At 49.9% G+C, this 144,179-nt stretch overlaps 1 protein-coding gene across 1 annotated transcript; it reads left to right on the forward strand.

Annotated features, from left to right (window-relative positions):
- On the forward strand, positions 2,319-65,981 carry WNT7A (Wnt family member 7A). The gene is made up of 4 exons (XM_003132396.5): positions 2,319-2,734; positions 7,733-7,959; positions 23,881-24,152; positions 63,666-65,981. The coding sequence occupies exons 1-4, from the start codon at positions 2,664-2,666 to the stop codon at positions 64,143-64,145; spliced, it is 1,050 nt and encodes a 349-aa protein (XP_003132444.1). The 5' UTR covers positions 2,319-2,663; the 3' UTR covers positions 64,146-65,981.

Genomic DNA, 144,179 nt, shown 5'->3' on the forward strand with positions numbered 1-144,179 from the left:
GGTCACATGTTCTACCTAGGGAATTGCTAGTTAAACTGGTCTGTCCTCAAACTAGTTGTTTCCAGAGGGCAAGACACTGAATGTATTTGATCCACACTGCCTGCACCTGCCCCAACGTCCTGCTCATGGATATCCCCTAACATTTGTGATACGAGTGGATCCTTGGTCTAAGAATGACAGCGCACATAGAAAACAGAGCGCACGTTTGAGCCACATGCTGGATGCCAACTGCTCTGTGGGGGGTGGAGGAGGAGCAGAAGGAAGACAGGACAGACCCTGGACTTTTCCTCTCTCCCTGGGCTGCTCTGATCCTTGTCCCCATCACTCACTGCTGCCTCTCTCCATGGATGTACCCCGCCACAAGCACAGGGTGGGGGGTTGGGTAGTGCTCCCCCTCCCCCCCAAGTCTCCTTCTCCCCACTGAGTTCTCCTCCTCTCTGCACCCCACTTCCACCCTAGTTGTTCCAGTTACAGTTGCTATGTAACTGTGACACCACACCACAGTGGCATCAAACGACCATCTTGTTATACTCCCAGGTTACAGGAACTTAAGCTGGACTCCCCGGGGTAAACACAGAGGCCACTGTCCAAGCCCACACAAACCTGCCCAGACTCTGGCAGGGGGACGCAGAGAACCCACCTGGAGGCCAGGGTAGTCTCCTCTCTGGTCTGTTCCACTTTGCCTGGCCTTCTCCATCCCCCAGTGGACTCTCCCCAAGGTGGCTTGGGAATGCACAAGTCAGAATCAGGCTTCCTCTGACCCCTCAATGCCTTCCACCAAACCCCCCCTGAAAGCCACCTCCTAATTGGTCCGCACAGCTCTGTGGGGTCTGCAGCCCCCACATCCTCCCTTCCACCCTGCTGGCCTTTCTTTTCTTCCTCGAGCACAGGCCCTGTCCTCTCCTGGGGCTCCTGCCCACGCATGTGCTTTGGCACTGCTGTCCTCCTCTCTGTACTGCTAGGCCCTCAGCTGGACTGCTATCTCCTCAGACCTGAAATCAACCCTCCAGGAGTTCCCTCTGTGGTTCAACCAGATTGGTGGTGTCTCCGCAGCGCCAGGAGGCAGGTTCCATCCTCAGCCCGGCACAGTGGGTTAAAGGATCCAGCAACTGCTGCTGTGGCACAGGTCGAAACTGTGGCTTGGATCTGATCCCTGACCTGGGAACTCCATGTGACGCAGGGAAGCCCAAAACTAAGGAAAAAATAAAAAACCCTCCAGCAACAAGAGTTGTCTCTCCCATGACTTGGCTTTATTGTCCTCACTTGCCCCTGGGATGTCTGAAATTAGGCATTTGTTTACTTCTGTCTGCCTGCCCCATGAGCTCTGAGAGAGAAGGGCGTTGTCCCTGTTCCTCTCGGAATCCACTGTGCCCACCACGGTGCCTGGCACAGACATTTGTAGAATGGGAATGAACGCATGAATAGTGGTTTTCAGAGAATGTGTGTGATTTAGAAAAGCAATTCAGAAGGAAGGGCAGGCCTGGGGAGGGGGCTATTACTCAAGTCAGGCAGGCCTTGTTTCCAGTCTGTCCCTGCCGCTCACCACCTGCTGACTTTGCAAAAACACCTTCGCATCGCTGAGCCTCAGTTTCTTCAGCTTTGAGTACAACAGCCACTGGGCCACGGGACTGGGTGCACTTCGCTAGAAAAGGTCAGGGCCTGTGGTCAGTGGGGACGCTGTGCCCACGAGCAAGGCCCAGCTGCACCGCCTGCCGCGCCCGCCAGGTGTCGCCTAGAGCGCGCGCTGAGCAGCCGGCTGCGCCCGGAGCCCTCGGGCGGCTCAGGTTCCCCACCGCTCCGCTCGGTGCGGAGCATTCAGGCCTCGGCCCTACTCGGGCTGTAGGCTAGGAGCGGGATTCTCGAGCAGGCTGGCCTACCTGGACACCCACCTGGCGCCCCGCCTCGAACAGACGAGGGTGGGGAAGAATACGCTGAGCCAGTTATCCCCCTTCCGCCTGTAGCCCTGCGGAAAGGGGCGCCTTCCCCTGAAGTTGGGCTGGAAGCCCCGTGGAACCGGGTACTGGGATGCGCCCTACACCACCAGCTCCCAGAGCTCCTCAAAGCGGCGGGGACCAGGAGGCAGGCAGGGCCACGAGGGTTCTCTGCCGAGCCCTGATTACCCCCAACCCGAGAGCAGTCCCTGGGCGCCTGCTCGCCCCGCAACTTGCCAGTTAGCTCCAGGTGGGAGTCATGAGGACTCCCACTGCCCCCAAACCGGCTCCACGCCCAGGAGCCGGGAGGGGGCGCCGCGGGAGCGCGTGGGGCAAGCGCGAGAGCGTTTGGAGCAGTCGGCTCTGTCCCGCGGGCGCTCCGGGGAGGCGGGCGGGAGAGGGGGCGGGGGAGGGACGGTAGAAAGGAGGGAGGGGCGGGGGCGGGCGGCTGCAGCGCCCCCGCACTCCCCGCGCCTCGCACACTTGCACCGGCCGCTCGCGCGCAGCCCGGCGTCTCCCCGCGCTGCGCTCGCTCCTCCCTCCCTCCTCCCGTTCCGTGGCTCCCGCGCTCCCCGCGAGGCTCAGACTCCGAGCGCGCGGACGGGCGCACTACAGACGGCCCCGGGAAGCCTCGGCCCGCGCCTACCGGGCGGGCTATGTTGATTGCCCCGCCAGGGCCGGCCCGCGGGATCAGCACAGCCCAGCCCGCGGCCCCGGCGGCCAGGGGGGACTATGAACCGGAAAGCGCGGCGCTGCCTGGGCCACCTCTTTCTCAGCTTGGGCTTGGTCTACCTCCGGATCGGGTAAGGGCCGCTCGTACCCTTTGAACGCGCGTCCCGGCAAAGTTGGCGTGGCTCGGAGAAGGGTTGTGCCACACACGAGCCGCTGCCAGCTACCAACTTCCTTAGCTCCCAGGAGAGTCCGGGTAGGTGCGGTGCGTGGAGCGGTGGGCGCACAAAGGCCCCCCTCAGACGGGAGCCCCAGGGGCGCGCACAGCTCCAGAGATGCGGGCAGGGGAACCGGCCATCCTGAGAGCGCCTGAGGCTGGAAGCCCCCAAACCAGGGACAGCATAGGGACGCTCCAGCTTAGGGGATTCTGAAGAGACTAGCTGCTGCAAAGGAGTCAGCCTCTCCCAGGGACCCTTCAGACCAAGGCATGGGAACAGCAGGTTCAGCAGGGGCACCCAGCCGGACTGGCCGCTCCCAGGGAGCTCAACCCCCAGAGAGAGCCGGAGAGGAACTCTGTACACAGAGGCACGGGCACAGCCGCTCCTAGTTCAGAGCAGTCCCGGGTGGCAGGCGGGGCCGGTCTACGAACAGGGAACAGGTACCCGGAGAGAGGGACGTTCTCTGGCAAAAACACTAACCACTGCTCAGAACCGTGCTACCCTGTTTCCAAGGACCCTCAGGACTCCCAGACTCTACTCCAGGCCAAGGGGACAGGGCCAACTACTCTAACAGACGCACACAAAGGTAGGACTAGGGATGGCCCGAGACACCCCGGGAGACTAGCTAGCAGAGCCAGCGCCAGAGAGAGGCGGGACACCCCGCCCCCTAAAACAGGGCACCCGAGGCGGCCAGCGCGTCCGCGGAGCAGCCCTCCGCGCCGCACCCCAGCCTTTTTAGGAGGTGGGGCGGGGGCGGCGCTCAGGCTGGAAGGTGGGAGGGGGCCGCTCGGGACGCGTCTTGGAGCTGCATTTGCATGGCCAGTCACCCTTTGTACTTCGGAGATAATGCGCGTGGTGCACAGAGGGGTGGGGGTGGGGGGCTTTAGGGACGGAGAGAGGTTCTGACGCTCAAAGGGCCACCTTGGCAGGTTTCACACAACCTGCTCCCCCAGCTCTGCTTGGGGAGGGGGCGCACTGCAGCGGCTGTGACGAGGGTGTGTGTATGGTGGATCCTTTGTGTTTTGTCACTACCACTCCCCCGCTTCCCCACCCTGCAGCTCTGGAACCTGGATTTTACGAGTTGACCGGCCGTGGCGGCTAGCAGGTGCGCACAGAGCGGACGAGGCGGCTGCCAGCCCTGACCGCGGGCGGAGAGGCGGCTGCGGGGCTCGCGCGCTGCCTGCCTGCCTGCCTGCCTGCTGGTGTGTTTTAAGTGTTATTGATTCGCCCGCGTCTGTGTGGCTTTTCATTTTTTCCCCTGCTTTAATCTTCATCTTGGCCCGCGCCCCGCCGCCCCGCGCGCATCCAGCATCCAGGAAGCCGGTCGGGCTGATTGGCGCTGGCCGCGTGCGGCTTTATCTCCTTTTTAATTAGAAACGGGGCGGAGGGACCTGGGAGCGGAGAGAGAAAGGGAAAACAACAGAAAATAACCTCCCCCGGCCGCCCCGCCCGCGCGATCTCCCGCCGGCGCCGAGACCCGCAGGGGCCCAGCTGCCCTGAGGGAGGGAGGAAGGGAGCCACGGAGGGCGCCGGCCTTCCTCCCCGGGCTGCCCTTTGGGCGGGGAGAGGGCCAGGTCGGAAGGAGTCGTAGAGTAGTTTGGAGCCAGGCCCTGCTGCCCTCTGCACCTCGGGTTATCCATCTATGAAATGGGCATAAGGTGTCAGGTCCCATGGTCCCTTCCAGGCCTTCCATTTCCCAGATTGATTGCAGGGCATCTGTGATATTCTTATTTTATTTGGATATTTCAAATGACTCAGGCATTGGCCCTTTGTAACAGTCAGATCCAATCATAATGACTACTACAGCAGCTCATTTTTTGAGGACTTATGTACCTGGCTCCTTCTGAACACTTCCCATGTCTTAATTTAACACATTTGATTTTGCAGCAGCCCTGTGAGTGAGGTCTAATCAATATCCTCGATTTAGCCATGGGACCACTAAAGCACAGAGAAGGGGTGTAACTTGCCCAAGGACACACAGCTGCTAGGTGATGGAAGCTTAGATGGCACCGAACTCTTATTTGCAAGACTTGTTCTTATGGATTTTTGACTCTGTTATTTAATTTAACCTCACTCTCTGCTGGTGTAGGAATTTCCTGGTGGTCAGCTAGGTGTTCAGAGGTTCCTCTTGGCTTGTGGCCAGAACATCTCCACTTTTTCTTTGCTGCCTCTTCCCCAAATAGTTCAAACATTGCAGCCCTGTGTTAGTCTCTTTTAGTGACTGAGCTGAATAACCAAGAGCTCTTACCAGGCTCCTGTTTCAGATCCAGCTAGCCTCCAGGTTTCAACCTCGGGGAGCCTGGGTTTTCAGCCCTCTGAAGTGGATATGTGAAATGGATATGGTGATTCCTACCCAACAGGGCTGTTTACAAAGGCCATGTGGGCTAATGTTTGCAGTCTCACCTGCCATACGCCTTTGCATATAGGAAGGATACTGCAAAAGGTCACTGTTGCATTCGAGGCATATCTGGGGGCACCTTTCATGTAATAGCCACTCCTCCCTGAGTGACATTTTTGAAACACCATAATCTATTCATTCAGTAGGCATTGAGCGGACAGCCTCCTGGTCCTCAGAGTCAACAGTCTAATGAGAAAGACAGGTAGTAATGAGGAAGCCTGTGGATTAAAATCAAACACATGCATTAACACATCTCAGAAGACCCACAAATACTCAAGAAGGTTAAGGAGACAAACAAATTGTGATGGAAAGCAAGGTGGGTTGGGATGGGGAGGCAGGTTCCCTTGGCTGGGATGGTCAGGGAGGTGACCCTTGAGGTTGCATGGATGATGGCAAGAAGCCAAGCACGTGAAGCTCAGGGGTAAGAGAGCTTCCAGGGAGAGGACCAAGGCAGGAGGGGGCTAGTGTGTGGCAGGAGCACCCGGGGGGGGGGGTCAGTTATGCTCTCAGAGAGGCAGCTCTTGTGGTGTTGGTCAGGGCACCCTTGCTCTAAGAAATCCCAATCCCAGAACAACTTCCCATAGCTGAGCCTGGGAATAACAGGAATAACAGGCTCTTAGCACAGTGGCTGGCCATGGCCCGGGCAAATGGACACTGTTATTGTCATAACCAGGGTGAGGTCCCCTCTTTCAAAGGATGCCTGGTGACCTTTAAAGGATTATACAAAAGGAAACTCCAGACAAGTGGGCCATCTCTGTAAAGGGAGGGCTACCTGCATCATCAGGGTTCCCACTGAAGCCTCTTTGGGGCTATCTTGATGTTAGGAAATGGCCCCACCCTCAGGCCAGATACCCACCAGTCACGCTGACGCCTCTCTTTCCCTTGCACCTTTCCCTAACCCTCTCCTCAGCACCACTTCATCCATTAGCAAGTTTGGTCAGCCCCATCTGCAGTCACCCCCACCACTGCCGCCAAGGCCCAGCCACCACCACCTCTAACCTGCCCATGTCCCCTGCTCCTGGAGGTGGAGGCCTGAGGTCCTCTCCCCCATGACCTGCAGGGATGGGATCCTGCTTGTAAAGTGCCACCAGTCCTCAGTGCTTCTTGATGCACTGAGAAAATTCCAGCCCTAAGCCATCTTCCCTCCCTAGACGCCCCTGAGCCCAGGTTCTGCGTTGGCTTCTGTGGGTTCTTTCTGCTCCTTGGCGATCCCAAGCTTGTCTCCCCCCGCCCCAGCACTTTGCATATTCCATTCCCTCTGCCCAGAAGACCCTTCCCCAGAACTTCCCAGGGCTGATTGCTGACCATTCAGGTCTCTGCTGCATTGTTGCCTCCCAGGGAGGCCCCTTGACCCCTCCAGATAAAACAGCCTCTCTCCCTTCCCTGCCAAGCCCACCCTCACTTGCCCCCACAGTAGCTTCATTGATTTTCTTTGTAGTGCACAGCTCTGGGACATGTGTGTTGTCTCCCCTCGAAGTCCCTTAAGGGCAGGGTCTTGCCTGTTTCCCAGCGTGGTACCTGGGAGCCTGGGTCCCTCATAGGCATCTAGTGTGTATCTGTGCAGCAGATGGATTGGGAAGATGGGAACCTTGCTGTGCTGGTCATAAGCATCCTGTAGACCAGCCGTGTCTGGAGAAGGGTGAACATGCTCCCTTGGCCTGCAGGAACGAGGCACTTGAACTTGGATTTGCAATTACTTTTTAAAGATGCTTGTGTAATAACACATATACATCCATACATTGTACATATACAGCATGTGGGAACAGTTTTTTCCCTTTAATAAACATCTGTGCACCCACCACCATTTCAGGGGCACTTGCTCCATGACACTGTGACACTTGGTGGCTCCCTTTGCAGTTTGACCACAGAGATGATTCTGGAACAGTATTCCATTTCACATGATTTTAAACTTCATCTCAATTGAATCCTCCCATGGATGCAAAGGCAACTGTTTTAGTTCATTGGACAATATGTTTGTGACACGCATCATCTTTGTGTCTAAAAAAGAAATTAAATCTCTTTAATAGTGAATTTAGGAGTTCCCGTCGTGGCGCAGTGGTTAACGAATCCGACTAGGAACCATGAGGTCGCGGGTTCGGTCCCTGCCCTTGCTCAGTGGGTTAACGATCCGGCGTTGCCGTGAGCTGTGGTGTAGGTTGCAGACGCGGCTCGGATCCCGCGTTGCTGTGGCTCTGGCGTAGGCCGGTGGCTACAGCTCCGATTCGACCCCTAGCCTGGGAACCTCCATATGCCGCGGAAGCGGCCCAAGAGATAGCAACAACAACAACAACAACAAAAAAAAAAAATAGTGAATTTACATATGGTATGAATTCTGATGGGAATTATAAATGAATGAATGTGAGTTGGGGTGCAGTCTCCAAAATGTTGGTAGACCCCTTCTGGGGCAATTGGGTCAGGGGAAGGCATGGCTGGACATCCTGGGAGGGCCTGTAGGTCCCCCCACCACTACCACCTTGTTGGCCTAACGCTTCATTTTGCTGTGTCCCCTGTTCCAGTGGCTTCTCCTCGGTGGTAGCTCTGGGCGCGAGCATCATCTGTAACAAGATCCCAGGCCTGGCTCCCAGACAGCGGGCGATCTGCCAGAGCCGGCCCGACGCCATCATCGTCATAGGAGAAGGCTCGCAAATGGGCCTGGACGAGTGTCAGTTTCAGTTCCGCAATGGCCGCTGGAACTGCTCGGCACTGGGGGAGCGCACCGTCTTCGGAAAAGAGCTCAAAGTGGGTATGTGCTTCCCCAGACATCCCCCGCAGGGGCTTTTAGGCTCTGGGGAGACCAGAATACCTGGGGGGAGTGCCCTGGACCCCTCACCCACCCCAGGTTGGAATGCCCCAGGCATGGGATCCTACAGGTGCTGCACTTTGAATTCAGCTCTCCTGTTGCAGGTCAGCTGTCTGATTTGAAGCCACACCACCAGGTGCTCTGGTGGCATTGCCAGCCGGAAGCTGGTGGCCCAAATGCTAAATGCCTGATACAGCACTGATACTGTTTTCTAAATTGAAGCCCAAATTTTACAATTATCTGTTTCACCTGAAAACATGAACCTCTGACTTTTGCAAAATTGGCAGAGCTACTGCTTACACCTGTGCCCACATAACTCTAATGGGCTAAAGCTGAGAACACAGCTTCCTTTAGCTGGAACCTGAGCAGCCCATTTGCTACCACAGTCCCCACCACTCCCCGTTGCCACCCAGTTTCCTTATGTGACTTGCATGGCAACTTTGTGGGCATTTGAGTTTCCAACCTCTGTTTTGTGGGAATGGTGTGTCATGCAGACATGTGCACGTGCACATGCATACACACACACACACGCAAAGTATTGGGCCACACATCTACTTTCCAAAGCAATTGTGAGAAAAGCCTGGTGGAAAGGGCATGGGAAGTGTGTTTGTTGCTGGGAGGCCCCGGCTTGTGCAGGGAAGGCCATGTTGTGTCCTTTCTTGCTTGCATCCATCTGGACTGAGGGATGGGGAACCCTGCAGGCTCACTTCTGAGCTCAACCATGAACTTTCCTGAAATTGTGGTCAGCCTCGGGTCATTGGACTGCAGTGGTTGACTGGACCTGCTCAACTGCTCACCAGGCCCCCCCCAGTTCTCTTTCTCCTTCAGTTGCCCTGACATTAGCAAACCCAGTTCCTATTGAAGATTCACCCCAAATCTGGCCACTGCTCCACGTCCTCACTGCCTCCCCTTCTGGTCACACAGCTGGCACCTCTGGGCTCCTGCCCCTCCCCCCATTGGCCCCCTAGCCATCCTGCAGGTCCTTCCACAGCCAGGGTTGTTCTTCATAAATGGAAATTAGATCTTGTCATTTCTCTGCTTAAAACCTTTGGAGGCTCCCCCTGGCCTCAGAATGAAATCCCAACTGTTCCTTGGTCCCCGGCTGCCTTCTGCCCTCAGCTGCTTCCCTCTCCCTGTCCCCCTTGCCCACCCAGCATCAGCCAAACACACAACCCTGGATTCTGCTCTGGGGCTTTGGCACCACACACTCCTTCTGCCCCAGGTCCTTTCTCACCATCTTGTGAGCCTCCCCTGTGGTTTTCCTACCTTTTCCTGCTTATACCCCTCCCCCTGTTTCTGAGACTCAGGCCTGGGCTCTGGCATTATTTCAAGCTGTGTCTTTGCCAACATAAAGATGTTACAGATAAGGAAACCGTGTCTCCGGGGGGCAGGAGGGATGGGGGGGCACTTGCCCAAAGTCAGCAAAAGTAGGGTCTCCCAGTCCTGGGCTGATCCCGGCCTTGCTTGCAGTCTCGGAATAGCCTGGCCTTGGTGGCATTGTAGTAGTGCATTTCGGGGTATAACAAGAGGGCTCTGCTGTCCAGCAGCCCCCCAAGCTGGCCAATGCAGGCTGAGGCCGGGAATACCACTGCTCAGTATATACTACCAGTCCACCCTGAGCAGGGGCAGAGCCTGGGACAAGGAGCATTCTTCAAGAGGAGGGCATGGGGAGTTCCCTTTGTGGCTCAGTGGTTAACAAACCCAACTAGGATCCATAAGGATGCAGGTTTGATCCCTGGACCCATTCGGTGGGTTAAGGATCTGGTGCTACTGTGAGCTGTGGTGTAGGTCACAGACACGGCTTGGATCCTGTGTTGCTGTGGCTGTGGTGTAGGCTGGCAGCTACAGCTCTGCTTCAACCCCTAGCCTGAGAACTTCCATATGCCACAGGGGTGGGCCTAAAAAGCAAAAGGGGGAAAAAAAAAAAAGGAGGAGGGCACGGGTAGGAGAGGTGACCTCAGAACTTAGAGGATTTAAGCAAAATGAGGAGCCTTCCTAGAAGACCTGGAAGGGAGTGGGAGCTGGAGCCTGAAGATGTGTGGGGTCAATCTGAGCAGTTTCAATTTCTAGCTAGTGGGAGTGATTGGGGAATTTTGAGCATGGGCATGGCTGCCCAGGTAAGGTTGGACCATATGAAATTGCCTCTAGTCAACGGTGTTAGACTCACAAAAATAGCAATATCGTATGATTCAATCTAATAGGAATTCTGGAGGTTTCACTAAAGAGTGGGTATGAAATTCATTCATTCCTTCATTCTGTCATTTATTCATCCACTCATTCATTCACCAAAAATTTCTCGAGAGCTCACAGTACCTGGAGGCTGCCTTTTCAGCCAGTGTGGTCAGTAATGGCGTCTGGGAGGTGAGTCACAGACATGTCTGGGGAAAGACAAAGAGGGGCAGCAGGCGCAAAGACCCTGAGGCAGGAATGTGCTTGGTGGTTTAAGTGGTGAGGCCAATGTGGCCAGAGTGCAGTGAAAGTCAGGAAAGGAGCCAGAAGATGGACAATATGACATCTGTCTAGCCAAGTCAGGGGTTTGGATTTCCCTCTGGTAAATGGAGCGCAAGGGAGTAGAGGAACAAGGCTAGGAGTTAGGAGTCTGGTCTAGTCTCCCAGTCTATCAGGCCCTGCAGGACAGAGCTGACTTTCTGTGGTGGCACCTGTGAGAGCCCTGCCACCCACCCTGACTGAATCAGTGAAGAAGGCCTGACTTCAGGCTGGGTGTCCATTCCAAACCGTCACAAGGCTACGGGCAGCAGAGCTCTTGTTGGCCACACTTGCTCGCAAGGCTCCCAGGCAGCTTGGGCAGCCGTAACCAGGACCACAGGCTGGCCAGCTCACACACAGTCCTGGAGTCAGGAAGTCCAAGGTCAGGGTTGATTTCTGAAGCCCTTCTGCTTGGCGTGTAGGCAGTCACCCTCTGCCCTGCTGCTGTGTCCTGACGTGGTCTCTCCCCCATGCATGTGCTCTGATGTCTCTGTATGTCCTTGTCACCTCTTCCAAGGACACCTGTCAGGTTGGAAGAGGGCTGACCCTAATGGCCTCCTTTAACCCAGTCGCCTCTGTAAAGGCCATACTTCCAAATACAGTCATGTTCCAAGGCACCAAGAGTTAGGACCAAGGTTAGCATATGAATTTGGGGGAACACAATTCAGCCCATAAAAATATGCAACCAGAGAGCAGCATGATCTGTGCTCTAGGGGGAGGCATAGAGGGTATGCTGGGGGCTCAGAAGTGAGACTTCAAGTGGGAGGCATGGACAGCCCTTGATCTGGGTCTTGAGGGTGGGAAGAGTTTGTACAGTGCATGAATGGGATCCCAGGTGGAGGGAACAGCCGGCAATGGTAGGGACATTGGACTGCTAAGGGAATAGTTAACAGAGGTCTGAAGCCTCCAGAGGCCAGAGGACGGTAGCCTCAGGTGAGGTGAAAGGCTGGCTATCAAGGGTATTAAGTGCCAGGGATTAAGTGACCCGAAGTCACGTTTATCAACAGCTACCCAGGCCCAGTGTGGCCCTCAGAGGCCCAAGAAGGTGTTCACTGCCCCCTGCAGACTTTGTCTTTTCTGAAATACAAGGATGAACTCCCCTCCTGAATCTACCACCCACACAACAACTAGGAGGTGGACTGGGAGTCTGCATCTCTGTCAGCATCCCTCACATGCCCCGTCCCCCCACAGCCACACTTTCTCCATCCTGAATCTTGATGTCTAATTTATCCTCTTGACACATTCCCTGGAAGGACATTTAGTCTGAGCCGCATTTAATTTTCTAAAGGAAAGGCACACACACTCTTTTTGGAATTGACTTTTCCCCCCTTGCTATTAACATAGCTCATGTGTGTTGTTCTTTGTAGCTGTTGCTGATTCATTTTAACTGTACTGATTCATTTTAGCTGTGGTAAATAGACCCCATTTGTGCATGCCTTGGTTTTAGGGCTTCTGGGTTGTCCCTAAGCACCTTCTGTCAATAAGTGTCACCATGGGCCTCCCTGTGCATGTTTCTTGGCACCCACAAGCATGCTTCTCCTGGGTCTGCACTTGAGGGATGGAATTGCTGGTCATGAGGTGGGAGGATGGACCTGATTTCTGCAGTGAATGTGCTGTGTGCCCCTCCCCCAGCCAGCAGTGTTGACCTCTGGTCCCTCCAGCACTGGGATGGTCCAGACATCTTTATTCTTGCCTGGGGATGGGAGTAAGATGCTTTTTCACTGTCATCTTGATTTGCGGGTTCCCGAGAAGTGATGTGGTTAAAAGAATCTTTCTGTGTTTTCACCTGCTGTGCTTTTCTTCTGTGTGTTGCTTGTTCGTGCCTGTTTCCCATGTTCCCATGGGGTTGTGTGTTCTCCCCTCAGGTCATGGTCATATTGTGTGGAGGAGAGAGGAGTAAGGGCTGCAGCGGGGGTGGGGGCGAGGATGAGGATTGATGACTGGGGGCCAGAGCTGAGGCAGCCCTTCCCCATGGGTCTTCTCCACTGTGAGAGGAGGTCTGTCCACCTGCTTCTCAGCCCAGAGCCAGGTGGAGGCTGACCGTGTCGCATGGCTGATTTGTGGCAGAACTGAGATGGGTGGTGCTGGAGAGGTTCTTGTCTGTGTGGTCCTGCCAGATGTGAGCTTCTCAATGCCACTGTATATCCGACAGTCTTGTTTTGCTGGTGGGCCATGGAGTGGCCAGGTGAGCGCTGGCATCAAAGTCACACAGCCCTCTTGCCAGGTGGCAGCAGCATTGACAGGATGTAGGATCAGGGCCATCAGAGGATGTTCCTTTGCCCTCCTAGGAGGTCCCCAAAGCCTGTCTCCTCTAAAGATGAACTCAGGGGATGGGGGACACCTGCTCCAGGCTTTATTCCTAGTGCAGTGAGATGGGCCTATTTCTAACTTAAGCTCACCATTTTGACTCTGCCTACCAGTGTGTCCCCCAGTCTGGCTACTTCTCACCTCCTGATTCAAATCTTCTTCAGAGACTTGTTACCCAACCATATTAGCCCCCTGGCACCCCACCCCCACCCACGCGGCACACAGCAAAGAGTCTCACCGTTGTCACTCTGACCATGGCACCCCCTGCCACGTACCCCTTTCCTGTTGCTTTGAGAATAAAATGCCGACAGGTGCCCTCATCCTTTGCCGGCCTCGGTGCCCTGTATCCTGACCCAGCTCTGTTGCCCTCTGCCCACCTCAAGCATAGGTCTTCCCACCTCAGAACCTTTGCCCTGGCTGTTCCCTCCACCTGCCTGTCCTTCCAACCTCAGTTCATGTGTCGGCCTATCACCAGGACCCCAACATGGTGTAGACCGCCTGTCCCCTGCCACCCCTCACCTTGCTGCATTTGTTTCTTTGCATCACTTTACTGTTCTAGGGGACATTCTCTATTTATTTGCTGGTGTGTGCTTTGCCATGTAATGGTTCAGCTCTGAGGTCACCTGCTGGTTCTCTTCCCAGCTTCCCCGTTTCCAGGCTGTGGATGGTGACCAAACAGCAATGGCAATAGTACTCATCTCACAGGTTGTGGGTGGCTGAGTTTATTACTCCCCTCAAGGTGCCCAGAGGTGCCTGGCACTTGGGACATGCTCCATAAATCACGGCTGTGGTGTTCTTGTGTCTCTTCAGCCAGCAGGGCTCAGTAAAGTAGGGCACCCCAGGTACCAGGGCAGACCCCCCCCCACTTCCTTCTGGAGCAGGGGCCAGAGCAGAAGGGCAAAAGGGAGAAGCTCTGAGCAGTGGCAGGTAACCCCAGCAGTATTCAGGCCCCCACTCAAATGCCACCTCCTCCCGGAGGCCTTCCTTACCCATTTGGCCTGAGACAGCCTCTCCCGCAGGTCACCCTGGGCTGCTGTCTTTTGGCACTTAGCACTTTGAGAAGTGATATTGCGTACTTTTGCAACGCTGTGTCTGACATTGGTCTCTGCAGCCCCAGTGCCTGGCCCATGGCCTGGAGCACAGTAGGTGCTCAGGAAGCATGTGGGGAAATGCTTGCCCCCAGGCAGGCCAGCTCCCCTCTACCCCAGGTGCCCAGTGCTCTGAGCCCTTGGGGTCTTGTTCATCTTCTGGCCCTAGACCTGGGTGCACATGCACTGGCAGCACTCTGTTTTCTTTTTTGAGTGAATGCTGTTCATATCTGACCCAAAATACAGACTGAATGTTCATTCCTGCACGTGATTGCTTTGATCCCTGTGACCCCAGCATTCTGCTAGCTCCCCTCCCACATTTGCATTGGCTTCACATGGGATCAAATGTTGACCAGGTTAAGGCCTATGGGAGACCCCCCAACTGGCATGACTCAAGGGGACCTGTTCCTGGTCTGTTCAGTGGAGCACTGGTCTCCACCCCTCCCCACCCTTAGTCGCTGCTCTGGGGAGCTCAGCATTCTGTACTCCCTGCTTGAGAGAAAGCCAGTGTATTAAAGGCTCTGAAAAGTCTGCAGACAAGAGAGCAGTTGAGCAGGCTTCCCCTGGAGGGTCCACTCTCCTCTCACCTCAGACTCATGGCCCATCGGGTGGAGCTCCTCTTGAGAGGCACCTACACTGGGAAACACTGCTCTGGAGACCCTCACAGAGGGATCACACTCCTGCTGTGCTTTTTGGACTAACCAGGAATCCACCACCAGTGTATTCACTCACCCCTGAGGCTGGCATCCTTCCCCAAGCGCATAGTGGAGGCATGTTCTTGTTTCTGATGTGGGCGTGGATGCTGAGATCTCTATTAGTCAACGCTACTTTCTCCAGAGCCCCTGAAACGACCATAAAATTCAAAATACCTGGTTTTCTATACAAGGACAGGAAGCCATTCACTTGTGTATACAATGTGTATACAGTAATGCCATGTAGAAGGAGCATGTGCCATAGCCAAAGTAGTCTACAGTATTTTAGTTCAATTTTGTTGTTTTTAGATTCCACATATAAGTGAGATCATGCAGTATTTGTCTTTCTGTGTCTGGCTTATCTCAGCATAATGACCTCAAGGTCCATCCGTTTTGTCATCAACAGCAGGAGTTCCTTCTTTCTTATGGCTGAATAATATTCTGTTGTTTGTATATGTACATGTATATATATGTACCACATCTTCTTTATCCATCTGTCGATGGACACTTGGGTTGTTTTCATGTCTTAGCTGTTGTAAATAGTGCTGTGATGAACATGAGGGTGCACGTATATTTTTGAGTCGGCATTTTCTTTTGTTTGTTTGCTTTTTAGAGGCACACCCGTGGCATATGGAGTTTCCCAAGCTAGGGGTCAAATCGGAGCTGTAGCTGCTGGCCTATGTCACAGCCACAGAGACACAGGATCTGAGCTGCATCTATGACCTGCATCACAGCTCTTGGCAACACTGGATCCCTAACCCACTGAGTGAGGCCGGGGATCGAACCCCCAACCTCATGATTCCTAGTCGGATTTGTTTCCACTGTGCCACAACGGGAACTCCCAGCATTTTCATTCTCTTTGGCTAAATACTCAGAAGTAGAATGGCTGTATGGTAGTTGTAGTTTTAATTTTTTGAGACCCTTCATACTCTTTCCGTAGGGGCTATACCAATTTACATTCCTGCACATCCAGTATGTTAAGTTTATTTTCTCCTAAGTGCATTTGGTCGAATTCATGTAAGTTAAGTGCTCACGCATCATTTCCCGCCTCCCTCCCCACCACTGCGTGTCCTCATACTCATTCATTCATTTTCAGTGTGGTAAGTGGCTGACGAGTTGACCACAAGGCCTGCCCTTGGGGCACTCACTGTCATGGGGACAGACAGCAAAGAGGGGCAGCCCTGGGGGTCTGATGGAAGAGGAGTGGGCCCTGGGTGGTGGATGGCACTGCCCAGGATCATGCAGGGCCACCTGCAGGAGTCACCTGAAGTGGATCTTGACCCAGGAGAGGAAGGGTGTGGCAGGAGGAGCAGCTGGGAAAGGCTTCCAGGCGGAACCCAGAGTGATCTAGGCATGGGCTCTAGGCTGTGGGGAAGGGAGGGCAGAAGAGGCTAGAGAAGTGAGGCGGGGCTCTCAGGGGAGAAACAGGATGTGGGAAGATCATCAAATTCTTAGCACATATAGAAAAATTCGAGGAGCCCAGCATTATCGTCAACAAAGAAATGTGCTCTTCAGGACAGCTGCATTCTTTTTCATATACTCATGGCCTCCTGTTTGGTACTCTCCTGTGGAATTTTTCCAGAGAAGGGCACAGATGACCTAGGATCCAGGCCCTGGGGGGCCACCCTCCTCTGTCTACAGACCTGGGACCTTGATGCATTTTTGGGCTTCTGCTTCTGGCCCGGTTCACCACTTCTCCTGCTGTGCAGTCACTTCAGCAGCTCACCACCTCCATGGGGTGACAGGCCAGGCCTGGGATCCCATGTCTGGGAATCCATGTGCCTGGCACAATGGCTCCATCCGTTCCAGGAGAGTGGACGGAGCACATGTCTGATGAGCTAGTGGCAGCTCAGAGCTATGATTTGAAGACCTTTCTGGGGAGAGAGACACAGAAGCAAGGGGCGGGCCAGCTCCACTTTCTCTCTGCCATTTCTTAACAATACGCCATCTTGCCTGAGCCAAAGACCTATTCTCTCCCTATTCTTGCTTAGAACGCAGCTAACAAAGAACTTTTTGTGTCGTTGGCATTTTTTTTTTTTTTTTTGCAAGCCTCAGTTCATCCTGGGTTTTAGCTCTCCTGACACTATTCTTTGAGATGAGTCTTTTGTGATAACTTTCCCCTGCCAGCTTTCATACAGTCGACAGACACGCACACACTCAGACGCTTTTACACACTCAGTCATTCATTCATTCAGCTGGCGAGGCTTCGCAGATAAATAATCCAGGCCCCCACAGCCTCGTGGGAAATGTTAATCTTTGAATTCGGCACAGAATAAGGATGGTGAAGGGGTTGGAGCCACAAGCTGAGGAGGGGGTGTTGGGAAGCTCCTTAGAGAGGAGACCCTGGAGCCACTTCTCAGTAGAGATGGTTAACCAGTAATTCACCTAGGAGGAGCTGCTGCTTATTGATCCCTTGCAGGTGCGGCCCAAGCCTGGGGCCTTGGCTTGTTTAACTTTCTGAACAACCTTAAGAGTAGGTGTTTTATTATCCCCATTTTACAGAGGATGAAACTGAGGCCTTGAGCAGTCAGTCACCTCACCGCAGGTCCTGGAGCCAGGGAGTGGAGCGAGGGTATAAACCCAGCTTTTTCAGTAACCCTCCTCACTGGGCTCCATGGCCTTTCCCCTCGCAGGCAGGAGAGGAAGGGCCTTTGCAGACTGAGGGAGCAGCATGGACAAAGGCTTGGAAGTGGGGAGGGGTGGTTGTTGACCTTGATGGGGGGTCAACAGTGCACTCTGGCCTTGCTTGCTGGGAACAGAGATGCTGGGATGGAATGGAGGCAGGAGAGTTCATCTCTGTAGACCCATTAGGTCAGCCAGGCTCAGCCCAGACACAGGGCCTCTGAACCCCTGTTCTCCCATCTGCTCACCCAGAGGCTCCCTAGTTCCTGCGCGCAGAGGCAGCCAGATGCGGCATTCTGAGTCCAGAAGGGCCGCGAGTGCCATGCCATGGGGCCAGCGAAAGCAACCTTTTTCCATCTCTGTATTTTCCAAATCATCATCTATTTCAGCTGGTGTCACTGCAGATTGCTCACTCTCTGACCCATTGGCTTTAAATAGCAGGAGAAAAAAAAAAAATACAATGCACTTTGTGGTTTCCAGTAAGATACCGTAAATACACCCAGATAATATTCCGGTGCAAACCATTTGCAGTGGCTGCACAGGGCGGTGGAATGGAATCTTTCGGGCAGGCTTGGACATCAGCTTATTTCCTCTGTACCCGCCTGGATCGTTACAGAGCTGGAATGCAGGGAGGGCGTCAGTGGGGCTCCCTGGGTTCATCTCAGTGGTAACACCGGTCTTTACTGAGCACCTTCTAGGGAGCTGGGCCTCTCTGAACACTGATGTTTCATTTCATCTCCAGGGCAGCTTGGCAGTGTACTCCTGGTGGTTCCTATTTCACGGATGGGGAAGCTGAGGCTGGGGAGCCAGAGTCATTGCTCAGGGTCACCCAGCTGAGTGAGGAGCGGAGGGGAGGACTGCCAGGCCCCATCTTGCCCACATTCTGAGCTGAAGCCACCTGTGCTTCTGCATGGAGAATTACCTGGAGATGCAGGTGGGTGGTGAGGGAGGGAGCGTGTGGTGGCACTGAGGGCAGAACTCCATGCTGGGAGCCAGGAGACCCTGGTCCTGACCCTCTGGTCTTGCTGAGTCACTGGTGACCCTAGCCAAGGCTCTTGGCCCCTGTGAACCTGTCATTCAAGAGGAACCTATGGGCTTTATGTCTGCAGCTCAGGGAGATTTTTCTCTGGTTCTAGGGACAGGAGGGACCTCTGCCCAAGGCAGGATGGTGGGGCTGGCAGGACCTTCTGCTGCCCCACAGCCTCACTTCCTGCCACACCCACTGGCTCACCTGCCCCCACCACTGCCCACACTGGGTCAGGGCCACCACAGGGGCTGCCCATCAGCCTGGAATCCCCTCTCCCCCAGACAGCCTCATGGCTGGCTCCTCTGTGCTCCTGTCACCACCCTGTTCCACAGACCACAGAGACCTCAGCCACCACTGAGCAAGGTGATCTTCCTGTCTGTCCCCCCCAAAAAGCAAAGCGGTGTCTGGATCCCTCCTCTCAGCCCCAGCACGGTGCCTGGCACATAATTGGTGCTCAGGAAATATCTGTTGAGTGAAGGACCAGGGCATGTGGCCTGGTCAGGGTGGCTGAGGGGTGGCAGGTGTAAGGGAGGTTCTGCCTCTGCTCTTGGGCATCGGGGAGAGGTAGGTGGTCAGGACAAGAGGGGGCTACATCTGTTCCCGGAGGGGGCCAGTCAATCCCAGTGTCCTCTGCTCACTGGCTTCACATGGAATATTCAACAAAGAGTCAGGGGCCAGTCAGACTGGAGTGAGTCTCGTGACCTTAAGGCGGGAGAGCAGCTCAGACTTGAGCCAGGCTGACCAGCTTTGAGTCCTTGTCAGACTGTATCCCTCTCTGGCCTCAATTTCCATATCCGTAAAGTGGAGATAAAACCACTCCACACCTCATGGGGCTGTTGCCAGCGTGAAGCATGTTGGTCTGTGCTGAGTGCATACAAAAGAGGCTGGCAAATAGTAAGCATTTTATGACTTCGCCAGTCTTCTTTGGAATCATGTGCCCTGGGGCCTCCCACCTCATTCTGTTTCCACAGCAGTAAAGCAGACACCTTAGAAGCGCCTTGCAGACAACCAGAGTAAGACAGATGAGACGGCTTCAGAAAATCTCCTGAATGGAGGGGCTTCCCAGGTTGCGAGAGGGGTTGTCCTGGGGGAGCAATCGTGGTCTGGGGCTGGGGGAGTCCTCTGTGGTGGCTAGAGGTGACACGTGCCTCCAGTTTGCATCCCAGCTCTGTCTGGGCAGGTCCCCTCTCCCAGCCCCAGTTCCCCCCAGGTGAAATAAGGAATTGCTGCTCACCTGGGGCAGGTGAAGGTGGTGTGGACAGGAGTTGAACGTGGCCTTTCATGCTGAGAGTGTGAGATTTTAAGACTCCAGGATCCTTCTCTACTTTCTTTCTGCTGTCACACCATGTTCTCAGCATGCCATCCCATTCGAATGGCTCTTATAAATTATTTACTGGTGTGGGGGTTTGCTGTTGTTTTTTAGGACCTCACCACAGCATATGGAGGCTCCCAGGCTAGGGGTTGAATCAGAGCTATAGCCGCTGGCCTGCGCCACAGCCCCAGCAATGCCAGATCCTTAACCCACTGAGCAAAGCTAGGGATCAAACCTGCATCCTCATGGATACTGGTTGGATTCTTGACCTGCTGAGCCACAACGGGAACTCCATTTATTGGCATTGTAGCTGATAACAAATGAATGGCAGAAATAAAGGCATCTTGATGAGGGTCAATGCCTTAAGCTGAGGGACTCTCTTTCCACTGGGGGGCTTTCTCATGCAGTGAGGAGCTGGGGAGGGAGGGGGCCCGGGACTGAGTGAGGATGCTGCCACCCTGGGCCTGGATCCCCAGTTCCAGCTGGTTTCTGGGCTGGTGGCCTCAGGGAATCCATTTACTTCTCAAGAGCCCCGCTTTCTTCATCTGTGACATTGTGGAGAATGGCATCTGCCTGACGGGGCTGTTGGGAAGCACCCCCAAGTGTGAGTCTGGCACATAGGAGGTGCTTAACACAGGTTACTTTCTTTTCACCCTCTCCCCTCAACCAAAAAGCCCCCAAACACCAGGCTTTTGGCTGATCCTGTGCTGCTGCCCTGGGGGAGGTCATGCTGGACAGGTGGGGCCCATTGCTGCCCCGCACCTGCCTGGCCAAGAGAGCCTCTCTGAAGCCCGGTTGGGGGGCTTCCTTGTGAATAGGTGAGCAGAGCACTTTTCTAGATTCCTAGCATGGAGCCTGGCCAGTAATAAGCACTAAGTAAAGCTCACCTGGCTTGGGGCCACTGTTTGGCATGTTCATTCATTCCTCCATCTATTCATTCACATGTGCCCACTACAAGTGTGTCCCCAGGGACTTGACAGGGCCCATGACAGAGCACTGCCTTCAAGGAAATTGTGTTGTTGGGGCAGTGGGAGTGGTAGGTGTGGTGAGAGGAACAGACAGTAATTATGTCTGAGATGGCAGGAGGACCACGGAGAAAACTGAAGCTGGAAGGTTTCTCTGGACCTCCCGTTGGTGCTGGTGATGCCATCCATTAGAATTAGTATAATGCCCACTGCTGTTTATTTATACGCTGGCCACATGCCAGGTGACGGCTGCCTCTCCCCCCAGTGGTGAAACTGGCAAATATGGAAATGGAGGTTCAGAGAGGCCCAGTGACTTGCCCCAGGTCACCCAGCTTCTTGCAGGGCAGGGTCGGGAGTGAGGCCTGCTCATTCATTCCTCCCTCCCACACCATGGTGAGGGCTGCAACCAGTGGGAGCAAGACAGACAAAGCTTCGCTCACACATGAACCCCACATTTGGCTGGGGACAGCCAGGCGCTGGTTCCACCCACACACTTGACTCTACATGCAGCTCTCGGGCTGTCAGAGCATCACGGAGCTCCACCAGGCGAGATGGGACCACTCACTGGTAATAATGGTAACAGGACAGTGGCTAGTGTTTGTGGAACTCTTACTCTGTGCCAAATGCCGCACTCTGGGACTCAGTCGCTCACTAGTCCACAGTATGTAGATGCTATTGTCATGCCTGTTTCACAGAGGAAGTGACAGAGGCTTAAACAGGTTAATAGGCCTAATGTTAGTTACACTGCCAGCCCACTGACCAGGGCAGCGTCCCGGATGGTAAGTGAGGAGGGGAAGCAGGGGGAATGGGGCAGTCTTAGTCTAACATTGGTGGGCAAGGCCCATGTCAAGGTCAGTGGCAGGAGTCAGTGGTGACCCTTTGGCATCTGCAAGTCTTGGACTTGATCAGCCAGTCCCTGGGTCTCTGGGAGCTGGGCAGCTAAGAATGATGGTCCCTCTGTTTCAGTGAGTGCAGGGGCAGTGGGTGTAGAGGTGACAGCCAGCCTGGCGGGCAGGGAAGGCCATGCCCTTGAGGAGACTTTGCTCTGGTCTGGAGTGCACCTTGAGTTCATGGGAGTTGTAGCTGAGAAGCTGCCCTTTTCCCACCCACCTTGGGGGATGGGCCACAGACCCTGGGTGGGAACCAGAGCCATCTGTCAGCACAGTGGTGTTTGGTTAGTTGTCTTGCCCTTGGCACCTGCATTGTCATGTGGTCCTCAGGGGGCTTAGAGAGTCCCAGAGCCACCACCCCCTGGGTGGCAGAGCCCCGCACACTGTCCCCAGCCCCATACCCAGGGAGGACCCTGGGGGAAGGGCAGGTCTTAGGGGGCAAGCCACCCCATTCCCCACCTGGCCATGAACTTGCTGCTCTATTTCTGGGTCTAATAAAGGCGACACAGTCTCCCTTCAGCTGCCGGTGGGTCCACTGCACTTTGCAATAATTTCATCCCTGGGGACAGTTCTTGGTTCGCTCAACCTCCCTAAATAAAGTGGGTGACCGTCATCCTGTTTTACAGTGGAGAAACTAGAGCACAGAGCAGTTGGGTGACTCAGCCAAGGTCACACAGTTAAAGTGGCGGCACAGGGATTTCCTTGCCCAACCCCAGTCCTCTCCTCTGTACACCCTCCACCTGATCATTCTCTCTCTGACGCTCGTGAGAGTCTCATCTCACTGCCACTATCTCCTCTAGTACATTATGTGTCTATTTGTTTGGTCCTCGGTGCTGTGAGCTGGTGCCTGCAGACTGAGGCTCAGAAGGAGGAACTTAGCCGAGTCACAGTCAGCCAGTGACTGAGCTGGTTCTTGAACCAGGCATTCAGCAGCTATGTTAACAGGGCTGTCATGGAATGTCAGGGCCGTGGGGCGGCATGGCGAAGCCATTGGTCCAGCAGGCATACAGGTCTCTGTGCCTGCAGGGTGGAAGAGAGGTGGCTGGGGGTCTAGGTTGCAGGTTGCTTGCATCTTAGCAGCCCAGGTGAGGGAACCTCGAAGGCAAGGAGTGGTGGGTGAAAAAAGATGTACCTGCCTCTGGGTCACAGTGACCTGGGGCTCAAGGCATCTTGGAAGTTGTTGCTTCCTCTGCCTCCTCAGGTGCTGCTTCAGACCCCAACCTCCTGGACCACTCCTCCACCCCTGGGGCATCTTCCTTCCAGTTGCTTGACTGACCCCCACCCACCCCGGCTCTAAGCCGACTTGCTGGCTACCTGGTACTCAGGGCTGCCCGGTACTTATGGCCTTGGTTCATCTCCATCCTGTGCAATAGCCACTACTCTTGGGCCCAGAGAGGCTGGGAGGCTGGGTGGAGGCACATAATTGCACCAGGCCCGAGCGGCTCCCCACCCAGGGTTCTGTCTCTGGCACCCCAGCCACTCAGTACCCTTCACCCCACTTGGTACCCAGCACCGTCCTGCAGGGCCCTTAGAGATGGTTCCCAGCCTCCGAGCAGGGCCGGGTCCATGCAGCTGGGAAGATCTATGCAAAAGTGATACCTCAGTGGCTTTCCAGACCCCCTACTGCCCTCCTAGTGCCATCTTTGTCCCTTTTGCCTTCCCTTCTGCAGGTCCCTCCCCTTCCAAGCCCTTATCTTCTGGGTCAGACTGAGGCCCTGGGGCACAGGTCCAGGCCTTCCCTGGAGATGCTCACAGTCTAGTGAGGGGGCCACAGAGAAGAAAAGGGCACAGACCCATACATGGTAGGTGACACGGCAATCATGACACATAGCAAGGCCGTGAGCACAGGATCTGCTGTGTCAGGCAGGTGCCATGAGCCAGGTCGAGAGTTGAGAGCTTTGCATGGACAAACTCTTGTCATTCTTTGCCATTCCTATGAGAAAGGGACCATTGCTGTGTCCCCATTTTACAGCGCTGAGATATAGGAAGGATTGTCAGTGGCTGAATGTCAGAGCCAGAAACTCAGGTTCAAGCCCAGGCCTCTGGCCCCAGAGCCTGTGTTCATTATGAGTGTTTAAGAAATGCTGCTTTACACTTCATCACCAGGCACTGCGAGTTTTGTGTATGCTTATGTGCGTGTGTGTGTGTGTGTGTGTGTGCGTGTGTGCGCATGCATGCACACGCAGCGTCCGTGGCCATATCAGTGTGTGTGTGTCTTCATCTGGCCTCCCAGAGCTGGGTGGCTGGCCTGCCTGCCTCCCTCCTCCAGTGCCCAGGCAACTCCCCAAGGGCATTCGGTGACAGGGAGGGACCAGGCGTTGTGTGAGGGGTGCTCAGGACAGAGCTTCCATGGTGTAAACAGTCTCTGTGCATCCTGCATGGCAAACTCAGCCTCCCCACCCCTCCACCCTGGGCCCGGCGCCCTCCTGGGATGCTCCGGTCCTGACCCCCGTCTTCCCACCCTCTCCCCACAGGGAGCCGCGAGGCTGCCTTCACATACGCCATCATCGCTGCCGGCGTGGCCCACGCCATCACTGCTGCCTGCACCCAGGGCAACCTGAGCGACTGTGGCTGCGACAAGGAGAAGCAAGGCCAGTACCACCGGGACGAGGGCTGGAAGTGGGGTGGCTGCTCTGCCGACATCCGCTACGGCATCGGCTTCGCCAAGGTCTTTGTGGATGCCCGGGAGATCAAGCAGAATGCCCGGACTCTCATGAACTTACACAATAACGAGGCAGGCCGAAAGGTAGGCAGCCAGGGAGGGGAGCCGGGCAGCTCTTGCAGAGATGCTGCAAAACAGCTTGTTTGGAACGGCTGGTATTGGGTCTCTGGTGAGGGGCCACAGGGCTCTGCTTGAATCTGTTGTTGGTTTGCTGCTGGTCAGGAGTTCTGTGTGGCATGAAGCTTGTCGGTTACCAAAGAGGTTGAATCATTGAGTCTCTGTTAAAACATATTGACTGTAACTCAGCAAGATGGAAAAAGGGACGGATGTGAACTCTCATCTGTGGGCCCATAAAGTCAGCTGTACACAGTCCAATTGTGGGAAGGGGTTGAGGTGAGTTCAATAGGAGCCATCCTTGTGGGGCAGCTGCCAGGGTTAACCTATCCTTGGTCACCTTAACCAAGATCTGGAGCTCAAAATAATGGAGGTGACCATGCTCTCTTCCCTGCCTTCTCTGGTCCTCCCACCTTCTGGGCTCAGCTCAGAAGAGAGTCAGGGCTATCCTGGGATGTTTCTGGAGGAGGTGGCTGGGTTAGAAAGGGGGCTGGACATGCCATCCTGCAAGGAGCTGCTGTCCCAGGCAAGGGAGCAGATGGACCTGCCCAAACAGCGTGCAGTGAGACCCCATGGGGTGGGGGTGTCCCAGCAGGGTTGGTCCTGCCAGTGTGAGGACTGGCTAGTGCACTGAGAACTGGATTGAGTTATCCAGGAAGATGTGAGCTCACCCCTGTCCTAGGAAGTACTGTGTTTGAACAGAGGCAGCTTGAACAGGCATCTCCAGGTACCCAAGCCAGTGCTCCCTGGCCCAGGTGGTGTCCTGGGCTGAGGCCTGAGCTTGGGAGTGGGCTCTGGAAGTGCCTGGATGGGCTGAGGTGCTCAGAGCCCAGTCTGGAGCCCGCAGCCCCAGGAGGTCCTGGGAGGGGAAAGGTCTGCTGTCGGCTCCATGAGCTGGGGAGGATGGGGAGGGAAGGCTTAGTGCCAGCTATGGGGGGGTGGGGGGGAACTACTGCAGAGGGCTGCAAACACGGGTGCCTGGGGAGCCAGGCAGGAGCAACAGTGACAAAAAAGAAGGACACTGCATAGGGCTGCAGTGAGTTGGGGAACACAGACCCCATGCCGGGGGCCCCCAGCCTAGCTCCAGTGCATTAAGGCCCAGGGTGGCTGTATCCTCTGATTTTAGACTCGGATTTTCATGCATATGCACTTCATTTTTTAGGTGTTGGCATTTAAAATTGGTAGTCACCAGTAACTCTTTAAAAATATAAATAGGAGGAGTTTCCTATGTGGCTCAGTGGGTTAAGAACCCAGCATAGTGTCCATGAGGATGGAGGTTCTATCCTTGGCCTTACTCGGTGGGTTAAGAATCTGACGTTGACACAAGCTGCTGTGCAGGGTGCGGATGTGGCTCAGATCCTGTGTTGCTGTGTCTGTGATGTAGGCCTGTTGCTGCAACTCCAATTTGACACTAGCCTAAGAATGTCAGTATGCTTGCTACAGGTACGGCTGTTAAAAAAAAAAAAATGTGCATGTTTATGTGAAAAGAAAAAAATTTACTGTAGGGGCTGAGAAATCCACAAGCTGTCTGAGGGTGGCCCACCTGCCCATAGGTGATCTTGTCTGGCTCGAGTACATTCCTGGTCCAGCAGGCCTCTAGCTCCGGACGTGTCAGCTCACTAATCCTCATGACACCCCTGTGAATGGGAGCATTGTCATCCCATTTTACAGATGAAGAAGTGGAGGCACAGAGTGGCCAAGTAACATGCCCCTTGAGCAAAGGCAGAGTGAAGCTGGCACCTGGCTTTCTGGTTGGCATTTTCTGTGCGATGCAGGCTGCTGGTCTGAGCGGGGCTGGCAGTGGACGACCTGGGTTCAAATCCTGGCTCCGTCACTCATTTCTTCATGGTAGGGAAGCAGAACTGGCAGGAGTGCCCTTAGGCTGAGGTGAGGAGGCAGGAGAGCCCTTACCCAGGGCTTGGCACGAGGTAGGTGTGGCCACATACTGAGCCAGGTGTCACTCGGGAGGGAGCTATCTGGTGAGCAGGGCTGGGGTGGCCCACACCCCTCATTAGGGAGGAGGCCCTGGGTGCACAGCTACCTGGCAAGTGCCAGGTCCTTCCCCCTGCCTTCCTATACCCTCTCCCTCTTCTGCAGCCTCCAGCCACATCCGTGTGTCAAAGCCTCCCAGGGCCACAGTGAGCCACAGAGCAGCTGTTTACCTGGCGTGCATTGGGATGAAGGCCCCGGGGGAGACTGCAAGGCCCTGCCAACCCTACCTGGCCAGTCCTGCAGCGGGGAGTGCCTGCTCCGGGCAGCACAGTCCTCCAGGGTGCTCAGCGGTTCATTCCTCCCACTTTCTGTGGTCAGATCACTTCTCAGGGCTGAGATCACAGGTCCAGGCTCCCTCCTGGCCCTGAAGCTCTGTCCTGGGGAGTGGACAGGAAGACAGGTGGCTTCCCTCTCCTCACTGTCCTCTCGTGTGGCCACCTGGTCGGGCCCCAGGGAGTAAAGGCGAGGTGCCTAGCTGGGGGTCAGGAAGCTCCTGGGCACATCAGGTGGGGGAGGGTTTTCTGAGCCACCAGCTTCAAAGGCGCGAGGGCCATGGCTACTGTCCGGGCAGATGATGGAAGCCATCAGACGTCATAAGACCAACCTCAGGGGGCTTCCTGGAGCAGGTGGGCCCCAGAAAAGGAGTGAGTTTCGGCTTGGTAGAGGAGAGATGGAGGTCACCCAGGTCTGGTGTGAAGAAGTCGTGGCCAGAGGCCCAGAGGTTCAGGGGCCCAGGCTGGCTGGTCTGTGGGTCCCTGAAGGGGGGGAGCAGCGGTGGGGGTGGGGGAGGGGGGCTCAAGGTCACCTGCCAGGCCAGGGGGTGAAAGCTGTGGGTTGTCTCCTGGGGCTGCCCTGTCCTTAACTGCTCGAGTCCCAGCCCAGGCATCTCTTCCTCAGGCAACCTTCCCTTTCAACACCTTCCAGCCTTTCCCAGATGGTGCCCCATTCTGAGGGCTTCTCCCTACTTTAGATCATGAGCTTGATGAGGGCAGAGACTTCTTGCATGTGTTCACAGCTGCACCCCGGGGCCTGACATCCAGAGGCGCTGTCTGTCTATGTGAAGTGAATGGTTAAGTATCCGCCAGTCACTGGGGAGCTGCTGGTAGTTCTGGAGCAGGGGAGACAGGGCAAGTCACAGAACAGAGTGAGGCCTTGGGCAGGGTCAGGAACAGGTTCTGGGCATCTTGGTGGAGTGTGGGTTTGCCCTGACTTGATACTTCTGAGCTAGAATGGTTTTCCCAGCCCAGGGGGAGGGCCCTGCCCCACACCTGTCCCCCGCCCAGCCTCACTGGTTCAAGAGGACCCTTGAGGGTGGCTTCCTGGAACAGCAGTTCAACCAGGCACTGTATGTTTTCCAGAGCCAAAAGGTAGAATTTGGAGCTCCCCGTGTGCGCAAGAAAGGCCTGATGAACCACTAGTCCAGCCCCTTTGTGGTGCGGAGGTACATACAGAGGCCCAAAGAGAGTCCTGGCTGGCCTTCAACTGCCCGGGGCAGTGGCCACTCCACTCAGCCAGAGCACAGTAGAAAGGTGGTCTTCCAGCCTAGCCCCTCACTCCCTGCCATGGGGTACCCAAGGGCCCAGACAGGTATACAAGTGATTAGGGGCAGGACAGTTGTCTAGCTGGGGCTGGGGAGTGGGGGGCACATGTGTAAGGGTCAGTGTACATCAGCTTTGGGCTCCATCCCTTTCAGGGCGTCAGTTTTCTCATCTATCAGATGGGTCTGTGATCCTCAGTTTATTCTGGATGCCAGTCAGGGCCAGATGAGAGCACACGTGGGAGACCCCTGGGATCCTGCAGCCTGCCATTTATTCAGGGACATGAGACCCTGTCCCAGAACCTCTTCCCACCACAGGCTTCCATGTGTCCCACACGCAGTGAAGTTGGACCAGCCTGCAGCTGCTCCTGGCTACACGTCCTGGAAGGGAGCACAGATGCATTTATCACTGGCTCCCTCCTCCTGCCACAAGGAGACAAGACCCAACCTGACCTCAGGCTCTGGGGCTTGTTGGCAGCTGGTGCAAGAGAAAGGGTGGAGAGGGGTTGGGGAGGGAGTGTGCGTCCCGGGGCGGGGTGGTGGCAGACCCACTGAGGGGAGACCCAGGGCCTATCCTCCAGGCAGCCCCTTGGGCTGCGGGGGAACCCATGGCCTCTGCTGGCCAACCAGAAGGAACAGCTGGGGAGGGTCTCTGCCCTCACAGATCTCCATTTGGGTCTGGCCCCAGGCAGAGCCAGGCTGTTCCCTGAAGATGGGGCCGCAAGGCTTGGGGTGGGATACGTGGCACCACGGTTGTCCCCTGTGTTTGGTGCTGGCTCCTGCAATTGTGTGGTCTGTGGTGTCAAATCAGAGTTGTTAGGTTAGAAGACAGAAACGGGAGAGCCAACAGATCTCTGGGGAGGTGATTCTAGAATCATACTCTCTATTGGAATCTGAGGGCCATTATTTAGGAATTGAAATCACAGTGTGTGCAGGTTGGGATTGTAGGATGTTTTCCACCCTCACCCATGTGGTCTGGAACCAGGGTCTTTGGTGGGGAGGGAGAAAGGTTTCCAAATCAGGGGGTGAAATCTCGGGACAGCAGGATCTTTGTGCCTTTGCATCATTTCTTTCCAACCTTTTGGGCAGTGACAAGGTGAACTTCACACCCTCTTCCCCTCAAGGCGCTCAGCCTAGTGAGGGAGGCAGGTGAGAGGAGCAAAAATGCGGATTCAGGGCCATAAACCACAGCAGAAAGGCCAGGCAGAGGGTGCGCGAGAGCTCAGAACAGGGAACAGCTCCTTCTTGGAGAAGTCAGGACACCTCTAGAGGCAAGTGGAGGGGGCTCCTCACTAGGAGGGTTTTGAGGGATAAATAGGAGTCCTCTGGGTAGACAAGGCAATGGGGAGAGAGGGAAGTTCAGCAAGAAGTAACAGCATAAATAAAAGCCTGAAGTCCTAAGAAGCCTGTTCAGGTGGGGGCGGACCCTGTGTATCTGGGAAGAAGGGGATAATGGGTGGTAAAGCTGCAGAGGGGCTGGGGCCAAATGCAGGGCCTGGAGTGCCCAGCCCAGGAGTGGGCTTCCCCCTTATGCTGGCAGTTCCTGAGGAAGCTCTGGAAGGGGCATGCTATGGGCAGGTCTGGCCCTCTCTGGGACGAAGTAGAGAACAGAGTGCAGGAGGCAGGATGGCAGCTGGTGCCTCAGTCTAGCTGGGGCCATGGGTGGGAGGGAGGGATGGCTCTTCAGGGAGCAGAAGCGGCGGGACCCCCTTTGGGTGGAATTTGGGGTGGCTAGGTAGGCACCATGCCTCACTAGACTGGAGGGGAGATGATGGCTAGGGTGCTTTGGGGCAGCAGATAGACATGCCAGGGGCCCCTGGGGCCTGCACAGAAGTCACTTGGAGCCACTTCCTGGCAGCCACCAACCAACAGGAGGCATTTGGCAGGATTGCCCAGCAGGAAGATTCTTGTGGGAAAGCCTGGAGCTGGGCACAGCCCTGGAGAAATGGACAGTAGGACAAGTGGGCTGAGGAAGCAGAAGAGCAGACGGGAAGGTGGGCCCTTCTGGATGCATCCTGAGCACTGTGCTCTGAGTCGGCCTCTGATGCATCAGGGCTCCTGAAGCCAGGCCAGGCAGGGTGCAGGGGGCCGGCCTCTCCACCCTTCTCTGATGATACTGCACTGGGCTTGGCATGCCATTGAGGTCTGGCTGTTCACTGGGGGTGAAGTGTGCTGGGAACTCGGGGGGCCCCTGGGAGGGAGGGCCTGCCGCAACCGCCTCCTGGGAGCGTGGTGACTGCTCCCCAGAGAGGCAGCCTTGGGAATGGGGGCCCAGCTGGGACGGGGCTGGCCCCTGCTGGAATGTGCCGCTTGCTCCAAGGGAGGTGAGCTCAGGGGCTTGGAATTTCACCGAGTGAGAAGTCACCTCCCAGTGCCTGCCCAGCCTCTGCGCACGGAGGGCGCTGGTCCTGTCCCTTCCTGCCCTGCCCCGTCTGGTCCGGGCGCTGCTGGGAGCTGGATTCCCACCCTGCCCTGGCTGTAGGCAGGCCTGTGAGTCAGGGGACACCAGGGACCTGGCCTCTGGCAGCTGGGGCGGGGCCCAGATAAGGCTTGCTCAGCTATGCTCCTCTCTGCTGTCCTGAGGGCCACTTGCATAGCTGACCAGATAGAGTGGTCAGCAGTGGCACGCTGAGGGCCTGAGGAAGCAGGCCCCACCTGTGAGAAGGCCTCCGCGGGCTGCGGGCCCTCCGTTCCCCTCCAGGTCAGGTGTGCATGTGGGTTCTTCCCTTCCCAGAGGGAAAGGCTTCCAGCTAGAACTTGAGGGACTTGGATAGGGTGGCCTCAGGTACATCCTGACCCTCCAGGGCCTCAGTTTCTTCTATGATGGGACCTTATGTCTCAGAAGGGTCCTGTAGTTCTGACATGTGTGTTGGGGGCTACAAGGTTCTTGGATCCCACTGGACACCAACCACACACTCCTGGAGTCAAACTTGTTCCTGCCCCAGGGCCTATGCACCTGCTATTTCCCTGTCTGGAATGCCCTTCCCTCAAATGTTTGCATAACTGGTTCCTTCTATTCTTCAGGTCTTTTCTCAGAGGCCCCCTCCCCAGGGAAGCCCTCCCTGACTTTCCTCCCCTACAACCATGTCGCTCTCTCTGTACACCATGCCGCCTTTTTTTTTTTTTTTTTTTTTGAATTGTCTTTTTGTCTTTTTAAGGCCACACTCACAGCATATGGAGGTTCCCAGGCTAGGGGTCCAATTTGAACTATAGCTGCTGACTATAACCACAGCCACAGCAACGCCAGAACTGAGCCACGTCTGCGACCTACACCACAGCTCATGGCAACACTGGATCCTTAACCTACTGAGCAAGGCCAGGGATCAAACCTGCAACCTGATGGTTCCTAGTCAGATTCATTTCCACTGTGCCATGACGGGAACTCCTTTTTTTTATTTTTAATTTTTTTTGTTGTTTATTTTCTATATGACTTACCGCCATATGAAATTACGTTATTTACACAGCTCTTTATGTCTCTATTTACTGTCTCCTCTTGCTACATTGTCAGCCCCATGAGGTTGGTGGGGGGCATGCATGAGTTTACAACTGTATCCTCTGTGCCTAGAACAGTGCATGGCACAGACTATGTGCTCAGAAAATAGTTGTTGAGTGACTGAATGCATGACAGGTGTCTCCTCTTACCTGGGGGAATTTCCTGAGAGTAGGGGTTGCCAGGTAAAAAACAAGACTCCCAGCTTACATTTGAGATGATGAATGCTTTTCAATACAAGTATGCCCCAAATATTGTGTGAGGCAAACTTATGGCAGCAATGTATTCATTGTTCATCTCAAAACTGAAAGGAGTTTCTTGCAATTTTATTTAATTTTCGTCTTTTGTCCTTTTAGGGCCGCACCCGCGGCATATGGAGGTTCCCAGGCTAGGGGTCTCATCGGAGCTGCAACTGCTGGCCTGCGCCAGAGCCACAGCAACACCAGATCCGAGTTGTGTCTGCGACCTACACTATAGCTCACAGCAACACCGGATCCTTAACCCACTGAGCAAGGCCAGGGATTGAACCCTCAACCTCATGGTTCTTAGTCAGATTTGTTTCCACTGAGCCATGACAGGAACTAGTTTCGTGCAATTTTAAATTAAACTTGTGAAGTGGAGATATGGTTGATGCAGGTGGGAGAATTCAGAGGGATCCTGTGTGCCCTTTGCCCAGTTTTTCCTGACAGCTCGTGAAGCCGTAGTTCATGGTCCCAGACAGCTCTGGCTTTGAACACAGGACGACTCAGAACACAGAACCTCTGTGCCACCATTGGAGCTGATTTCCTCCTTCCCTTTCCATCCCTGGCAGCCACTCATCTGCTCTCCACTTCCACAATTTTATCATCTTGAGAGTGTTAGAGAAATGGAATTGTGCAGTATGTAACCTTTGAGGCTGGCTTTTTCTACTCAGCATAGTCCCGTCAACTCACCTCGTTGCATTTCTGAATAGTCTGCTCCTTTTTAATTATTTTTATTTTTATTTATTTATTTTATCTTTTAAGGCCGCACCCATGGCATATGGAGGTTCCCAGGCTAAAAGGTGAATCGGAGCTGCAGCTGCCAGCCTACGCCACAGCCACACCAGATCCAAGCCGCGTCTGTGACCTACACCACAGCTCACGGCAACGCCAGGTCCTTAACCTACTGAGTAAGGTCAGGGATCGAACTTTTGTCCTCATGGATACCAGTCAGATTCATTTTCGCTGAGCCATGACAGCAACTCCTAGCCTGCTCCTTTTTGTACTGAGCTGAGTTCCATGGTATCCATGTGCCCCTGTCTCTCTGACCAGTCACCTGCTAAAGGACGTCTGGGTTGTTTCCAGTTCAAGACTATTAAAAATAAGGCTGCTGTGGACATTCATGCACAGGTTTTAGTGTGGACATGAGGTTCCATCTCTTGGGGGTAGATGCCCAAGTGTGTAAGGTTGGATTGTACAGTAGTTGTGTGTTTAGCTTTGTACGAAAGTGCAGACTTTTCCAGTGTGGCTGTGCCATTTTATATTCCCATAAGCAGTATACACAGGATCTAGTTTTTCTGTATCCTCTCCAGCATCCAGTTGTCACTGTTGTTTAGTGTTGTCCTTCTGAGAGGTATGTGCCAGTCTCACCATGACCCCTGCCCTAACAGCTCGTGATGTGGGCCATCTTCCCGTGTGTGAATTTGCCAGCCACACATCCTTTTCAGCACAATGTCTGTTCATGTCTCATGTCCACTTTCTGAGTAGGTTTTTCTTTTCTTTCTTTTTTGGCTGTCCTGAGGCATATGGAGATCTCAGGCTAGGGATCAGATCCAAGCCGCAGTTGCATCCTATGCCACAGCTGTGGCAACACCAGATCCTTCAACCCACTGCACTGCTCTGGGGACTGAACGTGCGTCCTGGTGCTGGAGAGAAAGCGCCAATCCCATTGCACCACAGCAGGAACTCCTAAGTAAATTTGGTTTTTACTGTTGAGTTTCGAAATTCCTGTGTATGTTCTAGATGCTAGTTTTCTATCAGACACCTGGTTTGCAGGGTTTTCCCTCCAATTATAGCTTGCTTTTTCCTCCTCTTGATAGGCTCTTTTGCAGAGCAAAACTTTTCAACTTTGATAAGGTCCAATTTATCAAATCTTCCTTTTCTGGATAGTGATTTTGTGTTAAGAAATCTTTGCTGAGCTTTTGGTTCTGAAGATTTTCCCCTACTTTTTTTTTCTTTTTCAAAAAGCTTTGTCATTTTACATCTTACACTTAAGTCCATCCTTTTTTTTTTAATTAATTAGTTTAAAATCAACTAAAGTTTATTTCTTTTTAAAATTTATTTTAAAAATGTGTTTGGAAGTTCCTGTGGTGACTCAGCAGGTTAAGAACACCACTAGTATCCATGAGGATGCAGGTTCGATCCCTGGCCTTGCTCAGTGGGTTAAGTATCTGGCATTGCTGCATGCTGCAGCATAGGTGTTGCTCTGGCTTTAGTGTAGGCCATCAGCTGCAGCTTTAATTGGACCCCTAGCCGGGGTCCAACTTCCATATGCTGAGGGCGCAGCCCTAAAAATAACAACAACAACAAAAATACAGAACAAAATGAACTCCTTGCCTCACCCTAATTCCCAAATTGAATTTTCTCCTAAAAGTTTTATAATTTTGCATTTTACATTTAAGTGTATGATGTGGTTTTGTTGTTATTATATTTGGTTTTTTGCTGTTGTGTTTTGGCCAAGTCCATGGCATGCAGAAGTTCCTGGTCAGGGATCAAAACTGAGCCACAGCAGTGACAACTCTGAATCCTAACCACTAGGTCACCAGGGAACTCCCATGATACACTTTGAGTTAAATTTTGTGTGAGGTATGAAGTTTAGGCAACATTCATTTTTTTTAATTTAATTTAATTTTTTAATTCAATGAATTTTGTTATATTTATAGTTATACAACCATCATCACAACCTAATTTTAGAGCATTTCTCTCCCAAACCCTCAGTCCATCCCTCCCCCAAACCTGTCCCCTTTGGTAAGCATATGTTTTTCAAAGTGAGTCAGTATCTGTTCTTCAAAGAGGTCCATTGTATCCTTTTTTTCAGATTCCACATTTAAGTGATAGCATACGACGTTTGTGTCTGATCAACTTCACTTAGCATTGTAATTTCTAAGTGCATCCATGTCGAGGTTCATTTTCTGTCTATCATGAGCCCAGCCTGGCAACCCTACCTGGCCCTGGCCGCCCTGTGGAGGCGAGTGGTCTGCAGATGGTACTGAGAACTGCAGAACCATTTCAGAACCGGATACTCCCTTCCTTGGGCCCACTGAATAGATGAAAGACTGACGCCACTGAAGAGGGCCCCAGCCGAGGCCACACATAACCAAGAGAGCTGGCGGGGGGGAGCGGGGGGCAGGATTCGCACCCAGATCGGGTACCCAGTTCAAACTCGCCCTACTCCTAGGAGGGCAGAGGCAGGTGGAGCTGGGAGGTCCACTGGGAACAGCCCGTGGGATGCCCGGCTGGGCTGCGCAGACCCCAAAGAGGAGCTGGGCAGGTCTGGAGTAGAAGCTGCTGAGTAGCACTGGAGTGGAACCAGCTCAGTCTCAGGGCTGAGGTCTTTCCAGTTTTCTCCAGTGATGCATCGAGGGCAGGGCCCAGCCAGGTCCAGTGGGTGATGCTGAGGTGATAGCAGTGGCCCGTGCTGGGGAGGGAGGGGATGCGATGGGGGCTATGGGAGTGGAGAGCAGGGGCGGGGCAGGAGCAGCCCTTCCCACAGGGAAGGGACAGGTCTGTGGGCCCCCAGCTCCGAGGAGTCTAGTCCTCAGCCCCCCACATTGCTCTGGGCTGCTGGGACCCTCTCCTCGTGGGAACCTGGGTGGACATGGGCAGCCTGGGGTGGGCCCAGAGGAGGTTGCTGGACACCCTGGCCTGGGAGGAGGAACTCGGGCTGCAGCGGGCAACCTCAGGGACTGTCACTGTTCCCCAGTCAGTGAAGGTCTGGACACTGGGGAGTGGGAAGGTGGCAGGCAGGACCCGGACCTTGGGTGGAGGGATGTACGGAGACGCAGGTTGAAGCCCTGATGAGAAGGCGGAATCAGCCGGGGGGCAGGTGCCTGTTTGCTGGGAGAATCTAGACACTAGATTGTGTGTTGGGGCTTGAAATGTACATCCTGATGAAATCCCCGCGAGTACTGTGAGTTGACCTTCTCTGTCGCTCTCTCCGTGTTACTGATGGAAAATGGAGGTGCAGAGAGGTAGAGAGACTTGCTCAAGGCCACACAGCTGGCAGTCTGGCTCCAGACTCAGTTCTTTACCTCTGAACCCCAGGGCTTTTTGGACTCAGATGTGTTTATCCCCACCCCACCCCCCATTTGCACATCTCATAATTCCAAGATGTCTTAAGATTTGGGGACTCGGGTCTCCAGCCCCCAAAGACCCCAGGATCTAGTGGTTCGGGCATGTAGATTATTCAGGCACTGTTTGTCCTGTCCCCTTCTGGTCACTGTGGCCCTGGAACAGTCCTTGGGCCAGTCTTGTCTGTGAGAAGATTCTTTTGGGCCAGGACGGAGCTTGGCTGTATGGAGCGGAGGGGTCTGCACATGGCCCCTCCCCAGCAGGAGGTGGTCCTGGACCTTCATGGTGGGTCTGGGTGGGACTGGACAAGGAGCTGCCCCGGAGTGTCCATGCCTGTGCAGGGACCTGGCATTCCTCCTGTCATCATGGGGCGTCTGGGTGTGCTCAGCATCGGGAAGACAGCTGGGGACCCACATCCTCTCCCCCTGCCAGATTCTCCTTGTCCTTCCAGGCAGGTGTGACATACCTTGGCATCTCCTAGAGCCCAGTCTGGAGCTGGGCACAGTAGGTGCTCTTAGCTATGTGGGGGATGTGAACGCAAGTCTGGTGTCCGGAAGGGGCCCTTAGAGGACTGGCAGGCTGGGGGGTTGGAAGTGCCTGTTCTCTGCCTTCCTGAGTACAAGGTGGGTGGGCTGAGAATGGCTTGTCCCAGGCTGGGAGGTGGGCCCTGGAGACCATCCCTGGCTTGCCTGCTCCTGAGCTGAGTGGCCTTGGGTATGTTAAGTCACTTTTCTGTACCACAGTTTCTCCATCTGTAAAACATGGACAATGCTAGCTTCATAGAGTATTGTGAGGATTAAATGACGAAATGAATTTAAAATGCTTAAGCTGCTGTCCTATTTGGTTGCCACAGGCCGCACGTGGCTATTTATAGTGATTATAAATCAATAAGATTAACCCTTCAGTCCACATTTCAAGTGTTGTGTATCCACGTGGTGCGTGGCTCCCCTGTTAATTCCATCGCTGCAGGAGGGGCCAGTGGACTGGCTGGTCATTGCAGTGCTGGGCTCAGACCTTGGTGCGATGACTCAGGAGACCTGGAAAGGTCTGGTAGGTGGTTAGAGGCCCCCTGCCAGCCCCAGGCGGGGCTCAAATAGTGACCATCTCAGTTCTCTTGGAAGGAATACCCAGTGTGGTGCTGGCCCGTCTGAGGGGGCGCATTTGAAACCGGCCGAGGTGGGAGGGGGCAGCATGATGAGGCCCCCAGAGGCCTCCCAAGTGAGGTGAAGCCGAGGGGGCTCAGTTACACTGCGGTGAGACCAAGTCAAAAGGCGCCCACCGTGGACAATGGTCGCCTTTGTTCTCAGGACAGGCAGTGGGACTCTCGGGTGTTATCAAATCTGCCCAGACAGGGGAGGGGGAGCCCAGGGTGGGGGGCAGGCGGTGGGGTCAGGAGTGGCCCAGGAAAGGGAGGAGGAATTGGCACCAGGGCGGCAGTGTCTCTTGCCCTAATCCTGAACACTGGCGTGTCCTTTGAGGAGATATCCAGGTGCTGTCATGTCCCACAAAAGGCCTTCTTGGCTAACAGAGGGGTTTCCTCAAATCTTTACCTTGCAGTGTGTGTTCGAGACACACAGCCAGTGCTCCGTCTGTAGGAGTTAATCTGTTTCATTGGTCTGACAGCCTTGGGGGGCCTTAACTCCACAGATGGGCAGTGGAGGGCCAGGCCAGGCTTGAGCAGGGTCCAGGCTCCTGGGCAGTCCCTGCTGCAGCCGAACCAGAGCTCACCTGATCTCAGGGCCTCCCCCTGGGGCATTGTGGAAGGGGCAGGCCCCGGGCCAGGGGTGTCAGCTGGGAAAGACCAGCCCTCCCCTGCCCTGTGCCTCTCCCAGCGCCTGACACACCCTGTGCTCCACTATCCATGAACCATTGCCTGGGCAGGTGTCATTCTTCCCATTTTACAGGCCCGGGACGGAGGTACAGGGTGCTTACGTGGTGTGCTGAGGCAGCCCAGGTAGAAAACCTCCAAGCCAGGATTCCCTCCCACCTCCCGCCTCTGCCACCCACGCGTCTCTTTTTCATCTTCAGTCCTGTGAATGTCTATTTTAGACCTGGAAGCACTGGTAGCATTTTGAAATAATAATCATTCTAACAACTTCTGTAAAACACTTCCTTTTTTTTTTTTTTTTTTTTTTTTTTTTTTGTCTTTAGTCCTCTTAGGGCCTCACCGGCAGCATATGGAGGTTCTCAGGCCAAGGGTCTAATCGGAGCTACAGCTGCCGGCCACAGCCACAGCCACAGCAACGCTAGATCCAAGCTGTGTCTGCGACCTACACCACAGTCAAGGCAACGTCGGATCCTTAACCCACTGAGCGAGGTCAGGGATCAAACCCACAACCTCACGGTTCCAAGTCGTGTTCGTTTCTGCTCCGCCACGGGAACTCCTGTAAAACACTTCCTAATTTGCAAAACCATTTCTGTTCCTTGGCCAAGTTTTACAACATTCCTCCAAGTGTGTGCCCATTTTGCAGGCGATGTGCCTGAGGCCCTGACCAGGTGGTAGATCTGTGGGGCTGTTCCCTCCTGGGCTGTAGCATCCTGGGTGGGGGCGGGTTGGGGCTCCCAGCCACGCGGTGCTCTTGACTCAAGAGGGATGTCAGGCTTTTGTTCTGTGCTGGGAGGTGGGAATGACATAGCTGAGGAACCTGGCCAGAAGAACCCTGACTTTGCCATCTTTTTGCTGCGTGATCAAGCCTTAGTTTCCCCAGGGAGAAAGGCCATGATAATTGCACTTCTCTTCGCCGCCAGTCAGGTTGATGGGCTCATGTCTGGAAGAGCCGAGGCCCACACATACTAAGTGCTCAGAAGGCAGCAGCTGCCCTTATGAATGTTGTCAGTACTGTTACCAGCGGCCGTAGGAGTAGCAGGTGTTTTAAAGCCGCAATGAGGTTCTAATTCCTGTATTCTATTCCTAAGGGTCTTTCTAGCGCTAAAGCTCTGTGTTTCCCATGTACCAGTTGTGAAGCCTACTAGGAGGCCTGGGGGAGAAGGGGAGGTCCTGGAGTTGAGATTAGTCACTTCACTAGACAGAGGGGGGTCACCAGGGGACAACCCCACATTGGCTCTCTACGCTCCGTGACTGGTGAGGTCCACCTGGGCCTCTCAGGAATGTCTGAGCTGCCACCTGTGGAGAGAGCCATGGCTGTGTCCTTTTCAGCCCATGCTACAGGTGCCAAGCATGTGCTACATCCTGGGACCTGCAGAGCTATCTGTCAAGTCTGGTCTTCAGCCCAGACTGCCCATCCACACTCAAGCCCTGTGCATCCAGCTGCCTCCCCGTCCCTGCTCCAGGCGGTCAGCTGGCCGAGGAGTGCCACCTGCCCAGGAGTGTAATTGCTGGATCATAGGGAAGCTCTATCACAGGATATTGAATGTAGCTCCCTGCTGATCCTCCCTCCATAGACACCCCTACCCTCGACCTGGTTTGGGAACTAGCAGCTTGGTCCTCCCAGTTGTCCAGGCTGAGACCCTTGTTTGTCCTGACGCCTCCTTCCACACCCACAGCCAGCCTGTGGGCTCTGCCTAAAATATCTATCCAGAACCCCCTGAGCCCATCCTCTCCTACCTGGAGTACATAAGAGCCTCCCTACCTGTCTCCCTGTTCCCACCTTGGCCCCCTGCAGCCGTTTCAGATGTAAGTTAAATCCCCTCCTCACTCATAGCCTCACAACAGCTCCCACCTGACCCAGAGCAGAAGCCAAAATCTTCCCAGAGGCTGGCCAGGCTCTTCATGCGACCTTCTGACCTCATCTCCTACTTCTCCTCTGCTCACTCTGTTCTACCTACACGGTTTTTCAAGCACACTGAATATGTCCCTGCCTCAGGGCCTTTGCACTTGCTGTTCCCTCTGCCTGGAACGTTCTCCAGCCAGACACTCACCACCCCCCCACCTCAAGTCTTTGCTCAATATCACCTTCTTAAGAAGGTCTCTCCTGACCACTCTCTTTGAAATTGCCCTCCTTCTGCTTCACCACTTCCGTCCTCATCATGTTTTCTTTTTCTATGTAGCAGTCACAACCATGTGACATAATATTGGTAATTGGCCAAATGATCCCAATGTGGCTGGGGGAAAAAACTATGCACTGCAGGAGGCTTCTGTGGAGACAGTCTAGGCTCAGAGCAAAGCTTCTTCTCTTCTTTGAACTCCAGGGATGTGTCTTCAATATTTGTCCCAATGGGCCACTGGTAAATAGAGATTTGATTTTTAAATTTATTTATATTTTTATCAAAGTATATTCGATTTACAATGTTATGTTAATTTCTGTTGTACAGAAAAGTGATGCAGTTTTATATATATATATATATATATATACACACATATATATACATATATATATATATATATATATATACACATATATATACATGTGTGTTCTTTTTTTATATTCTTTTCCATGATGGTTTATCACAGGATGTTGACTATAGGTCCCTGTGCCATACCGTAGGACCTTGTTATCTATTCTATGTAGAATAATTTGCATCTACTAACCCCAAACTCCCAGTCCATCTCTCCCCACCCCCTCTCCCCCTTGGCAGCCCCAAGTCTGTTCTCTATGTCTGCGAGTCTGTTTCTGTTTTATAGGTAAGTTCATTTGTGTTATATTCTAGATTCCACATGAGTGATATTATACGGTGTTCGTCTTTCTCTGTCTGACTTCACTTAGTACGATCATCTCTAGTTCCATCCATGTTGCTACAGATGACATTTTGTTCTTTTTATGGCTCAGTAGTATTCCATTGTGTATATATACCACATCTCTTTCATCCATTCATCTGTTGATAGACATTTTGGGTGCTTCCGTGTCTTGGCAATTGTGAATAGTGCATCTGTAAACATAGGGGTGCATGAATATTTTTAAATTATAGTTTTGTCTGGATATATGCCCAGGAGTATGATTGCTGGATCATATGGCAACTCTATTTTTAGTGTTTTCAGGAACCACCATACTGTTTTTCATAGTGGCTACACCAACTTACATTCCCTCCAACAGTATAGGAAGATTCCCTTTTTTCCCCACACCCTCTCTAGCATTTGTTATTTATAGACTTTTTAATAATGACCATTCTGACTGGTATGAGGTGGTACCTCATTGTAGTGTTGATTTGCATTGCTCTAATAATTAGTGATGAGCATCTTGTCATGTATCTGTTGGCCACCTGTGTGTCCTCTTTGGAGGAATGTCTGTTTAGTTCTTCTGCCCATTTTTCCATTGGGTTGTTTTGTTGTTGTTGTTGAATTGTATGAGCTGTTTGTATATTTTGGAGATTAAGCCCTTGTCTGTTGCATCGTTTGCAAATACTTTTTCCCATTCAGTAGGTTGACTTTTTGTTCTGTTTATGGTTTTCTTTGCTATGCAAAATCTTGTAACTTTGATTAGATCCCATTTGTTTATTCTTGCTTTTATCTCTGTTGCCTTGGCAGAATGACCTGAGAAAACATTAGTACAATATATGGCAGAGAATGTTTTGCCTACCTTCTCTTCTAGGAGTTTTATGGTGTCATGTCTTATGTTTAAGTCTTTAAGCCTTTTTGAGTTTATTTTGTGCATGGTGTGAGGGTGTGTTTTAAGTTCATTGATTAATATGCAGCTGTCCAGTTTTCCCAGCACCACTTGCTGAAGAGACTGTCTTTTTCCCATTGTATATTCTTTCCTCCTTTGTCAAAGAGTAATTGACCATAGATATATGGGTTTATTTCTGGGCCCTCTATTCTGTTCCATTGATCCGTATGTTTTTTGTCACTACCATGCTATTTTGATTACTCTAGCTTTCAGGTATTGTCTGAAGTCTGAGGGTTATGCCTCCTGCTTTGTTTTTTTTTTTTTTTTTCCTCAGGATTGCTTTGTCAATTCTGGATCTTCTGTGGTTCCCTATAAGTTATAGAATTATTTGTTCTTGGTCTGTGAATAATGTCATGGGTAATTTGATGGGAATCACATTAAGACTGTAGATTGCTTGGGGTAGTATGGCCATTTTAACAATGTTAATTCTTCCAGAGATTTTATTTTTAAATAACTGTGTAGCCCTTATCTTACTCCAGGCAGTATTCTAAATTCTCTCCCCCACCCCACCCTTCCCTCTCTCCCTCCCTATCTCTCTCTCCATACACACACACACTCATATAATTCTCATGAGTGAAGTAAGTACTATTATCTTCCTTTTACAAATGAAGACACTAAGGCACACAGGGGTTCATTAACCCATCCAAGGTCACACAGCAAAAAACAGAATAAAATAAAGAGCCAGGATCTGAATCCAGGAAGTCTGGCTCCAGAGTCTCTAATCTTGCTTTAGTTCTTCTTTAGTTCTTCTCTTTTGTGCATTCACTCACTCATTAAGTATTTATAACATGTCTTCTTTGTGTCAGGTGCAAAATTTTAGAAACCAGCAGATGACTAAAAAATGGCCCCTATCATCAGGGAGCTAATAGAAAATGCAAAACAAGTAAATAAGGGGAATGGAAAAATATAGCCATTCAGCAGATATTCACTGACATACATCTACTAGATGTCAACCCTCTGTTAGGCACTGGAAATCAGAGATAAGATGGTCTGCTTTTGAGGTGCTCACATCCTAATAACAGAAGGAAAGGATGAGGTACTGCATATAGTCATGACAGCATGAGCTGAATTTGGTAAAGGAGAGGGCAGGGGACTAGGAGACTTCAGGATAGGAAGTCCTCCATCTGGGGTTGGTTTTGATGGGTGGCTGGCTGAGTGGTTGGGAAGATGGATATGTGGATAGGTAGATGGACATACAGATGATAGATAATATGTGGAAGGATGATTAGATGAATGGTTATATGGATTGATGGACAGATGTGTGATTACATTGATAGACAATAGAATATGGATGGATGGTTGGATGGATGGCTAGATGGATGGATGAGCAAATTTATGATCAAGTGGATAGATATTAGAAAGTGATTGGATGATGGATATGTGGATGTGTGGATGGATGGATAGATGTTTGGAAGCGTAGATAGGTAGGAAGCATTTGGAAGGATGGTTGGATGAATGGTTATATGGATGATTTATTGGACGGATGGATGGATGAACAAATTTATGATGAGGTGGATATTAGAAAATGGTTGGATGGATGGATACGTGGATGGATAGATAGCTTTTGAAAGTGTAGATAGATAGGAAGCATTTGGAAAGATGGTTGGATGAACAGCTGGATGGATGGACGAATGGATAGTTATTTGGAAGGTTGCTTGGTCGAACGGATGGGTGAAAAGCTGAGCTCATTGCTGAAAGTTGGACATTATCCCAGTGAGATCACCAGACCAGCTGAAAGAAAGGGATGGAAATCCACACATTCATTCTTTTAACAAATGTTTGTTAGGCACCTATTTATTTGTCTGGTACTGTTTTGGGCTATGGAATTAAGTGGTACTTGCTTTTATGGAGCCGGCATTCCAGAGAGAAAGCAGAGGACAAATAAATAAATATATATAGACTCTACTGTCAGAGAATAATAAATGCTATGATGAAAAAATAAAGGAGGATGAGAGGGCAAAGATGATGAGAGGGAGCCTTTTATTGGGATATCAGGAGAGGCCTCTTTTTTTTTTTCTTTTTCTTCCCCCTTTATTGAGATGTGACTGACAAGTTAATGTTGTATATATTTCAGACGTACAATGTGATTTTATATACACATACACTGTGAAGTGATCACCACAGTCAAGTGAATTAATGTCACCTTATATAATGACTTTTTTGGGTAAGATCTTTTGACATCTCTTCTCTTAGGAAGTGTCAGGTATAAAATAGAATTTTATAAACTGTTGCCACAGCGCTGTGTATTAGATTCCCCAAAATGTATTCATCTTATAAGTGGACGTTTGTACCCTCTGACCAACATCTCCCCATTTACCACACATCCCTGGCCCCTTGCAGTCAGCATTCTACAGGAGAGTCCTCTTTGAGAAGGTGAGTTCTGAATAGGAAGTGAGCCATCTGGGGAATAGCATTTGAGACAGAGGGAACAGTGAGTGCAAGAACCTATGGCAAAGAGGCCAGTGTTTCTCACTGAGTGAGTGAGAGGGAGAGGCGAGATGAGGTCGCTGATGGGTGTGTTTGGAGTCTGGGGTCTGGGGTGGGGGATGGGCAGATCACCTCCTGGGCCCTGGAAGGAGTGTGGGTTTGGTTGTGACTCAGAAGACCAGTAGCAGACTTTGAACCTGGGCTGCCTTGCATTTGGAAAGGCACCACCCTCCCCACTTCGCTGGTAGGTTCCCAGCCCTGCTCCCTCCTGGCCTGTTCAGTTGGGAGGCTGTCAGCAGTTTGATCACAGCTCCCGGCTCTCAGCAGTTTACAGCTCAACCGTGAAACAGGCCCCAGGCAACATGTGGCACCTCGGAGTGATTTACTTGCTCACCATTTCTATATTTAGTGCCATTTCATGCCCATGGGCCAAGTTTTCAGAGAGAAAAAGAAGGAGGAATTTAGGGGGAGTTGGTTAAGCTCTTGTTTTGTGTTTGGGTTTTTTTTTTTTTTTTTTTAACACATAGATCCATTTTTTCAATTGCTTTCTGAGATTATCTCCCAGCCTTTGAAAAGTTACAGGATGCCAACTGATGGTGCATTCCAGGACACTATTCATTTCTGAGAGCCTAGTCTGTTTCGCTGCCCTTTTCTCTTGGAAGTTTGTGTTTGCTTGCTGGTGGGAGTGAGCTGGGTTTAAAGGACCAAGTGTGTGGACCCAAGGGTAAAGGAATCGATTCCTTACTATTTCACGTAATATGGCTGTACTTCAGGCCATGTTCTCACCGCCCTCTGAAGTGGAAATCCCACAGACCTCCAACCAAGGTGCCTGTAGGGCATCTCGGATTTTAATTTGCACATACATCACCTTGGGAGAGTGTGCAAATGCAGCTTCTGACTCTGTCAGTCTGGGGTGGGGCCTAAGATCTGCATTTCCAACAAGCTCCCCAGTGGTGCCCTGGGACCACTCTTGGAGCACAAGGCTTGTGCCAGCACTGTCCAATAGAAATTAACACGAGCCACGTGTGTAATTTAAATCTCTCTTATAGCCACAACCAAAAGGTAAAAAGGGTGACATTGAATACAGTAATATTTTTTATTTAATCTAGTATGTCCAAAATATTGTCATTTCAGTAGGTATCACTGTGAAAATACTGAGATAGTGTATGTTCTTTTTTTTTCCTGTAATAAAATCTTTGGAATCTGGCATTTGCTTTACACTTAGAGCACAGACAAGCCACAGTTCAAGTGCTCATGTGGCTGGTGGATCCCCTCTAGACAGCATATCTCAGTCTGACTTGACTACCTCTGGTGATGGGGAGCTCACTCCCTCCTGGGATGTTCAGTCCATGCCCACAGCCTCTCAGTTGGGAGTCATCCCCAGGCCAGCTGGGAAGAGCCAGCTCCACTCACTGAGTCCCCGAGCTGGTGGGCATCCTCTGCGGAGAATGGTCCTGCCAACATATTGGGTCCCTGTGAAGCCCTCTCCTCCAGCTCCCTCCCGGGGAGCAGGTACCCCACGTGCTCAGCTACGTCTCTCTTGTTGATGTTCTCAGCCCAGGGTCAGGGAGCTTAGGTGTCCCCATGCTGTCACCCAGCCAGGAGGTGTCCAAGCTGGGCGCCAAGTCAGGATGTTGAGACCTCTGCCCCTCTGCTGTAAGAGGCTCTAGTTCCTGCAGCGGGACATGGTTTCAGCAGGCCTCCTGGGCCCCTGCAGGGCCAGCCCACACGTGCTGATGGAGCCACAGAGCTGGCTGGGAGGGAGGTCATCAGAAGCCATGCAGCCCTGGGGCTCAGAGCCTGTGGCAGCTCCTTGGAGCTGCAGAGAGTAAGGAACTAGCCCTTCCCCCACCATGCCCACCCCTCCACCCAGGGGAGAGCCCCCAGCTTGGCCGGAAACTGCCCTGGGATCAAGAGAAGCTGGGGTGTGTTTCCCAGTTGCTGGCCTGGAAAAAACCTGACTCCGTGGGGGCAGGAAAGAGGAACGCTCAGAGTAGGCGTCCCTGTGCCTATGCCCATGCCCAACCTTTCATGGTTGCCAGGCAGCATGAAACCTCAGGCCAGCCCACCGCCCTGACACCAGCACAGAGGGAGTGTTTGCCCTGGGATGGGGGACTCAGAGGGCTTCAGTGGTACCAGGTCACCCAGGCAGGGCACCTCTGGGGTCAGGAAAACTCATCTTGGGGTGGCCTGGGACAGGGGACGTTCATCTGGCATGACCTGGCTCCTGGGCCCTGCCTCCATGCTCTGGAGCATCTGTTCCTGCATCCTCTGTCCCACAGCCCCTCCTTGGGGGCTTTAGCTTGACCCTCTGTGGACTAAGTCAGGGCCTCTTCTGCCAGACCCACCATGAAAGAAATGGCCATCCAGGCTCCTGGACCATTCATTCATTCACTCATACATTCATTCATTTATTCAGCAAATGTTTGCTGAAAACCCCAGCCTCTTCTAGATGCCTCCTAAACAAGACAGAGGAGAAACCAGAGGAAGAGTGTCACAGGCAGAGGGAACAGCAGGAACAGATGCCCTCAGGCAGAGATGGGCTGGGAATGGTTTTAAAAGACCTTGTGTTAAGTGTTCACAGACCTGCACAGCCATTATCACAGGCAACTTTAGAACTTCCTTATCACCCCTAAAGGAACGCCCGCCATACCTATTAGCAGTCACTCTCCACTGCCCTCCCCCAGTCCCAGGCAACCAGCAATCTGCTTTCTGTGTCTGTGGATTTACCTGCTCTGGACATTTGGTGTAAGTGGAATTGTGCAATACATGACCTCAGGTGGCTTCTTTCACTGAGCATCATGTTTTCAAGGTCCATCTGTGCCATAGCAGGCATCAGCACTTCATTCCTTTTTTTTTTATAATGACTTTTATTTTTTCCATTATAGATGACTTACAGTGTTCTGTCAATTTTCTGCTGCACAGCAAGATGACCCAGTCACACATACATGTATACAGTCTTTTTTTCTCACATTGTCATGCTCCATCACAAGTGACCAGACAGAGTTCCCAGTGCTATACAGCAGGATCCCATTGCTTATCCATTCCAAAGGTGATAATTTGCATCTACTAACCCCAGATTCCCAGTCCATCCCACTCCCTCCCCCTCCCTCTTGGCAACCACAAGTCTGTTCTCCATGTCCATGATTTTCTTTTCTGTAGAAAGGTGCATTTGGGGCGTATATTAGATTCTAGGTATAAGTGAAATCATATGGTATTTGTCTTGCTCTTTCCAACTTCACTTAGTATGAGAGTCTCTAGTTCTATGCATGGTGCTGCAAATGGCATTATTTTGGTTTTTTTATGGCTGAGTAGTATTCCATTGTGTATAAATATATATACCACATCTTCTTAATCCAATCCTTTTTAATGGCTGAATAATAGTCCCCTGTATGGATGGACCACATCTTGTTTATCTCTTCATCTGTTGATGGACCCGTGGGTTGTTTCCCCTTTTGGCTACTGAGAAAGTGTTGTTGTGAATAGTGCTGCTATGAACCCTTGTGTACAGGTTTTGTGTGGATGAGTGTTTCTAGTCTGGTTGTTGTGCCATCCTCACAATCAGGCACCACATGTCTCTGAAGTTCACCCTCTTCAGGGCTGTCCCTGGAAGAGTCCAGGTCTTTGGGTCAAGAGAGAAGGAGGGTCTGGACAGACCCAGGTGGAACCCTGTACTGGGTCATCTGGTCCTGTGTCCCCTGGGGCTGGTAAAGCCACAGGGCAGCAGGTGCTGTGGATGCTGGCCTGGCCCTTGCCAGCTGGGCCATTTGGAGCTGATTCTGCACCAAAGTGGGTTTTCAGGGGGTCCCTGGAAGGTGGTCATTCCTGACTGAGCCTCCATCACACTACTTCTGCATTTGCTCAGGCTGTACTCTGCCCTCCACGTGGCTAACTGAGGGACCTTCTGAAAGCCAAGTGCCATGGACCTGTCAGCAGGTGGGTGGGCCTCCTGGCCTGCCCAATGGCTTCCTTCCTCTTTCTGGGCTCTCCTGCCCCTTGTGTGCTGGCCTTCAACCATGCTGTGCCTTCTGCCCAGCCTGTCCTGTCTGTGTCCAACTCAGCCCTTCAGGTCCTGTCTCAGCTCAGGGGTCATTTCCTTACCTCTTCACTCCAGCCAGGCTCGTGGTTCTGCCCCCAGCCATTCATTCACCAAGTGTGTACTGAGCACCAGCGATGCTCTGGACACTAGTGTAGGCGCTTGGGACAAGGCAGGGAGAGGACAGACCAAGTCCCTGCCCTTGGGCAGTTGGTGTTTTAAGGGAAGACAGAGAAAATGTGTGCTGTGTCAGATACTGATGCCCTCAGGGAGCATGAGGAACCAGGCAGGGGTCAGGGAGAGTCCTTGCAAGGGTCCCCAGGGGAAAAGTGCTCCAGGAGTGGGGAAGAGTGCTCCAGGCAGGAGGAGAGCCATGCAAAGGCCCTGAGGCAGGCACATGCCTAGTGTGCTGGGAGAACAGCAAGGAACCCATGGTGATTGGAGTGGAGTGGACAGAGCTGTGGAGGATGAGACTAAAGAGGTAGCAGGAACCACAGCATGGGGAGGGGGGCAGTTGGAGAGAGAACAATGTAATGAACCCCACTGACCCAGCCCCAGCCCCGTTCTTGTCTCCACCCCAAGCTCCCCCAGACCAGAAGGGTGTGGGGCAAATCCCAGGCCACGTGTTATTTCACCCACTGTGTACTTCTAATCAGTAAGGATTTTAAGGACATGACCATGACCCTGTTCTTACTCAGCACAACAGGAACAACTCTGATGCCATGGAATACTCTGCCTGACTCAGATTCTGTTGTCTTAGAGACATTTTCCAGTCGGGCTGTGGGAGGGGCTGTAACCACAGGAGGTGCAAGTGTGCACTTTCCATCAGAGCCACCACTTGTGCCCTGTGACGGTTGGAGGCACGGCTGCCTTCCCCACAGAGCGAAGGCTTCAACAGAGTAGGGGTGGGGCCTCCTACTGCCACCTGGCCACCAACCTCAGGGCCAGCCTGGGCAGGGAGTAAACTAGCATGTGATAGGAAAGTGAATGAATGAGCGAGCGAGCGAGTGCCAAGGCCAGTTCACTGATGCATCGGGAGGAATGCGGGTTCCATAGCTCCACCTGCCCTTTAGGGCTCCCTGCCCCTCACACTATAGTTGGAGTCCCTGACTTCCTCATTTGGGGCCACCACCCCCAGACCCCATCCCCAGCACAGGCAGACCCTGTCAGAGGCCACCCCGGGGAAGTCCATGGGGCTTGTCCTGTCCACGTCTGCAGGGGGCTGTGCTGGCCCCGGGCTCTGGCTGGTAACACAGGGACACCCAACCCCCACCCCCAACACCGCTGGCCTCCACCATCCAGGCACCTGTGTGAGAGTGTGTGTGTGGGATGGTGCTATGTGTGCAGTGCGACTGTGTAAGCACATGCCTGCCAGAGTGAATGGGGTGTGGGACCCTAGAAAGACAAGCCTGGGGACAAGATGTGTCGGTCCATGAAGACTCAGTTCCTCCAGGACCCCACAGTTGGCCAGGGCCAGTTCATGGAGGCCCCGAGAGTCAGGCCACGAGCTCTGGGCTTCCACTCATGGGCACAGACAGTGTTTGGGCCAACGTAACCAGATAGCACTCATTTCAGGAGGTCCCCATCTAGATTGGGAAGCTTCTCCCCTGGTGGGTTGACCCTCCTTTTCCCGAGGCCCCGGCCAGAGTCTGTGCCTCCCAGGCTGTCGGGCCGAGCCGGCTGCATTCCAGTGGCCCTGTCCCCTGGAACTCAGCTCTCCCCCGCCATCCCCACGGGAGGCAGACAGGGGTATTTGCTTGAAGTCAGTGCATCCAGTATGACTCAAAGAATGTGACCAACAAGAAAATACTCCAAATGTTTACCAAAAAAAAGAAAGCTGTCTTTCCCCCTCTTTCATCTCAGTTGCCCAGAGGAATACAGCTGCAGCTGAATGAAATGAAGCTTTCTGCTCATGATGGATCGACATGGAGGAGGAGGGGAGGGGGAGGAATGGGCCAGGAAAGTAGGGAAGGGGGTGTTGGCTTCAGGCTCCCAGCCCGCAACCTCCCTCCCAGGGCGGCACTCACACCTATCGTCTCCTGTATGTGGGGTGGGGGCGGGTGTCCATGGTGGCTGCCTGCCCTCTGAGTCCCCCATTATCTTAGATCAGGGTCCTTGGAAAGGCCCCCTAACATGGAAGTGTGCATGCAGGCATTTCCCAGGGAGGGGTCTGGGGAGATGCACCTGTAAGGCAACAAGGAGAGGGGGCTGTGACACAGCAGCCACAGAGGCTTCAGGGGTCCCAGGGGCTGCAACAGCCCTTCAGACTTGTCCCTGTTAAGACAGGACACCTGGCCTGGGTATCCCCATCAACCAGTCCTCGGTCTGGTACTGCCCGGAGGATGGGGTGTGGCCTTGGGTGAGGCAACTCCCATGATGGGAGAAAGATTGCAGCCAACACTCTGGGCAGCAGGGCAGTGAGTGCTTGGTCCTGGAGGAGCACTGGGGTGGGCACCACGGCACCCACTGCACTCTCCAGCCCCGTGACCATGGCCTGAGGGGGCAAGGCATCCCAGTGCACCCACCTCTGTCCTCCCCAGTGCATCCCATGGTCTCCAGCCAGGTGCCTGGCTCCCAGTACCTCCCAGCTGTGGCCATGGGGCCTCACCTTCCTCACCTGCCAAATAGCGCTGCTGTGCCGATTCATTGAGTGGCTGTCTGCTAAGCACTTGGAAGGCCAGCTGATGCTCTCAGTGGCTTTTATTAGAGTCAGGCATGGTCCCTGCCCTTGTGGGGCTCACAGTCTGGTGGAGGGAGAGGTGTGCAAGCAGGAAGTTAGGATACAGGGCAGCTTGTGCCTGACGCGACATGGAGCTCTGTCTGAACAGCTGTCCCTGCTCTTATCCGAGACCAACCTGAGCATTTCTTGTGGTGCCATCAGCAACTTAACAACCTCAATAGCACAGCTGCCTCTCCTGAGAGCCTCCTCCACCTGGGCACCTTGGTCACTGGACCCCAATGCTTCCACTGTGGGCTGTGTTGTGTTGAATGAGGAGACAGAACCGAGGTCTGTGAGGTGGTGGACCTCACCCAGTGTCCCAGTCGGGGTCTGGAAGGTGGAAGGGTCAGGATAACAGAAGGGGTCCCTTACAGGGGGCTGGGCAGCACTGAGGCCTTCCTCTGAGGGATGCTGCAGCACTGGGGGCTGGTACTGCCCACAGAAGGAAAGGGACTTGCCAGCAGCCACACAGCAATGTAGAGGGTACTGCAGCACTGGGGGCTGGTACTGCCCACAGGCAGATAAGAAAGAAGTGTTACTTGGCAGCCGGAGGAGGGGGTCACTCGGCAGGAACCATGGTGATAAGTAGAGGAAAGAGATGATGGCCCCTTGCGGCCCCCACAGAGAAGAAGTCTGAGGGAGAAATATTCCTGCCTCTCTCTTCTTCTGTTCTGTCCTCCCAGCTGGACCTGACCAGAGGCTGGTAGACAGGGAGCCTGTGGGTGTAGTGTACACAGATGGGCCTCTGGGGACAGAGGAGGGGGCACTCACGGGTGTCCAGCACACCCAGGCCCTCAGCCTTGACTCCAGCAGGGCCCCCACCTTGTCTGTTGCCCGGCACAGGGCATGGCTGTGACACACGCACAGGAAAGGACACCTTCTGTCACACACAGCAAGACGAGCACTCACCTCTGTGTATAGGTGGTTTGGGTCATGAGCACCTGGGCCTGGAGCCGTGGGAGAGGAAACCAGAGTGACTGTGGCCTCCTCCTGCCCCAGGTCCCCTCGTATCCAGCCCAGGCAGGAAACCAGCCCTGGGAAGAGGAGGCCCCTGCACCCAGCAGATCTGCCCTCGTGCCTCCCCTGAGTGGTGCCACCTTCCCCGGTGGCCCAGCTGCCTCAGGGGGTGCAGAGAAGGTCTGGGAACGAGGCCTCTTGCTGGGGTGGCTGGAAGCTTGGAGTGGAAGGAAGCACGGTGGTAACACAGATGGGAAAGGATGCTGCATGGACCTATGGGGTGAGGGCAGGAGGTGGTGATCTTGGGGGTTCTGGAAATTGAAGGGCCAGAGCTGCTTCAGGGGCCCAGGGAGTACTCACAGTAGCCTCTGGGGAAATGGTCACTCCAGCATGTCTTTGCACCTGCACCACCCAGAGCTTGACACCTACCATGGTGACATCTGGGACAATGTGCTCTCCTTGTCCCTCTGTGTCCCTGTCTTCTCCCTTGGAAACCCCCTCTAGCACCTTCATTGTACAACAGGGAAAACAGGGTCCAGAGAAGGAAAGGGACTTGCCAGCAGCCACACAGCAATGTAGAGGCAGAACTCTCAGGTTCCGGGCCATAGCATTCCTTGCATGAAAGGAGGAAAACTCATTTGTGAGACACACTACACCAGGCCCTGGTTGCCCTTCTCGCCTTAATCCCCACTATTTCCTTTGAGGAAAAACTTGCTCCTACTTTACAGCGAGGAGCAGATCACTGAAGATGCTTTTGTTTCCAAGTAACAAAATACCTTGCTAGGTGTGCCTTCAATGATAGGAGTTGGCTTTTTCTTGCAAATTAAAAATCTGGATGTAGTTTATTTCAGAGGCTCAACATTCTCTTTGAGGCCACCCAATCTGTTTCCATCCTTCCATCTGCCACGTCACCTTGTTGGCCTCTGGCACTCTTGCCTTTTGGTCACAAAATGGCTGCCTAAGCTCCTGCAGTCACACTTTCATACCACAGCATTCAAAGATAGAAAATGAAAAGTCGCTCTCTCAGTCTCACTTTTTATCAGGTAGGTCCTATGTTTTCAGCCTCTGTGGTCAGAGGCAGGCAAGCTATGATGAGGACATGGAGGGCCAGACGGGAGTGTGCCCTGTTCCCAATGGCCATTTCTGCCATCATGAACATGTGGTGGCTAGAGGTAGGATTTGAACCAGGTTCTTGGGCTACCTGGCTCTGACACTGGTGTCTTCTCCTCTGCTTCAGGATGCCTTTTGTCACAACCTGCTGCCATGTTGGGACTCATTCTGATTACATGGGTCACTGCTCATCACCAGGGGTGCAGATGGTCCAGAACTAACCTCTCCCTGCAGGGGAACCAGGCTGGCCAACAGCAGAGGGCATCAGATGGACTGAAGCAGCAGATGCCCAACTAACCCAGAGCCGCAGCTTCCACCCTCGAGGCCCTTAGACCTACTCCCTGCTGTGACTTCAAATCCATGAACTAAGGACTCTTTACTAGGTTTACATAAAGCATCTCGCTGCACAGACGAAAGGACCTCTGTGCCAGCTAGAGAATTTTAATCCATAAGGGGCAGAAACCCAACTCAAGGTAGCTTTAAAAAGGGGGAATTCATTGGTTCATGGAGCCAAATGGTTCTGGGGTCATGAATTCTGGGCCAGTTTGATCCAGATAACAAATGCTTTTCCCAGAAACCAAGTCCACACACCCCTCATGCTCTCTTTCTCCGGTCAGCTTCTTTACTTAGATCTGTATGGTTGTGAGATGCTTAGGCCTCTGCATCCCCTCCTGTTCTCATCTGGCAGGAAATTACAAACTGTTCTTACCAACAGTTCACACTGAATCCCCAGGACTCACTCTGATTAGTCCTGACCTGCCTGAGTCAGCAGCCCATACCTGGCAGTGGCCAGTGGGACAGGGGGTGATGACTGGTGGGATCTTAGAGTGATGATTGGTGGGATCATGGAATGATCATGGTGGGAACTGGGATTGATGACCAGCGGGACTACTTTAGTGGCTATGGTGGGAAAGAACCTCCTGGTGGAGTCAGAGCTTGCAGAGGCCACACTGTGCTCACTGTAAAACAAGGCACAAAAAGAAGGGAGGCAGGAGTGGGAGAGGTGGGGAAAGGTCCATGCTGGAGAAGTGGGGCACGGCAGGGGGCTTGCAGGAAGAAGTGGCATTTGTGGAGGCCCTGAAAGGGCTGGGCCAGGCCCTGGGCCAGGGTGAATGGAGGTACCTTCCCGGAGGAGGGCATGGCCGCGGAACTGATCCCCTTGGGGGTGGGGTGGGGCATCCCCCTGGCTCTCTTGGGGGCATGAAGTTCTTCCTGAAGTGTGGAGGGAAGGCGAAAGGAAGCAGTGGAATTCAACAGTGGCAAACAGCTTTTGGTTTTAACACTGAGAAGCCCCTCAGAATGCCATGGTGGGTGAGAGGCTTCTGGCACAGGAGTGCCATGTGGAAGGGAAGTGTGGGAGCTGGAGGTCACTGTCAGGCCTCCTTCCTCCCAGGCGGTTCACCTCACATCCTCTGGGCAGCCCTGAGTCTGGGACAGCCCAGGAGGCCAGCGTCGATAGTATCTGTTCAGTGTCATGAATCAGGAATTTTCTGGGACCAAGTTTCTCCTGAGGCCTCTCCCAGCCCTGAGAACCCCGCCCTGGTAATTCTGGGCTCTGGGCAGCACCTGGGACATTGTCGGCACTTCCTGGGGGACCTGTCAGAAAGAGATTGATTTTTCTCCCTCCAGCGGTGCAGAAAATCCTTCCTACTGCTCCAGACAGGTTTGGGGCTGGGTGGGGGCACAGAGAAGCAGAGTGTGAGTGGCCCTGCCCCACCTGGCTCAGGAATCCCCGCTGAGACCCCAGCTGCTGCTCCCACACTCTCAGGTCAGGGAGCCCACCGCCTCCGGGCAGCCCCCCAGTGCTGGTCCCGCCTAGTGGGCACAGCTGGCCTCTCACTGATCTGGAATCTGCTGCCTGGGCCTCTCCTCCAACCAGGGTCCCAGTTTCATCCTCCAGGCTCACTGTCCCTTCCATTCCCCCAGCCCCAGGATGGGCCTGCAGAGTGTGTGGGGCAGTGACCAGGACCCCAGAAACTGTAGGCTGAGCTGCTCCAGCTCCTTCAGCCCGGGCCTCCATCCCCTCCTCTACACACACCCTCTGGTTCTGTCCCTCTGCCTGAGCAGAGCCCAGTCCTGAAAATCACCTAGCAAGACCATCTCCTCCAACTTATGAGTGCTAGACCTCAGTTAATATGGCTTCAGATGGTAGGTGTGTCAGCAACCTCTTTGTTTGCAGTGAACCGGTGGTCATCTAAAGCTTTCCATCTTTCTTAGGCTCTTCCATTGTATGCTTCCGCAGTCATTTTTTAAAATGCCAGAAATTAGAGGTGTGTGTCTTGCTTCTGGCTGGTTTCAATCACATGTTTTATTTAGTCTTTGGAAGTGACTAAATCCTGACTGGGCCAGATTTCAATGGCCCTGAAAGCCCCTTCTGCCCCCAGGGGCCCCTCTTCCTGCCACTCTCTATGCCTCAAATTTCCTCACCATGCCCTCAACACATGCTCTTCCCAAGCCTGGCTCCCTGTCTCAGTGCACAGCCTGCGTGTCCATCACAGGCCTCTGAGTGGCCCCTGGGAGGCTCCTGGGATCCTCTCCCAGAGAGCCCTGGCTTCTCATCTGTCCACTGCCACCATCTTCATTGGAGCCACCATGGTCTCTGGCCTCAGTGATGCGGATGGCAGCTTCCCTCCAGCCCTTCATCCTGCCTCTAACTGACCTAATTTCCACCCTCTCTGGAATGACCTTTAAGGTACCAGACTTCATCCCCCGCTGCACGAAAGCTGCTCAGGGGCGCCCCCTGGCTCAGAGGTAGTCCAGGTGCCTCCCAGCCCATCTCCTCTCGCACTGTCCAGCTGTGCCTCTCCTCCCTGCTGCCTCAGGACCCTGGCCTGTGCTACCCCCTGGTATGAACTGCATTCCCCCCACCCCCCAAGGTTTGGCCAATTCTGACATCTCACGTCTGTTATCTGGCCCTTCCCCTGTCAGGGAAGTCTTCCTGGAGCCGCACACGGGCCAGCTCCTCTGGGTCAGATCGTCTCACTCCTTCATGGCACTCACAACCTGTAATTAGATTTGGGGGAGAATTAATTCCATGGTGGCTCTGGCGCGGGTCTGCAGGCTCAGAGAAGGCAGGGGCAGCATCTGCTTGCATCACAGTCCTCCTAGGGCCTCCACAGTAGAGGTGATGCCACCAGCACCCAGTAGGTGCTCAGTGCAGAATGAGTGAGTGAATGAATGCACACAGTAGCAGGCACACACTAGGTCCTTCTTTCCCCTTGCAGCTGGCTGACCTGGTCTATGCCAGGTGTTGCGCCTAAGGTTGGGAACTGAAGGGGACTGGAGTGTCACAGGTGGGCTTCTCCAGGAGCAGAGGCTGAGATGGAGTCCATTAGGGAGGGGAGGAGCAGGATGGGCAGGAGTGGAGTTGCGATGCTGCCCAGCAGAGCCTCGGTAGGAGTTCGAGAGCTCTGCCCATCAGAGTAGCCGGACTTTGAAACCCCCACCTCTCTCTGTTTCTGGCAGCAGGGAAGGCTGAGGTTCTCTGTAGCTGGGACAGACACCAAAGGATCTGACCACTGGAGGCTGTGTGCTGTTGACACTCCTGTGATGTGCTGGAGGCTGTGCCTAGCACTTGCAAGACCCACTATTAAGTATGAGAGATTTGTGAGCTGATTGTTAAACCACTGGGAGCTTAAAATTTGCTGTGGAGGGAGCATTTATCCCACAGGAATTGGCCAACACTACAAAACAGGGCTTTCTCTTTTTTGAGAGCCTGTTGACCAGCATACCACGACTGTAGCTGTGAAGCAAGGCCTCCCTTGAAGAGGGATCGGGGTGGTCTCTCTCCATGTCCACCACAGAGAACTGCTGGCTTATGGCAGATGCTAACAGGTAGACAGTCAGTGCAGGGACAAGGTGAAAAGTACCCAACAGCCCAGGACAGCTAGGGGACACGTGGGGGAGTTAACGACTGCCCTAGCAATCAGGGAGGGCTTTGTGGAGGAGGTGACTTTTTTGTCTGACATGGTAAAATATTCAAACAGTACAAAGTCCTATGAAAAGTAAGGCTCCTGGTCCTGGGTACCCTCCCTGGAGGCAGCTCCTCCTCCCACCTGCCATTGTCTCATGCATTCTTCCAGGGATGTTATTCTGTGCTCCAAGGAACACGCACACACAGGTCTTATTTCTCTCGCACAAATGAGCTCATGCTCCGCATACTTTCCTTTAGCTCAGTTCTCCCCACCGTGTCTCTCACTAGAAAGTACAGGGCCGCCTTGTTCTCTCTGGCAGCTGCAGGACATTCCAGTTATTGACGCACCATGGTTTGTGGAACTTGTCCCCATTGGTGGATCTTTAGATTTTTTCGGCCTTTTGATATTTCAGATAATGCCTCCATGAGACCGTCGTCCTGCACATGCAGGAGCCTTCCCGGAGGGTACATATTCTGCAGTGGAATTGCTGGGTCGAGCATCTGTAGTGGCAGTAAAGATCGGCCTTCCAGATAAGGACCAGCAGGTGCAGAGCCCAGAGGTGGACCTGGGGGAAAGTGCCCGTGCTGTGGGTCAGGAGGCGGGCTTGCTCTCGGACCCGCTGTGAGAGACAGGGTGTAGCGCTGGGGTCAGGGCCAGGGCTATGCGCACTAGGAATTCAGGAGTTTTGGCAGAGCCTGCAGGCCAACCAATGATGGATGGATGGGTAGAGTGTGCCATATCCCTACAATGGAATATTACTTAGTCATAAAAAGGAATGAAGAGCTGACCCCTGCTTCAGCATGGATGGATTTTGGAAGCATTATGCCGAGCAAAGGAAGGCTAGACACACAAAAAGCCATGTGTTGTGTGAGCCCATTTATATGAAATGTCCAGAATAGCCAACTCTTTAAAGACAGAAAGTCGTGGTTACCAGGGGTGGAGAGGAGGGGAGAAATTAGTGACTACTACCGAGAATGGAGTTTCTTTTCTTTAAAATTTTTTTTATTAAAAGTTGATTATATAACATTGCATCGATTTTGGGTGTACAGCAAAGCGACCCGGTCACACATATATAGACATTCTTTTTCTCATATTATCTTCCATCATGTTCTATCCCAAGAGATAGGATTTAGTTCCCTGCATTGTATAGTAGGACCTCATTGTCTATCCATTCCAGATGTAAGAGTTTGCATCTACAGAGTTTCTTTGAGAATGAAGTAAATTATTCTAATTAGGTAGTGGTGATGGTTACACAGCTCTGCATATACTAAAACCCAATGAACTATATACTTTAAGAGTTTGACTCACATGGTATGTGAATTATACTGCAATAAAGCTATTTTATAAAGAGGGTGTGCTAATAAAACCAAGGACAAAGTTCAAGGAACCAGGAGGGCTGATGCAGCACGCTGGGGCTGCCAGCCTTGTGACCGTGACCCCTTAGGTTTGAGGGCCAGGAGGTGGGGTGCTGGAATCCAGGGGGACTTACAGAGAGGACATAGGAGCAGGAGCTGTACCCTTTGCTGGGGATCCCAGCCACCCTGTGGGGCCAGCAGGGAGGGCTCCCTCCAGTACCTTCCACTGGCTGGACCCCTGGAAGGGACACAGCCCTCGGCCAGTCCGCCCTGGGCCATATGACTCACTGACAGGAATCATCAGCTCCTGGGTATAGCCCTCCAGTCTGGCCCCTGCGGCAGGGAGTGGGAGGGGACAGTGGGGAGTGGCCTGGACAGACCCAGCCCACTCTGTCGTCTTGAGCCCCTTCCTGTCTCTGAGCTTCAGTCTCCCCACCTGTGAAATGAGTGGGATGCCCGTCTCTCGGAGGTGTAGGACAATCCGGGCTGTCAGAGCTCTGCAAACGCTTTGTCTGGGTTAAAGAGCAGTGAGCACACAGGTCAGGAATCTCAAAGGGTCAGAAGCAGCCTTGGAAATCATGTCATTCAAATGGGGAAACCCCGGCCCAGCGAGGACACCAGCCAGTCAGCAGCAGGGACAGCCCCGTCTCAACTCCAGAGACCGGCCCTGCTCATAGCTCCTCTCCCGCAAGCTTTAAAAGCAAAAACAAAAACAAAACCAGGCTGTGTTTCAGAGCTGTTTTAGGTTGGCAGCAACTGAGCAGAAGGTACAGAGAATTTCCCATGTGCCCCCCGGCCCCAACAGTCTCCCTGCACAGGGAGTGCTGCATCTGTTACAGCCAAGGAGAAGTCTTTAAAAAATCATAAATCCTGCTCTGGGCCACCACTGGCTCCCCAGTGGTGGGCACAGTACCATCCCTTCTCCTAGCCTGAGGAGACAGGATGACAAAATGCCACATGGTGGCCTGGAAGGGACCCTGGAACAGAACAAGGACCTACGGTTATCAACCAAGGAATCTGAATAAAGGGTGGACTTCAGTTCATAGTAAGAAGTCCATATTAGCTCATGATGAATTTACCATACTAATGTAAGATGACAGTCCTAGGCAAAACACAACAGGGGAGAATGGGGACTCTAGTATTGTCACAGTTTTTCCGGAAATATAAAACTTGGAATAATGGGGTTCATTTAAAAAACTGAATAATAAAAAATTGCTCCTCTTTAGCATGATCCACAGAGCCTGAGTGATGGCCCACCTGTGCCACCTCTGCACCTGTACTGGAGCCAGGTCATGCATGGCCTTGGCCCTGTTCCACAGAAGCCTTTGTTCTGCTGTCCTTCAAGTGCAATGTTTTAAAAATTTTATTGAAATATAATTGATTTACAGTGTTGTTAGTTTCAGGTGTACAGCAAAGCCATATATATATGTGTGTGTGTGTATATATATATATATATATATATATATATATATATATCCATTTTTTTCAGATTCTTTTCCAATGTAGGTTATTACAGAGTATTAAGTAGTGTTCCCTGTGCTATGCTCTAGGTCCTTGTTAGTTACCTAGTTTACATATGTGTATATGTTAATCCCCAAATCCTAATTTATCCTACCTCCCCAGCCTTTTCCCTTTCATAACCATAAGTTTGATTTAGAGATCTGTGAGTCTGCTTATGTTTTGTAAATAAGTTCATTTGTATCATTTTTTATTAGATTCTACACATAAGTGATAAAATATTTGTTTTTCTCTGACTTACTTCACTTAGTACGATAATCTCTAGATCACATCCATGTTGCTGCAAATGGCATTATTTTGTTCTTTTTTGTGGCTAATATTCCTCTGTGTGTGTGTGTGTGTGTGTCTACACTTTATCCATTCCTCTGTTGATGGACATGTAGGTTGTTTCCATGTCTTGGTCATCCTAAATAGTGCTGCAGTGACCATTCAGGTCCATCTTTTTGAATTACAGGTTTCTCTGGATATATGCCCAGGAGTAGAATTGCTGGATCATATGACAGTTCTATATTTAGTTTTTTGAGGAACCCATAGTGGTTGTACCAATTTACATTGCCACCAACAGTGTAGGAGGGCTCCTTTTTCTCCACACCCTCTCCACACATTTATTATTTGCAGACTTTTTGATGATGGCTATTCTGACCAGTGTGAGGTGATACTTCATTGTAGTTTTGATTTGCATTTCTCTAATAATTCGTGATGTTGAACATCTTTTCATGTGAGTTTGGCCATCTGTCTGTCTTCTTTGGAGAAATGTCTATTGAGATCTTCTTCCCATTTTTTGATGGGGTTGTTCGGTTTTTTTTGATGTTGAGCTGCGTGAGATGTTTGTATATTTTGGAGATTAATCCTTTGTCAGTCACTTCATTTGCAAATATTCCCTCCCACTCTGTGGGTTGTCTTTTTCTTTCTGGTTTCCTTTACTGTGCAAAATCTTTTAAGTTTAATTAGATCCAATTTGTTTGTTTTTGTTTTTATTTTCATTTCTCTAGGAGGTGGATCCAAAAAGATATTGCTGCAATTTGTGTCAAAGAGTGTTCTGCCTAGGATTGCCTCTAAGAGTTTTATCATATCCTGCCTTACATTTAGGTTTTTAAAACCATTTTAAGTTTATCTTTGTGTATGGTGTTAGAGAATGTTCTCATTTTTTACATGTAGCTATCCATTTTCCCAAGCACCACTTATTGAAGAGAACATATTTTCCCCTCCTTTGTTGTAGATTAATTGACCAAAGGTGCATGGGTTTATCTCTGGACTTTCTATTCTGTTCCATTTATCTGTATTTCTGGTTTCATACCAATACCATACTGTTTTGATGATTGTAGCTTTGTACTATAGTCTGCAATCAAGAAACCTAATTCCTCCAGCTCTGTTTTTCTTTCTCAAGATGGCTTTGGCTATTCAGGGTCTTTTGAATTTCCAAACAAATTTAAAATTTTGGTTCTAGTTCTGTGAAAAATGCCATTGATAATTTGGTAGGGGTTGCATTGTATCTACAGAAGCCTTTGGTAATATAGTCATTTTGACAATATTGGTTCTTCAAACCCAAGAAGATGGTGTATCTTTCCATCTCTTTGTGTCTCCTTTGATCTCTTTCATCAGCATTTTAGAGTTTCCTTCCTTAGGTAGGTTTATTCCTGGATATTTTATTCTTTTTGGTGCAATGGTAAATGGGATTGTTTCCTTAATTTCTCTTTCTGATTGTTTATTGTTAGTTTATAGGAATGTACGTGATTTCTATGTAATAATTTTGAATCCTACAACTTTATTGAATTCATTGATGAGCTCTAATTGTGTACTGGTAGCATCTTTAGGATTTTCTATGTACAGTATCATCATCTGCAAACCACAACCATTTTACTTCTTCCTTTCCAGTTTGGATTCCTTTTATTTCTTTTTCTTCTCTGATTGCTGTGGCTAGGACTGCCAAAACTATGTTGAATAAAAGTGGCAAGAATCGACATCCTTGACTTATTCCTGATCTCAGAGGAAATGCTTTCAGGTTTTCATTGTTGAGGTTCTAGCAGAAATACAAGGAGGGAAGAGGTCTGTGCTGCCACGTGCCTGCCTCCCCTTGGGTCCTTCCCACTACCCAAATGTCCTCTCCTCAGAGAGGTTGTCCCATACCATCAGTGTCATGTAGCCTTCCCGACCTCCTCCCGTTGGCCCTAATCCTGTTCCATTTTCTTCATCTCTCTTAACTCTTATTTGAATCAGGTGCCTGCTCCCCTCTCCCCGCAGCATGTGCTCTTTACAAGGGCAGCAGCTTCATGCACTCTTCCTTTCCCAAGTCCCCTGTCCTCACACAGGGTCAGCACATAGTAGGCACTCAGCACATCCCCTCAGCTCCTCTGAGCACCAGGTCCCTGCCTGCCAAGCAGCAGCAACAGGTGAGAGGTGAGGAGGAAACACACCCCTCGTCCAGTCACCTGAGGGTTAAGGTTAGGAGGAAGGAGAAAAAGTGTGTGCTGAGACCAGGCCTCACCATATATCATCTCATTTGCTTTCCTCTTGCACCAAGGTGCCTCTGCCTCACAGGATGATAAACTGCCGTGGCTCCCAGCCCCCTGATGGCCCCCTCCCCACACAACTCCTCCCAGGGCCTCTGACTGCCCCTTCATCCAGCAGTGCAGGGTTAGTGCCCAGCCCACCAGGGCCTCCAAGACCCTGGACATTCAGGCAAGTGGCCTGGGCCAGGGGTGCTGGCTGTGCAAGAGTTTGAAGTCCCCATTGGTGACTTCTCTCTGGGCTTTTCCTGTGAGCCCCTGCTGCCTGCCTGGCAGCTGGGAAGGTACACAGATTCATGTCATCTCAGAACCAGCAAACCCGTGACTGACTAACCTGGAATCAAGCTACGCTCTCAGTGTTGGGCCCCAGCATCGCCCAGCACCTCAAAGCAAGGAGCCAGCCTGGCCACTGGCTGGGGTGGAAAATCCCCCACATGTTTCTTCTGCTTTTGCCCCCTGCCTTTGGGAGAGGGCTTGGCACCCAGCCCTGACCAGGGTAGTAGAGCTTATGCCCAGGTTAATGTGGATAAAACGTGATCGCTGAGGCTCTCAAAATGCAGAGTCTGCAGGACTGATGAGCTATGCATTATCTGACTAGGGGCCCATATGAAAACCGCAGGGGAGGAGGGCAGCCACCTGCCCCCGCCCGGAAGCCTGGTGCTTACCCCTGTGACAGGGAGGCATCTGTGTCACAGATGCCAGGCAGAATCCAGTGCCTTCTCACTGCAGGGGTCAGTACTGCATTCCTTTCTATGACTGAGTTAACATTCTGTTGTGAGGCTAGACCAGGGGTTTTTTTTGTTTTGTTTTGTTTCTTTTTGTCTTTTTAGGGCCGCACCCACAGCATATGGAGGTTCCCAGGCTAGGGGTCTAATTGGAGCTACAGCTGCCGGCCTATGCCACAGCCACAGCAACACCAGACCCGAGCCACATCTGCGACCTACACCACAGCTCATGGCAACACCAGATCCTTAACCCACTGAGCGAGACCAGGGACCGAACCCGCAACCTCAGGGCTCCTAGTCGGATTCATTAACCCACTGCACCACAACAGGAACTCCCTAGACCACGTTTTGATGCTGCTATGAACACTGTCCTGTTAGTTTTTCCCACATTTGTATGCTCTCACCTCTCCTGAGTGTACACGAGGAGTGGCAGTGCTGGGTGGCATCTCAACAGAAATGCATTTCTCGCAGGTCTAGAGGCTGGACCTTCAAGATGAGGGTGCCAGCATGGTTGAGTTCTGGTCAGGACCTTCTTCCTGGTTCGTACCTGAGGCCTTCTCACTCTGCCCAGAGATGCTGGAAGCAGCTGGGGTCTCTCTGGGGCCCTTTATATGAGGCACTAACACCATTAGTGAGGGCTTCACCCTCGTGACTTAGAACCTCCCAAAGGCCCCACCCAGTAGCATCACTCTGGGGCTTAGGTTTTCAACATAGAAATTGAGGGGTGGGGAGGGGGGCCCAGACACCGAGACTGTAATACTGGGTCGCATGGTCACTATGTTTAACACGTGGCAGGACTGCCAGGCTGTTTCCATGGGGCTGCACCATTTCACACTCCCACCAAAGCAGCACAGCAGGGCTCCCATCTCTCCATGTCAACAACTGCTGTATCTGTGTTTCCTCTGCCACAGTGGCCATCCCTGTGGGTGTGCAGTGCTGTCTCACTCTGGTGTTGGTTTGCATTCCCTGGGAGCTGATGACAAGCATCTTTTCATGTGCTCATTGGCTGTTGTCCCCATTGCATTTTTATACATTGCAAGCACAGCTGACTTCAAAAAAGCACTCAGGTCACCCATGTGGATTTAAAAGAGTAATTATATATATAGCACCCATATCAAGGAACAGAACATGGCCAGAACCCCAGCAGACCCCCAGGTGACCCTCATCAACCACAGCCCCTCACCTCCTACCCCAGGGACGACTGTCTTGGTATCTGTGGACCCTCATGTCTTTACTTTTCATCACTGTCTCCCCCTCTGTATGTGCCCCTACACAATTGCACTGAGCCCTGCAGTGATGTGCACTGTGCTTTTCCCCACCTGCAGATCCTGGAGGAGAACATGAAGCTGGAGTGTAAATGCCATGGCGTGTCAGGCTCCTGCACCACCAAGACCTGCTGGACCACACTGCCGCAGTTCCGAGAGCTGGGCTACGTGCTCAAGGACAAGTACAACGAGGCTGTCCACGTGGAGCCCGTGCGCGCCAGCCGCAACAAGCGGCCCACCTTCCTGAAGATCAAGAAGCCGCTGTCCTACCGCAAGCCCATGGACACCGACCTGGTGTACATCGAGAAGTCGCCCAACTACTGCGAGGAGGACCCGGTGACAGGCAGTGTGGGCACACAGGGCCGCGCCTGCAACAAGACGGCCCCCCAGGCCAGTGGCTGTGACCTCATGTGCTGCGGCCGCGGCTACAACACCCACCAGTATGCCCGCGTGTGGCAGTGCAACTGCAAGTTCCACTGGTGCTGCTACGTCAAATGCAACACGTGCAGCGAGCGCACGGAGGTCTATACGTGCAAGTGATGGCGGGGTCACATGGCCCCGCCAGCCACACACAAACGGCAGGAGGACTGGACGCTTTCCATGCTGCAGTCATGGCTCAGACCTTCACAGGGAGCCCCAGCGATGCTGAGCTTGTCTTGTCTGCTGTGGGGGCGCCTGTGGGGGCACTTCTCCAGGGCCCCAAGTCATCCATGCTACACCCAGTGCCGCTCTGCCGGGCCCACACACCGCCCAGGACCCTCCTCGGCTGAGCAGAGCCTTCGCACCAGAAACTCTGGACCCTGGGCCTCAACATAGCAATATTTAACAATTTATTCTGATAAAAAATAATATTAATTTATTTAATTAAAAAGAACCCTTCCACCTCATCGGATCCGTTTTCTGCAATCAAAGTGGACCACTTGCTTTCCTTGTGTGATAATTTTGCCTCTAGGACACGGAGCCGAGTAGAACTGTACATAGTCTTTATGCAGGTATTTCTGCTAGTTGATTTCGCAAGCACCCCCCCTGCCACACTAGATGTTTAAGTACAAGAGCAGGCATCCTTTATACATATAGAGATATACACACACATCTATTTTTTTGCTGTTTGCTGCTAATTCTCCAGAAATGTAAGCTGGTCCAGAAGTGGGGACGTTTTCCAGAACACATTTCCCATCCTGCTATCCTCCCCAGCTCAGACTCACCCATGGGAAGGTCCAGTTTGGAAGAGAGAGAGGGGAGGTAATACTACAACCCCCATCAGTTTCCATCGTTTGGAAAGTGAGCCACTGGATAAGAGAATATTTTGTAAGAGACTATTTTTATATGAATATTTTATTTATATTGAGTCTGCCTGTATCATCCACGGCCTGTGCTTCTTAATTCTGGTACTCCCTTTGGGGTGAGCAGCGGCAAGACCTGGGTGTAGGTCCAGGCCCTGTGGGGACCCTCACGCAGTGAGGTCCTCAAGTTCCACTGGCCCGGGGGTGGGGCAGGAGGGCCCTGGATATTACATGGGAGGAAGCAGGTGCCCAGCCTTAGCCAAGTGAGCTCAGGCTTTTGAGCGAGGTCTGTGCACATTGCCCTTGAGATGAGCATGTGCTGGGCAGGCTCTTGCCCTCAGCATCACAGGACCGTCAGTGGGACAGGTCACCTCCACTTGGCAGAAGCCAGCTCAGGGAGCCTGCTCTTTACCAGGACACCCTGCCATTGCCATGTGCCCTCAGTTATGGGGCAGCAGAGCTGGGGGAGGGGTCCCATGAGCAGCCAGGCCAGTGGGGTGTCTTGGTCCCAAGGCAGACTGGCAGGGAGAGGTGTGGACAAAGCCTGTCTACACTATTCCAGTGCCTCTCAGCCTGGAACACTTTCCTCCAGGAGGCTGTGGGTGTTCTAACATGTGTCCGTTTGCATTTCCATGTGTGTGCGTGCGTGCTTGTGTGTGAGAGAGAGAGAGACTTTAGAGCTCCTTGGGTTGTGGTGTGATTGCACCTCCAGGCACCTCTGGGTGTGTATGTCTCGTGTGCTCCTGCGGGTACACGGCTGTCTTTATCTCTCTCTCCATGTGCCTGGGAGATCAGGGTGGCATATGCCTGTGCATCTGCTGGTCCCGGGAGTCTCTGCTGGTGGGTCAGGGGCTTGTGGTGGGAGGCAAACTGTGGGGACCTTTAGCAATTGTGCTGAGCCACCAAGAGATGGCATCTTTGAACTCTGTGTCCACAGACACTGATGAAACTCAGATACCTCTGAGACCACAGCCTCATGGCCCTGTGCATTAGGAGCCCCTCAGTGTCAGTGTGTTGAACTCCCCAATATTAGCACTGGGCCTGAATCACAGCATGGACAAATAAAGTGGCTGGATGGTTGGCTGACTTCCTCCCTTGGACCATTTTTTTCTTCTTGGATATCAGGATGAGTAGATATGTAAAGGGATGAGTGGATGGGTGGATGGATGGATTGTTGAGTGGGTGGATAGATGGACTGCTAGATGGATGAATGGGTGAGTAGACAGGTAGGTGGGTAAATGGATAGATGATTGGTGGGTGGAGGGATGGATAAGCAGGGGATGGATGGTTGGGTGGGTGGGTGGATGGATGAGTGGATGGATGGATGGGTGGATGGGTAGGTGGATGGATGAGTGGATGGGAGGGTGGATAAGTGGATGGATAGATGCATGTATAATGGGTGGCTGAGTCTGCAGATAGGTGGAAGGATAACAGAGGGGAAAACACACAGAAGTTTCTCAAACCTCCCCATGTCACAGTTTTTCTCTGCCTGGGAAAACCTCCAATGTCTACCATGAACAGAGGCTTCCCAATCCCACAGTCACTCTGCTCCCAGTCTCATGACACCTGAGAATGGGGGAGGTTTTGATCAGACTCCCCAGATGATCCTTTAATGTTACTGACATAACATGCTGTAAGAAGATACCCCTTGTGCTCCCTGACTATCCGGGTGAGGACTGGGCCTGGCGTGAGGACAGCCAGGCTGTTGAGAAGAATGGCCAGGTCAGCTGCCAGCCTTCCCGTGGCCCCTGAGATACTGTGAGTTCCCAAGCCTGGGGCTTGCCTGCTCTCTAAAGTACCCAGCTCAGCTGCGCTCGCAGCCGGAGCCTCAGCCTCGCCATCTGTGACAGGGCGCAGCAGTCCCAACCTCATAGGGCTGCTGTGATAGTCCTCTTTCTTGTAAAGACTGCATGGCTCCCTGATCAAGGCTAAATATTAGTATTATTACTAATTACTATTCTCCCAATAATGATGATTCTTCAAACACAGCTCAAGGTAATCAGTGTTTGGCTCTGTGTTGGGTAAAGGTATTTTCCCCCTCTTTTGTTTGTTGCTAAAGTGGCTTTTCAACAAAGCAGACATTCAAAGAAGCTAAAATCATAAGAGGCTGAATAAAAACATCAGAGAGCCCAGGACTGTGGGATTGAAAGCTCAGGTGAGGGGGCCCAGGTGTAAAAGTTGCAGGAAGTGAGCTGCTTGGTGCAGCCCACTGCAGCCACTTGGGAATGTGGGCCACCCCGTGGCCAGGCCTTCTGGTTTTTCAAGAAGAGCCGAACATTCAGGTTTTTTTCAGTAAAATCTCCTACTTTTTGTGTATGTTGACAAACACCATGAGGATAGAGCAAAACATGGCTGCAAGCTCAACCTGGCCAGTGGCGCGTGGCCTGAGACTTGGACCAAACCTCTTGTTTTAGAGACAGAGCACCTGAGGCCCAGAGACAGACAAGGTTCTACATCAGGTCACACAGCAAGCCCAGCAGAAGGACAACCAAGGCCAGGATGTGTGCCTCCCAGGGAAGCCCTTTCCCGACACCACGCACCCCTGGAGGCAGCAGAATAATTCAGAGGGGGGGTTGGGAAGGATACAGTTTCTATTTGCTCAGATGTACCTACATGTGAACACATGTGTGCACACACTCCACACCCTGTGGACTTCAGTTTAAAGCCAGCTCAAGGCTTCCCAGAGCAGGAGGCTTCCTAAGGGCTCTACAGGAATGGTGTGCCCTGCCCCTCTCTGCAGGGGGGGCCCTGGTACGTGGCCCCAAGAAGCCCAATCCTCTGGTGCCCCCTGCCCTCCACTCAAGGGAGTCAGTCCCCCAGCAAGACCCAGTTCGGGAAAGTCCTGGGCTTGGTTTTCCTCCACCTGAGGCAGAACCATCCCCTACTGTCTTCAGACAAGCCTGTGACATGTTCCCTGAGCCACAAAGAAGCTGCTCATTCCCACTTACAGACAAGGACAGTCTCAGGGGAGAGAGGTGACCACTTCAAGGCCCTGCCACCAGAAGTGAGGGAAAGAGGGCTGTGGTCAAGGCTGTCCAAGGTCAGCCCAGGAGACTTGGTCCCCACTTGGTCCCCAACCTCCTGCCACCTCCAGGCTTGAGGAAACTAGAAAGGATTCAGATTGTAGGCCACACAGGGCATCTGTACTGGGCAGGTGTCTCCTTCCACCTTCCCGGGGCATCCAGAAGGTCAGGGAGCTCTGGCACCCCTTCCCCAGGTCCCTCCCCCTCCGCCTGCCCACTCCTCACTGATCGTGGCCATCATCATCTCTCACCTGGAAGAACATCACGGCCTCCTCCCAAGTCTCTCTGCCTCCACTCATGCCCCATCAAGGCAGCCTCCAAGCCACGGCCAGTCCAGTCCACCCCCTACCACCCACCATGCTCCTCATTGTCCTTCAGACAAAGACCAACTTCCTTAGTGGCTCATGACCTGGCACTTCGTGGCCCCTGTGTACAGCTGGCAACAATGCCATTTGGGCAGTAACTGCCCCATGACAGGCAAGGTTCTGGCAATTTTCATGCCCCTTCTTATCCCTGTACCACCCCATAATCCTGTACTGATGCCATTTCCTCTCCTAGAGCCCCACCTCACTTTCCTCCCTCTGACAAACTCCTGGTCCTTCGAGGAGCCTTGCAGGGCTACTGTAGGAAGGATGGGATCTGGAGCTACCACATGCAGGTACAGCCCTTCTCCTTTTCTTATCTGGAGCTACTGGAATTGGAACCACACCCCAGGTGCTCTCACACCACCTCTTGCTTGGAGGCAGGGAGACAGAGGAACTCACCCACACAAATCACTGACAGGCACAGGACTGAAAGCCACATCCTGGGCTCCATGACCAGGGCTCTTTGCTGGCTCAGGGAAATGTATCAGTTAGCTATCACTGAGGAACAAACTGCACCCCCCCCCAAAATTCACAGACTCAATGCCTTCAAACAATTTTATTAATACCCCCAAGTCCACGGATGAGTTGGGTCATTCTGATCTCAGCTGGGCTTCCTGTCGCACCTGTGGACAGTTATGGGCCCTACTGATCCAGACAGAACTCTGTTCTGTATTTTGGATTCTGCTGATGTATGACAACTTTAGCTGGGACACCTGGGTCCTCTTCTACATGGTCTTATCCTCCAGCCTTGTTCCCATCAGAGAAGGATTCCAAAAACAGGGGAAGAAGTGGCTAGGCTCCTTGAAGCCCAGCACCAGCACTACATTAACTGCTACATTCTACTGGCCAAACAAGCCATGGGGCCAGCCCAGGTTCAAGGCATCAGGAGGGAGACTCCGTCTCTCTCTTTTGTCTTTTGCCTTTACTTGAGTCGCTCCTGTGGCATATGGAGGTTCCCAGGCTAGGGGTCTAATCAGAGCCGTAGCCACCGGTCTATGCCACAGCCACAGCAACGCGGGATCCGAGCCGTGTCTGTGACCTACATCACAGCTCATGGCAACGCTGGATCCTTAACCCACTGAGTAAGGGCAGGGATCAAACCCGCAACCGCATGGTTCCTAGTCGGATTCATTAACCACTGCACCATGACGGGAACTCCGAGATTCCGTCTCTTAATGGGAGGAGTGGCACAGACACATAACAAGGGGTGTGGGACAGGGAGTGGCTGGACCACAGGACCGTGTGAAAACACTCACACACCAGCACTGCTCTGCAGCAGAGACACAGCCACTCTGCTGGATAGGCCCCACCACCACCTCCCACCTCGGGGAGCCTGGGGTCAGTCTTGGGTTTTGTCTTCTTCTGCCCATCAGAAAATCCCATAAGACTATGCTCTGTCTGCATACCTGTCAGCCACTGGTATGGCAGAGGCTGGCTGAATTCTTGCCACACCCAGGTCCCCTTCCTTCAGGTCACCCTGCTGGACCACACTTTCCATCTTCCTTGTACTTGGTAGCAACCACAGGACTAAGCTCTGGACCATGAAGTTGCGGGGGGTTGCTCTAATTCCTGGCCCATCAGCACCTCCCATGCTCTCTCCCAGCCCCAGAAGGAAGAGCCCTGGGTCCCTGAATGGCCACCTGGAGGAGAGCCACCTGCTGAGCAGGAACACCCAAGGGCGAGAAACACATGTCTGTTGCGGGAGCCCCTGAGACTGGGGAGTTTATCTGTGATAGGACAGAGCCCCTCCCTCACTAGGCTCCAGCCACAGGGGCCTTCCTTCTGTTCTTCCAACATGCCATGTTCTGCCCTGTCTCTGGGCCTTTGCACATGCTATTCCCTCTGACCTTTGCATGGCTGGCTCTTTCTGGTTAATTAGACTCAGCTCCAATTCCAACACTTCAAGTATATACCTCCAACCGCCCTGGCTTCAAGCACCCCTCACTACTATTTTTGTTTCTTTACAGTATTTATCACTATTTCTCATTTATTAGAGGCTATGTAGTATAGTGGTTAAGAGCATGGACTCTGGAACTGGATAGCCTATGTTCAAACCTGCTTCTGCTCTTCCCTGCTGTGTGGTTTAGGACCAGTAAAATAACCTCCCTGCACCTGTATGTTCGTAGTCCCACTTTATGAATAGGGAGACAATATTCTCCCTATGAATGAATGAATAGGAACAACAACAGAATTATCACAGTGATTAAATAAGTTAATATATGTAAATTGCAAATCACAGTGCCTAGAACACTGTAAGGGCTGAGGGAGTGTGAGGTTTAGGTATTAATACATTTATTAAATTTCCCAAGTGCAGAACTTCATTGATCTTTGTGGCCATTGGGTGTCCAGAGCTCAGCACATAGCCAGGGGTTAATATTTGTTGACCCAGAATGAATTATAATAAAATCAACAACCTAGAATAAATGAACAAATTCTTATAAATGTGCAATCTCCCAAGACTTAACCAGGAAGAAAGAGAAAATATGAACAGATGAATTATTGGTAATGAAACTGAGTCATTTAAAAACCATCAAAGGAGTCCAGGACAAAATGGCTTCACAAGTGACTCCTACCAGATGTTTAGAGAAGAATTATTATCCTTCACAAACTACTCCAAAAAAATTACAGAGGAAGGAACACTTCCAAAAAAATATCCTCAACAAAATATTAGCAAACCAATTGCAACAATATATTAAAAGGATCATACACTATGATCAAGTGGGATTTATCCATGGATGCAAGGATTTTTAAATATCTGCAAATCAATCAATGTGATATACCACATTAACAAACTGAATAAAAATCATGTGAATATCTCAGTCACAGAAAAAGCTTTTAACAAAATTTAACATCCATTTATGATAAAAAAAATACTTCAGAAAGTGGGCATAGAGGGAACATATGCCATATGTTCATATATGGTGAATTATGTTTGTATACATTCACAAAGGACATATATGACAAACCCACAGCTAACATCATATTCAACAGTGAAAAGCTGAAAACATTTTCTCTAAGATCAGGGATAAGACAAGGATGTCCACTCTCAGGATTGTTGTTCAACATAGTTTTGCAAGTCCTAGCCATAGCAATCAGAGAAGGCCAAGAAATAAAAGGAATCCAAATTGGAAAAAAGAAGTAAAACTGTCACTGTTTGGAGATGACATGATATTATACATAGAAAATCATAAAGTTATCACCAGAAAATTATTAGAGCTCATCAATGAATTTGGTAAAGTTGCAGGACACAAAATTAATACACAGAAATTTGTAGCATTTCTGTACACTAACGAAGAAATATCAGAAGAGGAATTTAAGGAAACAGTTCCTTTTTTGTGGCCACACCTGTGGCACATGTAAGTTCCCAGGCCAAGGATCAAAGCCATACCACAGCTGTAACCAGAGCCACAGCAGTGACAACCCTGGATCCTTAATCCACTGAGCCACAGGGGAGTGCCAGGAAATAATCCTTTATACCATTGTTATCAAAAAGAATAAAATACCTAGGAATAAACCTACCTAAAGAAGTAAAACACCAGTACTCAGAAAACTGTAACACTGATGAAAAAAACATGGAAGACAAGACAGTGGATGGAAAGATATATCATGTTTATGGATTGGAAGAATTAATATTGTTAAAGTGTCCATAATACCCAAAGCAATCTACAGATTCAATGCAATCCCTATCAAAATACCAAGGGCACTTTTCACAGAACAAAAACAAATAATTGTAAAATTTGTATGGAAACCCAAAACACCCCAAATACCGGAAACAATCTTGAGAAAGGACTGGAGGAATCAGGCTCCATGACTTCAGACTATAGTACAAAGCTACATTAACCAAAACTGTCTGGTACTGGCACAAAAACAGATGCACAGATCAGTGGAACAGAATAGAGAGCCCAGAAATAAACCCACAGATTAATCGATGACAAAGGAGGCAAGAATGAAGAAAAGACAGTCTCTTCAATGAGAGGTACTGGGAAAACTGGACAGTTACTTGTAAAACTGTGAAATTAGAACATTTTTCTTACACCATATACAAAATTAAACACAAAATGTATTAAGAGGGTTAAATGTAAGACCCAAAACCTTAAGACGCCTGTAAGAAAACATCAGCAGAACACTCTTTGACATAAATTGTAACAATATTTTGGGGGGATCTGTCTCATAAGGCAAAAGAAATAAAAGCAAAAATAAACAAATGGGACCTAATTAGACTTAAAAGCTTTTGCACAGCAAGGGAAACCATTGGCAAAAAGAAAAGACAACCTAATGGGATTGGAGAAAATCTTTGCTAATGATATGACTGATAAGGGATTAATATTCAAAATATATAAACAGCTCATACAACTCAACATAAAAAACCAAACAACTTGATTTTAAAATGTGCAGAGGTCCTGAATAGACATTTTTCCCAAAGAAGAAATGCAAATGTCCAACAGGCACCTAAAAAAAATGTTCGACATCATTAAACATCAGAGAAATATAAATTAAAACCACAATGAAATATCAGCTCACACCTGTCAGAATGGCCATCACCAAAAAGACCATAAATAACAAATGTTGGTGAGAATACAGAGAAAAGAGAACCCTTGACACTGATGGTAGAAATGTTAATTGGTACAGCAACTATGTAAAATAGTATGGTGGTTTCTCAAAAAACTAAAAATAGACCATATGACCCAACAATTCCACTTCTGGGTATATATCCGAAAAAAAGGTAAAAATACCCATTTGAAAAGACATATGAACCCCCACATTCATAGCAGCATTATTTACAATAGCCAAGACATGGAAGCCACCTAAATGCTGATCACAGCTAAATGGATAAAGAAGATGTGGTACATATACACAATGCAATACTACTCAGTCATAAAAAGGAATGAAATTTTGGCCTTTGCAGCAACATGGATGGACTTGGAAGGAGGGCATTATGCTAAGTGAAATAAGTCAGACAATGAAAGACCAATACTATGCAACATCCCTTACACGTGGAATCTAAAAAATACAATGAATGAATATAACAGAAAATAAGCAGACCCATAGATATAACGAACAAACTAGTGGTCACCAGTGGGGAGAGATAAGGTGGGAGGGGAAAGAAAGGGGGAGGGTATTAAGAGGTACAGACTATTGAATATCAAACAAATGACCTACCAGGATATATTGTGCAGGGAATACAGCCAGTATTTTGTAATAACTGTAAATGGAGTATAAGCTTTAAAAATTGTGATTCACAATATTGTACACCTATAATTTACATTATTATACATCAACTAAATCTTAACCAAAAATTTTTTTAATAAAAACAGAAAAAGACTTCGTTCAAGTATACGGCAATACAAAATAAAAATTAGGACTTCCCATTGTGGCTCAGCAGAAATGAATCTGACTGGCATCCATGATGTCACAGGTTCAATCCCTGGCCTCTTTCAGTGAGTTGAGGATCCGGCATTGCCAGGAGCTGTGGTGTAGGTTGTAGACTTGGCTCGGATCTGGTGTTGCTGTGGCTGTGGTGTAGCCTGGCAACTACAGCTCCAATTTGACCCTTAGCCTGGGAACCTCCATATGCCGTGGGTAGAGCCCTAAGAAAAAGATAATAAAATAAAATTAAAATTAAAATTAATTAAAAAAAAAAAACAGTGAATGAAGATCAGGAGCCTGTTCCAGACTCCCAGGCCCCTGCCTGGGCCCAGAATGGGGGACAGCGGGCTCAGGCGGGCTTCTGCAGCCAGGGGGCTGGCGGACAAGAGGTGGCCTGTCCTGAGGGCCACCTGCCTGGTCAGGGGGCGGGTGGAAGTACAGAGACAGACTGAGCCCCCTTGACGTGGTCACAGGCACATCTGCTCCATTGACAAGGTGGCCACTGGTTGCCACAGCAACGTTCCTGGCCCCAGAAGAATGTGCTGAGGACAGCAGGAAAACTCGGCAGCCCCCCCCCCAAGGCTTAGCCCCCACAAAGGCAAGTCACCTCTGAGCCGGAGTAAGTGTCACATCACATGCCTGGGTGCAGGCTCACACAGACCCACCATCACAACACTGAGCAAGAAAGCCACAGGCACCTGCACACGCTAAGGGAGAGAGCAGACACCCCCGCCCCAACCTGAGCCCCAGATGGACCCCCACCAGAGGTCCCAAGAGACGCACATGGGCCACCGAAGGACACAGGGTCACATTCACAAGAAGCACACCCACACAGAGGCCAGACCCAGACCAGGCAGTCTCTGTCACCTGGAAGGCCACAACTTCACTTCCACATTCACATGTGGTCCCTGCCTCCTGTCGCGCACATGTGTTAGTTTGAAGACAGACGACCTCCAAGGCCCACGTCCTGCCCCCCGAAGAGCAGCGTGTCCCCAAAAGCCCCTGCCGTTGGCCCCCCAGGCAGGGTTCCAGCCGCAGCTTGCCTCTCTTACCGTGGAGGATGGGGCAAGGCCCTGTGTCCAATGGCTTCAGCAACCCGTGGCCAAGTGCAGAGATGATCCCGGGCAGCTCCCCGTCTACCAGCTGGCACTCCTCGCCATCTGGACTCCACCAGCCTGGGGCAGCCCCCACCACCATCCCAGCCGGTGGGCTCAGGGGTAGGGGCTTCTGCCTGATACAAGCCTCGGCCCCTGATGCTCAAAGCCAGGTCCTGGGTCCTCTGTCAGAGGATCAGGAGACCCAAAAGGCAAAACGATGTTTATGGTGACATTGTGATACCTGCATTTTCCCACTCACACTCTTGCAGGCATTTTGTAGAGGCTCCATGAGGGGTGACATCGCGAGAAGTTAAAAAGGAGGGGCAGGTGTGAGAATCCAGCTGACTTCTATTAAGTCACGTGGTAAAGAGATTGGCAAAAATGTAAGACAATACCACTCTTTCCATTGTTTTAGTTACTTTGTTGGTTTTAAAAAAGAGCTATTTTTCATTAAAAATGTATTATTTCTGTACACATAGTGGGTTCATTATCATTTATAATGAAAGCATGAATATTTATATTTTTTCTGAGCTTGAATTTCTACCACTGTAAATATTGACAGATAAACACAAACAAAACATCTCTGGGCCTGCAATAATTTGTTTAAATGTAAGGGATCTTGAGATCCCCCAGGTTTGAGACCTGCTGCCTTAGACACATGGCTAGTGACTAATTACAGCCCCTCTGCCCAGAAAATGCAGTAAATAATAAGAAGTGGGAGCATGTGTTGAGTTGTTACTGAGCGCTAGGCCCCACCTGAGGGCTTTGTAGAAGGGCTGTCTCATGGAATCCTCATGCCAATCTTATGAGGGAGGTGCTATCAAGGTGGGGAGGAAATGCAGGCTGAGTTTCCAGTAACTTGATGGTCATGGGGCCAGGAAGTGGCAGAATCAGGACTGGCGCTCAAGCAGTCTGGCTTGAAATCCCCCCTCTGAAACCTTCCCTCCCCATGCCTAAGGTTCCAAATAAGATACAAGATGCCCAGTTTAGTGTGAATTTCAGATAAGCAAGAAAAAACTTAGTACAAGTATGTACCAAACATGGGCCATACTTATTGTATTCACTGTTTATCTGAAATTCAAATTTAACTGGTGTCCTCTATCTTTATTTGCTAAATCTGGTGACTCTAACTGTGTCTGCCCTGGGTGCTAAGGGCCCCTGCCTCCTGGACATGTGTCCTAGGTAGTATGGCCTGGCCACTTTCTGGCTGTGCACCCTGGGGGCAGTATCTCTACCTCTCTGATCGGCATTCTGGACCTTCTCCCCAGGGCAGAGATGAGAGGGTGGCAGGAGCCTGAGGTGCTGTGGTGATGGCAGGCAGTTTTCCTTCTAGCAAACTTTCCCCTAAAAGTCAATGTCCATGAAACCTACTCACCCACACCACACCCATCCCTGCTCCCTACACCCTGCAGAGACTCTGGAGAGGCTGACCCAGCACTGCTGCAATCTGCTCACCCCCACCCTCCACCCCTGGGGTGACTGTCCCCTGCAGCCTGGCTCTGACCCTCTCTGGCCTCTAGCAGGGCACACGGCTAGGGAGGTGCCCCTCGGCTACAGGCTCTTGACCGTCCTCAGGTCCTGGAGCTTCCCCAGCACAATGGCACCCATTTTACAGATGAGGAAGCTGAGACTCGCCTCCCAGGGCCTGTCATTTAGTGCTTAATTAGGCGCCAGGCCCTGCTCTCCACGGACCATCTTCTGTTTGGAGCAGTCTCCAGCCTACCTGCCGCCCCCCACCTGCTGGCCCAGCGATACCTGGATAATGGCAAAGAGGTGACTTGTGGCAGACAGTCCAGCACGGCTCTTGGCCCTGGAAGGTGGCCAGGGCTGCATATCCATCAGGGCCGTGGCAGTGCTGAATCAGTGTGCTCTCTGGTGGACTTTTCACTTAATATATAATTACTTCCTTGAATAGGATCCTTTCTCCGCCAGCCTGGCCCCCTTCTCTGCCATTTCAGTTTTTTTCCTGTGACCTCTAGAAGGTTGATCGATTGATGTGGTTAAGTACAAACTATGGGCAAAGAAGGCCCAGGGTAGCAGGAACCCCGCAAAACACACTCAGGAAAGAACTTCAACTGGAGTTCAGACAGGGCAGTAGGGTCTTCAAGAGCTTAGGAGAACAGGAGCTGTGTGATCCTGGGCAAGTTGCTTAACCTCTCTGGGCCTCAGCTGCCTTATCAATTATTGTTGGTGTGTGCCAGGCCCTTTTCTAAGCACTTTACACATATGCTCCCATGCAATTACCTCCATATGGGATGGGTACTGTTATAAGCCTTGGCAAATGGGTTTTACCAGGTCTGCTGCAACCTCATACCACAGACGGAGTGGCTTGAACAAGAGAAATGTATTTCCTGACAGTTCTGGAGGCTGGAATTCACAAAGCGAAGGCATCAGCAGGGTTGGGTCCTCCTAGGGCCATGAGGGAGAACCTGTTCCAGGCCCCTCCCCCTGGCCTGTAGATGGCCATCTTCAACCCAAGTCTCTCCACACCGCCTTCTCTCAGGGCACAGCTCTGTGTCACATGTCCTCTTTCCATGAGGACTCTGGTCACAGTGGGTTAGGACCATCCCAAAGGCTTCGGCCCAGTTGGATTTCAGCTTCATGGACCCTTCCTCCAAATAAGGTCACATTTGAGGTTCTGGGGGCTAGGACTGCAACATATGAGTGTAGGGGACACACTTCAATCTATAACACCTGGTTACAGATTAGGAAACTGGGGCAGAGCTTAAGTGACTTGTCCAAGATCACACTTGATTTAAAAGCTAGTATTCATGGAGTTCCCATTGTGGTTCAGCAGGTTAAGGACCTGATGTCATCTCTGTGAGGATGCAGGTTCGATCCCAAGGGGGTTAAGGATCTGGCATTGCCACAAACTACAGATGTGGCTCAGATCCAGGGTGGCTATGGCTGTGGCGTAGGCCGGCAGCTGCAGCTCTGATTCGACACCTAGCCCAGGAACTTCCATATGCAACAAGAGAGAGTGGCCCTAAAAATCCAAAAAAAAAAAAAGGAAAGAAAAAGCTGGAGGCAGGATTCAAATCCAGTTCCAGAGCCACCATCACCCTCAACCCCAGCAGAACTGCCTGCTCAAAACTGAGCTAACAGGGCTCTGCTGGGGATTAAACAGCACACACTGAACAAATGTTGGCTATGAATACAGTGGTCCACCTGCCCTGACGTCTCGAGCTGCATGCCCTTGTGGGGGGCTTCCCCCTCCGGCCTCTGTTTTCTCACCTGTGAAAGGTGGGCTGGAGAACACTCCTTCCCCAGGATCATCCCAGCTTGTGTTGCTGGGCACGCAGACCATGCTGAGCACGACCTCTCCTCCCCAGGCACTGGGACCCTCCAGGTCTGGGGCTCCCAGACCTCCATGCGGCCTCCCCAAGGGCTGGTGGGAGGACAGAGCCGGGGCGCTCCTCAGCCTGGGCCACCAAAGGAGAGAGGAGATGCACTTCATTGTGACAAGGCACAGAATCACTGTGGTATCTACTCAGGCCAAGACGGCCTCACAGGGTCCAATCCTCCCACCTGAAACAATCCAACGAGACAGATCAAAATCATGACCTGATGATTATCGAGACGCTGGAGTCAGGCTGCAAAGGACAGTGAACCCTTCAAAACAAGAAACAAACACTGTGAGCACTTATGATTACCCACCTTGCTGCTGTGAGAGTTTCCAGGCTGGGTCATGGGCTGGACAGGGCTCAGAGAACCCCTCCAGGGTTCATCGAGTCCAAGGCAACCTTGATTCAAAGGCAGTGCATGGGGGGCAGAGAGTGCCTAGAGGGAGAACCCTGGAGATCCGCAGAGGGGACCCCCTGAGCAGCATAGGTAATCAATGCCTGCGTGTGAGGACCCTCTTTGAGGCCGGGGAAGAGCCATCAGAAAGAATTTGAGAGAAGGTGGCCTGGGATCACACAGGACTGGGCACAGTACCTGTTTCCACCAGTCAGGCTGCAAGTCTTCCATTTTCCAGGATGGGGGTGAAGCGAAGACTCGGGAAGATCTGGCCTCAGAGTGGGGATGACCAGCCAGAGGCTGACCGCTGCTCTGGACCCAGCCATCAGATCATAAAAGCAGGACCATTTCCCAGTGACCTGACTGCCTTCCTTAAGAAAGTTCAAGAAGGAATTCCCACCATGCCACAGTGGACTAAGAATCCAACTGCAGCGGCTTGGGTTGCTGGGGAGGTGTGAGGATCTGGCATTGCCACAGCTGCAGTATGGGTAGCCGCTGCAGCTCGGATTCAACCTCTGGCCTGGGAACTTCCATATGCCATGGGTGCAGCCATTAAAAAAAAAAAAAATTCAAGAAGATTCCTAGGACACAAAAAAACCAGCAGCCCACCAGTCAAATTCACCAGGTCTGGCATCCAGAGATCAGCAGGTGTGCAAAGAGGCAGGAAAACACACCTGTGATGAAGAAGGGGGAAAAAATCAATGAATCAGGAGCAACCCAGAACTGACAGAGACAGTAGAATTAGTAGAGGAGGAAATTTAAAAGTTACTACACCGGATGCCAGAGGTTCAAACATTTAAGATGTGGAAGATATTGAAATACCTTCTCAACATGAGAACCATGAGGTCTGAGATGAAGAAATATCCTAGACAGAAGAAAAGATCAGGAAGAGAAACTATCCGACATGAGACACACAGTGAAAAAATAATCCTTAAAAAACTGAAAAGTACATCTGTAAGCTGAGGGATAACGATGAACAGCCTAACATACAAGTCATTGGAGTTTGGGAAGAAGTGAGGAGGGGACAGAAAAAAAAATCCTTGAAGAAATAATGGTTGAAAACTTTCCAGATGTCATGAAAAACTATAAACCCACGGATCTAAGAAATCAACGAACCCCAAGCATAAGAAACACAAAGGCAGTCACAGTAAGGCACATCATATCAAATTGCTCAAAAGCAGTGATACAGAGGGAAAAAACATGTTACTTTTTCAGACACATCAAACCTAAAAGAATTCATCACCAGCAAACAAACACTACAAGAAATGCTAAAGGATTAGCATTTAGTCCTTTAGGAAGAAGAAAATGAAACCACGTGCTAAACCTGGATGTATACAAAGGAATAAACTGCAGGCGGAAATGTAAAAGATGATATTTTGCAGTTTTAAAGTAACTTTCAAAACAGTTGCCTGTTTAAACACAAGCAATGAAGCATCTGTTGTGGGGTTATAATGTAAATGAGGAGCAGGTGGCACAGAATAGTTATTTGCTTAATGAATGAAGGCAGGTGTGAAGGCAGGTCTGTTGAAGGTTAAGAGTTTGTTTTATTTTTGGTGGAAATACAAGTATTATGGTTACGAATACTTACAAATACTTATATAGTTAAAAATACTTATACCTGTGTGCATATATATATATATATATATATGCACACAGGTATATACTTATACTTCTATATGTAGACATGTACATATAGACAAGTATATATACATATATACACGTATATCTATGAATCTACACAATATATCATTAATATATTTACATGTAATTTGCCTGTAAGGTTAATCACAGAGGTTTTACCCAAGAGGTGGACTTAAGCATTTTGTGCTCCTTTTGCTTACCTCTATTTCATAATTGTCCTGATCATGATTTGGTGCAAAAACTTTCAATTACTGTGAAAAGAATAAAGCCCCTGGTTACAGTGGGTGTGGGAACTGTTTTCACAAGCCATTTCCTTTCTTAGCCATTTATTAAAGTCAATCCCCAAAGAGTCCTCTTCTTAAAAAGGCCCAGGGCAGCCACGTGGCCCGTGAGGCCAGAGACCCGGGTCTGCAGCACCAGGTATGACCTCGCTCCAGAGTTACCACTCCAGTTGCCTCCTGAATGTTGCCATCTAAATAATGGTACAGAAAATAATAGAATTGAATCTGAAAATAAAAACTGCCCAGTGTGCCAGGCAGAGCAGGTGGCACAGTGGTCCCTGACTCTGGCTACATGCTGGCCTCATCCTCCAAGGACCCTGCCTCGACCCTGCCCCCACCCTACCACTGGGTCATGGGGGTCTCTCAGAGCTCCCTGGTATTCTTGAGAGCAGTCAAAACTTAGGGCCACTAATACACTGCAGAGGTGACCTCAGTTGCCTCCCCCTCCAAACTTTGCAAGGTATCTAATGTTTACTCCTAGGTTGCAAGTGACAACATAAGGCTCAGAAAGGGCCTGACTTCTGACTTGTCCCAGACGTCGCAGTCAGGCAAGGGCAGATCCAGGTTTGAACCCCGAGGCCTCTAATGACAGAGCACATTATCCCACCAGACACCATGTGGACAAGTCTAGACTCATCATCTTCTGCCACAATGTCACCACATCCCACATTTCTGCATCCCTGTGTTACACAGCAAGCCCTTGCTGTTCATCTTGCATCACACATTCTTAATCTCAGAGAACGGCCTCTTTATAAGCTTCCCAGTTACCCAACATGGGGCCCCCAAAGTCATCCTGGGTTTCCCTCCTCCCAATCCCCAAATCCAATCAGCGACCTGCTTCTGGACCCCCTATCTAGCCCCACTCTTACTGCCCATCAAGTCTCATCGTCTTGCCCAGGACTGCAGCCCAGGTCTCCCGGCCATCCAAGCCCTGGCCCCTCTCTGGGCAGCCCTGACTAGTGTTTCTCCCTCTCACATAGGATAGTAGCTGCCTCCCCCACCAGACGGGGAGCAACTTAAGGACAGGGACCATGTCTGAACCTGTGCCAAAGCCCCAGCACCCCTCATAGAGCAGGGTGCTTAGTTGGCACTAAATAAATGCTTAATGGATAGATGGATGGATGGATAAAGGAATGATTAATTCCTTAAAGACCAGGCCTTTTCTTTCTTCCCCACCAGGCTCTGAAGTTTTCAAAGTTAGGGATTATTTTATTTGACTCTGTACACCATGCTCTCAGCACTTGCTCACCCCAAGCAGGCCCTAATCAGTGCTTGTTGCCTGAATGACAGAACTGACCTTTGCAGATGCTGTTCCCTCCATCTAGAAGGTTCTTTCTCACAATATCCCCATGGCTCAACCCTCATCTTCTCAGTCTTTGCTCAAATGTCACCTTGCAGTGAGGCCTCACTGCCCCACTTAACACTGAAGGGCCTTCCTTCCTCCAGGACTCCAATCTCCCCTCCGCTGCTCGTTCCCACTTTCTCACTTAGGATATTATTCACATATTTATCACATTACCTCCTTAGTGTGTGTGTTCCCATCATCGATAGAAAAAAAAAAAGTTCTTTTTAAACACCAAGATTTTGTCTCTTTGTTTTGCATGATCTTCCCAGTGCCTGAAAGAGTATCTGGCACATAGTAGCTGTTCAATAAACCCCTCTTGACTAAGGGAATGGCTCCTGTTCTGCCAGTGACCGCCCTGTGGTCTGGGGTGGGCTCCTTGGTCCCTTTGAGCGCCACATTCAGAATGATGAATAGTAAAGCAATGACACTGACAAAGGAGGTTGGGTGGGAGGGTGGTCACTGGCACAGCTTGCACCTACGCTGCCTCTCCATCCTCCAGGTGTACACTGGGCCACATGGCTTGCACTAGGCAGTTTGAAGGAGAGTGATGTGTCTCACGTCCAGCTAGACACTTGAGAGCCAGGAGCATCCCTCCCCCACCCCCTCGGGCACCGAGACTGGCAGTGTTCCTGATGCTGGCTGCCCTGTCAGCCTGACTAGATGACACAGAGCAAAACCGCAGCTGACCCATCTGGGGCACGCTGCATGAGTGAATGATAAACTTTTGTTGTAGTAAGCCACTAGGATTTGGGGCTTTTGTTACTGCAGCATAACTTTGCCTCTCCTGACTGACCGTCCTGACAAATGAGATTCCGTGGTCCACGTGTTCACCCTAGGGCTCGGTGGACCTGCAGGCATAACAATGACAGTGGCTTATCAGTGCCACGTGCCTAATGCCCTGATTGCCCTGTTGTGTGGTCGCAGCAACCCAGTGACCAGGCCCCGCTGCTGTCCCTTGGCAGTACAAAGGGGCAGACACTTGCCCGGGGGGGCGAAGGCTGGTGGGCAGGCTGTGAACAGGGCAATCTGGCCCCAGTCCCTGGACTCTGCATGGTGAGCCAGCCCCTAGGAGTTCCTGCTTCTACCTCTGACAGTTCCAGCCACACCAGCCTGGCAGCCGACTTGCTACCTGACTTCTTCGGGCTGGTGGCTCAGTGCCGGGCCTCTCTGTTCTGTTTGAGCCCAGGTTGAGGGCAGGGGTGTCAGGTCCAAGGGTCTTTGTTGAGGCAGGTAGGTGGGTGAGGGTCTGCTGGTCAGAGAGGGACAGGAGCCTCAGAGGCATCAGGACACAGGCTCTGGCTGCTGTGACCCTCTGCACAGGCACCCCACTGCAGGGTATAGACTAGTCCACACTGCCTTGGGGGGTCCCACTCCCCCACCTGGGGCTCTTTCATACAGAGTACTGAGGCCTCCTGGCCCCTGACCAGGAAGCACTGATTGGGTCAGAGTCTGCTCACCTGGACCATCTAGTCCAGCAGTAGGGGAGGCAGAGTCTGAGAGTGAAGGCCTCACAACTGAGTTTGCCTGTATTTACCTTCTGCAAAACCAGTTGCTATGATTAGACACCCTCACCCAGAAAAGCCTCCCTTATTTAAATTTGGGGTGGTGATGGGAGAATTCCCGCACATGCCTGGGGAGTGGGGGGAAGGGGAAGAAACCTCAGCTGTGTCAGGAGCTTAACATAGGAAACCTCACTAACACCTCTGAGTGGCTCTTCCTGTGCCCATTTCACAGGTGGGAAGCCTGAGGATGCTGAGCAAAGGGGCAGTTTGTCTGAAGTCTTGGGGCTGCTGAGTGGCAGAGCCAGGACTCATGCTGGGCTCCTGAAGATGGCCAGGGTACATCCTGCAAGGCTACTGCCTGCCTGCCTTGCAGCCACCATCCCTGCAACTGCCCCTTTAAAAGGGAGCTGGGTCAGGGGCTGAAACCACAGGGGACAACTGACTCTGGGGTCAGACCTAGCTCCTGACACTCGGGGCCTTGGGCCTGGGATGCCCCCTGCCAAGCTTCAGTCTCCTTGGCAGTGCAGTGGGCACAGTAGGGATTCTTTCTGCAGTGGAAGGATGAGGTTAAACACATGGCACAGCGCCTGCAAGTGACAGGTGCTTAGTACCCATCTAACCTGCCTGCTCACCAGTGATGAGCACCCAGGTCCATTGCCCAATAGCGCTGAAGGGTGCCGAAAGGACTGTGAGGAAGGCTCAGGACAAATGTCCAGGAGCAGAACTGCTGAGTCAGGGGGAGGTGGCACTTCATCTGCATGAGCCCTGGGAGGTGGCTCTCGTGATTGGCTCCAGCAGCTGCTGTTCCCACGCAGGGCACCAGGGGTCCTCGACACACATGCCACGCCCACGCCCGCACCTGGAAGCTCCCAACCCCATCCTGCCCAGACCAGTGGGTGAAAGAGAGCCCTGCGCCTCTCTGGTCACTACTCAGCTTGCCAACTTCTGCACATGTTTCTGGGACTTTTCTCCTCCTCTGCTGTGAATGGGTTTCCTTACACTTTTGGTGCTGGTTCCCACCAGGACCACCACCTGAGAAAACTTTTCTGAGCTCCCTGCCTGGCCCACCTCCCTACTCCCCAGGCATCATCTCCCTAGGAAGTTGGCCCTGGCCCCGGGGCCACAGGGCTCCCTGGACTCCTGCCGTGCCCCATGCTTGGCCTCTCCCTTTGGGGACAGATGGCGCTGCCTCCTTCTGCATCCAGCTGCTCTCTGCCTCTTTCATTCACCCATGGCTTTCCCATCACAACTGGAATGAATTCAAACTCTTACCTTGGCCAGAGGTGCCCCACACCCACCATACCCACCTTGCCCACCATGGTTTGCTGGCTGCTGAAGCCCCCCCACATGCCCCCTGAAAACTTAGGAAAAGCAAGGATTATGTGAAGCCACCCAGATGCTGAGGCTTTGCTATCAGAGCCACTGGAACAGTGGGTTGGGGCCGTGTCCTCTCATCAGTCAGAGGCCTGGCCCAAAGTCTGGGGACAACACTGACTGATGGGATGGAGCAAGCAGCCCTCCCTCTCCTGAGCTCTCTCCAGGCACAGGAAGGACAGGGTTTCTCTCTCTTCAAAAACAAAAGTAACACTTGCTCCCTAGTTTAAAAATACACAGACGTGTCTAAAGTAAAAGGTGAAAATATGCATGTCTCCTCCAAAATCTCACTCCCGGGAGGGAGGCCATAGGCCCTCGCTGTGTCTCCATGACAAACAGTCACATACTCATCCCCACCCAGTCTGTTTTCCAAGGCTGTTCTGCTAACTTCGCCATCCGCATGCATACACCTACCTCCTCCTTTTTAACAGTCGTAGTGTATTTCACAGCATGGAGGTTCCCAAATGATTTCACCAGCATCCCGGTGACATACACAGGAAAGGATTCCATGTGCTTTTCCACCATCACAAACCACATGGTAACAAAGGCCTTGGAATGATTCTCTTTCTGCACTGGTGTGAGTCCCGCTCTAATACTGGCTCCTGAAAGAGGGGTTTCTGGGTCAAATGCCGGTGGCTTTTACAGTTTGATGGACTCCTCCAGGAAGGGGGTTGATCATCCCACAGGATGACCTTGGAGAGCCCCCGAGATACTAAGCTCTCCTTTGCTGAAGCAATTCAAGGGATTTTAAACCACCACCTGCTTCAGAGGGGGGCCCTCCATCAAGGTTTGGGCTGCCCTGATTTTATTTTTGTACAAAACTTTTGGGGGTCGATCCCAGCTGAGACCTGCATGAGGTTCCTTCCCAGCCTAAGGGTGACACGCACACCCCTCTTCCTCCAGGACAGCACTGTGAAATCCACACAAGAAATGCACAGCCTTGTAGAATCCGTGTCACTGTGTCACCAGATGTTCAGAAGCAGGAGTGCTAATTTACGCAGGCAAGTGGGAAGGGGAGATGGGAGGGAGGGTTGCTGCTGGGAGGATGTGTGGGCTGGGGAGGCAGAGAGCCCCACCCTGGGGCCATGAAAGGAAATGCATCCTGGGAGGGTTGAACAGGAGAGGGATGGCCGGACACTCAGGGGCTCCTGGTCCTTAGATGTATGGAGCCTGAGAATCAGGATCTCATTGATTTACTTCAGATCTCATAATACTGTTGAGATTTTCCGTCATATTTCCTATATCTTACGACTCTGATCACGGGGTTATGATCCTCTGATTCTGTGTTAAAGCCCCGAGGGGGCATTCCTGTTGTGGCTCAGTGGATTGAGAACCCAACAAAGTGTCCGTCAGGATGCAAGGTCAATCCCTTGCCCTGCTCAGTGGGTTAAGGATCCGGCATTGTCAGAAGGTGCGGTGTAGGTGGCAGATGTGGCTCAGATCTGGTGTTGCTGTGGCTGTGGCATAGGCTGGCAGCTGTAGCTCTGATTCGACCCCTAGCCTGGGAACTTCCATATGCCACTGGTGCGGCCATAAAAAAAAAATGAGGAAAAAAGTTTCAGAGGCCACACAGTGCAAGTCACTTTGGATCGAGGCTCCTGGCGTTCAGAGTGGTGAGAACTTAGTCTCTGCCTGGTGGCCCTAAGCCTTGGTTTCCAGGCTGGTTGATGGGGACAGAAGGTATCAGCACGAAGTGCCCCAGGATGGGTTCAAGGAGCTGCCCTACATGGACTGCTTCGAGGGCACCTGGCACACAGCAGGCACTTGGCAATGCTGGTCTGGGCTGCTCCTCCCTTAAGTCTCAGTGGCCAGGAGCCTGAGGGCACTGGGAGCTGAGGCCAGGGAGCCAGCTATCCTGAGCTGCTTCTCTGGTTCTGGAAGTGTTTGGGGCTCCAGGGTATAGGTCCACTGGGTGGCAAGACCCCCACAGCCAACCGCTGCTGGAAAAGCAAAGCAAACATGCAGAGGGAAGGAAGCTTTTGGGGCTGCAGGAAAGCAAACAAGGCCCACTTTCTGCAGCTGCACACTGCAGAGGCCCACCTTTCCCAGGGCTGCTCCTTGGGGTGCTCCTCGGGTACCCAGCCTGGGGACCTGGAGGGGCATAGGGGCAGAGCAAGTGGAGACACAAAGAGCCAGGCCTGGCCTGGCCAGTGCAGCCCCTTCCTCTGGGAAGCCTCCCTGGCCACTTGCTCAGCTAGGCCCACAGGCCCCCAGGACGGGGCGCTGGGGCTGCAAATGCAACAACACCAATAATAATAATAATTAGTGTTGATTAAATGTTTACCAGGAACCAGGCACTGTTCTTAGTGAGGTACGCAGAGCATTTCATCTAATCCTCATAGCGCGCCCCTCGTCAGAGTAGTTTTACAGATAAAGAAATCAAGGCAGGATTGAGTAATTTTATAGCCCAGATGGTCCAGCTCTGAGCACTACACTCTCAATAAACCACATACTGCTATTCAAGAGATAACAATGGGGGTTCCCTTGTGGCTCAGTGGGTTAAGGATCCAGCATCATCACTGCTCTGGTTCGGGTCTCAGCTGTGGCTCAGGGTTGGATCCCTGGCCCTGGAACACTGACATGCCATGGGTACAGCGAAAAAAAAAAAGAGAGAGAGAATGATGATGCCAATAGGGAGCATTTTCTGAATAGTCTGCTTGCAGGATACCTTCTTAAGGGGGTATCATTATGAGCCCCATTTTTCAGCAAAACTAGATAGAGGCACAGAGGAATGGAGCCACCCGTCCAGGATTATCCACTTAGAAAAGGTAGTAGCTGGGGCTCAAAGCTATTCCCATCCAAGGCCAAAACCTGTGACACCCACCACTATACTAAGGGATTCCTTGCCTCTTGCTGCTGTAACGAATTATACAAACTCTGTGGCTTAAAACAACATGGATTTGCTCCCTGGCAGCTCTGGAGGTCAGAAGTCTGAAACCACTTTCACTGGGCCAAGGAGTTGACAGGGCTGGTTCTTTCTGGAGTCTCTAAGAGGAGAATCCATTTCCTTCCTTTTCCAGCATCTAGTGGCCACCTGCATTTCCTGGCTCCTGGCCCCTTCCTCCATCTTCAGAGCACATATCCAGTCTCTGCTTCCATCTCCACATGGTCCCTGTCTTCCTCACACGGAGCTGTTAGGACAATGTGAAGCCCACTCCCCTTCTCCCCAGACCCTCTCCCCTTCTCACCACCCTTAATTTACTCGCAGCTTCAAAGTCTTGCCATACAAGGTAACATATTCAGGTTCCAGGGGTGGGGACATGGACATTTGGGAGAGGTGCAATTATCCTGCCCCCACAGCTAGGCTAGGCTGCATCTTGCCAAAGTGGTGGTGGTGATCCCCTCATCCCTGGATACAAAAAAGCACGTCCCAGGCCCATTCAGAACCCTGGTGGCAGGAACTAACTCAGACCTGAAGACCTTGGAACCCACTCTCAGCCTGTCTTGCACATTTGGGGGTGGAGAAGCTGAAGTATCCCTGCCCCGGTGGGGTGGGTGACTCCCCCAACTCCCGCAGGCCCCCTGCACTTGGCCTGCACTTCCTCTGGGGATAAGCACCCCAGGGCTGTGGGACCCTGACATACACCCACCTCCTGCACCTGCTCCTGCAGCGAGCTTGCCAGGGCCCAGCTAAGATGCCCTCCCTCCTGCTCTGGCACAGAGTGCACCCCATACATGCTCGGGAAGAGCAAGGAGAGGAGGCTGCAGGGCACCTGTCACCAGCCAGCTCGAGGGAGGCCCAGGTGGGACCCAGCACATTGCAGGTGCCCAGCCAGTGTGTACTTGTTCACCTCCTGCCATGCTTTAGGGCAGTGCCACCCAAGAGAAGGTTCTGCACCGCCCAGGGTGGCAGCCACTGGCCATACCCAGCTACTGAGCCTTAAAATGCCATTAGTGCAACTAAGGAACTACATCATTTTATTTTTCTTCAGTGTGAATGGCCACCACGTGGCAAGCAGCTATTGTATGGGACAGAGCAACTCCGAGGTCTGCCCGGGACCTGGCATTCCCACAGACTCAGACCCTGTTTTGAGGACAGGCCATTGCTTAGGCTGACTGCTCTCAAGAACCGCAGGTCCAGGCCTAAAACTGGACCTCTTCAGCCTGCTCTCCCTAAAAGTGCTTGCGGAGCTCTCAACCCCAGGACTTGGCACTGAGACTAGCCTTCTCCCCATCCCTGTTTGAACATCTGAAAGCCCCATCCTCCTGCAGCCCCAAGAGGCCTGCCACCACCACCTGCATGGGCTGAGGGTCTACTGTGTGCCAGCTGTGAATGCGCAGGCCTGCAACAGAGAAGAGGCAGCAGTCATGGTCTCTGACTTGCAGATGAAGGGAAAGTTCAGCGAGGGCCAGTGGCTTCTCCAGCTCATCTAGAAAAATGTGGCCCCACTGGATTGCAAATCCCACCCTCCCCTTGTTGCTGCTGAGAAATTTCTTGAGCAAAGGAGCCCAGTACCTTGGAGGCCAGAAAGAGACAAGGTCAGGGCCACCTGAGGCCAGAGGAGCAGCCCCACCCGCCCCCAATTCCCAACCTGCTTTCCCCAGCCTGGAGCTGGTGTCCCACCCGGAGCTGGTCAGGGGGGTTCCTGACATGGGCCGAGGGCAGGGCAGCCCCTCGACGTGCCAGGCCAGGTTTCATCCGGGACAGGAACAAAGGGCTTTCACGGGGTGTAATCCAGGCCGAGGGGAGAAGAATGGTCAGGTGTATCTAGAGGAGGGTTCACATGGAGGGGAAGAGGCAGCCGTGCGGGCCGGGCTGGCACAGGGGCCCGGGTTCCGGCCACTCCCCGGGCGGCAGACGGTCGCTGGCAGCTGGTGAAGGCCCTGTTTGTGCGCTGTGTCCACGGGGAGGGCCGGCCTTTTAGGGGCGAGATCGTGTGGCCCGATAGCTCGCCAGGGCCTCTCCCTGGGGGGGGCCGGCCCCCCGTGAGGACTGTCGGCCATTGTTAGCCGCCCTCATGTGAAGGAAAACGGGACACAAGTGGTCAGCTGATACCTGTGCGATCCGGCCCCGGCTCCCCCGGCTGCGGCTCTGGTTACATGGCTGGGACAGGGGAGGCGGCGCCCGCCCTGGGAAGGGCCTGTGATGCTGCTGGCCCGGCAGGAGGCCCAGCACATCCACGCAGCGGGATGGACTGACCCTCCAGAAGGGAAGGGGGAGATCCCTGAGGCTGGGGTGGGGGGTGCCACTTCGAAGGTTTCCCCAGCCCTCCCGGGGGCGCAGAGACCCCTCTCTCTGAGAGGGGAAGACAAGAACACACCCTCCAGGGCTGCCTGGCCACGTCCATCCAACCGTCCACATCCACATGACAGAGGAAGTACAGGAGCATGTGGGAAATGAGACTGTGTGTGGGGAATGGAAGAGGCCCCATGGTAGTGTTTGCCAGCTTCCTAAATGTGAATGCAGGTGGATACCTGCTGCAGCCCACCACGACCCCTGGCACCTAGCTCCTAACCAGCACTCGTGTGTATTCATGGCCACTTGGGAGTGGCAGTCACAGCCCAGCTGGTAAATGATTCAGTGCTAACAGTGTGCTAAATGCTCATGTGATGGGTATTCTGTTAACTATCACCCCATTTTACAGGCAAGGCACAGAGAGGCTGAGTAATTTGGCCGAGGTCCACAGCTGTGACATGACAAAAATGGAATCTGAGTCCAGGCCGTCTGACTCCAGAGTCCATGCTAATGACCACTACCGTACCCTCCCCACTCGCCAGAGTCCAGTTAAATAGCACCATTTCCTGTGCACTAGCAATGGGCTGGCCAGGCGCTAGGTGAATTCTCTCACTTAACCAACCTACTCAACCAGGTGTAGCTCCTATTATCACTCCCATTTTACAGAAACCAAGACTCAACTATGGGAAGTGACATGCCTTGTGCATCAGGAAGGGTCCTGGCAGGAAATGGACAGCAGCAACAAGTGGGCCATTAATACAGGACAGATACAGAGGCTTGGGCAGTGGCCAGGAAAATCAGCAAGGGGTGGTGAAGCACCGGGGGCGGCGGGGGGGCGGGGGGCGGGCAGCAGCGAGGAGTTGTTCCCTCCAAGTCCTCAGGTGCAGAAAAGCTATTCCTGGGACCTGCTAAGGGCAGTGGCTGCAGAGGAGCCATGGGCATCGGTGGACCCAGCCACAGCCACCTGCCGCCCTGTAGGTGAGCCCCACTCCCCCTCCAAACCCCTTTCAGGCCAACGGAGGCCACCAGCCGGGAGGACATAGATGCAGCCCCAGGGTCTGCCCCCAGGGCACAGGGCAGGGCCACGAGTGTGTCTGGAGGGGCTGATGGAGCCCAGCTGTCTCCCTGGGCTGGTGAAGGCCAGAGTCTGGGCTCCCACAGAAAGCACATACCTGCCCGCACGCATGCTTCCTGTCAGCCCCCCAGCTCGCCACACCACTGGGACCAGGCCCAGCGTTTAGTCCTGACACTGGGCACAGAGATGATACAAAGTCCCCAGGATACTGTGCCCCCATCTAGCAAGCGTATTTGTCCATTTACTGAAGGCCTCTTCGGGCCAAGGGAGCTGGATGAACCAGGCCAGATGCTGTTGGACACGGGATGAAGCTGATAAGCCATGGAGGTTGCAGAAAGCACAGCATCCTCCATCTCTGTCAAGCCGGCACACTAGGTATTTAACTGGTATATGCGGGTGCAGTCTGGACCTTACATGACATTTTTGGTGGTTTTTACTCATTAAAGATGCCCTGACAACATTTTATACACGTACAAACATATATATATGATATATATATATTCCTTTGGGAAAGCCATTCCCTCCTCCGAGTGTCCTCTCCCCGTCAGACAAGACTAATGGTATGTACGTCATGTTGCCAGGTTTGGTCTGGAAGAAACAAGTCCCCATGCCCTGTCCACAGCAGCTGCAACCTCCGTCACCACCCTCTGTCACACATGTTAGCTGAATGCTATTTCCAGTAGAAATCTAATGCAAGCCATAGAGTTTTTTTTAAATCTTCTAAAAAGTAAAAAGAAAACGATGAAGGTAACTCTAACAGTGTGTCTTATTTAACCTAATATATCCCAAACATTATTTCAAAACACGGTACCAGCCACATTTTAAGCGCTCGGCAGCCACATGTGGCCCGTGGCTATTGCACTGGGCAGCACAGACGCATGAACGCATATGAACATGAATGGATGAATGAATGGGGGTTTGCTTCAGGCTGGGACAATCAAGAGACTTCCCGCAGGAGGAAGTATGATGCTGGGTATGCAGGAGTGAGCTGATTTGGACACGTGGGGGTGGGCAGGGTCACCCAGGCTCATGACCTTCCTATTCTACAAAGGAAGATACTGAGACCCTGGGAATTTGAGAGAAGGAGGCCTGGGCATGAGGTGCAGAGAGAAGACACAGTATTTAGACAGTGAGTGGGGAATGGGTGTGATCCCTAATGCCAAGCGCAGGGTGGTTGAGAAGGAGGTGGGGGAGGAGGGGGGAAGAGTGTTGAAGGAGAGGGAGGGCAAGGGGAAGGGGAGGGAGGGAAGTGGAGAAAAGAGGTGCAGAACCCTGAAGGGAAGTCATCTATGGCTTTAAAAGATCCGGCTGCATCCTGCTGCTGCTTAAGATGCTCAGCCTGCTGTCGCCTTGGTAACAGAAGAAAAATCACAGAGCAATTTGTAATCAGTGGTGGTTCCTGCTGCTTCCTGGGAACATTGTTCCCTGTTGGAGGCCACGTCTCTGAACAGGAGGGGCCCTGCAGATCCCAGAGTCCAGCCCACCCCCCCCCCGGCCCCCACCACAATACTGGAGATCATTTGCATCACCCTCCACATGAAGCTGGCCATTCAGAGCTCCCAGAACTCCCTGGACAGGGAGCTCCCTCCTTGCTGCCCCAGCCCTGCTGAGCTTGCTTGGGAGGAAGCTTTCCCTCACACCAAGCTGGAGCCTGACTCTGTGCTCTAGGCCCACAGCCCCACCTCCTCCCCCTGCCTGGGGCAGCCTGCAGAAGTTCCAGCTGGACCTCAGCATCTCCCTAGCCCCGCTAACCAAATGGTGTCTGCAGACTCCTCCCATACCTGGCTGGCTCCTCTCAACTTGCCCCAGACACAGGGTCCAGAAGGGGTCTGAGCAGCATAAGGCACAAAGGACACCTCCCTCAGTCTAGGTATGGACTTTGCTTAATGGGACCTGAGTTCAGGTTCAGGGAGCCCACCTTCCCTGCTCTCTCCGTGTCTGTTTCCAGGTGATCCCACCCATTGCTCTGAGACATCCACCCCAGTGGGACCAGGCATCCCCCTGCCTGCATGTTCTGTCCATCTGAAGGTCCCAGGGGCAATTGACAAGGCCAGTGTGGAACTCCTGATGGAGCCCCTGAACTTCCTGCTGAGACCATAAACTTCACCTTGTTCCTCCCTTTCTCTCCACCTCGCAGTCTGATGCTGGCACCTGCCATTCCCCCCCCTAACTAGATCTGGCATCCATTTACTTCTCCTCTCCAGCCTGCCACTGCCCCCTAGACCCACTACTGTCCTCTCTTGTCTGGGTGGCTACAGAAGCCTCCCTGCATGTCTCTCAGCTTCTCTTACCTCCTACAAATGTTCTCAGCCGAGCAAACCATCATCACTTACTTAAATAGCCCATGCTCCCCACCCCAGACTCTGCACCTCGGCCTCACTGTCTCTGGCATCAATTCCTGGCCCTCACCCTCACCCTGCTCCCCAGGCCCACAGGCACTTTCTGTTCCTGGGCATTCCCACTTGGGCCCCTGGCACATGTGGTCCCTCTGCCAAGATCGCCCTTCTCCCAACGCCACTGTCCAGCCTCAGCTCCGGTCTCCCCTTGGAGGCCCTCCTTGAGCCTCAGTCCCCTGGCCCCTGTTCCCGCTGCCCCCCACCAAGTGACTTTCTCATAGCACTGTTCTCAGTTCCTCCATCACCGGTGCAGGTTTTCACTGGCATTTGTTCCTTTGTCCCCACCTGGTGACAGGGTCCCCACTGGGCTGGGAGTTCCTGGGGACAGGGACTGATCTACAACACATGATGCTGAGTACATAGCAAGAGCTCAGCGGATGCTCCAGGAATGAATGTGTAGCCCCTAAGAACCCACTGTGCACTATAGGCAGGTGACAGATCACAAGCTTCAGGACCTACAACATGGTCACATCCTCCCTGGGCCACTCAGCCATGCTATGGCCCTGAGCAGGCCAGTCCAGGACCCCAGGATCACTCTGCAGCTTCCCCCTGCCCCAAGGCCTTTCGCCAGACAGAAAGGCCTTTTTACCTCCATTTGGGCACCAGTAAAGCCCACGCAGCTTCCGCATTCACTGGAGGCAACTCCAGGGTCCAGCCACAGAATCTCAGGGGCAGGGGGGCAGAGGTCTATCCTTCTCTGGGCCATCCCATGGCTGTCAGGAGCCCCTAGCCTAAATCTGGGCTCCAGGATTCAAGATGCCCTAGTGTCAAGGCTCAGGTAAGCATGTCCAGAAGGGACAAGGCTCTAACAGTTTTTCTCACATTGTCCCCAACTGCTCTGGGACCACATGCAGAAATCATTCTCCGTGTTACAGGTGAGGAAACTGAGGTTCAGCAAGAAGTCATTTGGTTAGCAGCACACAGCACATAAGGGTGGGAAGAAGTGGGACCAGCATCCTAGGGCAGGCAGGCCCCACCCAAGGCTAGGGAGAAGGCAGACCCCACAGCACTGGAGCAGGCAGGGGGAGGGCACGCAGCTCGGGCTGCTGGGAGGGTCCCCAGGCACCTCTGGACCAGGAAGAAGGGCCTGAAACTCTGGAGGTCTCCCCCTCTGCACCCTGGGACAAGCCCCTTCCTTCCTCCAGGCCTCAGTCTCCAATTCTGGAAAATGGAGCTGCCAAGCCAGCAGGTGGGGGTGGGGGTGGGGTGCAGCTAGAGGGAGGCTTAGAGGAAGCTGGGCATGGGGAGCAGTCAGACTGCCCCTGCCCCCATTGCCTCCTCCCTAGTCACCGCCTCTCGTGGCTGCATAACTCACTCTGTGGTCCATTACCGCCTGTCCCAACTCCGGCCCTGGAAGTTGTCCAGTAGTAAATGGAAAGGAGCTGGACATGGGCAGAGCAGCCTGGCCTGTGGTTTGAGGACAGGAGCCTCCTCTGATCAATGGGGTCTGGCGAGCCTGGTGTGGGAGGAGAGATGGCACCATGTCCACACCGGCTCCCTTTGACCTTCCACCCCTGCCTGGGAACTGCCCAGGTTGACCTCCCTCCCCTGGATCCAGAGACCCCGACCTGGCCATAGAAACTGGGTGGAGAGGGTGAGTGACTCCCCTCTAGTTACTCATCACACAGAGGCCACCACCATTCCTGATCACGGGCCTTCCCAGCTACCCCTCCCTGAATCCCTCACCCCAGGAGGAACACTTTCATTTGTGAGTGAAGAAGCTTCAGGGAGGACTCTCCAGCTAAGCTTCTCTAAGAGGCAGATCCAAGTGCAGCCACCCCTTTGGGTCTTTGTGTGCATGGGACTGTTTCCACATCTGCAAAATGGGTTCAGCAAGGGGAGCTTTAGCAAAGGAAAACTGTTTGGGGACTGTTGCCTGGCTTAGGTGAAGTCCAACCAGCTCACCCTAGATCTGCTCTACCCTGGTGCCCCCACCCCAGCCCCCAGAGGGGTGGCACAGAAGCTGCATGGACTCTGTTGTGCCTGGAGAGTGGAGGGACCGCACTGGCCAGGGTCTACGGGAAAGCCCTCTGGCAGGGGTGGCAGTTGCAGAATGATCCAGGGGTGACAGAGCGGCCCTGGCAGGTGCCTGAACCTGAGGTGTCATGAACCAGCCCCACCCCCTCAGGATCACCTGTTCCCCTTCATCACCAGGCTGACTGGTCCTCCAGGAGGCCACTGATCTCCAGAGGCAGGGTGGCCTGCCCAGGGTCTGATGTGCAGTGAGGGTCCAACACCCATCAGATATCAAAGGCTCGGTACGAAAAAACGTCATGCAAAATGTCTCCGTGGTAATAGTTTTAGTAGATTACTTACTGAAATGCTACGTCAGGTAGAGCTCCATAAACTATGCTATTAACATTCATTTCACCTGTTTCCTTGTCCATCCTTTTAACTTGGCTACACCAAAGTCTGAAGGGACCTGTGGCCTGTGCCCCATTTCTGCTGGACAGCGCTGCTCCCACCTGGCACCCTGCAGTCCAGAGCCCTCCAGCCAGGCCTCCCGTGCTCCTCAATGCCTGGTGACTTGGCTTGCGGTGTCACTTCCACAAGCTGGAGGCACAAAAGCTCTGTTCCCAGGTCACCAAGAGACTCGGGAGAGGCCCTGCGTGTCAGGCGCACATGGGGAACACTTAGAAACGCTGGCTATAGGGTAGGGATCGTTAGTGCTGTCACCGAGGCCCAGAAAGGGAAGCACCTATCCTGGTGTCACAGAGCGGGGTGGTGGGACCAGCAGCCTCTCCAGGAGGAGGACGGGGAGCCCCTCCATCCACACCCGCAGGTCCAGGCCTCGTGGCAGGAGGAGGGAGGGAGCAGCTGGGGGACCCTTTGAATTGCTCAGGTCCGAGTGTCTGACACAATGGAAGTACTGACCAGGCCAAGGCCGGGTGGCCCAAGGCGGGCCGGCCCCTGTCTGCTTAGCATACCAGGCGGAGGCCCCCGCCCCTTCCCGGAGAGGGTTCCAGGAGCAACCATAATGTCCCGATTGTCGGACAATGCTATGATGGAGGGCCCTGTCACATTTTTGTCCCCGTTACTGGGGTCCCCATTCACGGCCACTGTCACCGCGCTCAGAACAAGCCAGGCCTGGCAGCCTCCTTTGCATTAAAATGGGATGAGAAATAAGCCTTCTCCGCTGTTCAGCTGGGCAGAAAACGGGATTAGGCCAAGGGACAGGACTGAAGGCCCCTGACTGGGGGGCCGCCCAGCAAAGGCGGTGTTGGCGGCTGCCCGCCCCCACCACCCCAGGCAGGGCCTCAGGCACCAAGCCCCTCTCCCTGGGCCTTGGTTTCCCTGGATCCAAAATGTGGAGAAAGAAGATGCTTTCTGACTAAAGAAACACCTTCAGACATGGTTCTCAGCTGAGAATCTGCACTTTCACAAAAAACAGTCCGTATTAAAGTGGACAAAGCAGAGTCAGGTGGTGGTGATGGGGACGATGGTGTCAGATGCGTCTGTCTGTCTGTCCCTCTTCTCACCCTGGGCGTTTCTCATCAGAACCTTGGAGGAAGACCCAGGGATCAGGCTATTTCTAAAGCAGTGTAAATGAGTGCTCAGCAGCTCAAAGACTGTGAAGCAGCAAAGGACTGAAAGCAAAGGGCGGGGGGAGGGCAGTCAGGAGAGCTCACCGCTGGCCGCAGCTTCACCACCAGCAGATGCACGTGCCGAGGTGTGTGTCCAGAGACGCTTGTGCAGCCTGGCTTGGGGGAGACAAAATCAGAAGCAGCCCACTGTCTATAAAGCAGAAGCCCCACTAAATAAATCATGAGGCATCCGTACCTTGGAACCCCATGCACTGCTAAAATGAATGGGGTGGTCTGAGAAATCTGAAATTGAAGAATGCTCAAGAAATATTAGCAAGTGAAAAAGGAGATGCAGACAAGTGTGTTTAGAGGGTCCATTTGAAGAGAAATATATACTGTGTCGAGGCACAGAAAAAGTTTGCAGTGAAGTAGAAGAAACTATGAACACTGGCTGCCTCCAGAGAATTCAACATGTTGAGAAGGGAAATTTTACTTTCACCCTATGTAATTCGTTACTGTTAGATATATTTTTCCTTATGAATATATGTTTCCTTTTTTATTTTATTTATTTATTATTTATTTTGTCTTCTCTAGGGCTGCACCTGCAGCATATGGAGGTTCCCAGGCTAGGGGTCTAATCGGAGCTGTAGCCACCAGCTCACACCAGAGCCACAGCAATGCCTCTGCGACCTACACCACAGCTCACAGCAACGCCAGATCCTTAACCCACTGAGCGAGGCCAGGTATCGAACCCGTAACCTCATGGTTCCTAGTCGGATTTGTTAACCACTTTGCCAAGACGGGAACTCCCCTGTTTCCTTTTTTAAAAAGTTAATTAAAAAGCATCTACCTGTGGAGTTCCCACTGTGGCTCAGCAGTAACAAACCCGCCTAGTATCCATGAGGACCTGAGTTCAATTCTTGGCCCCAGTCAGTGGGTTAAGGATACAGCATTGCCGTTAGCTGTGGTGTTGGTCGCAGATGTGGATCGGATCTGGCATTGCTGTGACTGTGGCATAGGCTGGCAGCTACAGCCCTGATTCGAATCCTAGCCTGGGAACTTCCATATGCCACAGGTTCAGCTCTAAAAAGACATGAAAAAAAAAAAAAAAGCATCTACCCTGGCACCAAAGCCTCTGAGGGGTCTCCTTGCTTGCTAACTTCAATATGATCAGTTCAACTGACATTTAGCAGGTTCTTCTGGGTGCCATGACCAGGGTGGTTATCAGCCACCAAAAACCCCTACACACGCCCACTCGGAGACAGAGACAAGCCAATGCCTTCCTGAACTGGATGCCACCAGAGCAGCCAGCACCCAGCAGATATGACCCCAGAAGAGGAGGGGAACAGCTAAGCCTGGACAGAAGAGGAGAGACCAGCTGGATTTTGAAGGATGAGTAAGCGTTCTCCAGAAAGCTCAACAAGGGAAAGTTTTCAAGGAGAGGGAGAGGAGCCTGGTGGGCCTGTGTAGGAACTTGGGTTATCCTCCACGTCACTCCCAGTCCCCAGCACACAGTAGGTACCCACAGCTAGCAATTCCTGAGTGCTTCCTGTGTGCCGGGCACTATTTTAAGCCCTTCCTATTCATGAACTCCCTCCATAAACTCTCTTAGCTAGTAACGTTCTTTGCATTCATCCCCATTTTACAGACAGAGAAATGAGGGCATGAAAGGGTATGGAAGTTGGGAGAGCTCACAGGTGCCAGGCCCAGGCTGAGAACCTGCATGGTTGGCACCAGAGCCCACTCTCTGATCCAAGATGCTCTGCTGTCTCCTGCAGCTGGAGGCTATGCTGGCCAACCCCGCAAGCTGGGCGTTTTATACATGTGCACCATCTCTCATACATGGAGAGACTCCGAGAGACCCCCTGCCTTGCCCAAGGCTTCGTAGCCGGCAAGGGGCAGAGTGAAGATTTCAGTCACTGGGTTCCAGCTCTGAGGCCCCTGTGCCTCTCACCAGGGGCACAGCATCTGGAAAGGTGTCAACAGGGCTCTGGTGGAGGTAAAGGTGCAAATGAAGGTGAGAGATGGTCGGGAGTGAAGTGGGATGTGGTAACAAGAGAGTCGGTGCCTGTGCAAGGCTCTCAGGTCCATTCTTTCACAGTGCTGTGCAGCCCAAATAAAACACATCTGGGCCACGAGTTTCCAGCCTCTAATTGGTCCACCCCCTGCTGGTACAGAGGAAGCAACCCAGCCCAGCCCCTGGCCCCTTGGCCAGCCAACCAGCAGGCCAAGCTTCTTCCATCACCTTCAAACCCTTCTGACTCCGCCTGGCTCTGACCTGAGTCCATCTTGCTACAGTTTAAACTGGGGGCCCTCCTCACGGCCGGGGGAGGGAGTAAAACTTCATGGTAGCTGCCATTTGCAGCGCAGCTCCATGCCGTTCACCTCACTGTGGCATTATGGGCCAGGTGGAGGGCGTCCCCGGCACCCTGCCCTTGTCTGCGCCCCAAAGACGCGGGCTGGGCGCTCCCCGTTAGATTAAATGGCATTTACAGCAGCTGTAAGCACGTTTGAGTTGATTACCCTATAATTTGTATGCAGTTGCAGGTCATTACCAAAATTACAATTAAACACCAGCACCCTGTAATTAGATGTTTTTATGAATTAGGTCCTGAGGTATTAATGTCAGATTTCCAAGTTCTGCTCCTCCCCCAACTCTGATACCCCTTCTCTGTCAGTCAGGGGCCCAAGGGCTGGCTCATGGCTCTTCTGAGGTCCCAGGTGGCTTCAGCCAAAGGCTCTGCCACCTCCTGGATGGTGGTCCCCTGTGCCTGCCTCCATCACCCCCACAAGGATGTCAGCTCCTTGAGGACAGAGCCAGCCTCACACATCCCTACTCTAGGCACATAGCGTGTGTTCATTCCGTAAAGCATTTATTGAGAACCTTCTAGGTACAAAGCACTCCAGATGCTGAGGTCACAGCAGTGGATGTATTAAACAAAAAAATCCACAAAAAAACAAAAACCCTGTCCTGGAGGAACTGACAGTCAAGTGTAACCATCAAAACAAGAGCTGCACTTGGGTACCTGGTGTAAGAGGCACGATAAAGGCTGGAGAGCCACAGTGAAGCTGGAAGAATGGTGCAAAGGCATCCTGCGGAGGGAGTGAGGCGTGTCCAGTGCAGAGCCCAGAGGAGGGTCCCCTGAGAAACTGCAGGTCTTTGGAAATGAGGCGGTAAGCCAGGGGGACGCTTGGGGGACCAGCCTCCAGAAGAGAAAACAGCACGCCAACACCCAGGGCTGGGGTGAGCCAGGCAAGGCCAAGGAGCAGCAACCCAGGGCTGCGTAAAGGGCAGGAGGCTGGAGAGAACAGATCAGATCACAGGGCCCCTCAGGCCGGTGAGACCTGGAAGGTGTTTGAAAGAATGGCCGAAGGGATGAGCAGAGGACTGAAGAGCCATCGAAAAGCAGCTGACCTCAACATGGTGCAGAGGAGCTTTGGAATATTTCTTTTCTTTCTTTCTTATCCTAAGCTCTCGGGCCCCGAGTGTCTGCCCTGCCAGGAAGCCAGCTGAACTCTATGTAAAAGTCATCCCAGATGCCACAGAGAAGTCACCACCATCCCGTGAGGCACTGAAAGGGTGCTTAGCGTCTCCACCAGAGCCTGTCGCTGCATGACCCACCTGCACGGCTCCGCCCCAACCTTCACCCGCAAGAGACGGAGCACTGCCGGTGGGCACTGCCGGCCTTCCCTCCCCACACTCCAGCCCCAGAACTGGCCTGGCTTCCTGGGCAACAGATGGGCAGGGCTCAGGGGCAGGGCGAGATCAGAGGCCCAACTGAGTCCCCAGAGACCCCAGCCTGCCTCCCCAAACCTCTGGAGCCGCTGGCTCAAACCTGGCACAGGTGGGGGCTACCAGGCCCCACCAGAAAACACTCCATCTTCTGCTCCCCGCTGGTCCCCTTTCTGGTTGGTACAGTCCCTGTCACTGGGTTGAACAGGTTGGCAGCCTGGGACCCCTAAAGCAGAGGTTTCTAGGGTGCTGATGGCAGACACACAGAGCACACACACCTGACGCAAGGCCACCTCTAGTTCCCCCCCCCTCCGCCCCGTGTCCTGTGGTTCACAGACACTAGAGCAGCCCAGATCACCAGTGCCATTCTTCCATCAGGAAGGCAGCCACGAGGCCAGGAGCCATGATCACATGGGAGCCAAGGGGACATGGGACAGTGAGGGGAAGAAGGAGGGCAAGGACACTGGTGAGCCACTCAGCTGGCTGCAGAAATAAAGACTGGAGGGTTTATGCACATCTTTTTTTGCTCTATATGAATATACTTATATATATTAACCCCCTGCATTTCTGTTCCCCCCTCTCATCACAGACATCCATGGGTTCAGCTGGAAGAGACCTGGTGGGATGCCATGGCTGCTCTTGGCAGGAGAATGGGCAGGTTGCCTCCAGCTGGTGGGAGGGCAGGTGTAAGCACAGAGGGATCACGTCCTTCCTCAGAAGGAAAAACGGTCGGTCACACACGTCTGGGGAAGCCGATGGGACAAAACGCAGCAGTTGTTCAGCCTAACACACCATGTGGCCTGGGAGCAGCGTTCCCCAGGGGCCGCACCCTGTCCAGTTCCAGTTCCAGTTCTGTGTGGGTGGGGGCAGAGTGGCAATGGCTCGGCGTGGCCCGGGCTACCGTGGTGGCATCCACAGACATCTGCATCATGTGACCCTAATTCATGTGTGGCTTCCTCTTTGGAGCCAGACTGGAGGCTTTTCCCATATGGAGATTTCTCTGTCAGCCGAGGTGTGAGAAATGCCCCTGCAGGGACACTGAGGGGACAGAGCAGGGATCTCAACCACAGGTGGGGCCTGATAAAGTGGCAGAATCCAGAGCCTCCCCTCAATGCTACTAAACTGGCTGAAGTTTCTTGGTGCCAAGAAAAATGCAGTTTGAGCAAGCCCTGACCCTGCAAGCAACCAGACGTGGAGGAAGCCGTGTTGGAGCAGAGACGGAGGACTCTGGCCTTAATTCCTAAGAGTTCTCCAGGTACTGAATCTAAGAGAGACTGAGCAGGTGAACAGTGCTGGCCGTTATAATGACTCTGTGAAAATAATAAAATAAATCAGAGCAAAACTGCACAGTGCCAAGATCCTACCTGATCTAAAGCAGCAAAGGTGGTTTACAGAACCCTGCAGGGCATGCAGTTGATTCTAGGTGGGCCAAGGGAAAAACAGTCTCCATTTCAATAACTATAGCACATCAAAACAGTGGAAATGATTTCTCTTATGGTTAGACTAAACCAAGCAGTGAGTTTTAAAAGAGCATTCATTTAGATGAAAACACACACAACACAGAGGGGCAGCATAAAAGACACCTTGGATCCCCCAATAAGATGCACTGAAAAGTGGGTCTGTGGCATCTTTGCCAAAAACACATCCCTCCTTCTGATCCTCAGAAAACACTAGATTCACAATGAAGGTCATTCAACAAAATAACCCCTGGCACCCTCTCAAAGCATAAGAACAAACATAAATGACAAAAGACAAAAAAGCAGACCCACATTGGTAGAGACAATGGAGACACGTGAAAAACCCTGCATTAAGGCATCTGAACATTCCAGAGTTTGAATGGGTCTTGCAAATCAAGACACTTGGAAGTTGTAAAGATTCTAAACATTTTCCCTTCCCCCTAAACACCCAAAGGGACGTTGCCTCAGCCCTGCAGGGAGAGGAGGTGGCAAGCTGCGGCCGGACAGATATCCAGGTACCAGAGACCATTGCTGGTGGCCGACATACTGGCGCCCTTCAGTATGGACACCCGGGCCCTCTGGGCCCCTCCTGTGCAGACCTGGAGCTGCAGCTGGCACACCCATCCCCTTGCACGGCCCTCCATGACTTCGCCCAGCTGCCCTCTGGCCCCACTCAGCCTTTCCCTCGCAGGTGAAATACCACTTTCTCGGGGATCCCGTGCTCAACCCAGGCCGAGGCCACACTCGCCTCTGCAATCCCACAGCCCCTCTCTGACCACCTCTGCCCTTGTCTCACATCCCTGGAATTCTCAAGGCCCCTCTCACGTCCACCCATGTGTCCCTAGGTCCTTTGGGCCCCTGCCCCCACCCCAGAAGGTGAGAATCTCCTGGCCAGGCTGGCCAGCTCCTCCACTTCCACCACCTCTCGTGGGGCCATGGTAAAGGCAGTGGTCTCTCCAGGGCACAGTTCACTCAACCATGTTGTCCTGCTCAGGTGGGAATCAGCCGAGATGGCAGCTTCACCAGTATTTCTCGGCCCGGTGGGGCTCACAGCACAACCTCCAGGAGCCCATCGGAACCTCCAGGCTGAATGGGGACCTCATGGGACAGACAGTGAAATGCAGAGGGACAAAGCTAGTCAAGGCAGCCCCCTAGCCCCACCCCAAGTTCAGATGCTCAGGAACCAAGCCCAGGGCATCGCCAGACATGGAACAAGCTCTTGGTTTACCCACAGATCCAGCCAGGTGTGCTGGGCTACAGCCATGGGAACAGGTACAGTCTGTGCTCCTGGGAGGTCCAGGCTGCAGACTGATAGGCCAGTACACCCGTAACGGGCAGGTGGGTGAGTGCTGGGAAGTGAAGAGGCCAGGGTGAAGGTGGCAGCACATAATTTGCCATTTTCCCACACCACTTTGAAAAAAGTGAAAAGACAAAATTAACATTAATAGTACATTTAATTTAATCCAATAGATCCACAGGATTATCACGGCAACATGTAATCCATACAAAAAGTTATTGTGATATTTAAATTTTTTTTAACACTAGGTCTTGGAAATCAGGTGCCTATTTGCCACTCATGACTTTCCTGATCCAGATTCACACATTTCAAGCGCCTAGTGGCTGCTGTCTTAGAGGGTGGTCAGGGAGGCCTCTTGGAAGAGATGACTTCTGAGCAGGAACTTGCAGGAGAAGGAGTTAAGACAAGCAGCTAAGGAGGGGAGGGCGTCCAGGCAGCAGGATCAGCAAGTGCAAAGGCACTGAGGCGGGTCTGAGCCCACAACTGAAGGAGTGAGCGAGAGCAAGGGCCATAGGACCTGAGGCCAGAGAGGCAATGTGGGCACTGTCAGGGCCCTGGCGTTCCCCCTGAGCAGGTGGCACCATGAGGGAGTTGAGCAGGTGGCAGGTCCTGTTCAGCCTGGGTTCTAAGGGAGCACTCTACACCAGCGTGTGAGCTCTGGGTGTGAATCTGAGCTCTGCTGAGGCACCAGTGGTGTGACCTTGAGGACTGTGGCAGCACCTGGTGCCAGGAGGTCCTGACAGTACCTGGCAGGCGGTGGGAGTCCCCTAAAACCCAGCGTCACCCAAGGCTCTGGGAGGGTGAGTCTCCAGGCAAGACTCACCCCCCAGAGTCCAAGGGTCTAGATTCTTGGCTTCCCAGAGAAAGGCGGGGCACCCCCACTCCAGCCTCCTGCCCCCTCCTCTGGCTCCACATTCTTGGAATTGCTGCAGGTGATAAATGGCTCCCAAACCAGGCTGCCCTCAGGGCTTCTGAACTGTAGCTGCCACTTCCTCTGGGTGGGGCCCCTGCCAGGAATCCCCTCCATTCTAGCCTGGGCTTCCTCGACCCCCACCACTATGGGGACAGCCTAGCCTCTGGTGTCAAGCCATGGATGGTGGTCACCTCCCCATCCTCTGCACCCGGAACTTCTACCTCACTCACTCCCCAAACATGAGCACCTGCTCTGCTGCTGGCCTTGGGGATACGGAAGCAGATGGGACAGACAGAGGTACCTGCCCCAGGAAGCTGGGTTGCTGGGGTTAGTTAGAGACCCCCCACAATCCTTCATTTTATGGGGTGCCCAGAGCCCCTGACCCCTCTGACCAGATTCCAGAGACGACCCTCTTTCTCGGCCACTTCTGCAACCCAGGACAGCAGCTTACAGAGGGTCCACTGCTTTGGAGGCAAACCCCATATGAGGGACTTAGGCTAGATGCCAGGAGGTGGGGGGGCACTGCAGCTTACTGACCCCGTGGGGAGAGACCCTGGGATAAGAAAGGAAAAGGCAGGACTTCCCATGGCCTGCAGAGGTTTAAGGAAATACTATGAAACCACACATGACTAGAAAGAAGGGAGAAGGCCTGCCAGCCAGACTCCAGTACATTACGAGCAGCCACCTCCTGGGGAGGGGTGCAGAGTCTAAGAGCCTTTCTTTGTTCTTTGCCTTCTGCTTTTCCCGGACTTTCTATGATATTTATGTGTCTACTGTATGTTCAAGGGTTTAAAAGGAAAAGACAAAAATGTGATGAAGCAATCACAGTATTCAACCCAGCACATCTTAGACCCTCCTGCAGGGGCTGTGTCTCACTGGCAGGGACTCACCAGCCAAGGAAGGGATGGGGGCAACTGTTCACTCTGACCCTGGGCCCTGGAGCCAAGGCAGCCTGGGGACTAGGCGTGTGGAAAGGGAGAAGGGGGCTGGGCAGAGAGGGCAGTGTTGGAGGAGTAAGGAGGTCAGGAAGACCACCTGGATAACGAGTGGCCAGCAGGTGACAAGGGTGGTGGAGGGTGAAGGGGACTTGGGCGTCAGGGGAGCCCGGGCCCTGCATTGGTCCTGTGGGGAGCTATTGATGGTGTGTCAGCAGGAGAAGGCTGTGGTTTGAGAAGAATCATGGGCATCTCCCAGACTCCCCTTTCCTTCTGCTTTATGGCATGGCCCCGTACCTCTCTGTGGAATAAAGGTCCTGAGCTTTCCCTGGAAGGCAGTGGGATTTTATGGTTAAAAGTGGTGTCTGCAGGAAGTGCCCATCGTGGCGTGGTGGAAACGAATCCAACTAGGAACCATGATGTTGCAGGTTTGATCCCTGGCCTCACTCAGTGGGTTAAGGATCCGGTGTTGCCATGAGCTGTGGTGTAGGCCAGCAGCTGTAGCTCCGATTAGACTCCTAGCCTGGGAACCTCCATATGCCATAGGTGGTGTCTGCAGAGCCTGGCAGGTTCAGCCCCCTGGGCTTCCCTCTGTGGCTGGGGGTGGCATCCTCACCTCAGGACTGAGAACGTCCACAAAATACCAGCCTCCTGGATGGCATGGGGGAGTCAGAATACATAAAGCATTTAAACCCAGGCTGGCACCCAGGAAGCTCTTGTAAACGCTGGTCCCTGCTACCTTTCCCATCTCTGTCATCTTCCCTGCCTTAATCCTGCATGGCTTCCAGGCATCCTTGGGGACAAAGATGGGCTCAGAGTCAGCAAAGAGCAGCTGTCCTGATGCCCCAAGACACAGCGCCCTGCAGTTCACTCTCTCTTCAGTTTCTCTCTCTCTCTCTCTCTCTCTCTCTCTCTCTCTCTCTCTCTCTCTCTCTCTCTCGGAATCCCATGCCTGCAAGAGCCTGGCCAACTCCGGGGAAACCCTGACCCATCTACTTATTTCATTTAACCTCCTCAGCACCCCCGGGGGTGGTGGGGGTGGCATTTGTTCTCAGTCCCGTTTTACAGAAGAGGACACTGAGGCGCAGAGAGGGGAGGGACCTGCCCTAGATCACACCCTCCAACAGTACCATCCTATCCAGGGGCCCCTGCCGTGCCCTGTTCAGCCTGGCACCACCAGGCACTTGAGATGCACCTTCCAAGGCAGAGGGGACCCAGTGGGAAAGGCGGGCCCTACGTGGAAGAGCAGCATCCTGGTTTCCCAGAATGCTCTTGGGTCCTGGGCTCCAGGTGGGGAGGGGTGGAGATGGGGGTACCTCTGGCCTTTCATCTGGCGCTTGAGGCCCTTCCCCCAGCCCCAGTCCTCAGTGGGGGGCCCCACCACTCACCTGGAGCCATAAATGAGCTGGTTCTGAGGCCACCTGTTGCCTGGCAGGTATGCCAGGACCCTAGATAGGGTGGGGTCCCCAAGAAGGAAGCATCACCCACCTCGAGCTGAACGATGCCAAACTTTTGAAGCTCCATAAAAGCTGACAGACCTTCCGTCTGCCAAACCTCACCTGCCTGCCCCTCGGCCACCCCTCCCCCTGCCCAGCTGAGGTGTGAATCTGGGAAGCCAGCTGGGGATCCATTAACTTGAGACCGGACCTCCCTGAGTCTTCTCGGTTTTGAGGAAACATTCCAGGGCATCTCAAGGAGATGATATGTCATCCAAAGCTCCACTACATGGCCTGCTTGTGGCCCGGCCAGGCCTCTCCGACTGTAAGGAGGAAGCTGGCATCATGGCAGCTGGCAGCTGTCTCTGCGGTTCTGAGCTGGTGGGTGGTCCCTGGGGAACCCAGCCCAGATGCCAGGCCCAGCCTCCACCTGGGGGCTGAGAGGACTCTGCTTGGTCCGGACAGTCAGGAGGGGCTGGGAGCTGTTTATTGAGTACCTGTCGTACACTGGTTCCAAAGGAAGCGTTACCCTCATTTTGCTGAAATCCAGTCAGGGGTCTCTGGCCTTGAAATCCTAAATCCCCTCAAGCCCAGGATCCCAGCAGCAACTGGGGACAAGTTTTCAGCAGCTGAGGCCCTTCGCAGGGAACCCAAGCGCACCTTTCCTCCCTCTGTGAATCAAACTGAAGTTACATTTTCTAGAAAAACAGATATGTGATGGGATGGGGACAAGGCCTGCCCTAGCAGAGGGGAGGGGAAAGCCTCCAGGTAACAAGGGCTCGATAAGGGACAGCTGCAGGAACTTTCTTTTTTTTCCCTTTTTTTGTCTTCAAAGTGATTTGCAAAACCCAGGCTAATTAATTTTCCCCAGAGCAGCAAGGATGGTCACCTGTCTCAATCGCTGCTGTCCCGCCCCTCCCCCAACACACCTGAAGGGAAGCAGGGCTGATCCGGAATCATGGAGATGGCAGAGCGGATAACTTAGCTGGCAGAGGCCTGGGGGAGGACGGGGGTGGGCCTGGCCCCTGGGAGGCTGCCTGCTGAGGTGCAGGGAGAGAAGCAGAGATTAGAGAACGCAAGAGGGCTGGGAACAGGCAGGCCTCCACCTGCCCCATGAGCAACAGCCTGCCTGGTCTGCCTCCGTGGAGCGTCACTTCCAGATTCACCGAATAACCACTGTGCCAGCACCACCTCTGCGTTATGCTCTGTCTCTGCCCTCAGTCTGGCAGCTGAGACCATTCATTTGCTCACCCATTTGCCAATAAGACCATTAGCTTCTGGTCGGGGCCCTCCTGTCCTTGGATTAGGAACACGGACCACAGGTATAAACGAAACCCAGACATTGGACTTATGGAAGGCCTGGTCCACAGAGGGAGAGACCAGGCCAATTGGGTGGTGGGGTGAGTGGTGGGGCAGAAGGAGGCACAAAAAAGCCAAAAAAAAAAAAAGCAGGAGCAGAGGCCTGGAGAACTTCCATACAAGAAGCAACATTTAACTCAAACTGGGCTTTGAAGGATGAGTAGGAGTTTGTCATAAAGAAACAAACTAATAGGGCATTCAGGCAGAGAGAAGAGCATATGCAAAAGCATGGAGCTAGACAGGGCCTGGGGTGTATGGGGAACCATGAGTGAGATTCCAAACAACAAGATCAGAGGGTGATCAGAAGATGGGCATGGTTGTCAACAGTAAGACATTTGACTTGCAAAGCCTCAAGCAGAGCTTTCCAACTTTCACCCCATCCCTCCAGGGTGTGCAGAGGGATGATAAGGTGGACCAGCTACTGGGGGAGATGGAAGGCACTACTGAGATCAGAAGCTACCAGCCTGGGGCTCCAGCCGCTCAGGATGCTCTACCTGCCTGAGGCCTGGGGGAAGTCATAAGTTAGCACACCTATAACCAGTGACACTCACTAATAAAAAAGTGTTGCCTAAAACATCAGTATTGGCTGAACAACAGGTTCCAAGGTAAGGACCCTGTCTTGTTCAGGGGTTCAGTGATGTCACTGAGGTCACACATTTTTCTAAGTTCCCACTCTGCCAGGTCTTTGCATGCCATGGTATCTTCCCTCATGGTCACAAAATGGCTGCCACAGCTCCCAATAATAACATCCCCTCCTGATAAGCTCAAGCAAAAAGTAAGGGACCCTATGGCCAAAACTTTATGCATATTTCTTTCTAAGAAAATTATTCACAGAAGGCCCTGGCAATCTGTCTCTTAAATACTATTGGCCAAAATGGACCTGTGCTCATCCCTAAACCAATCTCTGGCCCAGTGGAGTGGGACAGCCGAGATCAGCAAAATCCAGTCAGAATTCAGCTTCAGAATTAGGCACAAAACTTTTATAGGAACAAAATCTGGATTTTGTATTTTAAGCCAAGAAGGACAAAATGATATCTGATTGACCCTTAACATTTAAAATATACAGATTTAAGAAAACTTCCTTGTTCTGTCCTAACCCTGCTATATTTTTCATATCTGCTCTTGGCTCTGTCATCTTACATTTTAGTATTTTCTCTTTTTTTGTTAATAAAAGCTCAAATTTATTTATTTGTTATCTCTGCCATGATTTTTAAAGTTTTTTCATTATAGTTGATTTACAATGTTCTGTCCGTTTCTTTCTTTTCTTTCTTTCTTTTTTTTTTTTTGTTTTTTGGTTTTTGGTTTTGGTCGTTTTAGGGCCACACCCACATGGCATGTGGAGGTTCCCAGTCTAGGGGTCAAATAGGAGCTGTACTGCTGGCCTACACCACAGCCACAACAACACGGGGTCTGAGCCACGTCTATGACCTACATGATAGCTCACAGCAATGCCAGATGCTTAACCCGCTGGGTTCCCTTTTCTCCACACTGTATTTTCTTTATTGTCTGTTTCTCCACCATGGAACCTGTGTCCTCATGGATACTAGTCAGGTTCGTTAACCACTGAGCTGCAATGGGAACTCCATGTCCTGTCAATTGCTGCTGTACAGCAAAGTAACCCAGCTACACATCCATATACATTCTTTTTCTCACATTATCTTCCATCATGTTCCATCACAAGTGATCAGATATAGTTCCCTGTGCTCTATAGCAGAATCTCATTGCTTATCCATTCCAAGTGCAATAGTTTATATCTACAAACCTAAACTCCCAGTCCATCCCACTCCCTCCCCCTCCCTCTTGGCAACCACAAGTCTGTTCTCCATGCCCATGAGTTTGTTTCTTTTCTGTAGAAAGTTTCATTTGTGCCTTATATTAGATTCCAGATATAAGAGATATCATATGGTATTTGCCTTTCTCCTTCTGACTTCACTTAGTATGAGAATCTCTAGTTCCATCCATGTTGCTGCAAATGGCATTATTTCATCTTTTTATGGCTGAGTAGTATTCCATTGTGTATATGTACCACATCTTCTTAATCCAATCGTCTGTCATTGGACATTTAGATTGTTTCCATGTTTCAGCTATTGTGAATAGTGCTGCAGTGAATGACCATAGGGGTGCATGTATCTTTTTCAGTGAATGCTTTGTCTGGATGTATGCCCAGGAGTGGGATTGCTGGATCCTATGGTAGTTCTGTATTTAGTTTTCTGTTTTCCATAGTGGTTATACCAATTTACATTCCCACCAACAGTACAGGAGGGTTCCCTTTTCTCCACATTGTATTTTCTTTATTGTCTGTTTCCCCACCAAAAAGGAAGACCCATGAGATTAGGAACCTGTCTGGGTTTTACCAACTGCCTGGCCTCTAGAGCAGTTTCTGGACATGGGAGGTGCCCAGTAAGTAGGTACTGAATAGAAGCGAAGGAACCAGAGATTACAGCAGGCACAGAGGACCCGAACACCCTGTGGGAGACGGGAGCACAGAGGGCCTGAGCAGGGCTGGACAGGGCCTACAGCAAAGGTGGGGAAGTTTTCCTCCTGGCAGGAAGCATCAGGGGAGGACTATATGAGCTCGCTTGGGCTTAGAGAGCAGGGAGGCATTGGTGCTGCCGCCCAGGCCCGAGAAGACAGGACCTAAACTCGGCCTCTGACAAACGGAGTGACTTTCTGACCACCTTCCGTGTCCCAGCCTCTCAGACACTGACCCCAACACTTTTTCTACCCACATTGCTCCTGCCCTCAGAGCTCCACGGCCAAACCCTCCTCATCCTCAGGCCCCACTCAGGTACCCCTTCCTCCAGGATGCCTTCTCTGCTGTCTTCAGACATCACAGAGCTTGGGCCGCACCTTGCATCTGAGCCTCCTTTCCCAACTCTCCCTGGGCTTTCTGTGCCCACAGCAGGTAGGTGCCCTAACCATGTCTGAGTGAAGGAATCAGAGGCCTAGAGGTGTTCAGACTTCCAGATGGCAGAGGCTGTAGGAGGGCAAGGGATCTCAGATGCGCTGCAAGGCCAATCCACAGAAGCTTCTGGGAGCACACAGGGCTAGGTGGGCCTGCAGCCCAGCTTCCTGGAGTGGGAGGAAGAGGGAGGGATGAGAGGTCTGGCGGAGAGCTGCAGGGGAGGGAAGGGGAGAGTTCCTGCCCAGTGAGGACCAGTCCATCTCACCTCACATCAAAAAGCCCCATTTAACAGAGGACAAAAGTGAAGCTCAGGGAACACTTTGCCCAAGGTTGTACAGAGTTAACCCTTGTCCCTGCAGCTGCCAGACTCTTCTATAAACTAGGATTTCTCAAAGGGAGCTTTATCCCCCAGAGGCATGTGGACTTTCATGGGGTGTTTATGTTCATCCCAGTAGTTGGGGGTAGGGCTACTCCCATTTAGCAGACAGGATCAGGGAGCTAGACATCTCGATGCATGGGGCGGTCCCCCCAGGAAGAGATGTCGGCACCCCTGTGTGTGATTTCCAAAGTCTAGAATCTCATTCTATTTTGCATTTAAACACAAAGCGGTTTTAGTATTTCCTGCAAGGTTTTTTAATACACATGAACTTGCCAGGGGTAGGACCACTGTGTAAATCACAGGAAGGCAAAGCTTTCTATATCCCAGGCCTTCGCCCAGAGTTGTTCACCCTTTCACCTGCAGCCCCCACCTACAGTAAACCACACCTGGATCAGCCTACATCTACAGCCATTGTACATGGTATGTTCTCTGCATATGTGTAAATATATGTTTTAGTCCTTATTTGACAGTATGACATTTTTCAGTGAAAGAGTGTCTTATTTCTTTTAAATCTAAAAGCATTCATGATAAATAGGTACAATCATTTGACAAGATTATCCTCTCTTCTGGTGTAGTCCCGCCCAAGCATTCATGAAATGAAATATGTATTATTTCATTACAGATGATTTTCCTTTTACTTATCTTTAATATTACACCTGGGGAATCATATTGATTTGTTTAGACTATGGGTTGGAAATAGGTAATATTGCCTATGAAGGTGATCTCAGGAGAGAAGAGGAACCACTGCCATCTACTTTATTGAAGCAGGGCGTAGAGGGCGGGAGTGGGTCTCAACTCCAAGCCATGGAGCCTTGGCCCGGAAGAAGACTCACTGTATATGCCTCAGGTAGGGCATGCAGTATGTTTCCTCAACAAACACCTTTAGGGTCTCCTCTGGCTCAGGCCTCTGTTAGTGAGGGAGGGGAGACACAGCTGTCCCCCACCCCAGTCTGCAGGGTATCAGTGGAACAGGCAGGGGAGGGGCTGGAGGTTGGGGGAGGTGCAGTGAGCTCCTAAAACAAATCACATTTCCGCCTAAAGCAAATCACATCTCTGCCAACCAGGCTCCCTGGTCATAATGAGGAGAGTAGAGCCTCTTTGGGGAGATATACAATTGGGCAGAGAAACAGAGGGATAGATCAAGGGTTTGGAGGGTGTGATTTCCAGAAGGGATTGGACAAGGAGGAGGGAAATGTGTGGGAATAAGAAAGAAACTTCCTGAATTGAGCTGGTTATCAATAAAAAGAGATACAAGTGGAAAGGTGATTAAAAAAAAAAAAAATCCTGGGACACACAAAAAAGGAGTAGGGGAGTTCCCATCTTGGCGCAGCAGAAACAAATCCAACTAGGAACCATGAGGTTGTGGGTTTGGTCCGTGGCCTCCCTCAGTGGGTTAAGGATCTGGTGTTGCCATGAGCTGTGGTGTAGCTCACAGATGCGACTCGGATCTGGTATTCCTGTGGCTCTGGCGTAGGCTGGCCGCAACAGCTCCAATTGGACCCCTAGCCTGGGAACCTCCATATGCTGCGGGTGTGGCCCTAAAAAGACAAAAGACAAAAATAAATAAATAGGAGTGGGGAAATACGGAGTCCGACACTGCTTGGCCACAGGGTGGCAGCGTTGGCACAAGACAGCTTGGTTGCAGCTCAGAAAGCAGAGGGTGTGGAAGGAAGCAGGTTGGGAGTTCCCATCGTGGCACAGTGGTTAACGAATCCGACTAGGAACCATGAGGTTGTGGATTCGATCATGGCCTTGCTCAGTGGGTTAAGGATCTGGCATTGCCGTGAGCTGTGGTGTAGGTCGCAGACGCGTTGCTGTGGCTCTGGTGTGGGCTGATGGCTACAGCTCCGATTAGACCCCTAGCCTGGGAACCTCCATATGCCGCGGGAGGGCCCTAGAAAAGGCAAAAAGACCAAAAAAAAAGGAAGCAGGTAACCCAAGGGTTTTTAGGAGGAGGGTGTGGAGACAGGTATTCACAAGCTTGTCCAAGGCCAAGTATCTTGTTATTTCAGCACTGGCTGCACTGTATTTTACATGTGCAGAACAAATTCTTTTTAAAAATGCAGACGACCAGATTTGTGGTTACCAAGGGGTGGGGTAGGGAGTGGGATGGATGAGGAGTTTGGGGTTGGTAGATGCAAACTATTACACTTAGAATGGAGAAGCAATGAGGTCCTGGTGTACAGTACAGGGAATTATATCCAGTCTTGGGATAGAATATGATGAGGGATGATATGAAAAAAAATAGTATATATATGACTGGATCGCTTGGCTATACAGCAGAAATTGGCATAACATTGTAAATCAACTATACCTGAATAAAATAAAAATATAATTAGAAATATATGCAAATCTGTATGTCACATAGGTTTGGAATAACTATGGTTTAGGCCCTTTCATGTGCCTAGTCCAAGCTGCCTTAAGCATAAAAGGGATTTTTTTTCTCACTAATTGAAAAGGCAAAGGGTATATCTGCCTTCAGGTGAAGCTTCAGGCAGGGGTCATGGGTACTGACTTCTCACCCCTCTCTGTGGGGTCACCCCTCTGCACTGGCTCTTGACCCAGGCAGCTCCCCTGTTGGGGTAAAGCGAGAGATGTAGAGGGTCTAGCTACATCTACATGAAGGGGGTATAGCCCCCTTCTAGCTGTAGATTCTTGGGGGCAAGAAGACCTAGAGTGGAGTCTGCTTATTCCCTATTGGCCAGGCCTTGGTCACGTGATAACCCAGAGCTCAATCACTGTGGCTGAGGCAGTGATGCACAGACACGTGCTAGGGTTGGAGATGGAGTGGACCTGCCAGGACCATGGGGCCAACCACTGGAGAGGCATAAAGTCACAGGGAGCAGAGAAGGGGTTAATGGGTGCTGTAGAGAGATGTGTCCACTATTCAGACACAGATCCACTTAATCCACAATCACGCTTTGCACAGTGGGGAAGGTTGGAGTTTAGGACAAGGAGGATGGCAACTCCAACATAACAGTGACTGAGACCTTACACAGGCCAGGCGCTTCTTCAGGCATTCTCACACTCCTTGTCTCAGGTAATCCCCCAGCCACAGATGGGGTAGGTGCTATTATGACCACCTCCATTTTACAGAGAGGGGAAACCGAGGTACAGGCGGCATTACTTTCCTGATAGCCCCTGGCTGGTTCAAAGTCAACCTCCCCCCTTCAGCAGATGATGTGGCCTCTCTCAGTCTTTGCTGAAGCTTATTATGTGGTCAGGAAGATAAGTCCCAGAAAAATAACTGATACAGGACAGCAGACAAACCACTATCAGAGTAGCAAGGGTCTAGCATTCAGAATAAAGAATACTCACAGTAAAGACAACTCAACTAAAAATGAGCAAAGGACTTGAATAGACATCTTTCCAAAGGCAATGTATAAAGGGTCAACAGCACACGAAAAGATGCTCAACATCCTTAGTCATAAGGAAAAGTGAGTCAAAACCACAATAAGATTCTGTTTCACACACACGGGGACAGCTTTAATAAAAAAAAGTCAGAGAATAAGGCATGTTGGAGAGGATGTGGAGAAGCTGAAAACCTCAACCATCGCTAGTGGGGATGTAAAATGGTACATCCGCTGTGGTAAACAGTGTGGTATGTCCTCACAAAATTAGACATCAGTTATCATACATCCCAGAAATTCCACTCCTGGCTATACACCCAAGAATGTTGAAAACATATGTTCACACAAAAGCTTGTACATACATGTTCATAAACAGCATTATTTACAGTAGCCAGACAGCGGAAACAACGCAAATGTCCATCAGCTGATGAACAGACAAACAAAATGTGGTTTATCTGTGCAATGGAGTATTATTCAGTCATTAAAAAGGAATGAGGTACAGACACCTGCCACAACAGGAATGAACCATGAAAACTTTATGCACAGTGAAAGAAGGCAGACAACATGGCCATATACTGTGTGATTCCATTTATATGAAATGTCCAAAACAGGTGGATTCATAGGGACAGAAGGTGGATTAGTGGCTGCCTGGAGGTGGGATGGGCAATGGGAGGGGCAATGGGAAGGGGCTGCTAAAGGGTTCAGGGTTTATTTTGGGCAGTGATGACTTTCTGGAGGTAGAGAGTAATGATGGGAGCATAACTCTGTGAATACAGTTAAAAAAAAAAAAAACCCTGAATTGTACACTTTAAAATGATGGATTTTATTGTAGGTGAATTATATATTGATTTAAATAAAGAATAAATAACACACACAAAAATTGTGCAGAACCCAAGAAGAGGCAGGACATGCCTGAAGAAGAGGGTCAAGGACCTGCCTCATCAAATACCAGAATATGTTAAGCTCTCCAGTGATCAAGACAGAGATGCCTGGGGTTTCATTTCAATCTGGGGCCGGTGTCACCACCCCAGTGTGAATATTTTCCTTTCGTGATGGGCCTCCATGAAAATACCACTGATGACATTCCACAAATGTCTGTGTGCCTCTCATTCCACTGACCCACAATGTAATAAATCATGCTGTCAGTTGCGCACCTAGCACCCAAGAAAAGACAGGCAGGAGCTGTAAAAAGGTGTTTCTCAAGGTGGGGTCCGTGGGCCTCTCACACTGTGATGCACTGTGAGTCTCCTAGAGGTGAGGTTTAAGGACCATGCTGTGAAGGTTACAAAGGAGGTCGCAGCGGTCAAGTTCATCCTGTTTAATCCAGAGTTCCAACTTCTCTGAAGACAATTCAAGAGGACAGTAGCTTGCCCTGATTTTCTTTAAGATACAAAGAGTTGGGATGTGTGTTTCTCCAGCATGTGGAAGGCATAAAGGATTTAGGACCCTTTAAAAATATTGGAAAGGACAAGGTGATTGACAAATGTTGATAGCCATTAGACAAGACATTTAGCTAAAGGATAGACGGGATTTGCAAATCATGACTACCCAAAGAACAGTATCATTGCCTTTCTAAAAAATACATGGAAAACATCTTTTTATTATTAATTAATTTATTTTGGCCATGTCCATGGCACGTGGAAATTCCAAGTCCAGGGACAGAACCTGTGCCACAGCAGTGACAATGCCAGATCCTTAACTGCTAGGCCATGAGGGAACTCTGGAAAATATCTTTTTCAACTTGTATTTCCCACATCCCAAATTCCCTTGGTCAAAATTCTGATGTGCTCTGATGATGTCACAGAAATCTTTGGGGCTGTTTTAGTCTTTAAGATGAGAAGCTATTTCTATTAAAAGGGTCCAAAGACATTCAGGTTTAAAACAAAGTCATCTACAGGTGGTATCCATTGGTTCCTCTGTTACCAAAGACTCAATTGGATCCTGGTTAATCATACACTCTGATAATTCTTCTGCTTGGTGGTGGTGACTTCCTTAACCCCCGGCATCCTTCATAAATGGCCATTGGTCCATGAACAACGAAAAATGCAAACCAGAACTAATCACGAATTATTTGCAGATTCTAAATGAACACATCCCTGCATTATTCTTTGAAACCAGGTCCTCTTATTATCAGTTCAGGCAGCTGAGATAGTGACAAGTCTCATTTGGGATTAAATGCAGCTCTTTTATGACCGAAACCAGCAAACACCCTTCCAGACAAAATGCCCACAGAAATGTCTTGCGTCATCTCATTCTGTGCATTAACCTGAGGAAAGCCCGCTGCCAAAGCCCTGGTCTTAGGCTGAGTTTTCAAGTCACTTTCCACTGAGCATTTGATTTTGTAAATACACTCATCAGAACAAGATTTCAAGGGCTAAGAATTCTTTTTCAATTTTACTTCAATCATACCAGCTTTGAAAGCAGGAGAAGAAGTTCCCACCATGGTGCAGTGGGATAAGAATCCGAGTGCAGTGGCTCAGGTCACTGCAGAGATGCAGTTTCGCTCCCCAGCCTGACACCATGAGAAAGATCCAGCATTACCAGAACTATGGCTCAGATATGATCCATGGCCCAGGAACTTCCATATGCTACAGGTGTGGCCATTAAAAAAAAAGTATAATTTTCATATGAACTATCAGGATGATTACAAATGCAATGGCTGCTTTGCCTTAAACATTTTAAAAATCACAAAGAACAAGCTCAAACCCCCCTTGAGTCTGCTTAGAGTGTGCTTATGATACTAATCCTATACTCCTATTTTTCTTCAGTGTGTTCTCATTTCATCAGTGACAACTGCCATCGTGGTACCCATAATAAGATGACTTTTTACCTAATTAAAAATTATTTATAACACACATGAGAACCAAAACAAGGTTTACGAGGTCAGAGTCTTTAGTAAAAAGATAGTCTGGTCACCTGGTTGTATAGTAGAAAATTGACAGAACACTGTAACCAGCTATAATGGAAAAAATTAAAATCATTATTTAAAAAAAAAGACAGTCTGGATAAAAACGCAGTTTTAAATGTCCCTAAACTTGTTTGATATTTTCTCCACCTACCTTCCAAATATCACTGTTAATGCAAAAGTCATCATTGTGGAATACTATTCAGCCATAAAAAAGAACAAAATAATGCCTTTTGCAGGAACACGGATGCATCTAGTGATTATCAAACTAAATAAAGTAAGTCAGAAAGAGAAAGACAAATAACATGACATTACTTATATGTGGAATCTAAAATACAGCACAGATTAACCTATTTACAAAACAGAAACAGACTCACAGACATGGAGAACAGACTTGTGGTTGCCAAGGAGGAAGGGGAGGGAGTAGGATGGACCAGGAGTTTGGGGTTATATTTAGAATGGATAAGAAATGAGGTCCTGCTGTACAGCATAGAGAACTATATCCAGTCTCTTGGGATATACCATGATGGAAGATATTAGAAAAGGAAGATATACATATGTGTGTGTGTGTGTGTGTGCGTGTGTGCACACATGTGTGTATGTGTGTGTGATATATATATATATATATATATATACATATATACACACATACATATGTGTATGATTGGGTCGCTTTGCTGTACAGCAGAAATTGACACCACGTTGTAAATCAACTATAATTTTTTTTAAAAGCCATCATTGCTACCCTTCAGTAAATTTATTTTCATTAAATACCTTTTACAGGGTTTTTAACTGCTTTTAAATACTATGTGAACTTCAAAGCATTGCTGTCTTTTGTCTTAAAGTAACTACAGAAGAATATTTTTTGTCTTTTTTTTTTGTCTTTTTTTTTTTTTTTTTTTTTTTTACGGCTGCACCCATGGCATATGGAAGTTCCCAGGTTAGGGATGGAATTGGAGTTGCAGCTGCCAGCCTATGCCACAGCCACAGCAATGCAGGATCTGAGCCACGTCTGTGACCTGCACCACAGCTCATGGCAATGCCAGATCCTCAACCCACTGAGCAAAGGCCAGGGATGTAACCTGTGTCCTCATGGATACTAGTTGGGTTCGTTACTGCTGAGCCACAATGGGAACTTCACAGGTAGATGCTCTTTAGTTAACTCTTTTTATAAAAGGGAAACATACATTCATAAGGAAAAAAATATGGGTTAACCTTCAGTGTGTTAAGGATCGGGCATTGCTGTGAGCCATGATGGGAACTCCAGAAAAAGATTTCAATATGAAAAATTTTAAGTGTGTTTACATTGAAAAGTGTGTTTTAATAATTTGCTATATTATTTTTTCAGGTTCAGCTGTTGTGTATGCAGTCCTCCCCTTTTTGAAAAGAAAGACTAAGTGGTTAGTGGGGTGTAGCACCCATGCACAGCACGTGACACTCCTAGCAGTGCACCAAGACAGAGGAGGGCTCCATTCTGCTCCATTCGTTATGGAATTCATTCATTATTAATCATATCGATTATATGTAATTATTTTATTATAAACTATATTTTATACATAATTATCTCACATAATAATTTATTATTATTATAGCAATAATCACGCTACCTACTTGTTGAGCACTTAGGCCAGCCTCCGCAAGCTAAGGAAAACAGGGGTCCCTACAGGCGCTGTTTACAGATGAGAAAACAGAGGCTCAGCCATAAAGCAAATCATCCAAAGTCACGCTGCCAGTAAATTCGAACCCTAGCCCTGTCTGACCCTGCCTGCTGGTCTACAACCTTCATAGAGAGGAATTCCGAGTGCCTTAAGAATTGCAAAGCGTGTGATATGGATGATGTCAAACCACTATGGCCAAATCGGTCATGCTGTGCAGTCCTGGGGAATTTGGTACAACTGTAGGGTTTCGAGTCCACCCCCCTGCGATTCCAGCAGGACCAGGCTGGAGTGGGAACGTGGATTCTGGTTTTAAATGTGTGGAGACTTTCAGGTGATTCTGATGTGGTCTGTGCACAGATGGGTGGAGGGAAAATTATCCTCGTAAGCCAGGAATTGAGGCTGCCAATTTGGGTAGAAGCTGAAGGAGTTATGACCCCAACAAGCAATAGCCTTGGCCAAAAGCTGCTCCCAGAGCCCGGCACATCCTCCTCCAACTGGCAAAGCACATTCAGCCCCAGTGAGTCATCCACCCGAGATACGCGGCCTCCGATCCCATTGTACAGATGGGGATCCCAATCCAACCCACACGAGTTAGAAGCAGGATGAGTCCTCCCGAGTCCCCACCCGCCCTCCACACATGCTGGCTGTAAAGAGGAGTTTCCACTCCAGCCCACGTCACTGTTGACACAGAGCAGAGGGAGCTGATGACAAGCTTTCTCTCCAGGGCCTTTGACCTTCTGACCCTGGCCACTTTTCAGTCTTACTTCCAAGAAGAAACATTTTCCCAACAGTAACAGAGAACAAGGTACCAGGCCCTGTTTTAAGCAGTTTATGCAGATAGTCTCATTTACTCCTCACCACAGCCCCGGGAAGCCAAGACTATTTCCATCTCCACTTTATAGATAAGAGAACTATGGCACAGAGAGGTTAAGCAACTTGCCCAAGGACACAGCGCCAATAAGTAAAGAAGACAATCAAACGATCTGATCCCAGAGCCTTGGCTCTTGAAAGCCATGGTTCCTGGGCGTTCACGGACTCCCTTGTTCATTGCATAACGCATCCGTGGCATATTGGGTTCCAAGATGCAGTCCCAGAGGTTGTGCAAGATCCATTGTGGAGAGGAAGAATACATAAACACACGTCTTCATCCATCTCTTCAATATTTCCTATTTTTGTGCATATGTACATATAAACATTACGTATAAAATTTATAAATAAATAAACAGCAAAAAATAGAGATCTGTACTTTTTTTTTAAGCCAGTAAGGGCATGCTACCAAAACAGTGAGGAGCCCATTTGTTAAAATAACTTCTGTTTTGGGTAAAATGAGCCTGATGCCAGCAACTGCCACCCAGAGTGACCCTGTGGTAGAGTGAGCAGGGGCAGGCAGGGCACACAGCACACTGCCTGCAGGGGGGGGACGCCCTCCATCCATTTCAGGAGTCGCCTCACTGGTGCTCCCTGGCTTGCCTATCTCCCCATTGCCTCTTCTTCAGAAACACCTATTCAGGACTGGCTATGATCCAAGGCCACGGCCAGTCTCTAGGGACCCAGAGGACTTTCAGCCTTCACCCTGGCCCCAGGAAGCCCATGGTGACCAGCTCAGGAACAGATGGTGACTGAGTGCAGGGAGGTCAAATGTTTTTGATGGACTTGGATGGGGCCCACAGGAGATTCCAGGGAGCCTTCCTGGAGGAGGGGGCCTATGGATTCAGCCTTGGGAATGACTAGAACTTCATGAGAAGCCCAGAACACGCCAGCTGAGAGCCAAGCCAGGTGAGTCATTTATTGGGCACCTATGGTGTGACAGGCACTGTTTTAGCCATTTGGGGCACAGCAGTGCACCAGCCAGACAAAACTCTCTGGCTTCCAGAAGCTAACATCATTGGGGGGAAAACAGAATAATGATAAAAAGAGACGGCGAGTTAGAAGGTGATAAGCTGAGATGAAAAATAAAGGAGGAGGCACTGGAGGCCCTGAAGCAGATGTTCCTGAGATGGGAGTTTCCAAGCCAGGACCTCAAGTGACCCTCTGAAGGAAAGGTGTTCCAGGAGGAGGGAACAGCAAGTGCAAAGGCCCTGAGGCAGGAGTGTGTGCAGATGTGCCCAGGAAGCAGGCCATCGGGCCTGGGGAGAGTGAGCTGGGGAAAGGAAGAGATGGACGGATCCAGGCCGCGTAATTCAGGCCTGCAGACCATCCAAGGGCTTTGTGGCTGCCTTGGAGGAAAATGGGAGCCATGGAGGGCGCAGGGCAGAGGAGGGAAGCAGTGTGACTTCCAGTTGGGCGGCATGCCTCCGGCTGCTTGTGGAGGATGGGCTGTGGGAAGCTAGGGAACAGGGGACCCAGACAGGAAGCCAGGGCAATGATCCGGCAGCAGCTTCAGGCCCCGGCTCAGCCTGAGGGACGCTCCTCCAGACTCTGTCCCTCCCACCCTCCCTACACCCCAGCTCAGGGAGTGCTGGCTCAGAAAGCCCTGCCAGCTCCCCCCAGGAAAGGCCCAGGCTAGCGGAAAGAGACGTTCAGAAACCGCCAACCCTACAATTACCGATAAGATGGATTCTTCTCCCTGACAGGCTGCAGGAGATACCGAGCCTGTTATTACCAAGGCCTAATTACAGCGTCTCGGGCTGCAAGGCTCATTGCAAGAGAAATCCGGGCGGCCTGCAAAGCGGGGCTAATCGCTCCCTCCTCCCTCCTCCTTTCTGTCAGAAGCATTCAATCTGCCCCAAATAATTACACATCTTCTCCCCCAAGAGGCTGGGAGACAGTCTTCACTCTTCTCCCAAGGCTAGAAATTCAGCAACCTGCCTCTGAAAGTGCTGTGAGGCAGCCGGGACCTTCGAATCAAGGCCACGAGCGGGTGTTGGGTCTCCCTCCCCTGGTTCCAGGTCGGAGTCCCAGCAACGCCCTGTGCCAGGCAGGAACCTGTGTGTGCATCATGCAGGGCACCTCTCAACGTCTTTGCAAATGACCTCAAGTATCAGAGTCTCACTTCCTCGACGGACCTGTTGTGGAGTGTGGAGGATGCCCCAAGGCCCATGCTGGCCCTTGGGGCTTATTATACCACAGAGCCATTTTTTCAAGGTGAAGGTAGTTCTGAGTATTATGTATCTACTAGGTACTGAACGCACAATATTGAGTTAGCCTGTGGAACGAATGGGTTCCTCTTAATATCTCACAAGCAACCTGGAAAAGGGAGGGTTTTGTTCCTATTGTACAGAAGAAAAAATGGAGGCCCGGAGAGACTGGGCAGTTCTCCCAAAGTCTTGGCCCCTCAGCAGCAGGTGCATGGGGTCACTACAGTCCAGCAGGAGGCAGGGAGGCAGAGTGGCCTTCCTGGAAAAAAGGCTCTCAGCAGCACCATGGCTGGGCAGCCTTCAGGGGACCCCTCGCAGACCTTGGAACTCCCTATCTGTATGGTGACATCAGATGGGACCTGGCTATTAGGTGACATGAGCGTTGTGCATGGTGAGGGTGTCCCTGGGGCCTTTCCTCCCCCCCCATCCCCACCATCCAACAGCTCCAGGGGGAGCTGGGTGCCTGCCTGTCACTGGCAGTCTCCACGCCTCCTTCCTCTGTCACAAACCAAGAGGACAGACCACGGACTGGTGTCCTAGGACCACCCTGCTGGCTCGTGCACCACCATCACTTAGCAGTCACTGAGTTTACTTTCACTATTACCTTTCATGTTCAGTATGTGATGCAGGGGCGTTTGGTGTGGGTTTTTAAGATACTCTATCAAGTTTCCACTTGTTTAAGGTAAAAAAAAAAAAAAAAAAAATGGTGAATGTGCTTAAAGAAAGGTCAGTCCAAGGAAAAGTGCTCCATAACGTGGCAAGAATGGGAAGGGGCTGTGCAGCTCCAGAACCACTCAGGAGAGCCTTGAATAACCGGACAGTGGAAACCCACCCACGTGCGTCCCCAGGCATAGAGAGAATTGTCACACCTGGTCCCCTGGCTGGAGCCTGGCCCACCCATCTCTGCCAAAGAACTCCTGCATCCTCTACAGTGCCTTCTGCTAGGGTCTCAGCCTCAGCTTCCCCTGAGGGGAAAAGACTGGCCATCATAGTCCCAGCCTCTTCAAACCCAGGTCCCCTGCCGGGTGCCAGGACTAAGTGAGATGTCAGCATCAGTGGCTCCGTTTAGGCTGATGGGCTAATGAGGGGGGCACGTGACAGCCCCGAAGACCTGACATGTCTATTTTCAGGAAACATAACATCTGGTTCCCAGCCCCATCCCTCTCCTGTACACCACCTGCCCAGCCGCGGCACCCCCACCACCGTCTGCGCCTGACAGATTGCCCTTCTGATATCTTTATTATTGCTTTGAAAAGACGCCAGGGGGGCTCTGGCCCAGGCACCCTTTCCTGGAGAAATGCTCCTCAGGGCATTCCGATGTCAGCCAGGTTAAGGACGCGACACCTGGCCAGGTCCCGGCCAGAAGTTCTCCCTGTCACTTGGACGGCTCCATAAATAACAGCCAGCCCCTCAGAAGACCCCGCTTAGGACAGCGAGCTACAGATGCCTGCGGGAGGCCCTGCCGTTTCCATGTTTCCTGCCAGAGGTCAGCTGCTTAGATGAGCTTCAGGAAATATGGATTTCCGGAGAAAAACAATCAATAAGTACATTCAAGTCCCATGTACACCCTCCCAGGCCTAAGTTTGAGTTCAGTGCTCTCCCACTTTTCCTGCCAAAATGCCCAAGAGGCTGTGCATGAGTGGTCATTCCTTCACTAACTCATTCATTCATTCGTCCCAAAGCACACTTGGGTCTATGGGGCTGATGACCTGGTTTAAAAATAAATGGCATGAAAATAAAAAAAGGGGGGTATGTTATAGAGTCAAAGACACAGAAGAGGCTTATAAACCAGTGGAATATGTGAGTTCTGTTTGGACCCTGATTGGACTACATCAGTTGTGGACCAGAAAAACATTCTTAACATAAACAGGAACAATTGAATACATTCCAAGTTAGAAAATATTAAGTAATTATTGTCCATTCTTTTGCACACAATGATGGTTTTGTGGTTAATTTTTAAAAATCCATATCTGCAAAGTCTGGGATTTTCTTTCCTTGAAATTATTCCAGGTAAATCCCCTCCCCCCCACACATAGATTCAGAGTTTCAGATAAAGTCACAGAGTCTGATGATGGTTGACTCCAACAGGCCCAGGAGGGTACCCTTTTGTGTAACACCTATGCCGTGTCCTCTAATTCTGAGCACCCTTTTATTTAATGTTCATAATTTCATCTCCTCGGTGCAGGTGAGGAGTCTCAGAGACATGCAGCCACTGTGGAATTGAGAGCTATGGGACTGTGGCCGGGGCATGTCAGTAGTCCTAGGGAGCCCAATAACAATTCCCATATTTCCATGGAAGTCAATCCCTGAACCTGCCTGCAGGATGTCAGAATTTCGTTTGAACACACAGTCCCATAAATTGTTATATGTGGTAATCATACCTGTGTAATCATCATATAATTTATTATATGATGTAGTTTCATTTATGATTACTGACATGGTATCACATGACATACTAGAAACATTATAATATATATAAATGTGATGTAATATATTTTATGCAATGTTAGATAGCATGAATACGAGGTACTATGTGTTGCATATTATTATACTTGTCTGTAGGAACCCTAGGAAGATATATGCATTAAGTCATGGGGTTTTTTGGCCACGCTCACAGTATGTGGAAATTCCTGGCCCAGGGATGGAACCCACACCACTGCAGTGACCTGAGCCACTGCAGTGACAATGCCAGATCCTTAACCTGCTGCACCACAGGGGAACTCTCAAGCTACACTTTTAAACTGAGATCCAATTGACATAAACACAGTCTAAGTTTGGTGCACAAGGGCTGATTTGGTATGTCTACATTTTGCAATAGGATTACAACAGAGGTAGTCTTAGCTAACAGCTCTATCACGTCACATAACTATCATTTCTTTTTTGTGTCAAGAATAATTAAGGTCTAGTCTCTTAGCAACTTTGATGTTGATAATACATATTGTTGACTAAGATCATCACTATGCAGTGTGTTAGCTCTCCCTCTCCGTGTCTTATTTATGTGCTGGTTACAAGTTTATACCTTGAACACCTCCCCATCCCTCCACCCCCATCCCTGGGAACTACCCTTCTACTCCCTGTTTCTACAAGGTTGGATTTTTTAGATTCCATATATAAGTGATGTCACAGTATTTGTCTTTCTCTGTCTGGCTTATCTCACTTAGCCTAACTCCTTCAAGGTCTATTCATGTTGTCTCCAATGGCAGGGCTTCCTCCTTTCTAATGGCTGAAGAGTATTCCACTGCATATAAGTTGCCCTAAATTGCCACTGGTCCTCTTGACACTTTCTCCATCTCCCTGTTTTGTTTCTAACAGCTGTTATCATCCCAGATATTAAGTGATATTATGTAATGGAGTTATTTATCCTGCACATACAGAATGGAGGAAATGTCATCAGCTTTGTTCACTCTTGGCACATTACCGGCCCCCAGTAGAGCTTCGCTGGGTAATTAAACAAAGCCTAGGTTTATCCAGACACAGTGCTACCTCCTTGTTCTCGGCGGGGTAGAGGCCCAAGTGCCTCACCCTGTCTTCCAGCCACATCTAGCTGACCCCTCACAGAGGAGTTGCACATGAAGGTGCCCAGGGATCACAGCGTCCACCCACTCCCCACCCCATAGAGTACCCCCACACACATTTGCTTGTGTGACTGTTGCCTCCTCACCAGCCCTGGTGCCTGGGACTCAGGTGTGAAGGTCATACAGGCCCCTGAGCTTGGGGACGTTCCTTTTGTAAAAAGAGGCGCAAACCAGAAACAAATACTTAAATAATTTAAGTAACTGCAGATGGGGCTGAGACACTTCAAAAGAAGAAAAGTAAGATTTGTGATGTAAAACAAAGCATTGTCAGGGGAGTATCTAGAGTGGATGACACTGGAAGAGAGGCTTGTGGAGAACCAGACAAAAGCACCTCAGGCTGAGAAGGACAGGTGCAAAGGCTCCAATGCTGGACAAGCCCGACATGTGCAGGGGTCAAAGGGAAAACTTCAGAGGAGCTGGGGGCCTTGGCCATCACACATGCTGTAGGGGGATGACAGTATAGGAGGGCCGTCTACTCTTCCCATGGACCAGAGACTTCAAGGGTCACAGAAGTTCCCACTGAGGTAGTTACTGGCCTGGGAGAACAGCCAGGGTCCTGGTTCTGTGACTACCACTCAGAATCCACTTTGCCACTCTGGGCCTCAAGTCTTACAGCTCTGGTTTCAGTTCCATGGATACACAGAAGGCACCTGTGGTCCTAAGAGGCATCCTGAGGGAATTTCTAGCCAAATCACCTGGAATTCTTCCTGACAAGAGGGCAGAATCATATAGGTTGCTAAGGGAGTCTACATCCCTTCCTCTCCTACCCCCATTCAGTGCTCCAAATCTAAGAAGTTTTTATGCTTGAGAAACTGCTGAGATTCAGGTAAGACAGTGGAAGACTACAGCTTTTTTGCATTAGCCATTCCCAGCCTCCCAACTCAGCTGGCACTGAGGGTCTTCCTGAGTGGGCCATGGTTAAGGTGCCTCCTCAGTCTGGAGCAGTGGGTGATGTCCATGCCAATTGCCATTGGTGGTAGAAGTGATGATGTCAGAATTGGGAAAACAGGGAGGGCCGTGGCTCCACTATACTAAGTTACAATTATTATTGGAGTAAAGATATTCCTGACAGAGGTGGGACATGTGAAGCAAAGAATGGAGAAGGTCCAAGCTATTCACAAACTCCTGGCCACCCTGAGTCTAAGTGCAGGGTGTGAAGATTCCCAGAAGAAAGTAAAAGAAGGAGTTCCTGTGATGGCACAGTGGTTAACGAATCCGACTAGGAACCATGAGGTTGCGGGTTCGGTCCCTGCCCTTGCTCAGTGGGTTAACGATCCGGCATTGCCGTGAGCTGTGGTGTAGGTTGCAGACGCGGCTCGGATCCCACATTGCTGTGGCTCTGGCATAGGCCGGTGGCTACAGCTCCGATTGGACCCCTAGCCTGGGAACCTCCATATGCCGCAGGAGTGGCCCAAGAAATAGCAAAAAGACAAAAAAAAAAAAAAAAAAAAAAAAAAAAAAAAAAAGAAAGCAAGAAAGAAAGTAAAAGAAAAGGCAAGCCTAAAAAGTGTTAATTTCAAATATACTCTCTCAATAAACACACACACACACACACACACACACTCCCTCTCCCTCTCTCTCTTCAGGAGAAGACAGAACCTTGCTGGTTCAGTGTTTGAACAATCCTCTGTTAAATCACTGGATTAATATTAAGCTATCCAGACATGGGAATGAGCCTAGGAAGTTAAGCTTAAAAGTAAAAACAAGAATAAAAAAAAGCAAACAAAGGCAGTAGCAGCCACCCTGTGGAAGGGTGGAACTGAGAGATTTCACAGTTTGGGACTAGGCAAGTTCCTAAACAAACAAACAAAACATTAAAAACTGTCAGAGTGAAAGCCAGAATCCAGAGTCACTACAATATATTAATGAAAATATCCAATTTTCAATAAACTTATCAGATATAAAAAGAAACAGTAGGAGTTCATGCTGAGGCACAACAAGATTGGTGGTGTTTTGGGAGCAGTGTGATGCAGGTTTGATCCCTGGCCCAGCAGAGTGGGTTAAGGATCTGTTGTTGCCAGAGCTTCAGCTTAGGTCACAACTGTGGCTTGGATCTGATCCGTGGCCCAGGAACTCCATATGCTACAGGGAAGGAAAGAAAGGGGGGAAGGAATGGAGGGAGGGAGGAAGGAAGAGTAAAGTGTGACTCATATTCAGGAAAAAGGGCACTCAGTAGAAACTGTTGCTGAGTGTCCCTGGATGTTGGATTTAGCAGAAAAATCTTTGAAAGAAACTATCAGCAAAATGTTCAAATAGGTAAAGAAACCATATTTAAAGAACTAAAAGAAAGTATGACAATAAAATCAACAAAAAGATTATTGATTAGGAGGTATAAATGATAGGAACACATAAAAATGAAACCATAGAGTCAAAGAATGTAACAAAAGAAATGAAAAAAAAATCTCTGGAAGGGTTCAACAGCATATTTGAAATGGCAGAAGAAAGATTCCATGAACTTGAAGATATATCAATTGAAATTATCCAATCTGAAGAACAAAGAGTAAAAAAGATTGAGGAAAAATAAAGAAAGCCTCAGAGATCCTTAAGCCAACATGAAGCATTCCAACATATGTGGAAGTACCGAAAGAAGCAGAGAAATAAAAGAAGGCAGGAAATTTTTTTGAGGAAATAATGGCCCAAACTTCCCATATTTAATGAAAAAGCATAAACGACACATCCAAGAAACTCAACAAATTCTAAATTGGAAATACACAAAAAATATTCACACAGACACATCAGAGTAAAACTGTTGAAAGCCAAAAGGAAAGTAAAAATCTTGAAAATAGCAAGAGAAAAATGACTCATTACATACAAAAGAGCAACAATAAGATTAACAGCTGACTTCTCACCAGAAATGATAGAAACCGTAAAGCAGTGATAGCCTTATTCCAAGTGAGTAAAGGAAAATGCTGTCAACCAAAATTACCATGTCCAGCAAAAATCAAGACAAAATTAAAACATTCTTAGATAAGCAAAAATTCATATTCATTTCTTTTTTTTCTTTCTTTTTTTTTTTTTTTTTGGTCTTTTTAGGGCCACACACTCCATATGCATATGGAGATTCCCAGGCTAGGGGTCAAATTGGAACTACAGCTGCCAGCCTACACCACAGCCACAGCAATGTGGGATATGAGCCATGTCTGCAACCTGCCACAGCTCACAGTAATGCCAGATCCTTAACCCACTGAGCAAGGCCAGGGATCAAACCTGCATCCTCATGGGTGCTAGTCAGACTTTTTTTGGCTGAGCCACAATGGGAACGCCACAATTCATTTCTGACTGGCTTCCCTTAAAAAGAAATTCTGAAAGAAGTCTTATAGGCTGAAGGGAAAGGCTCCAGAGAGTAATTCAAATTCACAGAAAGAAATGAAGAACACCAGAAATATAAATATGTAACTTAATAAAATAGTTTATTAATTTATATTACTTATTCTTTTTTTTTTTTTTTGTCTTTTTGCTATTTCTTGGGCCACTCCTGCAGCATATGGAGGTTCCCAGGCTAGGGGTCAAATTGGAGCTGTAGCCATCGGCCTACACCAGAGCCACAGCAACATGGGATCCGAGCCGCATCTTCAACCTACACCACAGCTCATGGCATCGCCAGATCGTTAACCCACTGAGTAAGGGCAGGGACTGAACCCACAACCTCATGGTTCCTAGTCGGATTGGTTAACCGCTGCACCATGACGGGAACGCCTCACTTATTCTTTTAATGCCTTTAGAATATACAATTTTGCATAAAGCAATAATTACAGTGGTGTTTTCTTGGGTTTACAACATATCTAGATGCAATGTAACTGGAAATATCAGCATAAAGCAGGGGGAAGGGAGCAGAACTACACTGGAGCACATTTTTTATATTTTACTAGTATTAAGTCAGTACTAATTTGAAGTAGACTGTTATAAGTTAATATGCATATTAAAATCACTAGAATAAGCATTAAGAAAATAATGCAAAAATGTAGGGGGAAAAACTACGGAAAAATTTAAATGGTACACTAAAAAATATCTACCTAACACAGAGAATAGCAGTCAGGAAAAGAGAAATGAGAAAGACAAAAGACATAGAAAACAAATAGCGAAATCGAAAACATAAATCCAACCAAATTAACAATTATATTAAATATGAATTGTTTAAACATCCCAATCTAAAAAAAAGAGATTGTCAGACTTGATAAAAGGATGTGATTCAATTTTTTGGCAAGACAAACCTCAGATGCAAGACACGAATAAACTGAAAGAAAAAGATGGAAATACATAAACTATACAAAGAGCAATCATAGATAGCTAGAGAGACTATGTTAAAATCTGACTAAATAGGAGTTCCCGTTGTGGCTCAGTGGTTAACGAATCCGACTAGGAACCATGAGGTTGCAGGTTCGATCCCTGGCCTCGCTCAGTTGGTTAAGGATCCAGTGTTGCCGTGAGCTGTAGTGTAGGTTGAAGATGTGGTTCAGATCCCACATTGCTGTGGCTCTGGTATAGGCTGGCGGCTACAACCCTAGCCTGGGAACCTCCATATGCTGTGGGAGTGGCCCAAGAAATGGCAAAAAGACAAAAAAAAAAATCTGACTAAACAGACCTAAAGCTATGAAACTTTACTAAAGGAACAAAGAGGAACATATCAGAATAATAAAATAGTCAAATATATAAGAAGATGTACAATTATGCGTGTATAGATACCTAATAAGATCCTCAAAACATATTAGTTTTGGGTTCCTATTGTGGCTCAGTAGGTTAAGAATTCAACACTTTCTATCTGAGGACGCAGGTTTGATCCCTGGCCTTGTTCTGTGGGTCAGGGATCCAGTGTTGCTGCAAGCTGTGGTGTAGATCACAGATGCAGCTTGGATCCAGCTGTGGCTGTGGCATAGGCCAGCAATGGCAGCTCCAATGTGACCCCTAGTCTGGGAACTTCCATGTACTGCAAGTGCAGCCCTAAAAAGGAAAAAAAGCAAACAAACAAACAAACAAAACCAGAAGCAAAAGCCAACAAAACTGAAGGAAAAATAGACAATTCATAGTAGTTAGATTCAAAATTTATCTCTAGAGAAAAGAATAACATTTTAATGATGGCAGAAGGGTCAATCCATCAGGAAGACATTACAATTAAAGATATGTTTGTGTCTAATACATGGACCCTAAAATACACAAAGCAAAATTAAAAGAGAACAGAGAAACAGAAATTCAGCAATAATAGTTGGACTTCCGTACCCTCTTTCAATAATAGATAGAACAACTAGGAAGAAGATCAAAAGGAAACAGAGCAGTAAAACACACTATAAACGAACTAGACCTGACCAACATCTACAGAACACTCCACCCAGCAACAAAAGAATACACATTCTTTTGATGTGCACATTGAAGAGTCCCCAAGATAGAAAATATATTAAGATAAAGACAAGTCTCAATAACATTTTAAAAACTATAATCATACAGAACATATACTCCAACCACAAAATTAAACTAGAAATCAATGAGAGAAAGAAATATTTGGTAATTAAATGACACACGTCTAAATAACCCATAAGTCAAAGAAGAATTAACAAAGGAAGTCAGAAAATATTCAATCTTAATTAACAAAAACAACACATATCAAAATTTATGGGATGTATTTAAACTACTGCTTATAGGGACACTTTAAGCTGTAAACACCTATATCAGGAAAGCATAAAGATCTCAAATCATTATAACAGACATCACAGAAATACAAAGGATCATAAGAGACTACTGTATGCAAGTATTTGCCAATAAAATGGAAAACCTAGAAGAAACGGACAAATTCTTAGAAAAGTACTATCTTCCAAGACTAAACCAAGATGAAATAGAAAAGATGAATGGACCAGTCACAAGAACTGAAATTGAAACTGTGACCAAAAAATGTCCAACAAACAAAAGTCCAGGACCAGATGGCTTCACAGGCAAATTCTATCAAACATTTAGAGAAGAGCTAACACCTATCCTTCTGAAACTATTTCAAAAAATTGCAGAGGAAGGAACACTCCCAAACTCATTCTATGAGGCCACCATCATGCTGATACCAAAACCAGACAAAGATACCACACACACACACACACAAAAGAAAACTGCAGGCCAGTTTCACTGATGAACATCAATGCAAAAATCCTCAACAAAGTACTAGCAAAACACATCCAACAATACATTAAAAGGATTGTACATCATGATCAAGTGGGATTTATCCCAGCGATGCAAGCGTTCTTCAATATCTGCAAATCCATCTGTGTGATACACCACATTAACAAACTGAAGAATAAAAACCATATGATCCTCTCAATAGATGCAGAAAAAGCCTCTGACAAAATCCAACACCCATTTCTGATTACAAAAACCCTTCAGAAAGCGGGCATAGAAGGAACCTACCTCAACATGATAAAGGCCATATATGACAAACCCACAGTGAACATCATTCTCAATGGTGAAAAACTGAAAGAACTCCCGCTGAGATCAGGAACAAGACAAGAATGTCCACTCTCGCCACTACTCTTCAACATAGTTGTGGATGTCCTAGCCACAGCAATCAGAGAAGTAAAAGAAATAAAAGGAATCCAAATTGGAAAGGAAGAAGTAAAACTATCACTATTTGCAGATGACATGATCCTATACCTAGAGAACCCTAAAGACTCTACCAGAAAACTGTTAGAGCTCATCCATGAATTTGGCGAAGTTGCAGGATACAAAATTAATACACAGAAATCGACGGCATTTCTATACACTAACAACGAATGATCAGAAAGAGAAATTAGGGAAGCAATCCCATTTACCATCACATCCAAAAGAATAAAATCCTTAGGAATAACCTACCTAAAGAGACAAAAGACCTGTACTCTGAAAACTGTAAGACACTGATGAAAGAAATCAAAGATGACACAAACAGATGGAAACACACACCATGCTCTTGCACTGGGAGAGTCAATGTTATCAAAATGACTGTACTATTCAAGGCAATTGACAGGTTCAATGCAATCCCTATCAAATTACCAAGGACATTTTTGACAGAACTCAAACAAAATATTTCAAAGGTTGTTTAGAGGCACAAAAGACCCGGAATAGCCAAAGACATCCTGGAAAAAGAAAAATGGAGCTGGAAGAATCAGGCTCCCGGACTTCAGACTATACTACAAAGCAACAATCATCAAAACCATATGGTACTGGCACAAAGACAGAAATAGAGATTAGTGGAACAGGATAGAAAGCCCAGAATTAAACCCACGCACCTACAGCCAACTATTCCATGACAAAGGAGGCAAGAATAGACAATGGAGAAAAAACAACCTGTCAATAAGTGGTGCTGGGAAAACTGGACAGCCGCATGTAAAAGAATGAAATTAGAACACTCCCTAACATCATATACAAAAATAAACTCAGAATGGATTAAAGACCTAGCTGTAAGACCAGATGCTATAAAACTCTTAGAGGAAAACATAGGCCAAACACTTTCTGACATAAACGACAGCAACATCTTGTCAGGTCCACCTCCTAGAGTAATGACAAAACAAAAATAAACAAGTGGAACTTAATTAAGCTTAAAAGTTTCTGCATAGCAAAGGAAACCCTAAACAAAACACAAAGATGACCCACAGAATGGGAGAAAATATTTGCAAATAAATCGACTGACAAGGGATTAATCTCCAAAATTTATAAACACCTTCTGCTGCTTAATACCAAAAAAAAAAAAAAAACCTCATCAAAAAATGGGCAGAAGATCTAAACAGACAATGCTCCAAAGAAGATGTATAGATGGCCAAAAAACACATGAAAAGATGTTCAACATCACTCATGATTAGAGAAATGCAAATCAAGACAACTAGGAGGTACCACCTTATACTGGCCAGATTGGCCATCATCAAAAAGTCTGTAAATAGTACATGCTGGAGAGGGTGTGGAGAAAAGGGAACCCTCTTACAGTGTTGGTGGGAATGTAAATTGGTGCAACCACTGTGGAAAACAGTATGGAGATTCCTCAAAAAACTTAAAATAGAATTACCATTTGATCCAGCAGTCCCACTCCTGGGCATCTATCCTAAGAAAACCATGACTCAAAAAGACACATGTACTCCAATGTTCATTGCAGCACTCTTTTCAATAGCCAAGACATGGAAACAACCTAAATGTCCATCAACAGAGGGGTGGATAAAGATGATGTGGTACATATACGTAATAGAATATTACTCAGCCATTAAAAGGAAAGAAATACCATCATTTTTAGCAACATGGATGGACCTAGAAACTATCATGCTAAGTGCAGTCAGTCAGATGGTGAGACACCAACATCAAATGCTTTCACTGACATGTGGAATTTGAAAAAAGGACAGACTAAAATTTGCATAACAGATGCTGACTCACAGACATTGAAAAACTTATGGTCTTTGGAGGAGACAGTTTGGGGGGTGGGGGGATGTGCTTGTGCTGTGGGATGGAAATCCAGTGAATTCAGATTGTTATGATCATTATACAACTACAGATGTGATAAATGCATTTGAGTAATTACAAAAAAAAAAAAAAAAGAGTGAACTCCTGAGCACAGTTATTTAGGTCAAGAGTTGACAGACTGTGACTAGCGGGCAAAGCCCATCCACAGTCTGTTTTTGTGCTTCTCAAGCTAATAATGCATTTTACATGTTCAAAGCATTTTTAAAAATAATTTGCAAAGGAGGCCATAATTCTTGGCTTTGTTTGCTATTGTTTTGTTTAAGATTTTGCATCTATGTTTATCAATACTATTGGCCAATAGTTTTTTCTTTCTAATGATGCCCTTGTTGAAACTAGGGTTTTGGAATCAAGATTATGTTGACCTCATAAAACTAAATTGGAGAGTTCCCCTTTTTTCTATTTCCTGGAAAATTTATGGAAAATAACTCTTTGCCACTTATGTATTTGGTAGAATTTGCCAACGTATTCATTTTTTGTGTGTTTTCATGGTGGAAAATTATTTAAATAAGATGAACTTTTTGTAATTTATAGGACTACTATTATTTCTGTTTCTTCTTGTCTCAATTTTAATATTTTTCTAGGACTTTGTCAATTTTACCTATATTTTCAAATTTATGTGCATTAAACTATTCACAATGTCACCTTATCATTTTTGAAATATCTACAGGATCTGTAGAAAAACTCTCTTTTAAATTCCCAATATTGGGGAGTTCCCGTCGTGGCGCAGTGGTTAACGAATCCAACTAGGAACCATGAGGTTGTGGGTTCGGTCCCTGCCCTTGCTCAGTGGGTTAACGATCCGGCGTTGCCGTGAGCTGTGGTGTAGGTTGCAGACGCGGCTCGGATCCTGTGTTGCTGTGGCTCTGGCGTAGGCTGTTGGCTACAGCTCCAAAGACCCCTAGCCTGGGAACCTCCATATGCCGCGGGAGCGGCCCAAGAAATAGCAACAACAACAACAACAACAAAAAGACAAAAAAAAATAAATAAATAAATTCCCAATATTGGGAGTTCCTGTTGTGGCTCAGTGGTTAACAAATCTGACTAGGAACCATGAGGTTGTGGGTTTGATCCCTGGCCTTGCTCAGTGGGTTAAGTTTCTGGCGTTGCCATGAGCTGTGGTGTAGGTCACAGATGTTGCTTGGATCCCTCATTGCTGTGGCTCTGGTGCAGGCCGGTGGCTATTGCTCCAATTAGACCCCCAGCCTGAGAACCTCCATATGCCGCAGGAGCAGACCTAGAAAAGGCAAAAAGACAAAAAAAAAAAAAAAATTCCCAGTATTAATAATTTATGTCTTCATCCTATTCCTGATCAGTCTTTTAGGGAGTTTATTGGATTTATTATTAGGTTTTTCAAAAATACAACTTTTGGCATTGTTGATCTTCTTTATTACATGGTTCTTATTTTATTAACTTCTGATATTTTCTTTATTATTTTCCTTCTACTTTCTTTGGATTTATTTTTTTGTATTTTTTCTAATTTCTTATAATGATTTAATATTTTCAGCCTTCTTTTTAAATGATAAAAATTTTAATTTGCATTTAAGCATTGCCTTAGCTGTGGTCAAAAGTTTTGATAATGTAACATTTTCATTATCTTGTACTCATATATATTTTCTATTTTTCATTGTGATATCTTTATTGACCCATTGGATATTTGGTGCTATATATTTTAATTTCTAAGGAAGTGAAAATTTAGTAGTTATTGATTTCTATCTTAATTATATTGTGGTCAGAGTGTGTACTCTGGGTGATTTCAAATCTTTTGTATGTATTAAAACTTGTCTTACAGCTTAAAATATGGTCAATTTCTTGTCTAGCTGTGCTGGAAAAAGAAACATTTCCTACTTGTGTGTGCAGTGTTCTCTACTTGTTAATTAGAGCATATCTCTTTGACACATTGTTCAATCGTAAGTTTTCTGACTGAATTTTGTGTTTTTGTTTTTATCAATTACTGAGAAAGATATGATCTACTAATATGATCATAGACTTCTCCATTTCTTCTTGTACTTCTGACAATTTTTTCCTTATATATTTTGAGGCCAGGTTATTAGGTGTTTTCAAATTTAGAATTGCTATGGAATCCTGGTATATTGAATTCTTAATAGTACGAAGTTCACCGCTTTGTATATCTACCAATGCTTTTTGCTTTAATATCTACTTTTCTTAGTATGTACATAATTGCACCTGCTGACTTTCGGTCTTATTATTTGCCTGTATATGCTCCATATGCAGGCAACTTTCAATCTATTAATTATCTTTTATTTCCTGTATATCTTTTAAAAAGGGCATATGGTAATAGTGACAGTCTTTTTCTTATATTTGGAGGCTTTTAGTCAATTTACATTTTATGTAATTGTTGCTACATTTGGGTTTAAATTTATCATTTTACCAAATGTTTTTTTGTTGTTGTTTTTGCCATGCCTGCAACATGTGTAAATTCCTGGGCCAGGGATCAAACCCATGCCACAGCAGTGACCCAAGTATGATAGTGACAATGCTGGATCCTTTAACTGCCAGGCCACCAGGGAATTCCACCAAGTGCTTTTTAACTGTCCAACCTGTTCCATTTTCCTTATTCTCTAATTTACTGACACTTTTGTATTTATTTAAGAACTCTAAAGAATTATCCTGTTTTCCTTTGTTAGTTTGGCAAGTGTACACTGTTTTAGTATCTTTCAGACTATAATATGCATCCTTCATTTATCAAAGGCTAATATTGATTGGTACTTTGCCCTTCCTTGGACAATGCAAGGACTTTGGCATATTTGAATTCATAATAGCCTCTTGACTTTTATGTTGTTGTTGTCATTTATGTTAATCCTATATATATATATATATTTAACACTGTAATATTAATTATTAGTATTATCAGCATTCATGTAGACCTATCTGCATATTTTAAAAGGTTTTTCTGGGGATATTTGTAGACTTACATAGCCATTGCAGAAATCGTTCAGAGAGCTCCCTTGTACCTTTCAGCCAGCTACTCCCAATGATAATATCTTCATAACCACAATACAGTGAACCAGACCGGGTGATTATCAGTGATGCAATGCAGCAAACTAAACTGGAGACCTTATTCACATTCACCAGTTTTTACATGAACACCTTTTGTCGGGGATGGGGTGGGGAGGAATGTACTTACAGTTCTATGCAGTTTTTTCACATGTGTAGGTTCGTGTAACCATCATCACCGTCAGAATGCAGAAATATTCTATTGTCTCAAAGAAACTCACACCCTTCCCTCAACCCTAACTCCTGGTAACGTGTGATCTTTTCTCCATAATTACAGTTTTGCTGCTTTGAGAGTGTTATGTAAATGGAATCATACATTATGTTACCTAGGATTGGCTTTTCCCCCACTTGGTATAATGTCTTTGAAATCTATTCAAGTTGTTCCATGTATCAGTACTTCATTTCTTTGGATTTCTGAGCAGTATTCCATGAGATGAATGTATCAGTGTTTGTTTAATCATTCACCCATCAAGGAACATTATGCTTGTTTCCAGTTTTTGCCTATTACACATCAGGTTGCTCTGAACATTTGTGTACAAGTTTTTGTGTGGACCTAAGTGCTCATTTCTCTGAGGTACATGCCCAGGTGTATGGTTGCTGAGTTGTGTTGTAGTTTCAAAAGAAAATGCCAAACTGTTTTCCAGGGTAGCTCTAGCATTTTACATCCCCATGAGCACTATATGGAAGATCCAGTTTCTCTGCTCACCAGCATTTTTCAGTTTTGCTGTCACAGTAGGTATGTAGAAATATTCCATCCTGATTTCGGCATGCTTTTCCCTAATAACTAATGATACTGAACATCTTTGGTAAAATGTCTCTTCATGTCTTTTTGTGCATTAAAAAATTGGGTTGTTTGTTTTTCTGTTTGTTTTTTTAATGTGGAATTTTGAGAATTATTCATATACCCTAGACATGAGTCCTTTGTCAGATACATAGTTGCAATACCTTCTCTTGGTCTGTTAATTTCCTTTTCATCCTCTTCACAAGTTTTGCAGAGCAAAAGTTTTAAACTTTGATGAAATTCAATATACCCTTTTTTTCCTTTTATGGGTCATGCTTTTGATGTCATCTTTAAGGACTGCTTACAAAGCTCAGGGCTTTCTCCTGGGTTTTCCTCCATAAGTTTTGTAGTTTTATGTTTTGTATTTAAACCTGTGATAAATTTTTACATAAGATGTGAGACTTAGGTCTAGATGCATTTTTTTCACCTGGGCATACATACCACTGTTTGTTGAAAGACTAGCCTTTCAACCACTGAATTGCTTTTTGTGTACTTGTCAAAAATCAGTTGGTTATACTTGTGTGGGTCTAATTCTGACTTCTCTATCCTGTTCCATTGATTGGTTTGTCCATCTCTTGATGAAATACCACATATGTAGCTGCTTACTATAGCTCTATGGTAATAACTTTATGTGATATTAAATAGCCATTCCGGCTTTTTTTTTTTTTTTTTCTTTTTACAGCCACACTTGAGGCATGTGGAAGTTCCCAGGCTAGGGGTCTCATCAGAACTGTATCTGAGGCCTACATCACAGCCAAGGCAACAATGGCTCCCAGCCTCATCTGCAGCCTACACTGCAGCTTGCAGCAATGCTGGATTCTCAACCCACTGAGTGAGGCCAGGGATTGAACCCACATCTTCATGGACCCTCTGTCAGATTCTTAACCCACTGAGCTACAAGAGGAACTCCACGCCTTCTTTGGATTAGTGTTTCCACAATACTTTACTTTAATCCCATCTATGTATTTAAGTGAGAAAAGCATATAGCTGGGGTCATGTTTTTATCCACTCTGCCAATCTGTCTTTTGACATTTATTTTAATACTGTTTTATTTTCTGTTTATTTCTTCTGTTTTTCATTTCACCATTTCTTTCTCCTGCTTTCCTGTGGGATACTTGAACAGTTGTTAAAATCCCATTTTGATTTATCTACAGTGTGCTTACATGTATCTTCTGGTATAGATGTTTAGTGGTTGCTATAGATATTACATTACACACACATAACTTATCAGAGCCCACTCCTGCTGACATTTGACTAGTTTGAGTAAAGTGTAGAGACCTTATCTCTCTTACATTCCTTTATTCTCCCTTGTTTATAATGTACAAATATTTCCTCTACATACATTGAGAACTACATCAGACAATATTACAGGTTTTGTTTCAACGATGTAACAATTTAAAAACCTCAAGAAGAGAAAGACTATCCTTTGTATTTACCCATATTTTTACTCTTTTTGTTCTGTCCTGATGTTCCAAAATTCCTTCTTTTATTTCTTTTTTCTTCAAGACTTTCCTTTAGCCATTCTTTTAAACAGTTTCTCTTAGTTTTCTTCTGAGAATGTCCTGATTTTCCCTTTTTTTCTGCTGGATAATTTTGCTGGGTACAGGATTCTAGGTTAAGAGTTCTGGTCTTTGACTGTGGTGAAAAATGTGCTACTTCCTTCTGATCTTCATGGTTTCTGATGAGAAATCCACTGTCATTTGAATTATTTTTCTCTAATAGGAAAGGTGTTGTATTTATCTTATCCTTTCATGATTTTTTTCTTTGTCTTTAATTTTCAGAAGTTTTCTTGTGTTGTGTCTTGGTGCAAATATCTTTTGAGATAAATTTTTTTTTAATGGCCACACCCTGGCATATGGAAGCTCCCCAGGCTAGGGCTCCAATGGGAGCTGTAGCTGCTGGCATATACCACAGCCACAGTAATGCCAGATCCAAGCTGCATCTGCAACCTATACCACAGCTCATGGCAATGCCCAATCCTTAACCCACTGAGTGAGGCAAGGGATTGAACTTGCATCCTCATGGACACTAGTTGGATTTGTTACCTCTGAGCTGTAATGGGAACTCCATCTTTGTGATAATCTTATTTGGGATTTATTCACCTTCTTGAATCTGTAGGTTTATGTCTTTACCAAATATGGGAATATTTTGGTTGTTATTTGAATACTATTTCAATACCACTGTCTTTCTCGTTCCTTTCACTGACTTTAATGATGTGTGCTTTCCAATTATAAAATCCCCTTTCTGTTCTTTTATATATCTTCCGTTTCTTTGTTGAGATTTTTTGTTTCTTCACTGAAGCTTTCTCTTTTTTCATTTGTTTCAAGTGTGTTCACAATTGCTGGTTGGAACATTTTTATAATGGCTGCTTTAAAATGCCTATCAGATGGTTCTAACATCTGTGTCATGTTGGTGTTGGCATCTGTTATGGTGTTTTCTTATTCAATAGAGGTTTTTTTCTGGTAGAAATTTTCTTGATATGGTGAGTTATTTTCAATAGTATCTGGGGCATTTTGTGTGTTCTGGTATGAGTCTCTTAAGAGACTTAAACCTTTTGTGTTAGCAGGGCTCCTCTGGCACTGCAATATTTGGGTGGGAAGAGTGATTTCAAGGTTGTCAGGTGGGAAAGAGAATTCAGGTTTCTGTTGATACTTTTGAGGCTAATACTTTCCAGGCTGTTACTGCTGGACATTGGAGTCTCTCCTACTAGGCCTCTGCTGACATAATATGGATGTCAGAGAGAGAAACTTTGTTATAGTTCCTCCTATGGTCACCATAGACACTGAGCAGGCGGTGTCTCATTACAGCTAAGCAGTGGTGAGAACCCCGACTTCCACTCTACCACTTCTGACACCACCCCAGAGAGGTGGGGTGAATGTCTCGGCCTCCCACTCAAACTCTGCTGATAGGAATGGGGTGGGGTCACAGTTTTTCCATGTAGGAGTAGAGTGGTTTGGATGGAGTAAGGCAGTTATTATCTAAAAGTTTTCTGTCTGGCTGGGTTTATTTTTTTCTCCATTCTTTGGCTAGAGAAATTAGGCTTTTTGAAGCACTTTTAAATTTCTGCACCCCTTGGTATTTCTACTGGCATTTCCAGCACCCAGTTCGAGTTCTACAAGACAGAAAGGAAACTCAGGAAACTCACTGCCACATTGGGGCCTGAGCCTTGAGATCATGGCTGGTCTGCCTTTATCTCTCCAACTTTTAGAGTATTATCTTTTTCTATATATGAAAGAAGATTTTTAGTTGTACTTAGAGGTATTGGCAAAGTTCACCTGCTCTCTCTTGTCCTATATGAAGGTTTTAATTATTAATTCTTTTATTTACTAGTTATACTTCTTTCAGATTTATATTTTTCTTTAATTGGTTTTGGTAATTTGTGTCTTTTGGGGATTTGTCTATTTACTAAATTGTCTAATTTTATATTGGAATAAAATTGTTTGAAATGCCCCCTTATACTCATTTTGGTAATTATAGGATGAGTAGGAATATCCATTCATTCTTCAATTTGTTACTTTCTATCTTCCCCCTTTTTTTCTTGGTCAGTCTAACTGAAGGTTTGTCCATTTTGTTGATCTTTTCAATGATAAAAATTTTACTTTCAGGGAGTTCCCACTGTGGCACAGTGGGTTAAGAATCTGACTGCAGTGGCTCAGGCTGCTGCTGAGGTACAGATTTGATCCTTGGCTCTGAGCAGTGGGTTAAAGTATCCCACGTTTCTGCAGCTGTGGTATAGGTCATAGCTGTGTTTTGGATTCAGCCTCAGATCCTGGAACATCTATATGGCATAGGTGCAGACATAAAATTTTTTTAAAAAATTTCATTGTTTTTTCTCTATTGCTCACATGTTTTTCATTGATTACTCCTCTAATCTTTTTGTTTGCTTGTTTTTTTAAGGCCATACCCACAGCATATGGAAGTTCCCTGGCTAGGGGTTGAATGGGAGCTGTAGCTGCCAGCCCATACACAGCCACAGCAACAAGGGATCTGAGCCATGTCTGTGACCTACACCACAGCTCATGGCAACACTAGATCCTTAACCTACTGAACATGGACAAGGATCGAATCTGCACCCTCATGGATACTCATCAGTTTTGTTTCTGCTGAGCCACTAGTCAATTTTGTTTCTGCTGAGCCACTTAATACTCTAAAAGTTGGCTCAAAGATTCCTACTCTAATCTTTATTATTATTACTTTTTCTTTTTAAGGCCACACCCGTGGCTTGTGGAAATTCCAAGGCCAGGGGTGGAATTGGAGCTGCAGCTGTCGGCCAATGCCACAGCCACAACAATGCCAGATCTGAGCTGTGTCTGCTAACACACAGCTAAACCACATCTCATAGGAATGCTGGATTCTTAACCCACTGAAGGGGATCAGGGATCAAACCTGCATCCTCATGGATATTAGTTAGGTTTGTTACTGCTAAGCCACAATGGGAACTCCTAATCTTTATTGTTTTATTTCTTCTGCTTGCTTTACTTTAGCATGGTCTTCATTTTCTAGTTTCTTTTTTTTTTTTTTTTTTTTTTGTCTTTTTGTCTTTTTTGTTGTTGTTGTTGTTGCTATTTCTTGGGCAGCTCCCGCGGCATATGGAGGCTCCCAGGCTAGGGGTTGAATCGGAGCTGTAGCCACCGGCCTACGCCAGAGCCACAGCAACATGGGATCCGAGCCGCGTCTGCAACCTACACCACAGCTCACGGCAACGCCGGATCGTTAACCCACTGAGCAAGGGCAGGGACCGAACCCGCAACCTCATGGTTCCTAGTCGGATTCGTTAACCACTGCGCCACGATGGGAACTCCCATTTTCTAGTTTCTTAAGACAGAAACTTAGGTTATTGTTTTGAGATCTTTTATTTTCTTCTTACTCAATGAGTTTATTACATTTATAGTTGTTCTACAATGACCAATGACCATCGCAACCTAATTTTATAGCATTTCCATTCCAAAACCTCAGTGCATCCCCCGCACCCCAAACCTGTCTCATTTGGAAACCATAAGTATTTCAAAGTCTATGGGTCAGTATCTATTCTGCAAAGAAGTTCATTGTATCCTTTTCTTAGATTCCATATGTAAGTGATAGCATTTGATGTTGGTGTCTCACCATCTGACTGACTGCACTTAGCATGATAGTTTCTAGGTCCATCCATGTTGCTAAAAATGATGGTATTTCTTTCCTTTTAATGGCTGAGTAATATTCTATTACGTATATGTACCACATCATCTTTATCCACCCCTCTGTTGATGGACATTTAGGTTGTTTCCATGTCTTGGCTATTGAAAAGAGTGCTGCAATGAACATTGGAGTACATGTGTCTTTTTGAGTCATGGTTTTCTTAGGATAGATGCCCAGGAGTGGGACTGCTGGATCAAATGGTAATTCTATTTTAAGTTTTTTGAGGAATCTCCATACTGTTTTCCACAGTGGTTGCACCAATTTACATTCCCACCAACACTGTAAGAGGGTTCCCTTTTCTCCACACCCTCTCCAGCATGTACTATTTACAGACTTTTTGATGATGGCCAATCTGGCCAGTATAAGGTGGTACCTCCTAGTTGTCTTGATTTGCATTTCTCTAATCATGAGTGATGTTGAACATCTTTTCATGTGTTTTTTGGCCATCTATACATCTTCTTTGGAGCATTGTCTGTTTAGATCTTCTGCCCATTTTTTGATGAGGTTTTTTTTTTTTTTTTGGTATTAAGCAGCAGAAGGTGTTTATAAATTTTGGAGATTAATCCCTTGTCAGTCGATTTATTTGCAAATATTTTCTCCCATTCTGTGGGTCATCTTTGTGTTTTGTTTAGGGTTTCCTTTGCTATGCAGAAACTTTTAAGCTTAATTAAGTTCCACTTGTTTATTTTTGTTTTGTCATTACTCTAGGAGGTGGACCTGACAAGATGTTGCTGTCGTTTATGTCAGAAAGTGTTTGGCCTATGTTTTCCTCTAAGAGTTTTATAGCATCTGGTCTTACAGCTAGGTCTTTAATCCATTCTGAGTTTATTTTTGTATATGATGTTAGGGAGTGTTCTAATTTCATTCTTTTACATGCGGCTGTCCAGTTTTCCCAGCACCACTTATTGACAGGTTGTTTTTTCTCCATTGTCTATTCTTGCCTCCTTTGTCATGGAATAGTTGGCTGTAGGTGCGTGGGTTTAATT

Source organism: Sus scrofa, chromosome 13, assembly GCF_000003025.6.
Source record: "Sus scrofa isolate TJ Tabasco breed Duroc chromosome 13, Sscrofa11.1, whole genome shotgun sequence".
Lineage (NCBI taxonomy): Eukaryota > Metazoa > Chordata > Mammalia > Artiodactyla > Suidae > Sus > Sus scrofa.

Coding starts and splice junctions, on each gene's coding strand:
- WNT7A (XM_003132396.5), top strand. CDS start 2,664: ATGAACCGGAAAGCGCGGCGCTGCCTGGGCCACCTCTTTCTCAGCTTG. Junction 7,960..23,880: donor CGGAAAAGAGCTCAAAGTGG/GTATGTGCTTCC, acceptor CTCTCCCCACAG/GGAGCCGCGAGGCTGCCTTC. Junction 24,153..63,665: donor ATAACGAGGCAGGCCGAAAG/GTAGGCAGCCAG, acceptor CCCCACCTGCAG/ATCCTGGAGGAGAACATGAA.